The sequence below is a fragment of the Agelaius phoeniceus genome, chromosome 13 (genome assembly GCF_051311805.1).
Source record: "Agelaius phoeniceus isolate bAgePho1 chromosome 13, bAgePho1.hap1, whole genome shotgun sequence".
Classification (NCBI taxonomy): domain Eukaryota; kingdom Metazoa; phylum Chordata; class Aves; order Passeriformes; family Icteridae; genus Agelaius; species Agelaius phoeniceus.
This window is the reverse complement of record NC_135277.1, coordinates 7587725-7703467: the sequence shown is the minus strand read 5'-3', so window position 1 is coordinate 7703467 and position 115743 is coordinate 7587725. Positions and strand designations below refer to the sequence as shown.

The window sequence follows — 115743 nt, the reverse complement described above, 5'->3', positions numbered from 1 at the left end:
TTCCAGCGTGAATATCAGCCTTGTGGGTGCAGGTGGAAAACTCACCCCATATTTAAAAAGCCAACCCCATACACACACACACATCTTCTCTCAGGCCTGTTTGCATCCCAGATTGGAAGCAGTGCCCTTCCTGAACCTCCTGTGCTGGACAAAGCACCTATTGAAGCTGCAGTGGCCAGGAGCTCTGCTGAATGAGCTGCCTTCTGCTCCCAGCCCGTGCCAGTGCGGGCAGACGTAAACAGCGGGGCTCGCCCCCACCCCGACATTGTGGCTTCTTCATCCCCTGACTGAAATAGAATCCTGGGCTGGAGGGTGGGATGGTGCACACAGACCCAGGTTTGTTTGGTGGTGAATTTTTTAAAAAATGTTTTCTTCTTTTTTGCTTCTCTTGTCCCCTTGGTGTCTTTCCGATTGCGCAACGGGGCTCTATGAAGGGAGTGGGGATGGACACGTTTGGTTAAAGATTTGGACAACACTGGATTGTAGCTATAATATTTTCTGAAAAATCTTTTCTTTAGGATTTTTCCTCTTGAGAAGCTGAGAAGCCTCAAGAACAAAATGTAAAAAATGATTATCTGCTGCTGTGGAATGCAACAGGTGGATCTGTGATTGGTCTCATGTGGTTGTTTTTAATTAATGGCCAATCACAGTCGCTGGCTCGGACTCTCTGTCCGAGCCACAAGCTTTTGTTATTCATTCTTTCTTTTTCTATTCTTAGCTAGCCTTCTAATGAAATCCTTTCTTCTATTCTTTTAGTATAGTTTTAATATAATATATATAATAAAATAATAAATCAAGCCTTCTGAAACATGGAGTCAGGTCTTCATCTCTTCCCTCATCCTCGGACTCCTGTGAACACTGTCACACTGGATGACCAAGATGAGGCCTCTTATGCTTATCCTGGCTGCCCAGCATCTCATCTTCATCCTTGGATGGCCAGAGGGAAGGTCTGGAGGTGATGGGCACCACCAGATTAAAATATGTGGTGTCAGGGCTCACACCAGCACTTGGGCTAGGGCTTGGCACACGGGGGGGGGATGGCTGGTGTCCTGGGGCTGCTCATCCCTCTGTTCTTCTGGAGGGCTCCTCAGGGATACTTCCTCTTGTGTTCTGAGGTGCAGGGAAGGGCTGACATCTCCTAGGTGAGGGGAGAGTGCAGTGGTGAGGTGTCAGCCTGGGATGGCACAGGGCTTCACAGTCCATGGTGCACTAGGGACTTGCTGTCTCTCCCGCTGCCCAGCTCCATGCTCACAGTGTGTGACACATGTCCAGCCTCCCTGGCCATCCCTGGGTGACAGTGAAACAGCTTTTGTACAGGAGGCACAGTGTGGATTGCTCCCTTGGCCAGGGAGAGGCTGTGCACAGCTCCCTGCCCTCACACACAGCTCACGGCTGTCCCTTTCTCCTTTTTTCCCCACTTGCCACATTCATGCCCTCACCTCACCTTGTTCATCAGCTGCTTGGACTGAGCCTAACTTCGCCCCCTCCCAGCCTCCCTGATGGAGACTTGCAGGCTCAGCAAGGAAACGTGGGGGTGGGCACGACGCGGAATGTTTGTACAATGAATAAATGAAAACAGCGCTAATTTTATGTTCCTCCCGACTTGGGACGGAGCAACACGGGAATACAGCCCCTTTTGTACGGGCATGGGACATCTCCTCTGTTTGCCTTTCTCCCAGAATGCCTCTCCTCACCCTGCACAGTACAAACAGGGCGCTGTTGACCTTGGAAGCCTGGCAGGGGTTACGTCAAGCCCGGCAGGTTTGCTGGCCTGGGTATTTACAGCCTTGCACCCCTTGCTCTGGCAGGGCTGACGTACACTGAGCACTCCCAGCTCCCAGGGGGGGCTGCCCACCTCTGCCCCTGGCAGCAGGGAAGCCTGGAGGTCTCCCTGACCCCCCAGTGAAATTTGCTGTTCAGGGGAAGTTCTTCAGAGAGTTTCTCCTGTAGCTTTTGTTTGCTCTTTTTGTGGAACAAGGTTTTTTTATGGCATTTGTGTTGTTCCAGTGGAAAGTGTTTGCTTGTCTGAGGTCAGCGAGGAAGAGGCAGGGAGTGGATGTGGGAGAGCAAAGAGCAGGAAGCAAATAGGCTCTGGTAGCAGGTGTAGCTCCATCTGCCTCCTTCAAAAAGCTTCTCTGGGCTTGGTGGGATGTCCCAGGTGCTTTGGAGGTGGGAGAGGTCACTGGCACACCTGAGCACACCAATGCCCCTTCACAAGGAAATGTTGAGCTGATTGATGGTGGAAAGAAAGCTCAGCACAAACACCAGCAGCAACATGGCCCATGGGAAGGGCTGCTCCAAGCTCTGGGTATGGCTTGTGCTCTGGACAGGCTTTGCTGAAAAACAGGAGGGATGAACCTGTGCCTCTCAGTGCTGAGGGGTGGCTGAGGTGCTCCCCACCCAGAGTCACTTATTTCTGGAGGGGTAAAGGCTTTCTCCTGAAAGCTGGAAGAAACACCTTCTGTATTTCCCATCCTGAAGGTGATTGCCACTGTGCTGCTAATTTAAAGCCTCTGCAGAGGACCAGGCCAAGGCACTTGGTGGCAAAGAGCTTTCCAGGAATCCTCCAGGCTGAGCAGCTTCAGCTGAGGAATAAAGGGATTGCAGGCAGACTTGGCTCTGCTGGCATGCAACAGCCCAGAGGTCATTTTTTAAGCAGACTGTCCAAGAACATTCACAGCAGGCAGTGGGCTTTTCTTACAAACTGGTTTTCAGCCCTCAGCAAGAAGTGTATACTCATCTCTTGGCCTCTTCTGTCATCTCATTAACACAAGAATCCCCTTGAGCCTCTTAACCCTCTCAGTCCTGCCCAGAATATTCATTTTCCCTTTCCCATTTATATCTCACTTCTTAATTTGCAAGTGAAAGAGGTTTCATTCTGGTAAACAAGAAAATGTTGTAAAAAAGTCAATCTCAAACCCAAAACCCCAGTAAAAGCTTCACTCAGCTGGGCAGTAATTGCACAGACCCACATATATCAGATGTGGATCTAAGATCAGTGCTGGATGTTGCCATCTGCAGCTGCTGGAGCTGCCAGAACTCAGCTGCAGACCTGTACAAATGGAAAAGAGTGTAGGGGGCTTCTGGAGGCATGACACATGGAAACCTCGATAAATTATCCAACCTCAGGGCTGGCACTGAGTAGGGAGCTTGTTCCTTCTACTTCTCTTGCATTTATTATTAGTCTTTCTCTTTCTTTTTCAGTTTAACTATGAAATCTCATCCTCTGCTTCCATCTTTTCACTCTTTTTTTTTCCAGTCTTCAGCAAATGTGTCTTTTTGTTTGCTGCAGAAGAGAGGACATTTCTCTTTTTGGATTGTAGGTTGGCTAGGTGGAGCTGGAGTTTTAGGTCAAAAGGCCCAGAAATATCCTCAGGGTTACTCCTAATAGCACAACCTCTACTTTTTCTGCCAGTGGAATACATAACCTGCCTCACCTTTTAGCTCTGAGTACACAGCGGGGCAGATAAACCTTCCATTAACAAGACCATGGTTAGAGAGGAGGTTGTGACCCCCCTCATCCTTTCCCCAGCACTGGACTGGGGTTCTCAGGGAGGCATCCAGAGTCAGGGAGATGCTCATATGAGTCTCCATTATTAAACACACCTCAAGCCAGCCTCCTCCTTTTCCTTAGCTCCGTGCTGCTGGGCCCTTCCCTCAGGACAATGTCCCTTTCTGCCCTCTGCTGAGCTTCTGGGTGGAAGAGATGAACAACAGAGGCTTGAGCCTGGGTTGAGGCACATGTGGTAAGAAAAGCCTGCCTTGGCTTGTGCTGGTTTTGGGAGAGAACACTGTGAACTGCCCCAGGCTTTTGCATCCATGCTGGGATCAGACCTGCATTCCCTGCCAGTGCTGGGCCCAGCAAGGGGAGAAGTCCTCAGAACACCTTCCCAGCAATCTGTACACCTCTGCTTCACTGCTGCTGCTGCTTTCCTAAAAACCCAGCTGGGACCCTGCTTGGAGCTCTAAACAGGTCTCCCTTTGACAACTGCTGCCTCCTGGCATCTGTACATTTTTGGGAAACATCCCCTGCAGCTCCAAGGAGGCATTTCTGTGCCTCTCTCCAGAGGTTCCTGGGGCTTGAATCTGGGTCAGGGTTGGACAGGTCCACCTGAGGAGTTGCTACAGTGGAGAGGAAAGCAAAGGACTTTTGGAAAAATCCAAATTCCCCCATCTTTATCAGAGCAGCTCTGCAGATCAAGGGCTCTCTGGAAATGTTATTGCTCAGCTGGATGTTGAGATCCCAGTGTCAATATTTGTGAAGTGGGAAGGGCCCTGCCAGATGCAGCATTCCCAGAAACAAGGCTCTGTGCACAGGGCTGGGGCTCAGCCTGGGACACCCCACACTGCTGCAGAAGGCCCTGGCCATTCCTTGAGGGCTGGGGGAGGCAGAGGGGTGGCTCTACTCACAGCCCTTATCTGCCCCTTTGAGGCTGGGGTGAGATTTATCTCTGTTTTTCAGAGAAGCAGGCAGCAAGCATCGCCCTGATGCTGTAGAGTTTCAGCAAAATGCATCAATGAGTTGATTTTGATGCTGCAGCAGAGCTGTAGGAGAGCCTGGGAGCAAGAGCCTTGAGACCTGCTCAGGAATGATGCTGCTCCAGCACATCACAACTGTGCCAAAACTGCTCCCTCTGAGGGTCAGGTTAATGGTGATTGACTCCCACAGCCCTGGGACAGCTGGGGGTGGGCAAGAAGGTGAGACTTGATGTAATGGTGCTGATGTCAGGCTGCAAGGGTAATGTCCCTGTCCCCAGGAGGGGACCTGCCACCTCAGAGAGGAGGGGCTGGGGGCCCAAACATGATGGAATGCCATGATGACTGTCCAGGTGAGCCTGCAGAGCTGGGGCAGTCACAGCACCAGGACCAGCTGCTCCCAGAGCACTGCACTCCTTCCTTCCTTCCTTCCTTCCTTCCTTCCTTCCTTCCTTCCTTCCTTCCTTCCTTCCTTCCTTCCTTCCTTCCTTCCTTCCTTCCTTCCTTCCTTCCTTCCTTCCTTCCTTCCTTCCTTCCTTCCTTCCTTCCTTCCTTCCTTCCTTCCTTCCTTCCTTCCTTCCTTCCTTCCTTCCTTCCTTCCTTCCTTCCTTCCTTCCTTCCTTCCTTCCTTCCTTCCTTCCTTCCTTCCTTCCTTCCTTCCTTCCTTCCTTCCTTCCTTCCTTCCTTCCTTCCTTCCTTCCTTCCTTCCTTCCTTCCTTCCTTCCTTCCTTCCTTCCTTCCTTCCTTCCTTCCTTCCTTCCTTCCTTCCTTCCTTCCTTCCTTCCTTCCTTCCTTCCTTCCTTCCTTCCTTTCCTTCCCTCCCTCCCTCCCTCCCTCCATATAAGGATAGTGTTCTCTTAAATGGTAAGTGCTTGGTATTGGCCTTTGAAAAAAAAAAAAAAAAGAATATTTCTTGCATGGAAGGAGTGGCATCCAGGCTTTATCTTGTGCTTCACCCTCTGTCCCCTCTTCTCCCAAGCACTGTTAGAAAAGGATACATGTATACATGTCTTGGGTGGCAAGGAAAAGCCAGATCCATTGCTTGGGAAAGTGGAACTGAGCAGCAGCTGAGGCTGCAAAGGTGGAAGCAGAGTTAGGCCAAGGAAATCCCCACACCAGGGAGTGAGGGCTGTGGGGATGTGCTACCCTGCCCCTTTCCTCTGCTCTCTTCAGCCCCCACACGTAGCACAAACATTCAGCAGACAGCCTGTCCTTTGCCTTGGGACTACTCAGGTGGGAAACAGTCTTTCAGGGCTTTTGATTTGTTTTACCCTTTCCTTTGTTGGGTCCTTTTACAGGAACCCAAAAGTAGCTGTTTTGAGAAGACAGCAGAGACTGTGTGGACCTTTGGTAACTTTTTTGACGACTGTGAGACCTGCCAAACAGCCCGAGAGAAAGGATCTTACTGTGTTGATTTGTTTTCTTTGGTTTATGGGGGAAAAAAAATATTTCACACATAATTAGCACAGCCACAGAGAGATTGTATTAAGGGCGCTTTACTGGAAATTTCAAGGGACAGAACAAGGGAAAGCTGTGTTAACACCAGCAGCCAGGAGAAGGACCCTGCCTGCAAAGCCGAGGGGAAGGACAATGTGGAGTGTTCAAGCTGCAAGAAAGAAACTGTTCAGGAGGGCAGCATGTGCACCAGGGGCTGGGATTAAACGGAGCTGCTGCAGGCCAGGATGCTCCTGCTGCCCTCCCCCAGCCCCAGCAGGGCTGCAGGCTGGGTGGTCAGCTCTGGGGGAGACTCCACTGCCATGGATGGGGGAGAGCAAGGGCCAAGATGCTGCTCAGTAGCAAAATCCTTGGTTTCTCCTTCAGATAAAGCCACCCAATTTCAGTTTTACCCCCGTGCCAGCATGAAAAAAACAGCCAGTCCTTCTATCTTGAAGACCTCTTCAACATAATATAAGAGCTCTCACCTGCTTCATCCGTCTGCTGAGCCCACTCCAAAGAGAACAGGAGTTCTTCCAATGCAAAAACTTCCAATACAAACCCAAGTTGCTCAGGCTTGTCCATACTCTGGTGAAAAGCCCACCACAAGCCTCTCTCTCCCTGGGTGTTTCCATGAAACCAATCACTGGGGGCTCTGCATTCCCTGGAGCTCTGAGTTTCCTGCTGGACCTTGCTTATGTTCAAAAAGAGAGTTATGTGAGTGAGGTATGACCTTATTCAGGTGGCATTTTTTGATCTCTGGAGCTCAGTGAAATGCCTGAAAATTAAAAACCTAATTTTCTGTTTTACTCTACTTTGAGGGGCACTGATACAGGAGCAGAGGACTGATGTGTCCATGAGACCCACACTGGTACCTTATTGCACAGCACCTTCTGTTGAACTATCTGAGCTCTCCACCCACACTGAGGTGTCACTTTAACTTCAGACACACAGAAGTACCATTATTTAAGAGCAGAGATGTGAAGTACACAGCCCTGCCCAAGGCCATGTTAAAAATCTCTGCTTCACACTTATTTAGCTGCCCACAAATCAACGCACAGTGCCCTGGTACAATTGTTCCCAGGCAGGGGAAGCAGCATTTAGACTCTCCTGCTCACAAATCCTGCTGTTTCCTATGAAAATAATGTGCTTGCTGCTGGCTGGTTTGTCTTCCTTATTGTTTCTGCTTGTTTGGTTTTTAAAGCTTACATCACTCTGTGGCCAGCAGTGTCCTGGGTGTCATACAAGAGCCACTCTTTCCCAGGTTACCTGAGGGCAATGCCAGGGCAGAACAGCAGCTCTACAGAAGGCAGGAATATACTGTGGCCATTTGTTTCCTGCTGTGCTGTACAGGGGAGTGAGGCATATTTGTGGTGGTTGCTGTTGGACATCAGGGAGGAGCAGTGCCTGGTGGCTCCAGAGGGATGGGCAGGGGCTCCTGGGCTACATTCACAGCAATGCCACTGACTTGGAGGGGCAAAATGACATGACCTGGGCTCCTCATCCTCATCAGTATATTTAACTGTTCCACAAGTGAGCTGGCAGCACCTGGATCATTCAGTAATTCAACAGCAGCTCAGTTGTCTGTGTGTCACCTCAGCTGCCACCGGGTGTTCTCTGGCTGTATGATGGTGCTTGGCACAGCACACACACTGAGGGGGGCTGAGCAGGGAGGGCTGTGGAAGTAAAGCAGTGCAAAAAGCTACATTCACTACATTCAAGTTCTGCCTATCCATTTTTCTTGGGAGATCATCTGTCCTCTTCTCCTTTTGGACTTTAGACCTTCCCCTGTACAATATTCCCTACTGGAATATCTCTTAGGCTCTCCTGAAGCTTCTGACCTCTCTCCAGTCTGAAAGGTCATTTTTTTTGTGCACATCCCTGATTCCCAGCTCATGTTCCTCTGCTTTTCCATGAGCCAGCTTTACAGCAGAAGGCAAAAATACACTGAGGCTGTTTATTTCCTGCTCTGCTTAGGAGAGGAGGGAAGCCTGTTTGTGATGGCTGCTATTTGCCATTGGGGGGGAGCAGTGCCTGGTGGTTAGTGCAGGGACTGGAAAGGTACCCAAAAGGGCTTAGGGCAGGAGGATCTGCCCAGGGAACCCTCCTGTCACACCTGAAGGTGCTGTACTGGTGCTGCTGGGGCTGAGAATGGACCTGAGGAACATGGCATGCATCAAACCCCTGCAGGCCAAGGAGAGCTGGGCACTGGGAAAATGATTAAGCAAATGAGTGTTTATTCCCATCACTAAGCTGTTGCCTGTAACTCGGGTTGCTGATTAATTGGGAAGCAGTACCAGGAGGCAGGGCAGGGCCTGGGACAGTGTTTACAGCTCCTCCTTGGCTCAGGGTGAAGGTGGCCAGGAATAACCCTCTGCTAGCCACCAGCAAGGTGTGCTGGTTGGATTTTTCCATTTGCCCTGTGTGTGGCTCTCTTCTTTGTCCCTGACTCTGGAAAAGCCCCGGCTCCAGCTGTCCCCATAGAGGTTTCTCTATTTAACACTGTTAAGGTGTGGGGAGGTGGCTGGGGTGGGAGGAAGGACAGCACCCACCTCTGGGACCCTGGAGACTCTCAGGCTCCATTTGTCTCTTCACTGCCACTCTTCCCTCATTTAAAGCCACGCTGTTGACACCCAGTCTGAAGGACTGGCTCATGGGGGCCTTGGGCAGGAGACAAGAGATGGAGGAGGGAAGCAGGGCTGCTGGAGGAGGGAAGCAGGGCTGATGGCAGAGGCAGCCAGGTCGGCAGGGCTTTTCCTTTGATGTGTGTCTGGCAGCACTGTTCCACGCTGCTGCAGCCTCTGCAATTATGGGCCTCTCTTCCTTGCCAATTTTCCGTGTCCGTTAGTGCTGAGGTTGGGTTGTGACATTAATTCTTGCTCTGCTGACGTGGGCAAATAAGCTACTGGTGTGTCTCTGATTCAGGGAAGCCAGTGGTCCTGCACTCCTGCCACAGCCATGCAGAGTGTGGCACACCACAGGCTGAAGAGAGCAAAACAGGGCAGCAGGAGTGGTGGGAAAGGGGGAGCTGGAAAAGGAGTGCCCCAAGGCACCATCCCTTCCCACTCCACAGACCAGGGGTCCTTCCCACAGAGCAGAGTGCTGCTCTCAGGAATCCCCTGCCTCCAGGAATAGCTGGGCCAGGTGCATGATCCCTGCCCCAGCTCAAGGCTGGTAGTCCCTAACCACCCAACCAGAGTAAGGGTCCAGCACACTCCCTGCCATTTATTCAAGTGGATGCTGAGAGCATCCTCTCCCTGCTGCTGGCCCTGCCAAACTCTCTCACTTTTGCCCTCTCTGACAGTCTCATAACAAAGACACCTTGATTTTATCTTGCCTACATCACTTTAACCTTAAAGGCAGCTTGAGCATGGGAGGAAAACTGCCTCCTTTCTATGTGACAAGGAGAGACTCAAGGACCCCTTCTGAAACCCAACTTTGAGCAGGAATCTCATTTGAAAAACACCTGGCAAATGAATACAAGCATATTATATGAAACAATAGTTCAATTATTTGAAGGTCCCTCAAAGCAGCAAGCCTGGAGAGAGTTTGGGAAACTTCTACCTCAAGATCAAAATCAGAGATCCAGGATCAGAATACAGATTGGGATATAAATGGTCACTTTTCAGCACAGCAAAAGAAATAACATGAGATTTATGAGGCTGGAGGAAGAAGAGATTGGTCTGGTAGAACAGCTTCTGGCTTTCTGGACAGTGTATTTGCCTCCCCACCCTGGGCCCAACCTCTCCATTGGGCCTTTCTGCACTGCAGGGAGCTCCTGCTCAGGGAATTCAGGGTGTAAAGATGAAGAAAGAGGTTTCCTTTCTAGGCATGAGCTGCAGGGGACTGAAGGAACTGGTTAATAAGAGCTGAAGCCTCCTGGAGAGGCTTGACAGAGCTCAGAACAGGCTGACCTCAAACACACTGAGAATCTTCTGTCCTGGGGTGATTGCTAGCCTGTCTTCTGAGAACAGCCAACCTGCTGCTGCTGGAGACTCACAGATTCTGACTGCAGGGCCTGTGGCTGCCTTCATATTTCACTTCACACATCAGACACCTCTGCACAAGCTCCAGCACCCAGCGGGACCAGAAAATACCAGCAGAGAGAAAGCAAGAGCAAGAGAAAAAGAGATTTTAAGTTTTGATCAGAGAAGCATTTCCCCTGGCCGGAGAAGCACCTGCCTGGCCAGGTGTATGTCTGGGATGAAGGGCTGGAGGTGCAGCAGGCAGCAGAGTTTGGGCAGGTCTGCATTCCTGGACTCACACATTAAATTAAGGTGGCCCTGCCTTAATTGAGGTGTCCCTGACTGTCAAAGCCCCAGACTGCAGTGATGGAGCTGTGGGCTCAGTGGTGTGCTGGGCTGTCTCTCCTGGTGACACTGGGAGCCTCCCAGCTCCCTGGGGTGGGTCTAAATCCTGCTCCTTACTGGGGGGACAGGGCTGGGTCCACAGCACTGAAAACTGGACACTGGGGCTGAGCTCCTTCAGTGGTAACTCACTTAAAGCTACCTGGATAACTGTGCCCACATGGCCTGAGAGCAGCCTCTTCACTGGAGCTCATGAAAAACTGACTCAATGGCTTTAAAGGATGGGACCAAAGCTGCAGATAGCCCTGGGGCTGAAAAGAAGGAGTCTTCTTCCCAGTCCAGTACTTAGTTCACTAAACAATCCACTTCAGACTATTGAAAAGTCCCTCACTGAGACCAAGGATAGCATCAGTGTCTCAGCAGAAAAGCCTGCTGAGCTCTAATCAGCTGTAGAGAAGGATTTTATGGAGGATGTCTTTTCTGCAGGCCCTGCTCCAGCTGCTGGGCATTTGCTCCAGCAACTCACCAGTGAATCTTCCTAAGAACATCACTGAGTCTGTTACAATAGGTATCATGAGGTGTCCTGGCTGGAGTGGAGGTAAACTCCCCAACTTCAGAAAAGTCAGGAGCAGAACTTAAAGCAGGAGGGTGCTCTGGTGTGAAAATGGCCAAAGTTTCTGAAGCTCTTAACCAGAAATCTACAGAGGTTTTAGGGCAGTTCCTGTGTGGGGAAAGCAGCAGAAATATGATGGAAATGCAAGAAGTGGCCCTAACACAACACTCAGGGTTTGAAGGTACCAATGAGGACATAAACCCAGTAATGGCAGGATGAAGTCCTTTGGGAGAAGGTTAAGATTCATCAGAAAAACAGCATGAAAGTGCATGGAGATGGGTTTCTGGGTGATAAAACAAAAACACTGAGGACTGTGTAGGCTCAAAGTACAAACTGGATTAGCTCTGCCTGTTGGCCACTGGATTAGTTCTTTCAGGCCCTGGGCAAGAATTTAACATACCCTCTTGGTCTTAGTGGTAGCACAGATAGCACTGCAACCTTCAGGGAAAAAAAAAATAAAATCTATGTTTAATTTAAAGGAATATGTTAAGCCAATAAGCAACTTGCATAACTGTGATTTGAGGAGAGAAGAGGCAACTCTGGTCATCTTGTCCTGGCTGCCAGTGCCCTGGAGCTGGTGACCACAGGCATCTGGCAGGGAACAGAGACTGAAGACCTGGACTTGTGGAAGAACTGGAAGTCCTGCAGCACTCTGTGCACAGAGCACTCTTGTCTAGCAGGGCTCAGAGTGGGCCCTGCACTTTGCTGCATGCTCCTCAGCTTAGTTGGACAGCTGTTTTCTACCTGTCACCCTTCCTAAATCAACAGGCTCCTTTGCTTGCTGCTTTTGTATTTTTCCCCGTAGAACTCAACAGACACATGCTGTTCAATCCTTTAATGGAATTCAGTGGGAGTTAAACTGTTATCTGGGGTTAAATGGCTATTTGTGAAGTCTGAGAGCAGCTTTGAGCTTGGGCAGTGCAGAAGTCAGGCTACAGCCACCCATGGCATCTAATGGAGACACCACTACTCCTCCTGCTTTAGCAAATCTGAAAGCTTGGTGAGGTGGCTGGAAGTGTGAGGAGTGCTGAAAGCTTGGTGAGATGGTTGGAAGCGTGAATGCTGAAAGCTTGGTGAGGTGGCTGGAGGTCTGAGGAGTGCTGAAAGCTTGGTGAGGTGGCTGGAGGTCTGAGGAGTGCTGCTCTCCAGTTACCACACCAGGATCCTCAGAGCAGAGTCATGATGGCATTGGGAGATCATAGAATCACAGGGTCACTGAGGCTGGAAAGACCTCTAGGATGATCAAATCCAGCCATTAACCCAGCCATGCCAAGTCCACCACTAAGCCATGTCCCTTAGTGCCCCATCTACACAGCTTTTAGATACCCCCAGGGATGGAGACGTAACCGCTTCCCTGGGCAGCCTGTTCCAACACTTAACAGTCCTTTTGGTGAAGAAATTTTTCCTGCTATCCAACACTGGGAACCTGACTGACAGCAAGTCACTGTCAATAAATGACATCATTCAGCAATAAATGACTCCAAGTCAGGCATGAGTCAGATTGCAAGTTGCATTAAGTGCTTTGTACTTAGGGGCAGTTATAAATTGCAGTGCTGCTCCCTCCATGGGTTCCCTCCACCCTGGCGGGAGGAAGGATGTCTGTGTCATGCAGTGTTGACCTGTTCAGTTCCCTGCATTACCTCTGAGTGCACATTGTGTCCTTTGTCCCCTCAGGAATGGGATTTCCTGTTACAGAACAGGAGTGGCAGCACTGCCCTAGCACAGGTGTGTGATGGTAATGCCTTTGAAGAGCAGAGCCACAGGAGTAATGAAAACTGAGGAATGAATTCAGAACTGACTACTGTAAGAGCAGAAATGAGGGATGTGGGACTCCAGGGGCTCTCCAAAATGCAGTTTATTCCATCCAATACATTACAGCAGTCCAGGGTTGTGGGTGACAGAGCTGTGCCCACAGCTGTCAGCTCCAGCTGCAGGCAGGCCTGGACACCCTTTGGTTTTGGTTACAGTGCATTATAGACTTTGCTGAGCATTTTAATACAGTAGAACCAATCTATACCTTAACTTTTACCTATTGACTATCATAATTACCATCATTACCATATTCATGTTACCATTCTCCAATCACTAAAAGTCAGTACATTACAGTTTAATCTAGAAGTTGTTATTCAGTTTTCTTGCAGTGGAAAATTCTGAGACCTTTTTTCTACTTGCAACTTTGCAGACTTGTTTGCCTGTGCTCTCTTCCTGCTTGGTAAAAACATCTTCTTGTTTGAGGTGGGTTTATCCTTTGCTCTAAATCACAAAAACCCCTTCTAACTAACACACCCTTTGGCTCCTTGGTTATCCAGTGAGACTGGCTCAGCAATTCTTTTCTTCTATATCAAAACTTGCTTCCATCTCTATTCCTTCATCAGACTACATTCAAAAATCTTTCTGCCAAGCACACAAATCTGTGAGAGACTTTCTTGTGAAACTTTCATCCTTCCCAACAGACTACCTACTGCCCAGTGAGGCTGGAGAGGGAACCAGGTCAATGATTTATCACCTGTGCAGCAATGCAGCCCGTCACCTTTCCCCTTGCCCAGACAGAGGGGACATGCTTTGCACACTGTGTTTCTGTGACAGAGGAGGGTGACTTGCACAGGCCCCTGGACTCCCTGATAGCTGCAGAGGCATGGAAAGGGTAGTTGTGACATTAAATGACAGGAAAATCATGAAGCTAAATGTTCTTGATGATGCTGTTTTGAGTAGAGGGCAGTGACGCTTCCAGAAACCCCCTCAGAGTGAGATGATCTCTCATGCAGCTTACCAGAGAGTTTGTGGGACCCATGTCAGTCTGGGAGAAAGGGCCATAAATAATGAGCTGAAAGAGCTAATTCAGATCCAAAGCATTAAAACTTCAAAGACCACCTCTAACGATGCTAAAAAGCAAGGAACTAGTGTGGCTGCATTCACTAGTGTGATTACCTGCAAATGAAGGCAGCAGCTCTGACTCATGTGCTTATGGAGAAGAATTATAAAGAGATCTGTATTCCCAATTATTCCCCAGGCTGGAGGACAGGAGCTGGGAGATAATGGGCAAATCAGATTCAGAGGTAGAAAAAAGCTGTTTCTCTTTCTCTGCATGGCTGCATGAAGCCCACAAACATGAGATTTGAATTTTCTTATCTCCTACACAGCATCAGCTTAAGAAAATATGGGCATGACTCCACTGCCAATATTCAAACACAGGAGCTGTCTTGGCAAGCTTTTGCAGTATCACACCACAAACAGGGCTGAAGGCACTTGCTGCTGGTGGATATGGGGACACCCTGAACCTGAACTCTGATCCCCAAACCGATTCTGAGGCTGCTTAGCTGCTGAGCTGGGGAATAATTTCATAAATAAAGACAAATGAAATCTGGTTTCACACAATTCCCTCCAGTTTCTCTCCTGCTTACTGACGGAGAGGAAATGCTTTTCAGATGCCAGCTGGTGACATTGCTTCATTATAAATTGCTCATGTCCCGTTTTTAAATAGTGACTGCAAAATATTCATCCAGCTCTCAAATCAGGCTGTCTGCCCTCTCTGGGGCATCTACTGCTTCTTGGGCTTGGAGTTTGGTAAGAGCTGTCTAAAGATTTAACACCTTTGCCAGCAGACAGGCTTGGAAATCCTGAGGCTGTCCAAGTGACCCCTCCATTGTGCTTGTAATGCACTGGATCAGCTGTGGGAATAGGGCCAGCTGGAGACTTTTTCCCAGTGCAGCTCTGCAAGGACCTGGTCATGTATTCCCTGTGCTCTTCCTGCTCCCACTGCAGGGGTCAGTGACCCCTCGAGGCCCTGTGAGAGCACCACAGTCCCGTGTTAAATACCACAGCAGGGCTGTGAGTGTGTGCAGGGTGTCTGCAGGGCCCCCACAGGAGGAGGAGGAGGAGGAGGAGGAGGAAGGCTGGGAGCGAGCACTCCCTGGTACTTTTCCATCCTCCTCCTCACAGCCTGCTGGCTGCCTCGGTGGGAGCTGCTTGTAGGGCTGAAGCCAAGAAGTGCCCGTGACGTGGCAAACCCTCCTGAGCCAGAAACCACCTTTTGGGAGCCTTTTCTCCCTCATAGTCATCTGTGTTTTCATTTCTCTCTCCCAGCTCTGCAGGGAAGGGAAGGCGGCCAGCGAGCTGGTGGGGATGGAGATGTCAACTACATGGGGAGAGGCAGGAATTTAGCAGTCCCTGGGCAAACTCAGCACTTCTGACAGGCTGGCTGCCATTTGCACACCTTTGTGGATTCCAGCCCCTCAGAGGTGCTGCTGGTTTAACTCCTCCAGTGCCAGGCTACCACAGCCACAGGGGTGACTATGGTCTTTTTCCTCTCAAAAGGCATCTCCTCTCATCTGCTTGTGACACAAGGTTTAGAAAGATGGTGATAAAGTAGGAGGTTGGGAAGCTCCCCAGGGGCAGGGACAAGCTCTGTGGCTCATTTCTGAGCCTTTCTGAGTGGCTGAGGCAGTTTTTGGCCTCTGTTTGGGCAGCATTTCAGACGCAATATGTATTTTTGGTCAGAGGTGTTTTATTTCATAGTGCGACCCTTCTGTGCTGTAAAATCAGTAGAAGTAAAAAGTCACCTGTCAAAGCAAAATTGAAAAGAGGTCTTCAGAAACCATGTTAGCCTTAAGACCTGGAGATTTTTAACCGAGTCCTGAGGACATTGGTGACATTATAGATGGGAGCACTGATGTTGGTGAAGACCCTTAGAGAACCCTGCTTGACCAAGCTGGCAGTGTCCCATTGTAGACATTTCACAAACAATAAGCACTTGAAGGATCTCATTCTTCAGCCAGCTTCAGTGCACCTGTTAATTGCCACAGGGTGATGAGGTTTGTCCCAGTGCAGGTGCAGAGTGTGGTGTATGGATGGCCACCACTTCAGGGCTTTACCCCTTCAAAGTTCCCTCAGTGCTTGCATGGCAGAGTTTCTTGTCCCTGTGTGAGGGCAAAGGCTGTGCTTGAGGCACAGAGCTGCATCCTGTGCCTACCTCTACCACAGTCCTCTGTAAGCTCTTGTGTCCATCCCTTCCATGCACTCTGTGATGGTTTTTAGCACAGACACCACCACAACCTCTGCATTTACATGGTGAGGCAGAAGAGAGTGACAGGACCAGGCTGCCACAAGGGAGCCACATTTCCTGGAGAAGAACAAGCAAACCAAACCACCAGTGTCTCATTTCACCAGAGCACGCTGACACCAGCTTACACACACACCACAAGTGACAATAAACAACAGGAAAAACACAGTCAAAACCAGTCCTGGATGAAAAACCCAGCCATGAACAACACTGTATTTTGTATTCCGCTGGCACTTGTGATTTGCTGGGGTTTTTAAAAAACATGATGTTCCTTTGGGTGGACAACAGAAAGCTGTTTGAGGAAAGTGGAGCTCACCCAGCTCCACAAACCCCTTGGTCCAGCATCTCCATGACCCAGTCCCCTCCTTGTACCTGCCTTGTCCTTTATCCACCTGGGTCTGTCACTTCTGCTCTGTCACCATTTTCCTGCTCTTCACAGCTCAGAGCACTCCATGGTCTATGGCTCTGGCTGGAACAAGTGAGGACCTGTGTCTGCTCCAACTGGAGCCAACTGCTGTGTGTGAAGGGATTGAATACAAAAATTAGAAATGAAAAGGAGATTGGGGCGAGGTGGCCAAAGAAAACACACATGGCAAGCGCATGGGGAGAAGCAAAGCTTGTAAGATCCCTGGAACTGGGCAGCACTTGGAGTGCTCTGGTAGATGCCAGGGAGACACTGTGGCCTGGTTTTGCTCTTGGGGGCTGTTCTGCCAAGCTCACAGGACAAGGTCTGGTCACATCAGGGCAGGTGGCAGCACTCTTTGCTCCAGGGGTGTTTTGGACAGCAACGATGAGCGAAGATTTATGAGCAGTCCTCGGGGGATGGTGCAGCTCTGGGTGTTGCTGTGGGAGCAAAGAGCATTGTGTCTTTCCCATAGTTTGGTTTGTTGCAGAGCTTTCCCCCAGCTTGCCATTACTCCCTGTTCCCTGTGCAAAATCTCGCACAAGCCCAGCCTCTCTTTCTGTCTGAGTTCACCTGGAGAGGAGATGCAGCTTGGGATTGGATTGATGGGAATGGCTGCTCAGCATCCTGGCATCCCCACCACAAACCCTGGCATGGTACCAGGCCCTCAGCTTGTTCTCCTTCGTGTTTTTAAGGAGTTATTGGATCACCCCAGCCAGCCCATGGGCAATGTGTGTGATGCATCCTTCACTCACTTGGCATCCACATTTGGCAATTGGCCACCAGAATCCAGCCCCCTGGATGTATAAAGCATATTTTCAAAACCAGGACAATAATGATGTGCTTCTCCATAAACATCCCCTTCACAGGTAGATCTTTGAGATGCTGTGTGCACTGCACTCACAAATATTTTTGCAGGTTCCCAAAGGCTGGAGGAGTGTTTGTGTACAACAAACATGACCCTGAATCACAGCAAATGGACCCTGGTGCCTTTGGGGGGGAAGAGTTCCTGCACAGCCAGCAGAAGTACTGGGAGAGGAACACAGCTTTTCTCTGGAGCAGCATCCTCTGTTTTGACACTAGTAGTGTCCAAAAGCCATTACAATTTAGTAGTGTTTTTGGTTGCAGGAGTTGGGAAATCCCAGTTTTGATCCCAGTGACAACATGCTTAAAACCAGCAGCTGTGGAGTTTGGTGTTGCCTGGCTTGGTGATTTGGCAAAAGGATCAAAGTCACTCTGTGTGCTCCAGAGTTCTCCATGTGCTTCTCCCACCAGGTTCAGCTCATCTTTGACCAATACTGACTACTTTGACCTTACTGACCAATGAAAATCTTCTGTCTCAGTTCTGCCCAGACTACCTGCGCTGATAACTAGAGGTATCAATCCAAGAGTCTAAGAATGTCTTCAGAGAGTTGGCATACAGTGAAGAGATTTCAAATTTCCCCTGAAAATCAGCTTCATAGCAATTATGGGGACACTGGAAGTGTGTTCATGCAAGCCTGTAGGGCACTGGAATTGAGAGGTGAATTGGCTGTGAAATGCACATCAGCCATGCTCCAGTGAGCAAGTGGAGCCACACTGTTTTGTTCTGGCTGAAGATCTGATCACTGGGACACAGCTAATATACTGTAGAGAGAAAGATTCAGTTTCCAACAAGGAAAAAAAAAACCCACAATGGAATCATATCCCCAAATCCACATCAGGGAAATGCATATTCATGCTTATTTTCCATTTTGCACTTATTGGTAGGGAACCAGCTACAAATATGTTTCAGGAGCAGAAACCAAGAGCCACCTACATCAGTTTAGTGTAATCTCAGAAGAGGGGTCGTGGGAAGAAGGTGCTGCTTCCTCAGGCTTATGTGGACATACAGAATTCAGCCGAGTTTACATGGGCTGCAGCTCTGCTGCTATGGTCTCTATTACAATGGTCAGTATCAAAAGAGGAAAGGAGAGGAAAAAAAAAGCCCAAGGGATCATAGTCTGAGTGTGAGAAGTGAAAATGTTAACACAGGCCAAGAAAGCTTTTTCTCCTGCTGAAAATGCGTTGTGCTCACTCTGGAGCAGGGAGCTGGCAGAGGGGCTGGAGCTGTGTTCGTGTTGCTGAGCCTCCCTGAATGGCCCTTTTCAGCCTTTTCTGAAGAAAAGGGAGAAGGAGCCAAAACCAGGGTGGAGGAACATATAAATACTATGTGTAAGCAGTGATATTTTTTATTTGGAAGCAGAGCAATATAGTTGAGACTCACCTTGGATAACTTGCGGTGGGGGTTGGAGGACTCCTCCCACCTCCACCCACTACCAAAAAAAAAAAAAAATTGGTTTTAGGAGGCTTTTGGGAACTGCCTGTGCAGTGCAGAAGTGCTTCCAGCAGCTCCTTTTGCTCCCAGACACTGGGGTGGGTTTTGCCACCTCTAGAGGTGAGGAACACACTCCCAAATTCCCATGGGTGAGGCTTTCAGGGAATATTAATGAAATATGTGAGGTGGGACTCACGTACAGCACAGCAAGAACATCCAGCCAGAAATACTGTCCTGCTGAATGTGGCTCTGCTCTAGTCTTGCAAGGGACACCTTAATCTGATGTTGCACACAGAGAATATGACTTGGGTAAATAGAAAGAAAAAGAATCAACCTTCAACCCTCTCCACCCCCAGCTGTACTTGATCCATTTCTTCCTAGAAAAATTATGAGCAGGGTGCTTTGTTATGAAATAACCAATTTATGTATTTATGCAGGATTTACATGCTTAAGCTCCACAGAAAGTCTCAGGGAATTGTGTAGGAACAAAGAAAACACGATGAGTGTCATGTGATGAGTCCATAAGAGTGGTGTTGTGTGCTGGAGGAGCTGTGCAAGGGAGTTATGATGTTTTCCCACTGCATCCCAGACCCAAAATCCCACAGAGCTTTGCAGTGTCCAGCGTGAGGCTGTCCAGCTCAGTAGAGAGTGATATTAGTATTAGGGTTTTAAAAAATTTTCCTCACGTTGAAAGGTCCATTCTTAATTCATTTAGGTGACAGGTATAACTTTAAAAAAAACCCTTGGAAGGTTAATAATAGAAGAGATATTTTTCATGTCGTGTCAGTATTTTGGGTCTATGCTTCTGTGACAAATACCTGAAAGTGCTGAAGCCAAATGGAAGATTTTGTTTGCTTTTAAATCTTTGTCTTTGGACCAAGGACAACCTGTGTCTCAGAGTGGGCATGGGCAGGGGAGCAGTGCAGGTGGCTGTCCCTGGAAGAAGCATTGCTGGGTCCTCTTGAAGCCCAGAACAACTTGAGTTATTGCCTTACACCCTGGTCCAAACTCTGACCTCAGCTACCCCATGAAAGAAATCCCTCCCTCCAAAAGAACCCTGTAGTTTTATGGAGGTGTTGCTCATGAGTCTTCCAGAAGAAGCCTTGCTGTGGCCCATTCTTTGAGAAGATCCTTGCTCTTCACCAGTTGTCAGTCCCCCCTCTCACTGCCCCAGCATATCCAGGAGGGATCTGCTGGAAGGGACCATCCTGTAAAGTTGTAAAGGAGGTGGTGGGTTTGGATCTCCCTGCTGTGAACACCTGTGGGAAAAGCATTTGTGTACCACAGAGGGAAATACTTGTGAGGTCAGTGGATGGAGTGAGGATAAAAGCTATAGAAACATCTCTACTGGCCTCACCAGTGAAAACACTTCAATCCAGCAGTATCCACAATTCCTTCAGACCTTCCAGAAGGACAGGGACCATTGCACACTGGAATCTGTAGTTCCTTTAAGCTGCAAATGTCCAGTCTTCAGGGAGAGGAACCTGTGAACTGTCACCTGAAAGGATGGCCCCCAAGATAGGATCACATTTAATTCACCACATCTGAATGGTTGCATCATTTTCTTTCCTTGAAAACAGAAAGAAAATCCTGGTTTTTCCTTGCTGCCTCCTTTCCCCTTGATTTGCCTCACCTTAGGATGATGCTTTGCTATGAATCTCCCAGTGCAGGAGCATCCCTGGTTCAGGTTCATTTCCTGTATCCCATGTTCTGGGGAGCACTGCAGTGCAGCAGTCATCCTGACAGTGACATGGTAAATCCCAGAGCTGGATGCAAATGGAAGCAGCCCAGAGCCAGCAGCAGAGAGGTGTAATTTCTCTGTCTCACCCCCAGGCATGGCTGGAGCAGCACCAGGAGCACAGAGCATCGTGCCCAGATGGGTGATGCAGGCAGGCCTGGGGCTGTTACCCACTTAAGAATTCCATGTCAGGCTGGTCAGATCACCTCAGTGTAAAAATTATTCAGGGGCTTTTATAGCATTTTTCAAATAAACATGCAGTGCAGACTATTTTCATTACTTTCCCAGCCTCCTGTAAAATTTGTCAACAGAGTGCTTGAGGAAGAAATTAACTGTATGTGTCTGGGGTGGAGAGCTCAGCAACGAGAAGGCCTTCTGCCCCTCAATGCTGCTGTACAGAGTCCCCATGCCCCTTTCTCAATGCAGGAGCCAAGAAAATGCTCTAGGTCAGGCATTAACAGCCCCCTGAGCCCAGGGCTGTCCAAGTATGTTAAAATATACCAATACCAGTGAGGCTAAGAGGGATGGATTTTTCCCTCTTAGCCCCACTGGTATTGGTATATTTTAACATATAGCTGGTAGGAACGAAACAATGCTTCCCATAGGCACCTCCCTGGGGATGGAGATTAAACTCTCCCAGGAAGAAACTTCAGTCCTGTCCTGGTGGGCTTCACAGGGAGCATTTCATCTCGGTGTGTGTCCACGGAGCGCGGCTGAGTGGCCGGGTTTACGGAGGGCGAAATCATTAACACTCCATCAGCATGAATGAATGCCCCACTTCTGCAGGGCTGAGTGAGCCAGCTGAGACCTGAAAAGGCTCAAACATCCCCCAGCACATCGGGGCAGCTCGTGCTCAAAGGAGACTTTATAGAATATTTTACACAATGTTGAAAACCGCCCATTAATTAGCAACGCCTATTTCTCTTTGTCCCTTAGATGACAGAGATGCAGTCTCAGGATCTTCCTTTTAATTTCTCCCCATTTCCTTTTCCAAGAACCCTTTTTCTTTCATGTGTTTTCATTGTTGCCAAAAACACCAACAGTGCTTCTCTAAATGTGGGAACAAAAGCTTGTGCTGTGGTTGCCATTCCTGGCGTGTTGGGAGATGCTCCAGAAGCCTCCCTGGTGAGCTGGGACCTGCACTGATCTCCTGCAGCCAGCCAAAAGGACTGTCCAAGGCAGTGATGGCAACACAGAAACGTGCAGTCCCACAGCCATCCATGGCTGGGATCAGACCCTGCTGCATCCTTTCCCACACCAGCCAGCAGAACCACCCCTGAGACATTGACTCTCAGGCTTTCCTTTAGCTGGAAAGCTTCGTTTTTATTTTCATCAAACCAAACCTCATTTCTAAAACTGTGAGTCTTCAACAAGAGCCTCAGAAGAACTCTAGCAGGAACAAAGCAGACTGCATGGAGAATGGCTCTTGAAAGCCCTTCTGTCACATACATGCTTTACTTTGCCACTCTGAGTCAGCATTTGGCCTTACACCTCTGCTTTTCCCAGCCCAACCAAGAGTGGAAGAAATGGAGTTCCTGAGGATTTAGTAACTAATGTGACTAAGGAATAAAAACAGTGATTCATGTATTTATTTCTGAGCTTGAGGTCTCTGTTTGAATTGCTGCTATTTACAGGTGGCGGAACGTTGTTTCTGGGTGAAAATATTTGCAAACCCCTGTATTCATTAAGCATTGCCCGTCCTCTGATCACATGTCCATAGAGGTGCTATTTTTTCCTGTTGCTCTTTTAAACTGATTTCCTGTTCTTAATTCAGAAAGGGGAAAAAAACCAAAGTCAACACACCCTCAAGAACAAAACCAAACCCAAACCAAAATCAAAACTTGGTGCTATTCAGCTCTTGAGTGGCACAGCATAAGGAGCAAACAGGAAGGAGCCATTGAATACTTCTTAACCCAAAATCACTGAAGAGAGGTTCTTTTATAGGTGATTTGGAGTAGCAAGTGTTCTTAAAGAAGTTGGGGTCACTTCACTAGCAAATAGATAAAAATGCCATGCTCTGGCAAATGCTGACATAAAGAGGAGATTGTTGCTGCTGTGGGAATTCCCAGCAAATCAGACTCCAAACTTTTCCAGTAGTGAGCTATTCAAATAACCAAATCTAGCTTTCCCTTTGTGACTGATATATCTTCTTTTTCCATGAGCACCTGATGTGGTGGTAATCCCTACCTCTGATGTAACCCAGTCATTGCCCTTTTCGGGCTACCAAGGTTTAAAAAAAAAAATAAAAGAAACTCTGAACTGTGGCAATTCCAAATGTTTTTTTCCATTAAAGCTGCTTGGCACAGTGATTTCCCTTCTGTCTCACCCTTTGGACAGCTGCCTCGCACTTTATCCACATTTAGGTTCAGGACGTCAAGATGTCTGAGCCCAAGTGGTTTGGGAGTAAACAGGGCTAATGGAAATACCTCTGGACAAAGCCTCTATATTTAAAAGGTAACTATATATATTATGTGTACTGACTATTAATGGGGCTTTTGGCCACACAAATGAATTCAGTCCCTGGGCTTGAGAGCACATTTGGTTATTAGTCATCTCCCTGACATCTCTAAGATGAATCCCGCTAGGAAGGGCAGGATGGGAGCTACAGCTTGTGTCCAAGAGGGCAGAGACCTTAGCCAGATTAACCACAAACCCACTGGGATGAGTGATTTAGATACAAGGCTGTTAAGGAAGAACAGATTTGTTCCAGCTCCTTCCAATGTCACCAAATAATTCTTGTCATTAGTTGACATGGATGCTACAGTCTGTGTGGGAAAAAAAAAAATCAGATTTATTGAATCCTTTTGTCTCCTCTGATTTTACAGTTGTGCTTTTGTTCCTGTCGCTCTCATTGGTATTTCCTTGGCAGCTCATGAGGGATTTCTTTTTTTGAATGATTGAGCTCATTTTGAGCCAAAAGAGAAAGGAGAGACAACCATTCTCCAAAGCTCAGGAAATGTGACATCACCCAAAATGCAGACCCAGCCTTTTGGCGGCCAGGTGGTAAAATGAAATATTCTCAGCCATCTCAGCATCTCCACTGCAAGGAAATTAGAAACAGAAACTTGGGATGACAGCCCTTGGCAGCTCTATTCAGCTCTGGTTTGGGACGCTGAAGGAGCCAGCTCGGTAAGGCTGCTAGAGAGAATAATAAAAGGGCCTAAATTTTGCCAGAATTGTGGATTTCTGCCCTGCCGCTGAGCAGAAGCTGACTGGTGACTCACACGTTGCTTGACAGAGCCTGGCACTGCTGGTCCCTCGTGGGCCTGGGGAATTGTGGAGCTGCTGCTCTCCCAGCCAAGCCCACCGCCTCATCCTGGCAGCTCTGGCACGGCGACGACAGCGCTCGCACACTAGGGGCACGGGAAGCTGGCAGGAAAATGGGCATTTCACTCTGCATCCAGACAGGCTGCAGAGCATGGGAGAGAACACACATCCAACAGCAAGAGCCACAGTCAGGATAATTTTGGGAAGAGCGTGTTTCCGTTTCAGCCATGGGCATCAGCAATGGTTCTCAACAGGGCTTAATGCTCCGGGAAACCAAAATGTGGCCAGAAGCCTTGCAGTGGGCTAACAGGCTGCTAGGGTTGTGGGAAGCAGGGATTTGTCTCCCAGAGGTATGTCTCTGCTCATTGATAGAAAGAACAATTTCTGCCCTTGTCACTTGACATTTTATGGGCTTGGTCTATTCAGGGAGGTCTGGTGGGGAAACCACCAGTTCTGGTCATAAAACCTTTGCCTCTTTGCTGTTTAATGTCTTTATGCTTCGATTAGTTTGACACAAGCTCTTTATGTGGGGGTGGATTTGGCAGTTTTATGCTGCTGTGTGGTACCTGCCATGAGCAGAACAGGCAGGAAGCTTCCTGAGCTGATGTGTGAGAGCAGAGTCCTGCAGGCTGAAATTTGTTCCGGATAGGTGCCAAAGGCTGCTCCAGTAACCTGACCCACCTGGTCCTCCACACCAGGGACAGCACAGGTGGCCACTGAAGGCAGTTACGTGTCCATATATGTGGTATAATTCTGTTGCAACCTCTGGCTATTACAAGCCCATCTCCTCAGAGAGGTTTCAGCTGTGGTGTTTCGAAGAGCCTTCATGAGCTTGTAGCAGAGATATTAATATATCCTCTCCCAGCACAACAAAGGTCAGCTGGAACTGGGAACCCAAACCAGCACAGAAATAAGAAATTAAACACATCTACCTTAAGTGTGCTGGAGTCACCCAGCCCCTTCTCAAGGCTGAGTGCCACCTGGAGAAGAAAAGTCTTAGAAGAGAAGGATGTACCCAAGCATCACTGATGGCAGCACCATGCACAACCCCATGAGCACATCAAGGGTGCCACAGATCCCCTGTGGCACAGTATCACTTTTATAAAGTGGAATAAATGCTCTTTGCTGCAGCAGCATCACACAATAAAAAGCTAGAATATCAAAAGCCAAGCGTGTGGCAGAGTAGGACAGCTGGGCTGGCCACCAGTCTAAGACTTCTCTCCACCCATGGCTGGATGCAAGTGCAGAAAGTCTCAAAGCCATTTGGGGCTTGCTGGGTACCAGACTCTGCTGAGCAGCAGCAGCCTGCAGTCCTGCAGGCCAGGGTACATGCTGAAGGACTGAGCCATGGTGCAAAGGATTCATCTCCAGCTCCACAGCTGCTTTTGAAATAACCTGGCTCTGGTATCTCTACACTGGGCCCTGTTGGACTGTTTGGCTGAATCCCTGCATGAGGGATTGATGAGATAGTGGAAGGAACAGGTCCCTGACAGTGAGCTTCACTCCATGGTTAACCTGTAGTCACAACTGCATCCTGCTGGTGCTGTGATGGCTGTTTGTTAGGGATGGCAAAGATGGTAGACATGGGGAGCAAACACCTTCTTTGTACTCCCTTCAGCTCTTTTCTTTTTTGCATATTTTCACTTGATCTGCAGAGTAAATTTTTTTTCTCAGTGGTATCTGTGATTGCTTTATTTTGAATTAACCTGGGGGTGACTGCTTCTGTTTGTTTTTAGAGGAGAGACTATATGGAAATGTTCTTTTCCTCCTCCACCCCAGGGCCAGGTTCAGTGACGGGGGAAAATGTTGAGAAAGGCAAAGAGAGGGAGAAAATAAAAAGCCTGGCTCTTAGCTCCCACACATGCAAGGAGACCTGAGAGCCAGGTAGAGCCTTCCTGTGCTGAGTCCTTAAAAGCTTCATTGTGATGCCTTTGCAAGAACATATTTATTTTGTTTCCTGAGCCGTATGAGCAGGGCATTGTATCTGCTGCATTAAGGCAGCTCTGTGCTGCTCGGAGAACTATGAAATCCCTTCTCTGTCAGGCTGATGTGAAAGGATCCCATTCATCTGGGCACTCCCGCCCGGTGGGGTCTGCTTGGCATTCATCCCCGAGTGCAGCACAGCTCCCGCTGCTGTCTCTGCTCTTGGGTGTGCCCGGGTGTGCAAGAGTGTGCCCGGGTGTGCCTGGGTGTGCCCAGGTGTGCAAGAGTGTGCCCGGGTGTACAAAAGTGTGCCCGGGTGTGTCTGAGTGTGCGTGAGTGTGCCAGGTGTGCCTGAATGTGCCTGAGTGTGCCTGGGTGTGCCTGAGTGTGTGTGAGTGTGCCCGGGTGTGCCTGGGTGTGTCTGAGTGTGCCTGGGTGTGCCCAGGTGTGCCCGGGTGTGTTTGAGTGTGCCCGGGTGTGCCTGAGTGTGCGTGAGTGTGCCTGCCTGTGTCCAGGTGTGCCTGCATGTGTCCAGGTGTGTCCGGGTGTGCCTGAGTGTGTCTGGGTGAGCCCGGGTGTGCCCGGGTGTGGCTGAGTGTGCCTGGGTGTGCCCAGGTGTGCAAGAGTGTGCCTGGGTGTGTCTGAGCATGCCCGGGTGTGCCCAGGTGTGCCTGAATGTGCCTGGGTGTGCCTGGGTGTGCACGAGTGTGCCTGGGTGTGCCTGAGTGTGCCTGGGTGTGCCCAGGTGTGCCCGGGTGTGTCCGGGTGTTCCTGTGCTTGCCCTGAGCTCAGCCTGCGCTGCTCTGCAGAGTGAATTGTTTTTCTCAGTGGTCTCTGTGGTCGCTTTCTCTTGCATTACCCTGGGGCTGTGGTGCCTGGAGCCGGCAGGGCTGGCAGGGGATGTGACTCAGGGCCACAGGCTGGTGCTGCAGAGATGTGCAAGAGATCAAGGCCTTGGTCAGTTTCTGCTTTCTTCTCCTATGGTCGCTGGAATGGCAACCGGACGTTGATTTTTGTTCATAGTTTGGATTCCTGATATGGAGCCAGGTACCATTTATTTCCTCTAACTTTTCTAACATCTGACTTTTTTTTTAAATTTTGGCAACTATTGTTCAGACAGTGTTGGGGGAAAATTGTGAAGAATTACACATTGTCCAAAACAGACACTAAACAACGTTTCCTTCTTGCTTACACCTTATTCAGATGAAATTGGACCTTGGCCTGAACATCTGGACCTAAAAAAGCTCCCAAAACACTTGTACCTGAGAGATAAGGATGACTCTAAGGCAGCCCAGCCCATGCAGTCTGTGACTCTGAAAGAGCAGCTGATGCTCAGAGCCGTTTCTCCACATGATGGTCACTTCTGTGTATGCATGAATTTTCAGCCTTGTGCGCTGAAATTTAACATTTGAGAAATGGGTTGGGCAGCTTGGACTGGACCTTTACACACCAGGCAGGCTCTGCTTTTGCAGATCAGCAGTGGCAGATGGAGTTGGAGGGACAAATTCCAGTCAGGAGCTGGTGTCTCATCCTCTGCCCAGGTCCTGGATGGGATGGGGTACAGAGCATCCTCCAGGAGATTGTTCCATCTCTATGTGTGGCCCTTGCAGCAGAAGAAAGTATCTAAAGTCTCCTTGGGAAACAAAGAGCCTACCGACAGCACAGGGAGCCTGCCAAGCCTCACAGTGTGTGGCCACATTGGACCTCAGCTTTGCCCATCTATAACACCATTTATTGTTTTTAGAGGGAAAAATACATGTTTGTGAGCACAAGATTTCCCAAGCTGACTGCTTCTTTGGAGAGGGGGAGAAAAGGGTCTCTGGTGTGGCTGGAAGGCACCACTTTGCTGCCTTCTGGGCCCCTCCAGAGGCATCACATTTCACTCAGGTTGTCATTTCTGGTTACACCTCCCGCCCGTTCTATTAACGGCAGGCAAGAAACAAGCGCCCCATTCTTCCCACCACAGGACTCACATGGGTGTGCAGGGGGAAGCCAGCCCCTGAAGAAAGGACTACTGAGGAGGAACAATCCCATTGCACCCTCCTGGTGATGGCTTGGCTACATCCTGCTCGGGGAGAGCGCTGCTGCGAGCCAGCAGTGGCAGAAACTCGGTGTGATACCTGAGCGCTGACCTCACTGGAGACATGACGCAATCACCGAGCCCCAGAGAGAAAGCCCTGGGGACTGGCAGCTCGAACACTGCTGCCTTGTGCCTGGAACAACACTGCCAGTCTTCCAGCCTTAAGAAGCTCCAGTCTGTTGGCAGGATGCTGCTCAGGGCTGGCCGGGGGCCGTGGGACTCGGGGAGGCTGAGCGCTGGCTCCAGTGGGAGCCCCAGACTCCACTGATGCCTCTGGAGACCCCTCCCAGTTGTCTCTCTGGAGCAGCGAGCAGGGATTTTTGGTGTCCAGATATTTGGTGCTTGCAGTGGTGTGTTTTTCAGGATCAGCTGTTGAATGCAGCAGAAGCAGTGTCTGCCACTTCACTTGGTGTTGTGTCCCTCATCCATTGACAATCAGTGGAGTCACATCTAAGGAGCCAACCCACCTGTGGGTGTCTGAACACATTCTTTACACACTGAATGACATGTGACTTCAGGATGTCACTTCTGGCTGTCACTGTATCACCTGGGGCCAGCACATAACCTCTGTGCCACCAGCTCCCTTGAACTCTAATCACATCTTTTTGGTGACACTCCCTAGGCTCATACAAGCAGGTTCACAGGCAGGCTTGTCCAGCTCCCTGGGAAGGAGAATATGGCCTCAGATACAAAGATGGTGGATTTCTTTTTTTTCTCAGGAGATAAAATCTGTATATTCAAGAGGACTCCAAGAAAAAAAGAAGTCAAGAAATAAAGGGCTTCATCATACTGTAAAAGACAGCAGTCTCATGACATCTTGTTTCATGTGGCATTTGCTAAATAGAAGCCAGCTCTCTCTAAGAATGGATTTTCCTGAGAAATTCCTACACTAATGTATGCAATCTGCCTGTGGAAGGGGTGTTGTTCATCCTCTCGGGGCCTCATCCAGCATGGGTGTAAATCTGCCACAGTTCCCTGGGGCTCATCAACTCCAGAAGGAAAAGTTCAGGCTCCTGCATGCTCTGTGCATCAGCTGGGCTCTGCTGGCCAAGCTTCATACACGTATGGTGGGGAGCTAAGCATGCAAACCACACCAGATATGTTTCCTGAGTGTAATTAGTGCCTAAAAAGTCAGCAGCCTTGCTTCTCAGCATTGCCAGACTCCTGTTCCTCCAGCCACACATATGTGATCCAGCTAAGGAAGAGGTTTTAATGGTGCTGAGAGCAGAAGCCGTGATCCATCCAGCAGGACCAGCTCCGAGATGAAGGCCCTGATGTGGCCCTAGTTCTAGTTTAGATCTTTGGGCTGCAGGCAGGGAGGATCAAAGAGTTTCAAGGCTTCTGGCTGTGTTAGTCATCTCCAAGTCTAGAGAGTGATCCATCCCCTGCTTTAGCTGGCAGGCGTGAGCCCCAGCAGGGAGCACCGTGCCTGGGACTGACCACCCAGCCAGGATCAGGTGCCATGCAAATGCTGACTGGCATTCAGAGGAGCAGGGATCTCCAGCAGAGATTCTTTAGTCATTGTATGATTCACACATTGGCAGCTGTGAATCCCTCCTGCCTTGTGTGATCTGAGGCAGTCTGCTGTCCCTTGTCATCACAGGAAAGATGGGCTGGGAGACAGACCAGCTCAGAAGGGGACTTGGAGACGGAAAGCCTTTGATGAGAGAAAAGAAGCATCCAAATGACACTTTTCTCAGTCATTTTTGCTAATTATAAAGCCATTGACTGCTATTCCCAAAGCCGCCCTGCGTGAAGGAGCTTAATCACTGATGACAATTTTTTGGCATTTTTCAGACTTGTCACTGACAAGAACACACACCAGACACTCCACCCAATGGCAACATCTGCCTTGACAAAATAAGTCTCCACATTACTCTGAGCTCCACCATTCACTCTGTCGAATTCTCTGTTTGCCCCACTAGTCACACCAGAGTGTTACCTTGGGGTAGCTTCAGGTCTCAGTTGTTTACCGAGCATCCTTCTAACAAACAATACAAACATCTTCTCCTTCCAAAAGTCTCTTTGTGGCCTGCAGTGTCCAGGAGAGGAACAGGCAGGAGCCCATTTGTGGGCTGTGCTATGCTGATTGGAGATTTGGATTTCTAAACTCCTCAGTTTTGTTCATGGAACCTCCTGACCCCCTTTTGACACTGCTGGTATGGATCTGGAGACTCTGCAGACAACTTTAATCCCCAAGGCAAAACCAGCAAAGAAACAGTGAACAGGGAAAAGAAGGAACTGCTTGCCCAGGAACTGGCCTGTAGGAACCTGGGGCAAGCTGTGCCTTACCTTGCCAGACCTAGCCCCAGTTTAAAGCTTCACCTAAGTGTCACAGCCAGCCAGCCCTTTCAGCCAGATGTGGGAGCAGTCTCAGCTGTGAGCCAAGTCTCCTGTGCTGAACATCCAAAGGTGCTGGCTAAGCCCCTTCCCTCTGCAGACATAATCCTAATTGCCAACGCTTGGCAGCCACTCCGTCATGAGCAATAAGGGAAATTCATATTTTGTGTTTTAAATGTGTTTATTAGCCAAGAAGTTATCACCTGAAAGTGGACGCTAGGGCATGTCCAGAAACCTCTTTCCCTAAGGTTCCCCCCAACAATGTAGGCACTGTAAGGCCTCATGGCAGCTTGGTACCAGCTCCATGGCTGCTAGAGCTGTGCAGCAGCCCAGAGAAATCCAAGGGTCTTTTTTTTAATGTCACAGAGAAACTTTTTTAATGGCTAGCTCAGAAGGAAAGTTTTTTGAAAAGCTTTATGGTCACTGGAGGAAATTTGTGAGTTGCAGTGTGTGGCTGTTTGATGATGGAGAGCACGTAAAATGTCCTCTGGGGACGAGGCTGGCACGCTGGCTCTTTCTGCCTGTGACCTGGTGCACATTCAAGCTCTGGTCTCAGAGTGTGAATATCCCACTCATCTGACTTCTCCACACCCCCAGCTAATTACAACTCTGCATTTCCTTAAAGAACCCCAGGTGCAAACATACAGATTAGAGGTGGTTACAGGAATAGGTTGGTTGGCTTGCAGAGCTAAAAGGTTATTGTTGTTTCCACAGGGGTTTCACACAGTGTGCATGTGTCTGTCCATATATATATATATATATATATTTATATTTCAATTATATTTATGTTATTATTTCAATTAGAACCATCCATCTCTTCATAATGCCTGATTTCATTCTGCACCAGATTAAGCCCTGGTTGAATGCCAGCTCTGAAATGGCATGAATGAGTCCTCACAGCATGGGGAAACTTTCATCATGAAAGTCTTGAAATAAATGTCACCACCACTCTCATCTCTTTCTCTGAAGCACTCTTTTGCCCCATCCCTCCTTCCTGCTCACTGAGGACACTATGGCTGTGTATTGACTTGTGAATAGAGACTCTTCTTTAGGTCCCATACGTGCCCTTCAGCAGGAGGGAGGTGGGGAGCCATGGACAGTTTGTATTCATCTGCCCCTTGGGATGCTGTGACAAGGCTCTTGTCTTCCCTGACCAAATAAAAATAACTGAAAGCCATTATGCTCTTCAGCTCAGATTCAGGAGTGAAGAGGAGGCATTATGTGTTTTTTGCAGTTAACCTGAGCCAACCCTTGGCACTATTAACATGTCCCTTCCCTGAGATAAACACATGCTTTTAGGTAGAAAAGGTGAGATCAGTGACTGTCAGGATCATACCTGACCCAATACTGTACAACCAGAGTGAAACCTCAACAAAATACCTATGTAATTTAAAAACAAAATCAGGCATCCATTTAGCCAACTGCAAACTGCTGAGTTGTCTTAAAGACTACACATCAGATCAGATCACTTTTGTCATCCAGCATAAGGATTTGGAAGGAAATATCTCTCAACTTTCCCTGTGGCCTCTACTATCCACACTGCCCACAGCTGCCTGGGGCAGTTTTAGCTGCCATGAGAGGATCTTGTGGGGCACAGAGGGTGGGGGTGTCACAGCCCAATGCTTTGCATTCTCATCTTGGGGCATTTTGTATTCTAGACACATTCTTGGGAAGAAGTGACATCAGGATGCCCAAATGAGGAGCGTGTGAATCATCGTGTGGAAAGCCACATCTGAACAATAATCAAATTCCTGAGGATTCCTATCTTCAGACCCCGCAGATGCACCCATTCCAGGAGGAGGAAGTATAATTCCAAATGAGACAGTTTGAAGTCTGTTCTCTAAGGGTCCAGAAACCATTTTACAGCTTCCATCATTCTCACAGGCTGCAGTTATTGCCTTAGTAAATATATCAATGGGGAAGCATAAACTGCTTTAAAGTCAAGGAAATTCCAACAACCGGATGAGCTGCTGTGAGCACGGGTGGAATGAATCCCAGGCTCCTGAGGGCTAGAGTGATTCAGGCTTTGCATTCTCATGGTTTGTGATTCCACCAGATTTCCTTGATGCAATTATTTTCTTGCGACTCTGCAGTCTACAAATTCTAAATATAACCTTGCCCATAAAATAATACCCTCATTTCTGAAACAGTCCATTGCCAAAAGTCCTGCCAAACAGTTGCTTTTTATATTACATTAGTCATGAACTGTGGCTGACAACAAGTTCCTCTTTGCAGACCCCTCCCAGAAATCTTGTGGAAAAGTCCTTTTTTTTTTTTTTCTTTTTATAATTCCAGCCTAGCTGAGCATATCAGGCAGGAAAACATTAACATTTTCCAGAAGTGGATGATGTCTCATGCTCCCTTTCACAGTTGTTGCTGGTCCTTTAACAGATGTGTGGGAGAGATGCAAGTGACTGAGCTGGAAAGCGGCAACATTGCTCAACAGCAGTAAAGACACATGAGGCCAAGCTTTGAAAATAGCTTTTATAGTCTAGGAAGGATGAGGGAGTGAACCTAGAGATGCTCTGTGTTAGCCAGTGGCAAGGTGCCATGCTGAATCTGAGGCTCAGGCTCCCACCATCTCATCCTTCCTGTTTTCACAGCTCAGGTGCTGAGCGAGGTGAAGGCTGTAAAACAAGCAGAAGATTGAAAGAGTTCTTCAGGGCTCCCCCACCCAGGGATGGGAGAGGCATTCAGTGCTGGGAGGTGGAAGAGCCATCCCTCTGCCATGGGCAGAGCTGTGGGTGTCTGCTTAGGTCAGTGCTAGAGAAGCTTCACCTTCATCACCTGGCTTCACCCATTCCTGCTCCTCAGAATAAGGAATGGGTGAAGCCGTGACTGTCACCATCATATTTTCTGAAAAATCCCTTTTCCAGGATTTCTTCTCCTGGGAAGCTGAGAAGACTCAGAGAAAAAGGAAAGCAATATTATCTCATTTGCTTCTCCTGCGTTTTGCTGCTTTGGAATGGGGTTGGAGATTGTTTATCCAACATGTGAATTGTTTTCACTTCATGACCAATCACAGTCAGGCTGTGTTAGACTCTGAGGAGAGAGTCACGAGTTTTTAAGCAGTATCTTGTTAAGCCTCCTGTAAGTATCCTTCCTCTATTCTTTAGTATAGCTTTAGTATAGCATTCTTTTATATAATCTAGATCATAAAATAATAAATTAGCCTTCTAAGAACATGGAGTCAGATGCATCTTTCCTCCCCGCGACGGGGGACCCCAAAAATACCACACACAACTGCAGCTACCTCTGCACTTATCAAAGGAAACAGGCTTAGATGATTGGAATGGAATGGAATGGAATGGAATGGAATGGAATAGAATAGAATAGAATAGAATAGAATAGAATAGAATAGAATAGAATAGAATAGAATATTTCAGTTGAAAGGGACCTAAAATGATCATCTAGCCCAAATTCCTTCCATAGGGAAAAGCAAGCCCCTATCCCTTTGGCATTCTCTGAAAGGGACAACACCTGCAGCCCTTAGGATATCATTCCTCATAAGCTGGTGCACTACAGGGACTCCAGGACCTCTCTGCCTCCCTGCCCTTTAACACTGACCCAACACCTCACATCACCTCAAAGCCAAGGTAGTGGGATTTGGAGTCAAGCACAGAGTGGCCCTGTGCAATGGGGTGTCCATGACAAACCAGGCTGGAATTTGGTCTTTGTTCAAGCACTGCTAGAGGAGGAGCAGGGTGTGGTGCCATTGCAATTTTCTTAGAGGCAAAGCCAGTTGAAGTTCACACCCTCCAGCTACGCCTTCCTCTCTGGAGGGAGGCAGCTGGCCACCCTGCTCCATGGTGCCAGCTTGTGTCTAACTGGGTCAGGGATCTGTGTTTAAGAATGGCCTTTGAGAACAAACACAAGCTTTCTTATGAACCTCTGTTCATAAACAGAGGGATCACCAAATCTCAGCCCTGTGTCTGCACCCGCTTCCAGGGTGGTGTGGGTGGTCAAAGGAGCCTGCAAAGCAAGTGCTGGTGTCCTTCCACTGCCAGCTGGAGGGACTGGAGGGACGGGGCTCTCATGCCTGACGATGCCCTGCAGAGCCCATGGATAGCTGGTGGGATGGGGAGCCAGCAGCATGGGGCCAGAGCTGCTGTCGCTATGGCTGCTCTTCAGGGACTCAAAGAGCACATTCCTCGTCCTTGAACTCCAAAGTGTGTCTATTTTAACCCTGCTCTCCATGGCAACACAGACTAAGTAATGCCATCTCTGCCTCACGTACCCCCCTGTTGTTCTTGTGAAGGGTTTCCTCAGAGCTGACCACCTGAACCAGTGGCTCATAGCTGAGCCAAGCCTTCCCCACCCTCTACATCTCCTATTTTCCACCCTCTACATTTCCTATTTTCCACCCTCTACATCTCCTGGATGAAATTCTTTTAAGAACAGCTGGTTCCTTTTTGGCCTTGGTATTAGAATTAATAAATCAAACTTGGATACAGCTCTTGAAACCTTCCCCCAAGATGCCTTTTAATTAAAGCAGTGGAAAGGAAAGACCAGTCTAAATGTTGTAAGATTTTTAATTAGTGAAACCTTTATTTTATTTGCTAAACAACAAGATTACATTTAAGTCCATTAAAATGAGTCCTTCATTGAAAGGCTTTACAGTGTGTGTGAAAGGGAGATTTAAAGGATATTAATAAGGGCTTAAACATCTTAAACATGCTAAAATGATTGAAGAATGATATTTTTTAATGGAAGAACTTAAATAATCTTTTATTCCCACCACAATGAGTGTGTTTGTTTGTCTGCTGATGCTTTTGAAATTTCCTCGAACAAACATGCACCTGCCTTCATCCAGACCCACCCATTCTTTTATCCCTACTGCCACAGGGAGCTGTAGTCCTTTCCCAATAATTCCTGAATAAAAATGTGTTTCTCAGACAGGAAATACATGCTACAATCATAAACACTTCACCTGCAAGTCCTCTTATTTACGGTTCCATGAGCTGTTTATTGTAGTGGAGGACTCTCTCTCCTCAGAGATGTTTAGGAAAGGGATTTTATAATTTCTGTAAAAATTACTTAACATTTTAAGAATCACCTACATTTTTTACAGCTATCAGAGATATAAAAGTAACCAGACCAATTCCTAAAGAGGGTGGAAAATGTTCCTTCTTGGACAAACCTTTGAGTGTTTTCTGCTAACGGGTCTCACTGGTTCTGACTTAGCAGAGCAGAGAGTACTCACAGGCTTTCATCCTTGGCAATCCACCCCAGGTTTTAATGAACAGTGTTCACAGGCTCTTCTTAACTTGCTGACTGAGGAATCTGCTTAGAGAAGGCAGAGTTTGCCTACACAGAGATGTAGCAAAGCTAGCCTGCTATACCTGCCTCTCCATGAGGATCTTTTGGAAGCACCTAATTCTATCACAGCTTTGCCATTGTGGAGAGACAGATCAGTGTTAGCTGGCCACACACCTGGATGTTCTGTCCATGATGACTTGTTTTCTTTCTGTTTTTTTTTTTTGTTTTGTTTTGTTTTGCAGGCATTCTTTCATGGCCTCTTGTTAGTGCACATGAAAGTGCAGAGACGTCTGTGTTGTCTGTACATTACAACAAAGCAAGAGAAGGCTAAAAGGGGTCTCAGGCACCCAGAACAGCTTTTCCATGGTCAGGTGATTGAGAGGAAAGGATTCTGGAAGTACTTTTGATACTGTCAAACGTTGCCTGATTTTAGGACTCCTGATCATATAACTCCATTTCCTGTCTTCTCTCAGAGACCATGTCCATGGTCATCATCTACAGGAGCTTCTTCCAGCTTCAGATCATGTTCAATCTAAAGCACTTTCCTGCTTTCCAAACCCAGCAGCAAAAATCAAATCAAGCCAGGTTTAATCCATCCATCCATCCATCCATCCATCCATCCATCCATCCATCCATCCATCCATCCATCCAGCCATCCCTTCCTGGATAAAGGGGACAGCAGTGGAGGGGTTCTGGGGCACATCTCACCATGATACAGCCCTAACCCTTCCCCCAGCCTTCAAATACCTATTCCCTGTGATAGCAAAAAAGCACTGATTCCTATTAAAACCCCAAACCCTGCAGGAAAGCAGGGAGGGGGAGTTTATGGCCATTGACCTTTTAACTCAGGTAGGTTTATAAAGAGCTGTCTTTCTGTTGCACCACTGGGATTGTACAAGTTTCTTGGCCATGAATGGGAGCTTTGTAGGATTCCACTGTGTGGTCATTCACGGGCAATCTGTTGGTCTTTTTAGAGACATTTAATAAAAAAAGAAAACCTATCTAAACTAGAGGAGGAGGGGGGCAGGCTGAGTATCAGCTAGCGGCCCAATCAATGAGGGAATGTGTTTGGGTCTCCTCCCGGAAGAGAAAGCTTGTTTTAGGAATTTAGCCTGGCACTCACGGGATTCTGTTTGTATAGCCCTTTCATTTTATAAAATACAGGCAGGCAAGCAAGAAGAGATGGATTGGAGCAGGCATGGGGAGAAGAGACAGGGAGGGAAGGGGAACCAAGGAGGGGAAAAAAAGAGCAAGTGTCAGAATTGAGAAGAGGGCAAGGATGAAGGCAGAACCAATAGGATGTTCTCATTCTGTGGGCACCACATGTGCTCTCCAGCTGATGGAAAGTTGCTCCCTGGGATGGAGGAGTAACCCCCAGGGTTAGGAGAACCCTGGTCCGTGTGTGGTGGTGCCCAATGGGGTGCCAAGGTAACAACAGCTTAGGCTGAACATCCAGCTCCAAAACTCCATCCATCAACATCCTTCATCAGGAGTGGCACAACGTGGAGTAAAATCCAGGGGAGTTTTGCTGATTGTGGAAGAGCAAAGCAAAGTGGGGCATTGCCATGATTGGGATGGCTGGACTCTAACACACTGTAGATACATGGCATGAACACCTTTCAAGTTTCCCCTGGTGCCTGCTGGAAGAAGGACACTAACTCTGCACTAGCAGCCTCCAATAAAGCTGCCTCACCAACCCAGCCAGCAGCTCTGCCTGGACACTTTGCTTTCCCTTTCGAGTTGCTGCCATTAAAAACTGAAACAACTCCCCCCATTTTTCAGTGGTGAGGGAAAACTGCTCTCATGTAGCATGGTAAAACACACTTGGCTCTTTATATGACAAAGGCAAAGTAAATGCCAGGCTCAACCATTAGCTAAACTCATTTTCTCTGTGTGTGTGTGTGCTTTCATACATATATAATATGGATGTATAAATCTTTACCTAACTCATCAAAATGTTGGTCTGTGTAATTTTCACCTTGCAACATGCAGCTTGTTAAATTTTCTACATCACCCTGCAGCAATAAAAAAGGCTCTCACCTGTGCTGCTCTATTTCTGCTGGTAGCCCTTGCTATCTATAATCTGTTGGCCTTTCCTCCTCTTAAAGAGTTAATTTGTGAATAGTTACAAAGAACATTTAAGGATAAAGTAAGTATGTAGCCTGGGGATAAGAAAAGTTCACTGTTCTTCACTGGTGCTCTCAAAGAGCTTAAAGAAAACATCTCCCACCAGCTGGTCTACAAAGTGTGTGACTTGTACATTTGTAAACCTGGAAAGTCAACAACCATATATGATGTTAATATTTGCCAGCCAGAACCCACAAGTCATATACAGAGACCTTTGCTCTGTCCTGGCTAAGTTGAGGACTGGACTTCAGTTGTGACTTGGAGGGAAAAAAAAATGCCTTGTGAAGGAAACCTTTCCATTAGCATAAAGCCAAAAGCACCAGCTGGACGTGCCTTTACACCAGGGCACTTCAGGGGCAGGAAGGAGGGGACTTGGGGGCGTCCCACAACACATGCAGATAGTCCCTAAATTAGACCAGCTCCTGAGCTGGCCAACAAATGGTGGAGAGCCTGGGCTGGAGACCAGTAGCTGTGAGGTCTCTGTACCCAGAGTGTTGAGAAAGTGATGCCTGCTTTGGGAAAGGAAGGGCTCCTCATCCCTGAGAAGCTCTGAGGAGAAACAGGGAGGAGATGAAGTCAAATACTCTGGGTCCTGCTGCACTTCTAGGCCTGGGGCTGTGTGCCCCTCCTGAAATGCTTAATTCCTAGATGTTCCTTGGGAAAATGCTGGTGTCTCTTTTTCAGGAGCTGAACCAGAGGCCAAAGCAAACCAGGGTTTGCTATCAATGACTCCATTGAGGGCTGGGGCAGGCAGAGCACACAGCTGCATGGCACAGATGCTGAAATGAGGGGGCCTGCCCAGCCTGTGGATCTGCAGGACAAAGTATGGGAGGGAGGATGGGGGTGTGGGGAAGGATGGAGAGGTTGCCACTGGAAGTGTGGAAATTGCACAGATTTGGAGTTTCCACTCTGAAGTTCTTATAAGGTGCGAATTTTGGCAGCGCTTTGTGGCTTCCATGGTTACCTGAGGAGGCTGGAGCCAGGATGGGGAGAAAGATGGCAGTGGTGGCTTTTAGAGTCCTGGTGGCTGTCCCCTCACTCGTGATCAGGGAGTCTCTGCAATGATGCAGCACACAGGGAAACAGCAGAGACCCTGCCAAGTCATGGGTGGCTCAGCCCTGGGTGCAGTGCTGCCTCCAGCGTCACCTCTTACCCCTGCTCACAGAGTTCACCAGCAGAAACACCTCTGTGACCAGCAGCAGCTTCTGACAGCTGCACACACACACAGGGCAGCACTTCATCCCTCTCCTGGCTGCCTGGCCTGGGCAGTGAAGCAGCAGGACAAAAGCAGAGGTGGGTGATTGTGATATCAAACCCCTGCTGCTCTCCTGCCTAGATCACGGCTCTGAAACTCGTGTACATTAAATACTCACCCAAATATCCCAGCCCCAGACTTCCATGGGGCAGAACCTACCCTGACCCTCCAGCCAAGAGCTCTGGCCCCAGAGGAAGGGAAGACAGAGGATTGTGTATGAGAGACAGGAACAAGGTCCTGTCAGGTCAGTGTGCCTGGCTGCAAGGACAATAATCAAAGCAAAAGGGATCTCTGGAGGAAGGGAGCCCAGCAGGATCCTCCCTTCTGCAGGCACAGGCTGCAGGTAGTCACATCTCTGCCATGAGAACTGAACAAGCTCATCTGGCTTTTCCTCTGCTTCCCCCTGGGATCATCCTCCACCCCCCAAAAAAAAAACCCAAAAAACCCCAAAAAAACCTAACAAAAGAGAGGACCAGGGGGAGATTGTACTTGATCTTGGGCAAGAAGAATAGGCTGCCCAGGAGACAAGCACATATCCTGCACACATCATCCATCACCTAACCAGTGCTGGATGTGCTGCCCAGGGTCTCAAGGCAGGGGTGCTGCTCAGAGAACATCAGCACGTGCTGTGCTCTAAAGGCAGCTCAGGGTCCTCTTTCCAGCACCTTCTGGAGTTTATTTCTTTAAAAAGCTGATCAGACAGCTGTTTCTGAATGGCCAGAGCACTGAGATAGTTGTTGCTGCAGACAGTGTGAACAGGTGAGGTGTGGGCTTGAGGGACTGTGGCCAGGGAAGGTCAGGAACAGCCCAGCTTTCCCCAGCCTGACACGATGGGGCAGGCCTGGGAACAGAAGCATCCTCTCCATCTGTACTGAGGCTTGGAAAATGCTGCTTGAAGAGCAACAACCCTCCAGGGCTCTCTTGCTGCTCTCCCAGCAGCAGTGACAGGTTCCAGTGCCCAGGTTCCAGCCCTGTGTGCTGCCCTGCAGCTGCTGGGTGGTGAGAGGAGTCTGTGCTGTGCAGACAAGCTCAGGCTGGCCTGGGGAAGGGACAGAGGGCCTTGAATTGCTGGGACAGACTACAGCCCAGGCTATGGCTCATCCCAAAGCTTGGCCAGCCCAGTGAAAGCTGGAAAGAGCCCTGGGATGACAGAAGGAGTTCTCAACTCTTCCTCTGACTATGGCTTTTGTGAGTCAGGTTGTGTTTGCATAAACTGGACCTGGTTGCTAGCTGCAGGTTTTCCTGCCCATAACCACTGTGCCCTTAAAGTCCTTCAGCTGTGCCATTATAGAAATTATTATGGTGACTCCATCTCTGCCTTACTGCAGACACATTCTGGATGGAGCAGTCAGACTGTGGTAAACTAAGGGAATAAGATTATTTGGGCAATTTTTCTTCTTTTGACAGCTCTTGAACTATGAGAGATTCCAGTAAGAGCAATTACTGGCAGACTGGACATGGAAAAGGTGATTTTTCTAAAGCAGATATTGGAGAGGGTGTTTGGAGTGAGGGATTGAGAAAGAAATTTGACCTTGTGAAGGAAATGAGGCCTGCATTGTGTCCCATCAGAGCAAGCAATGCAGCTTTGTCACCACAGAGGTCCTGCAGTCCCCAGTCTGAAGGGATTCAGTCTCTTCAATTCCCTGAACTCAGTCCCCAGGAGGGAAGGAGTTCAAGAACTCATTTTGAATAAACACCCACTGTGCAGGAATCTGTGCTTTCTTCTCAAGCTATGGGCAAGCAAAAAGGCAAAAGACTTCAGCAGCCCACAGGCTGACAGGTTTCTGCCCATTTTGATTGAGTGAAGATATTGGCCAACACTCTCCAAACTGTGGGTGTGCCAGGGTGTTCTCAAGCTCTGCCCACATTCACAGCCTGACTCATCCTGCAGGAGCCTATTGGGTGGAAAGTGCCCTGTCTGCAACCTCCACGGCAGAGCTGAGTGACAGGAGCCTTTGGGTAAGCCCTGGCAGGGGCTTCATGGAAGAATCCTTGACCTTCAAAGCCTGCAGTTCGAGACAGAAAACCTCATTCCACCCTGCCTTACTCACATCTTTGCCTTTCCCACACAGTGGAGGTCAGAAGATGTGCCATACTGACCCCCCTCCCCATCAGAGCTGCAAGGCTTGTTCTGGGGCATGTTGGCATTGCTGTGCCAGGTTCAGATTTTCTTATACAGCTCAGATTCACCTGTCACACCTTCCTTGGGACAAATGACAATCTCTCCAGAGCCCAGCAGTGGCTGGCACCACACCTGCTTACAGTAGGAATGCAGAACTGCCAGAGGACTGAGCACTGGGAAAGGCTGGACTGTCTTGGAGGGGGAAAAAAAATAAAAGCCATGTTGGGCATTTATGGCTTTTGGAAAAGAAATGTCAGAGCAACAAAAGAAAATCCAGATGTGCTGCATTTGCATGGTAACAGGCTAGTTAGGAGGCAGCCCCACCTGAATTCTCACAGCTTAGCATTTCTCTTGCAGTTTATTGACTCAGGATTTTCTCATTATTGGCTCATCTTTAGGAGAAAATACTCTTCTTGCTTGGCATTTGATTTTCTTTTAGAAATACTGTTTTTATCGCTATTCTTTCAGCAAGTTTTCCTAAGAAGAAACTGGAGGCCTTCAAGCTCAGCTGGAGTTTTGCCACAGTCGTCTTCTCAATCTTGGTGTAACCCAAGGGCTGAGAACAGGGCTGAAGGCAGCAGCATCTCTCCCTGCAGGTGCTCTCCTCCACTGCAGCAGCTGTGAATAGAGCAGTGCAGAGCCACTGTCACACTCACATCAGGCATTGGCATCTGTCATCAGAGGGCTGGAGGGGTACTGGACTTTGAAGGCAGGCATGGGTTGCAGGATTAACCCAAAAACCCTCCTGGTAAAGGGCAGTGGAGAGAGAGAGAAGCCACTCTGGGATGGGGAGCTCACCAAAGAGGCAGATGTGCCTTTCCCTGCTCATGTATCTCCTCATAGAAATCTTTGGATTCCCAGTTTGTTTTGATGAGGTGGGTCCAGAGAGGCCTGCATTGAGCACCTAACAGCCAGCACATTGTGCAGCTCTCTGCCCCACTGGGGATCCAGCCTTCAGCCAGCCAGACTCAGACACCCACACCTGGCAGGTCAGGGGATGCTGAGCTGCAGCTGCTGCTTTGTCAGCAAAAGCATCCCCAGCTTCCCCCCCGTGCTCCTGCTGCCCTGTGTTGGGGTCTCTCGCTGCTCAGAGTAACCCCAAGATAGGTTAGAAAGTTTCTTTTCCCAGCTCAGTGGTCTAAGAAGGAGTCAGAGCTCCTAATTTCTCGGTCTCAAGGTTGTTTATTGTATCTTACCTATAAAATTCTTTCTCCTGCCCTGCCGAGGTCCATCCAGCAGGACAGTTCCAGGCACTCTGCCTGTTATGTCTTTATGTGTTATGTCTTTATACTAAAAACCACGTGTGCAATGTTTACCATAACTTTCCAATACCCATCACCTGTGTTAGACAGTGAGCTTCTACTCTAAACCAATCCAAAAGTCCAACATCACAGCAGAAGATGGAGGCCAAGAAGAAGGGGAAGAAGAAGAAGGAGAAGGAGAAGGAGAAGGAGGAGAAGGAGAAGGAGAAGGAGAAGGAGGAGAAGGAGAAGGAGAAGGAGGAGAAGAAGAAGAAGAAGAAGAAGAAGAAGAAGAAGAAGAAGAAGAAGAAGAAGAAGAGGAAGAAGAAGAAGAAGAAGAAGAAGAAAGGCTGGACACACCCAGATCCCTCCATCTTGCCTCCCTGAATCCCCATTCTAAAGACCCCAAAATCTACTTTTTCACCCTGTGATAAATTCACAATCATTCTACTTAACTGTAGTGGCTTGCTGATCTTCATCTAAGGCTGGTAATTTGCTCCACGGCTCATAATCAAAACCCCAGGTGTTTTGGGCTCTGTGCCAGGGTCTCTGAGCCCCCTGGCAGGGGTCTGGGCTGCTCAGGACAGCCAGAGGGATGTCCTGGATCCTGACAGCCCTGGGCTGTCACACCAGGCAGGGCTTGGCCCCAAGGACACAGCAACCTTGCTGGGCTGAGCCACAGGCAGGCACATGCCAAGCCTGGGATTGCTCTCATTCCTGAAGTTTGCTGTCCCCCACTAAGCATAACCTCAGCCCAGCTTCCTGCCTGAGCAAGGCTGAGGAGAGCTCATATCCAGCAGGACAAATCTGGAGTGGAGTGGGTTTCAGCAGCCCCAGCACAAGCTGAGGAAATGGAATGAATTTCAGACATTTCTGGAATTTCAGCTGCTCCATCAAGCAGCTGTGGCCTGCCACAGGTGCTCAGGGCTGAGGGCTGGCAGGAAGGAAGCTGAGAGCTCAGCACAGGGAGAACGGAGGTGGAAAGGCCAAGGGCAGGTCCCATCCCAGGGCCAGCTGCAGCCTCCTGCCCATCTTACTGCCACCCTGCCAGCACCTCCAGGTCCCTCTGAAACCCTGGAAGGGACCAAGGAGGAAGAGACAGTCTTTGTCCCTGGCTGATAACACAGCATTTCTCAGAGACCTCCCTAAAGCCAAGCTTTAAATTTTGCACTTGGGGCCATGTGAGCCCAAGGCAGGTGCTGGCTGAGACCCCCTGGCAGACTGTCCTGGGGCTGCAGCCACCTGTGTGTGACAGCAGGCACGGAAGCTTGGTGGCCATCACAGGAGATATTTCTCTAAGGGGTGGAACAGGCAAAGAGAATTTAGATCAGTCCTCTCTGGGATTTTCAGTGGTGTAATAAAAGTCCCTGTGTCCTGGATGCCAGGGAGGTCTGGGGGAGGGGGAAGAGAGGGTGAAAGTGAATTAAATGGGCCTTTCAGTGGCAAAGAGAGCACTTAAATCTTCTCAAGCCCATTGAGTGCAGATGCTGCTGAAGCCTCCCTGCCATGATGGCCAGCAGAGCTCTCCCTTATTGTCTTTGACAGTCCCAGGGGAGGGCTGAGCTGGCAGAGAGGAGCAGGGCAGAGGGCAAGGGTGTGTGCTGGCTGCAGAAACAGGCACCAGTTTATCCATGCAGGATGAACCCAGGAGCACTGGGACAGCATGTACCTCACCTTGGAATGAAACACAGAGTTTATTTCAGCTTCACCCTCCTGTGAGACACATTAGCTATGAGGTGGGTGCTGGGGGGAGCGTGAAGCTGTGAACTGAAAGCATCTGAAAGTCACCCTCACATGTGCTCAGCAATGATGCCAGAAGGGAACCAACATCTGGAAGGTGGGTCAGGGTACAACTGGGGGAAAAAAAGCAATGTTCTGTGCCATGTTCACTTAAAACAGCACTCGAGGCAGCTCCAGCTTCCCGCAGAACAGAGGACACAGGAGGGCAGAGCATCCCTCACCCGGAGCCCTCATCTCATCCCAGCACCAGAGTTCTGTTGGAACAGCCTCATCAGTGCCCCTTCCTTTTGTGTGAGGATTTAGGTGACAGGGGAGGGAAGAGAATTTTTGTCAAGCTGCTGGTGTAGAGCAGAACCTGTAGAGCCAGGGAACATTGTGCTGAAGGAGATGAGGAGGGTAATAGGAATAACTAAAAATAAAAACCTTTTGGATTCTAAGAACTTAAAAGAAAGATAGTTTTTAAACACTTAGCAGCTGCAGCTGGGGGTCAGCAATGCTGCCTACCTGAGGCTGTGTGAACTAAGAACATTAATTGAGCCTCCTGGGTATGTAAGCCTCTTATCTACTTACACACAGTGCTTTATCTGAGTGGGAAAAAAAATGAGATTATTAGCTACTTTTAATGAACAGCAGTAGGATGTGCGTGCACACTGTCTTTGCTGGAAGATCCTTTCCTCTCTCTCTCTCTCTGTTTTTCTTTATAACTATTAGCTTTTTAGCATATGAGCCAGGACTTCAAAAGGGGTGTAGGTGTCAGAGGAAGGGAGATGGCTCCTATTCATCTTTTCAGGGCTGAAGGTGTTCTCAAAGCTTCTGCTCTGCTCCTTAATCCTACAGGTGCTTCTCAGTTTCTCAGATCTGGTAACTCAAAGGTGTGGGGGCTCTCCCTGCCTTGCTGAAGCCAGTCCCTGTTTGGCAAGGCCGCCTTTGGAGCTGCTGGCACCTCCTGTGCCCGTGCTCTGTCTGGGGTGCACAGACAGTGGGGATGGGCCAGGGCTCCTGGCAGGCACAGGGACCTCGGGGATGGCAGTGGAAGGTGGAGGTTACACTTGGGGTGATTCAAATGCCACTCAGAGGCTGTGGAAGAGCCTCTGTAAAACCCAAGATTTTGTGTTGGGGGATAGCAGATGCTGCTCTGGGTTGTGCTCATGGCTTTGGGGTCAGGCTTGGCTGCAGGGCCTGGCTGGGAGTTACCCACAGTTCTGCTCTGTTTTTAGGAGCTTGGGAGACAAATCAGTGTGAGACCAGCACCGTGCTGGGGCCACCCTGCCACCAACAGAGTGGGGGCCATGCTGGATCACAGTCCAGGGGCCTTGGAGAAGGAAGCTGATATGGGAGAGCTGATCTCCTATATCAGGGAGATATGGGTGCACACCTGGGCACACTCAGGCACACCTGGGCACACCCTTGCACACTCTCACACACCCTTGCACACTCTCACACACCCTTGCACATTTGTGCACACCCAGACACACTCGTACACACTCAGGCACACCCGAGCACACTTGGGCACACTCGGGCACACTCGCCCTTGGTGTCCTTCTGATCTGAGGGTGACTTCCACCAGCTGCTGCCTTTTCCTTTAATGTCTCAGAGAATTGTGTTTGCTTTTCAGATTCCCTTTCTTGATTGCTTTGAAAGACAGATGCCCTCTGCTTCCGCTCCCATTAAAAGCCACGGCTTTCCTTGCTCCTGGTGGGCTGTAAACATCTTTCCTGTTACAAACCTGCCCTTTCAGTTGCTCTCTGGCTCTAAGCAGTGCTGTTTTTCCCTTTGTAAGCTGATTCTCGTTTATTACCCTCTTATCCATAAGCTGCTAAGGCAGGCAAGCAGGGATGGGGTAATTTCCCCTCTTCTAAGCTCCCCTTCCTAACTAAATTACACCTGGATCTAACACTGACATTACGGATGCTGTGCTTGAGAGAGGATTCAGGCCAGGGTGAGGATTTGAGAGAGCTGCAGGGCTTTGTCCTTGCTCTCTTGTTGTGTTTGTACCTAGAGGCTATCGGGAGCTTGAGCTGGGGGGAATCCACAGTGGTCTGTGGCTTGGCCCAAATGACCTCTAAGCAAGGCCAGGGTGAGAGGGAGGGGCAAAGCAGGTCACAAAGCAGGGCTTTGTAACTCTCCCTCCTCACATCTAGACTGGATCCAAGGAGCTGGCCAGTCCCTCCACCTGCAAGAGCCAGCATGCCATAAAGATGGAGCTCGAGGCAGGGGCAGGCACCTTGCAGCTCTGATGCCTCCCCCTCATCCTGCCCTGAAAGGCTGACTCTTCTCCAAATGCTTCCACAAACTTCCAGCTCCATTCTCAGCTTGAGACTTCAAAACTGCCTCTCCCACTGCATCAGAAGGCCAATCTAACATCTTCCTTGCACATCTCATTTCTTGTCCCAGCCTAGCTGCTGCTGCCCATAGGAAGGAGGGGTAGGGGGGAAAAAAACCTGTAATTGAGAACCTCAAAGTGGTTTGCAAATCTCTTCTGTCCCTACTGTGATGCTGCTTGTTTTGGTGGTGGGAAAATGTGGGAATCTACAAAATTACAAGGTTTTGGGAAAGCTGCAAAAGGCAGGCCTCAGAGACAGTAGAACTGTGACTAGAGCTAAGCAGCAGCCATGAGATAGGTCAGCAGAAAAAATATTTAAATTGTAGAAAAGCAAGGACAAATAGAACAATGGTCTGTGTATTAACGCTTGTCTAGAATAACTCCCTAAGCTACAGAAAGTTTATCTAGCAAGATATTAAGAAGTTTGAAGCTTAATAATGGAGCTCTGTGCATTGTGTTTTAAAGCTTACAAGCAGGTATTGCATTTGAAATAAGCAAGCATTGTTTAACCAAAGGTACCTGTGATTATAGTGGCTGGATGTAACCACTGTCAATGTGCTTTTGCTTTGTGTGATTGGTCAAGAAACTTATAAAGTGAGTTGTGACATTAAGTTCTTAGTCTGCTGCCTGAGATGTGAGCTGGTGGCATCTTCCCATTGTCAAAACCATGTAATGAGACTGATGCTGGAAAATAAAGCAGCTCCAGGCACGTTCCACAGCAGCCCTGTCCCGTTTGTGATTTGTACACAGCCCCCAGTCTGCGATAGGAAAACTGAGCCAGGGATGGGGTCATGTATTTCAGGCATGGGAGCACCAGAGCAGAAGCAGTTTGTAGGATCCCAGGGCACAGGCCACTCTTGCCACTGCTCTGCTAACAGGCTGTGGCTGGCAGAGGTTGCTTTGTGCTGGATTCCAACAGGGCCAACCCCGGGATGGTGACAATGGTTCAGGTGGGGGGGCCATGAAGTGGAGAGGTGTGACCGTGTTCACAGGGGTCTGAGGATGAGGGAAGAGACGAGGATCTGACTCCATGTTTCAGAAGGCTTGATTTATTATTTTATGATATATATTATATTAAAACTATACTGAAAGAATAGAAGAAAGGATTTCATCAGAAGGCTGGCTAAGAATAGAAAAAGAAAGAATGATAACAAAAGTGTCTGTCTTGGACAGAGAGTCTGAGACAGCTGGGCTGTGATTGGCCATTAATTAGAAACAACTCTATGAGACTAACCACAGATCCACCTGTTACATTCCACAGCAGCAAATAACCATTGTTTATATTTTGTTCTTGAGGCCTCTCAGCTTCTCAGGAGAAAAAATCCTAAGGAAAGGATTTTTCAGAAGATATCATGGCTACAGAGAGGGAGCTTTTAAAACACTGCAGGGCTTGGCATGAGGCAAAGGAATACAGCAGGGAGAAGGCTCCCTTCCAAACTTATATATATTATTAAAAAAAAAAAAAAAAAGAGGAAAAAACCCGAAAAGCTGGAGCTAAAAAGGCAGCTTGAGGAACGGAGCTGCTGGAGTTTTCCGAGAAGGCTCCCAAGATGCACAATGGGAACATCTGTGCCTGGGCTGGCGCCTTGGAAGGGTCTCAGCCCGCAGAGCGGGGCTGGCGTCAGCCGGCTCAGCCCTGCCTCGATGCCTCCCCTCCCCAGAGCCCTGCCCGGCTCCTCCCGCTGCTCTCCTGCCTCGCAGCCAGCCGTAAATCCCCTCTGCCACCTCTGCTGCTGCTCCTGTGCCGCGGGCTCTGCGGGCTCTGGGCAGCGCAGCATCCCGCAGCAGGGGCAGGGATGGAGGAGGCTTGGCCTGGGAACAAGCGTGCTCTGTGCTGCCCGTGAAAGGCGGCTTCATAAGGCTCCTCTCAAAACGTCCCCTTATTGGGACCTGCTCTGGGGACACGGGCACAGCCCCAGACACACAGGGCCTTGGCCTTGGCAGTGCTGTTCTGCTTTTGGGGCTCCCTCCGGGACATTTAGGTTGCTGATGCTGAAGGCAAACATAATTTCTTCTCCATTATTTCCAGCTTGATCTATCAAAAGACCCCTCACCCCAAAAAAACAACAATATAAAATTGTAATAATTGTAATATATATATCATATCACATCATATCATAATATATTATATATATTTTATATATTATAGATAATATATATATTACATATATAATATATCATCTAATATTACATATATATAATATAAAATTGTAAAATTGTAAAATTGTAATGTATAAAAGCTCCTGGCCTTTGTTGCTTCATCCCTGATGTCTGGGTGGCTCTGCAGGATGTGGAGCAGTGTGAGTCCCTGTGAATGGACAGCACTCAGGGTTTGCCTGGGGCAGGGCAAAGATGAGCAGGGATGAGAAACCATTTTTGGAGAAAATTCTTCACCCTAAACTGCAGGTCAATGCCATCCTAAAATGACAACTGCTGCTCTGTGTAGCTCTGGCTTTGATGGTTTCCATCACTCTGCTGTTTTAAGAGACCAGAAGGTTAACAAGGACTCCAGCATGTCCCACAGTGCCACCACAGAGTGGCCCTGTATGCCTTGGCCCCTGCAAGTTGCCACTCACAGCTGGGATCCCCATCTTATAAAGGCAGAGGTGGTTTCCAATAAAAGGAGAAAAAAGGGGGTCTCCATCCTGGCCAGGTGAAGGCCAGATGCAGCCAGAGCCCAGTGCTGCCCTGGAGCACCTCTGGCTGTCCCTGTGCAGGGTCCATGGGTGGTCCTGTGCACACAGGATGCCCTGCATCCCTGTCCCACCACATCCTCCTGCCCGTGGCAGGGCTCTCTTCCCTGACAGACACAGCTAATGGTACTTTATGCCCCTGCTTTTACATTCCTAAATGAATTCCTACCCTCTGAGTAACACTAATGGGTGTCAGCTTGTCTTCCTCCTGTCTGGTGCTCAGGACCTACAGCTGAACATGTTTTTTGGTGACAGTTAATGGATGGTTAGTCGCTGTTTTACTCAAATGCATTCACGATGGAATTGCCTCTTTGTCCATTTCCTCCTCCTGTTTTGGGGCTGTCACCATAATAGCAACAGAATTTTAAAATACTAATGGATTCAGGAAGACCTGGGGTATGGGAGAGAGGCCAGTGCTTGCAGAGTGCTATCAGACCCCAAAACACGCAGGGATTTAACTGAGTGATGTAAGTGGCCTTCACGCTGCTTTTGTGTTTGTGAGCTTCCTAAATACATCCCGGGAACCCAGAGCAGAGCCGGGCCCCTCTCCCATCCCATCCCATCCCATCCCATCCCATCCCATCCCATCCCATCCCGTCCCGTCCCGTCCCGTCCCGTCCCATCCCATCCCAGACTGTGAGGGGATAATTCAGGAACCAGCAGCCCGAGGGCACCATCTAGTGAACAGCCGGGACTGCAAAAACCTGAAATGGGCAGAAATTGAGTGAAAATTGGAGCTGGGGGCTCCCCAGGGGTCAGTTCAGGGGATCGGGGAGTCACGCTTTGTGCTTTCCCTCTGCTCTTTTTATTTTATTTATTTTTTTTTTCCATCAGGTTCCCCCAGAGAAGAGCTTTCACCACACTGCACCCTTTGTGGCAGGCATATTGGCCTGGAGCACACCACACTTGTTGCTCTGCCCTGGCCAGTGGTGCTGGAAATGTGATGGCATTATGTTTTCTTGTGTGATATGGAAAAAAAAAAGGATTATTTCTGATGGTTTGTGAGGGGACACAGGTGTGCAGGAGTGGAGTGGGGGAGGCAGCTCTGTTGGGGTGCAGGTCTGAGCTGGAGGCATGGGCTGTTCTTTCAGCTGAGGTGAAACCACCCTTTAAGAGGAACATTTAAAAGAGCTCCAACATCCCCCCCATCATCCCCAGGGTGAGCTGAGAGGGCAAAAGGAGAGGCTGAAAAACCACAGATTTAGTGCACAGCTTCAAGGTCCCTGAAATGATGCAGCAAACAGGGATGAAGGAAACACCACAGCACCCTCCTGCTATCCCCAGCGCCAGGGGGCTGAGCTGGTCCTCTCCCCACCTTCCCCACATGAGGAATTGCAATTCCTTACTGGGAACTGCACACCTTGCCAGGAGAAGGCTGTCCTGTAACCTGCTGTTCCTCAAGGAAGATGGGTTTCTGCAGCCCAAGAGCAATTCTCTTCTTTGATATCTATTGCCAGCCTGACTCCTGCAACGTGTGCCTGCTCCCACTGATTCCAGCCAACCCCAGTCCCTCCCACTGAACTGATCTCCCCATCCATAAGATCAGTGCTCATTTTGTGATCTGGCTTTCAGAGAGTCATGGGCTTATGCTCGTGCATTCAACCTCACTGTCCTTGGAGCTGCTGGAGAGAGAATCCCAGGGCAGGAACAAGGAAAGGCGACATCCCCAAGCAAGACCACAGCAGTGACCAAGCCCTCAGCTCCTCTTTTTCCTGGCAGTGCTGGGGAACACCCCCCATTCCCTTCGTGCTGTGCCCCACAAATCCCTCCTGATCCAAGGGTGGCACCTTCAGCAGCTCATGGCCCCCATGTGTGACAGTGTTCAGAGGGGTCTGAGGATGAGGGAAGAGACGAGGATCTGACTCCATGTTTCAGAAGGCTTGATTTATTATTTTATGATATATATTATATTAAAACTATACTGAAAGAATAGAAGAAAGGATTTCATCAGAAGGCTAGCTAAGAATAGAGAAAGAAGGAATGAATAACAAAGGCTTGTGGCCTGGACAGACAGTCCAAGCCAGCTGGGCTGTGATTGGCCATTAATTAGAAACAACTCTATGAGACCAGTCACAGATCCACCTGTTGCATTCCACAGCAGCAGATAATCAATGTTTATATTTTGTTCCTGAGGCCTTTCAGCTTCTCAGGAGGAAAACTCCTAAGGAAAGGATTTTTCATAAAAGATGTCTGTGACACCCAGGAGCTGTTGGCATCCAGCCCCAGGTGACCCCGTGAGTGCTGTGGGGTGCCTGTGGTGGGCTGAGCCATTCTGGGGGGGCTGCCTGCACAGAGAATGGAGGGGGCTTATCCTTGGGGGTTTCTCTGTGTTTTGCTGCCGCAATCCTTGCCAAGCACCCCAAGGATTTGTGCAGCAGCACTGAGGGGTACAGGGGTGCTCAGGTCAGGCCACCCCACCTGTCCAGCTCGCCCTTTGCAGCCCCCTTTGGGGCCAGCTGCGTGGGGAGGAGGGAGCTGCTGGGAACGGTGCCTTTCCCTCTCGTATGCACACAGTCACGATGGTTAGTTAAGTGCCTTGTTTTTCATTAGGAAAAGACTGTTGCTAGGCCACCCTGCTCCCCGGCGTCGGTCGGGAAGGGGTTTTGCAGCCAATCCGGGAGGCTGTGCCGGGGTTTGCACACGCACACATCACGCACACCCCTCCTGCAGCCCAGGTGCTAAGCGGCTGCCAGATGTGCCTGCTCATTTCCACATCACACCTATCCGCTTCTTCCGGCCGAGACGCTTATTAAGGCTCCTGAGATTTTAATTTAGAGTTGGCCGCGAGTTTTCTGCCTTCTAATTTACCCTCGGGGAGGAGAGGAGAGGGGTGGGTGGGGGTGCAGGAGCATGGGTCCTCCCTGTGCTTTGGTCTCTGATAAAATACTCAAGTGAAGCCTCTGAAACAGGGTGGCTCGTCCCTCTGTGTTCCCACAGCAAGGGGACACTGCCTCAGCTTAGGGGCTTGCTCCGGGCTGTTATTAGGTACCAGCATTGCTCCACCCCAAGATATTCATGGTGCGATTTTTAGGGATGTCCTGTCCAACACTAGGTGTGGGTGAGCTCGTTCTAACTCGGTGATCCTGTGATTTGGGCTTTACAGGGCGTTTCAGCTGTGTGTGCTGTGATGAGCAGAACCAGCAGCAAAGCAAGCCAGGTGATTGATTGATTGATTGATTGATTGATCAGGGGATGCTGCTCCCAGCCATGCTCCCCATGCAAACAGTCCCTGGCAGCTGGGAGAGGAGCTGGACAGTGGTCAAGCACTGGGGATGCAGGGCAGGAGGGTCAGACACATCCCTGCCACAGGGTTGTCTCCTGGAACAGCTGCTGCTCTGCCATGAGCAGTTCCAAGCATCCTATGGGCGTCCAACAGCCACCCAGCAGAATCCCTGGTGCCTGGACAAGGGAGGGAGCCAGCTGAGCCCAGGATGTGAGCAGGGTGGAGCCTTTCACAGCTGCAAATCTCTCACCGTGGCAGGAAAGGAACGGACACCAAAACATGCAGGAAAAGGTGGACAATCTACTCAAGCCTCAGTTTTTGAGTGGCCCCCCATAAAAACCCCCATGTAGCAGGAGGAAAGCTCAATAAAAGCAGGAGAAAGCATTGAATTGTGCCTGCTGCTCAAGGAGAAGCTGTTGCTAGACAGAAGTAAAAGCTGTCGCCATTGGCTCCCATTGGCTCAGCCCCGCTCCAGTGACGGCCTTATCGGTTACCTGCACCCGCAGCTGCCTGGAAAAAACTCATTTGACAATGTTTTCCCTCTGATAAAAAAGCCCAGTGCTGGATTCATGGGTTTGGGTTAATCATTGTTCAGGGGTTGTTGAGATAACAGCCGAGTTTTCTGCAGATTCTTCAATTGTCACAAATTTTAGCGTAAATGGTGAGCCAGCCCAGCTCTCCCTCTCCCACCTAAAGATGCTCAGCCTCCCAACACCAGCTCCAGCAGGCTGCCCATGAGATGAGCCCGAGCATGTGTGATGAGCTGGAGTTTGCTCAGCCATGGCAACTCCCAGCTGGCAGGAGGTGAATATTCACAAACACCTGTGAAAATCCCCATTAGCTCTGAGAGGCTGGAAATGGGGCAAATGTGCCACTTAGATTATTCAGAGCAAACATTGTTGGCAGGGAGCAGATTGCCAGCACCTCTAATCATCCATGTGAGGTCTGCTCAGCAGCAGCCTTATTTTGGGGGGCTGCAGTACACAGTGCTGGGGTTTTCCAAGCCCTTCAAATCTGATGGAAAGAGGGATTAACCCTCAAATTTGTTTCTCACCTTCCCCAAGAGGTGGAGATCATGGTGTAGAAGCAAAGCTTGCAGGGCATGACAGCACCAAAGGGCAGCTGCCCCCAAATTTGCCTCCAAAGCAGGAAGGATATTTCAGCAGGAGGGTTAAATCAGTGGGTGGTCAAGATTTCAGAAATGCTTTTTTTCCCTTAATTATGCCTTAAGGTGATGGCAAAGCAGGCTGAGTCACAGGCTGATAAAGCCTTTTCCAGGTTCACCCCAACACACCTGTGTCTCACACTGACCATCACAGAGCCTAGTGCAAGGCAGTGAGACAGGGGGGCTGGAGGGGCAACAGGCTGGGGCTCAGGTGGACAAATAATTTGGGAGCCATGGAGTGTCCCATATAAGCTCTCCACAAACTCATGTACACCCCAAAGGGATGTGGTTACACGGGCCAGGTTATATGGCCATGAGTAAAGCTCTGCTCTGTCCTTCCTCCAGGTCTGCTTTCCCAGGAGCAAGGACAGCACTGCTGCATCACTTTTGGAATGCCACCATCTACTGACAGTGAGATGCAGAGCTTTCACCTTTACCACAGCTTGGCCTCCCTCCTGCTGTCCTGGGGGAGGTGGAGATGGCAGAGAGGAGGAAACAGGCCTGCACCAGCTGTGCTCCTCTGTGTGCCCTGTGGGGTTCAGGCCCTGCTGGCATTGCACAGCTCAGCTGAGCTGCACCCTGAGCTGGCACAGGGGGTGCTGCTGGCCCCGTTTTACACCCTGCTGCATCAGGAACACACCTGGGACAAAGTGGAACAAGCAGGATTTAAAGGCCTACCACGGGGCCACATTTCCCTTCCTGTCCAGACCATGAGCTCACGGCAGAGCCCAGGTTATTATTTCTGATGAAGGATGGCTGTGTTTGGGCCACTGTGAGGACAATGATTTTTATACATGTCTCACACATTTCAAATCATTTCTGAGCTGTTCCTGGCTTCCTCTGCCAGGCAGGGAGGAGTTAAGATGGGAAGTGCAAGATGTGTCTGGTAATGGCACTGATGTGTGCGTCAGGTGTGCCTGCGTCACCCGGCTGCCTTGGCCGCTTCCCAAGGCTGGGGCTCAGCTCTCCTTACCTTCCACTGCCTGCTGGGAAAAGCCTGGGATGGTCTAGCCTGGCTGATGGGGTCATGGACTCCCTGCCAGTGCTGGCTGTTGTGCCCACTGTGCTGCAGCAGGGTCCCCCAAGGCCCCAGGGTGCTGGCAGCCTCCAGCCTGCTCGGCCACCTCCCTCTCACAGCCCAGGCAGTGGGACTGTGCTCAGGGGATGCCCCCAAGGACTGCCCTTAAGGCACATGGTGAAAAAATATCAATTTTCTACAACCATGGCTGTTCAGTTCCCTGGTGAACCAGGTAACTCCCTGTGTCTAGCCCCAAATCCCTCCCTGGTGCTCACACACCCAGCTGGGGCACATTTCTGCAGCCACAGATCATCTGCATGTCACCTACAGGCAGAGTGACTGCAGATGAGCAGCACCCTGTCCCCACACTGTGACAGCAGCCCATGTCACAGCTCACAACATTCCCACAGTGATCTTGCTCCCAGACCCTGGCTGAGCCCATCCCTGCTCCTCCTGCCACACAGGGGTGTCCCCAGAGCAGTGGGGACAAGCCTGTATCCCAAAGAACAACCCACTCCAGCCTCTCAAAGCACCTCTTCTAGTTGCAGGTGGGTTTGAAGCCCTAGAGCATGGGATGGTACTTGGGCACCTGTTTGCCAGCCTCATCCCTGCCCTCTCACTCCTGGAGAACTGCCAGATCAAATCATGCAGAATACACACAAGGGGTTTAGCCAGAAGAGTTTTTAATTCAGAATTGGACAATCATGTGAATAATTTATTTAAAGTGAAGTGCATTCTATGCTCTTGTCCAGGCTGGACATTGATTAGACCCAGACTTTCCTCTTGAACTTCATTGTGCAGGTGGATCCCTGTAAATCTATGGGGCCTGATGGGATTCATCCAAGAATCCTCAAAGAGCTGCTGATGCCATTACAGAGCTGCTCAACTATTTTTAAGCAGTCTCAGGAATCCACAGAGGTCCCAGCTGACTGAAAGGTGCCAAATGTTGCCCCAGTTTTGAAGGGCATGAAGGACACTGGAAACTACAGCCTGCCAGTCTCACTCCGCTGACAGGTAAAATTATGGGAAGTATTTTCTGGGAGGTATTGAAAACCACCTGGAGCACAATGCAGCCACTGCTCACATCCAGCATGGCTTCACCAGGGCAAAATCCTACTCATTGAACCTGATTTCCTTGTACAGCAGGGCTCCCACCTAGCTGATCAAGGGACACCAGGTGATGAAATCTTTTTGGACTTCAGCAAAGCTTTTGATCCCATATCACAGTATCCTTCTGGAGAAAATATTCAGCACACAGCTAGAGCTGAGCACTGAACAGGCTCCCCAGGGAAGTGCTGACAGCACCAAGCACATCTGAGTTCAAGGAGTGTTTGGATAAAGCTCTCAGGCACATGATGGGATTCTTTGGGTGTCCTGTGCAGGGCCAGGTGTTGGACTCAGTGATCCTGATGGATCCCTTCCAACTCAGCATATTATATGATTCTGTCCAAGAAAATGAGCAGCAAGCTGTCTGTTTACTGGCCGAGATGGTTCTCAGCCTTTGGACATCAGCAAAACACCTCAGTCCCTGCACAGAAGAACTTGCTCCTTGCTGTCTGGGAGGAGGAGAACCCCACAGAAGGCATGGAGGGTGTTGGCAGCCCCCATTACACACCCACAGAGGCTCCTCCAGGCTGACACAGGACCCTGCTCATCCCCAAGTGACAGATGAACACAGGACAGTCTGTGTGACAGCTCAAGGCTGCAGACAGCATTTTTGGGAGACTGCTTGTGTCCAGGTGTCACCATGTCTCCATCCCCGAGCAGAACAGTGCTAGGCACAAGCCCCAGGGGAGGAGATCAGCAGACACCTCCACCTTAAACAGCTGAAGGCACCAGGATGGCCCAAAACACACAGAGGACACTGTCCCCGTCACAGGCTGCTTGCCATCAGCTCTGTGGGCCAGTACTGGTCATCCAGGTACTGGCTGCTGTCTGCAGCAGGGTCTGTGACAGGGCTGGGGGGCCGGGGGGGCAGGCTGTGGGCCAGCTGCTTCTCCCACTGCACCTCCACCAGTCTGTACAGCTCCATGGCTGTCTGGGCATCCTCCACCGACGAGTGTCCTTTGCAGCCCTCCTGGGAAAAGGGGAGAAAAGGAGAAAAGGGGAAAAAGCCTCATTAGATAAAAGAGGCAGCAAAAATCTCACAGGTCATGTTGTCTGCTTGCTTGGAAGGACACAAGTGCTGTGGGTTTTGGAGACAGCAAAGGTTTGATGCAGCCAAGGCCATACAGGTATCTCTTCCACACTTCTTGGAGGGCACAGATCCTGTCCCCATTTTACTGAGATAATTAATGGTCAGCTTGGGAGGTCCTTGGCTCTCCCAGCTTATTTATAGTCAGGAGCACAGGGTGAACAAGGTTCATCTCCACCTCACAGAGAATATACAGTGGGACAACCAAGCTGACCACAGAGGTCCATAGCTAACCCAAGGTTGCTTCCCATCTCAGGGTTGCTGGTGCTCACCTGGATCTTTTTATGGAGCAGGTGCCTGGCCAAGTTCTTGAGGGAGACATTGGCTCTGATGGGCAGCCCTGCCCTCTTCTTCAGCGCAGGGCTCTGGCTGGTGTCTCGAGTCCTGTCTTTCGGGTGGAAGTACTTCAGGGCTTGGAAGTCATTGTGGATGGCGTGTCCTACCACAATCTTGTCTTTCAAGATCTTCAGGATCTGGAAGAGTCACAGAGGGTTAGACTGACACTGCAGTGAAAGAAATACCAAGCATAAAATAAGCCATTTTGTATTAAATTCAGCTCCTTGGCTTTACTTTTTATGTTCCCAGAAGGAATAACAAGCAAGCAAACCAATCCACTGCACAGCTTGAGGCTCCCATTCCTGTGCTGTGCCTCACAGCAGCCTAGCACAGGCCACCAAGAATCCCAATTTGTGCCTGACAGATAACACAGAGACTTTTTGACTTTTTTAAAAATTTCTTTTTCCCTGACCTCAGCCTGGGCAGCCTTGAAGGGAATTGCATTCTTCATGTGCTGCTTGGTGATGCCACTCCAGCGTGTCCGGTAGTCCACAATGGGGAGCTCGGGCCGGACGTACTTGTCATAGATGACATCCCCGTCGTAGTTCACCACGGAGCAGCGTGCCAGCTCGCTCAGCTTGCCCTGAGGGCCCGTGCCCACCATCTCACAGTCGATGGCCACGTACTTGCCCGGGCGCAGCACCAGGGAGGACGTCCTCACCCTCCCGGAGCTGCCGTTCCCCTGGGACAGCAGCACGGAGTGGTGCCTGGCTATGTTGTCCGGAGAGGCAGATAGAGACAGCGATGAGGACACGGTCTGCTTGGCCTTGGGGACATTGTCACAGCTCTCGGTGAGTTCAGTGTGTGCCTCCAGCCCCGCCTCGGGGCTCTCACTGCCCGGGTGCCTGTGGGGGCTCAGCAGCCCCTTCCGCTCCAGCACGGCCCGGCGCGCCATGAACCGCTGGTGCTTTCGGCTCCTCTTCTTGCTGCGAGCCTGCGGCGAGCCGGGACCCTTCGGGGCCTGGGCGCAGCCCCCATGGGCGCCCTGCAGGGTGGGCACGGAGACCTTCGGGGCGGGCAGCAGCGGGGTCATCTGTCCTTTGCCTGGTGGCATTCCTGCGGGAGGGTGCACAGGGGGCCGTGAGTGCCATGCAGACCCCAGTTTCTCCTGTCAGAAAAGGACGCACAGACCCCAGGGCAAACCCACCCCGCTGTGGGGTGGCACAGGCAGGAGAAACGGGGCAGGGCAAGGGGGGGAAGGGACACGGACACGCTGTCGCACCCTGTGACACACCACGCCTTTGCCCCCTCATTCTCGGTCCCACCCCGCCCCATTCCCGGCCCCAGGGCCCTGCCCACCCCCTCGCCGCTCCGCAGCCCCCTGCCCACCGCACTGTCCTCTCCGTCCCCCCGTTCCGTACTCCCTAAGGCCCTGTCTGCCCATTACCCGGGCCCTCTCCACCCCACTCCAGGCCTCAGCTGCCTGCCCGCCCCGTTACCCATCCGCCGGCCCCTGCCGGCTCCCCCGGTGTCCCCTGTACCCCCAGTGTCCCCCCCGGTGTCCCCTATACCCCCGGTGTCCCCCCCGGTGTCCCCCCGGTGTCCCCGGTGCTGACCGCTCCCGGTGCCGCTCACACGTGTCCGGCCCGGAAGCCGCCCCGCGCACATGCCCGGGCAAGTCCCGTAGTGGACACGCCCCCCTGCTTTCCCATTGGCTGCGTGGGCGCCTAATTTGCATATTGAGGCGGGGCTTCTGCCGCCTCCGAGGGCGGGGTCGTCGCGGTTTTGGGATTTTTGGGGTTTTTTGGGGAGTCCCGGAGATCTCTACCCGGAGCTCCCAGCCCAGACTGGGTGATGCTCAGGCTTTCAAGCCTGTGCCCTCTCTGCCCCCGCTGGAAGGGACCCTCCGTGGGGCTGGGTTTGGGGTGGGATGCACGCTGCGGTTCCTAGGAGTAAGCTAGTGATGAAGATTAGATTTGCCTGGGGGTTCGTTAGCAGGGGAAGGAGTTGAACCATCATTTTCGGGGTATGGGGCCGATAGCTTATTTAGCTGACCCTACTAGAAAGTAATATAAAGGAAGTATGGAGGGTTTTGATTCCTCTACTGTAGGTTTGATTCCTGCTTTTCTAAGTATTAGGAAATGAGAGGGCCAGTATACCTCCATGTTCATTTTATCACAGTGACCCTTAGTGTTCAGGCACATTTACAGTAGGGCCTTAGGTAAGGAGGTAGGCCCGCGTAGCAAACTGGTATGCTGGTATGTCAGAGGCACAGGGCCAGGGTGAGTGGCAGGAAGTTTTTTCATAGCCGGTGTATCAACTGGTCGTATTGGAATCGTGGCTAAGAGGCGTGAACTCATAGGAATCCTGCTGATAAGAGCAGGACTTTTGTGGCTAGTACAACAGGGAATAGTTCTTGAAGGAGGTTGAAGAGGCTTGGGTTGAAGCCAAGTCTGTGCAGCCCCGCACGGACACATGGCCGTGCTTTTCCTGGGTGTCCCCTGTGTCTTTTCGTCCTGCAAGTGGGCTGGAGCACGGCAGCTTGGGGTGTGCATCCTCCAGGCTCTCCCAGGATGCTCCCTGGAGTTGTGGGGGGCAGCTCCAGCTGGGGCATGGTGGAAGGGGGGGTTTCAGACCGGCCTCTCGTTGCTTCACTCTCAAAGCTCACAAAAGCAATGTCCAAGGTGGTCAGAAGAGGAGCAGGGCTGCAGGCAGCCCCAGCCAGAGGCTTGTCCCCGTGCCTTCAGCATCGCTGCAGAGGCCGTGTGCCCTAGGGCAGACTGTGACTTGTTGTGGTGGGATGAGCCATACAACAACAAAATCACTAGTCTTCCACAGGGAACCAGGCACCGTGTCCATCCTCATCCCTCTGGGCCTTGCTGGGAGGGTGCCCTCTCCCTGCTACTGATGGGGCTCACAGGGATGCAGGACAAGTGGACAAGTGTTTCACACTCCACTGTTCTCCCTTTCCACCACCCATTAGCTTCTCTAGCCTGGTAAGAAAGGAAAGTTTTAGATTGCCCCTGACTTTTTGGTTTTGGGTTTTTTTGGTGGTTTTTTTTTGTTTGTTTGTTTTGTTTTGTTTTTCTTTTGGTCAGTAAACCTATTCCTTAAATCAGTTGCTCCATGTTTTGCATTTCTTGCATCCATCCCTGCTGTTCAGCTAATTAATCTCCCTTTAATGAGAGTCATTCAAGTGTCTCACAATATCTTGCTAGGGAGTTCTGTCAGGTCTCTATGTAGAAATTTATACTCTTTTCTGGTGTTTTTGGTGAAACTGTGCATTACAGCTTTTGGAGATGGTTCATTTCATATTCCTGGGCCTCTCCACTGTGTTTTCCTCCCTGTAAATGAGGTGTGAGCTCACTATCACCACACGAGTGGGAGCAAACTCAAGCCTTGCTGTGAGGGACATGGGCTTGCATTTGTCCTCCAGCTCAGGGTGGATAAGGAAGTGGTGTCACTGCCTGCTCTTCTCCCTCACACCCTGCATTATATGATGAAAGACTCAAGTGCCTGGCTGAGAGCTTCTCCCTGGACACATTGGTGTTCCACTCGTGGGTCTAATCACTCTTGGCTTGTCCACAACAAACCCCTCCATGTTCCTTCTGTCCTTCCCAGGATGTATAGTTTGCATTCTCTTTGAGAGTGCAAAGTTTTTTGCTGTACCCTCATGGCAACAAAGAAACCTCAACAGAAGAAATTATGGCATGTGGGGAGGAAGGGAAAAGCTTTTCCCTGTTTTCCAGAGTGACCAGGCTTGGGAAACCAGATGATCCAGAATGCAAGGGAACCCTGCTATCATTTTTTCTCTCTACCCCATATACAAAGATGGAAATGAAAAAAAGTCAAAATATCTTTGAAATGTGAGTTAAAATAACTTTGAAAATGTGCTCTGGCCTCCTATAGTCCCACTGACCCCCGGATACTCAGTAGATGGTTCCCCCAGAGTAGGTATTTCTCCCTTTGGTAAAAGCCTTGTGTTGAACAGGGATGCTACTCACCTCCCCAAGGTCCTGGGGCCATGCTGGGGCTGGAGGGTTGGGCACCAGATGGTAGAAATCAGATTTCAGATGTGGCAGATGAGCTGAGATGAAGGCAGAGCGCGCCAGAGCCCGGGAGAGGTTTCTGCGGTGTTTGCACAATTTGAAATAATAACGAAATCTGTAAAACTCTGGGTAGAGCACGACTAGAATAACAGGCTAAATTTGTCAGATGAATAATTTACTAGAAGTGATTGGCTGTGCTCCAAGTGAGATGAGCACCAGGCTGGTTCCAGGCTGAGCAGCCTGGGTGTCTCTGTCCTCAGCTGGGAGCTGGTCCCTCTCCTGCTGCCTGGCCATTGCTCTGCCATCAAAGCTGGTCTCTAGACAGGACGCCTTTCCCCAGCTCATCACTGCCCAGGGCTGCAGGGATTCCTGCAGAGCTCCTGGTGCCCTCCAGAAGCTGCCTGCTCTTTATTTTCAAGGTGCTGCTTTGCAGAGTAGAGGTGGGTGTCTGTCTCTGGCTCCAGGCTCGTGGACTCACCCATCCTCTGCCTCTCTCCCTCCTCCAGCCACTTCTCTGTCCTCAGCCGTGGTGCAGAGCGGATGGAAGAACAGACACATCTTGACATTTGGGGTGGGAAGGGAGATGAAATCCCAGTGCTGAGAGGAGATGGTGACTGCAGCCTCAGCAAGCAATTAACGTGATCATGTTTATGAATGCGGATCAGTAATTCCAGGTAAACTCCCCAAGAGCGGTGCTGCAGGCGAACAAAGCCTCCTGCCTACCCAGGAGCCTGCCAGCAGGCCCTGCCAGTGCCAGCACATTCCTGCTGTGACTCTAAAGTGCTTCATTTCCTCGTGCCAGCCTCAACATGCATCGTTTTGTCTCCTATTACCTCGATGCCAGAGCTCCTCTTTGTGGTGTTGGTTGCACCACGTCTTCCTGGACCTCTCTGTTCCCTCCCTGCCAAGGGGTATGATGGGTGGGAATGGGATAGGTTAACTCAGAGAAGGCAGCAAGGACCCAGCTTTGCCTCCAGGGGTGATGAGGGATCACTTCATCATCCTGGGCCCTGCAGGCTGCCTGGTGCCCACCTGTGGCTGGGGAACCTCACCAGGGCTCCCTGAGCTGCTCACATCACTCTGAGTAGGCTTCTGGCAGGGTTGGTTTGTGCCCACCAGCATCCAGAAGATCAAACAGAAGCTGGGAAGCTCAGAAATAGGTTGGGCTAGTGACCAATTGCTGGACCTGATTTCCTTTAGAGGAAGAAAGTCTCGTCATGATGGAGCACCTGGAAATACCAGCACCATCCTTTGGTGCACAGGACCAGCTGGGACAGCCAGTGCTGTGTGGCTGAGGTGTCACCAGCACAAGGATGTCAGGACAGACAGGTACCATGTCACCCCCTGGCCTTTGCTGTGCTGGGACTTGGAGCACTGCAGCCCTCCTGGTCCACAGCAGAGGCCCAGCACAGGGATTCCTGCAGGACCCCTCCACTGCCATGCTGAGATCCCCATCCTGAGCCCACCTCGCAGAACCTCCAGGAACTTAGCCAGGAGACTCCCTCCTGGCTGAGGATGGAGTGTGTGTGAGAGCAGCTGCTCAGCCATGAAAACTATTCAGTGCTGGAAAGTTGTGCTTGGAAGGCAGGAAACCTTTCCCTCAGAGCACCAAGAGCCTCCCTATTCCTCTGACACTCCTCCAACACTCCATGGGAATTGCCTGTATCCCTCCAGCACAGACAGATCTCCTCTTCAGTCATGTCCTGGGGGGTGTCAGTGCTCCAGGGATGCTGCTGGGGGTAAGGAGGGATGGATGCTCCCAGAGCAGGAGGTGAGGGAGGCTGATGCTGCCATCCATCTCCCTCCTCACTCCCCATTTTCTGGCTGGCCCCCAGGAGAGCAGTGAGCAATTATGGTCCACGCGGAAGCTTCATTATTGCCCTGTCGTGGCCTCGTTTGATGAGATGTTTTATTGCCAAACTTATTAAAAGTGAAACGTGCGGTTTCTGCGCAGCAATTTCCTGGCTGCAGCGATAAGCTGGGCTCTGCCTGCTGTGTAATAAACAGTTATTTTTATGTACAGCTCTGGCTGGGGTGACAAGGAAGGGAGAGGGCCTGGCTCGTGTTAATTGCGATGGTTAATGGGATCTGTGCGTGTGAGGAGGTGTGTGCCCTTCCCCTGCCACGTTCTGTGACAGAGGTGCTCTGGGTGTTGGCAGTGGGGACTGGGCAGGGTCTCCTCCCCACAGTGCATGGGAACAAGAAGGATTAGTCTGAAAGCTCCTCACCTGCCTCCTCTCAGTCCTTCTCCACAGTCTGAGCAAATGAGGGACCTGTTGTGCACCCCTGTGGTGTGAGACTCCGTCCCCTGCAAGGGCTGCCCCTCAGCTCCATTGATTGAACCCCTGCAGGAGGCTGGAGGGAGCCTCAAAACCTGGGAGCCTCACTTAATCTTCCCCAGATCCTGACCAAGAACCTCTCTGTCTGCAGCAGCATTTGCAGGAGATGCTGGTGGCCAAAGCATCACCATGGAGCGTCCACCATGTCACCTCCCTCTGTCCCTCCTTGGCAGCAGACAGGTGCTGGAGAGGAGACAGTAAATTCAACAGGCACACTAATGCCACAGAAAACATGTGTCACTGCTGAGCTTGGAGCAGCAAAACTCTGATAAATATCAGCAAAGCTGATAAATATCGTTCTATTTTGTCAGAAACAAAGTGTCCTCATTAGGTGTGTGATCTGTTTTTTGGTTTAATTACATCTTTTAAATACATTTTGAAAGGAAGCAGCTTTTTAAAATGCAAGGTGTCAGGACTGCATTTACAAAAATCCTGATTGCCATTTTTTTATTTTCCAGACCTGGCCAAAGCTATTAGTTCAACTCAAGCTGAAAGTGCATAACTTTCCCCAATAAACAATTTGTCAGAAAAATTCCTCCTGGCTCTGGGAGATCTGGTTGTTATTTGTCAGCAGTCAAAACCCTGTTGGGTATTTCCCATCTGACTTCTTTTCTTAACAGCATCTTTATTGGTCTGGGAATTAACAGCTGAAGATGTGATACTTGCTATTCATTGCAGTCATCCCAAATGCCACTCATCTCATCAGGCCATGGCTCCACAAAGCAAAAACCCCTCTCCTTTTCTTCAGTGCACCATTTTTGGGTAACTGTGGGGCTTTTCATCCCAGATTTCCTCCCTTCATCCTCCTGATCCTGCAGTGTGCAATGGTATCCCCAGGCTTGGGCTCACATCCCTATCTCCCGCATCCATCCCCATCCCTGCTGCCCATCTCAGCCTCTTGCTGGGCAAACTCCCTCCACTGCCAGCTCAGCCCCTCATTAATTTGTATTGCAGCGTGTGTTGGGGGCTGACGTGTAATTAGAGCTCCTGAAGCCTGTCTCATGCTGTAATTGCCATGACAGGGGCCACAGCATATCCGCTTGTTAATTAGTAAACCACAATATCCCGGGGGCTCGTTGAGAGCCGCCTTAATTGTATTTCAGCTGGAACAGAGGGATAATTACCCTTTGCTAGCACTGCCACTTTTAAATTCTTAAAAAAAAAAAAAGAAAGAAAAGAAAGGAAAACCCAAATCGAGCTCCTCTGCTGCTTCCCCCCTTGGCTGCCCAGGGACCTGGTTTCATCCCCAGGCTGAAGGGGAAGGGCTGTGGAGCTCAGCAGTGTGGGAACGGGATGCCAAGAGATTTCCTCGGGGCCACGCTCAAACTGGTGGTGACTGAGCTGCCCCTGCTCCAAGGGTGTTTCTGTGTCCCTGCACATGGGACTCTGCTGGGAACCCCGTTTGTGGATGCAGGCTGGATTGCTGGGCGTCCTGTTTGATGGGAACCCCATCCTGGACAGTGAGCAATAATGCCCTGGCATCACCACCAGGCACCTCCACTGGCTTGGAGGAGCAGGAGTGAGCCAAGGTCTCCCTCCTAACCTCCCATCAGACAGAGTAATTCCCCTTGGAATGGGAGTGGGAGCTTCTGCAGGGGAGCCTGTGGACCTTGCAGGGCTCAGTGCAACAAGTGTACGTTGCTGCCAAGGGTGTGCTTGTATTCCACACCTCCAACACTCTCAGGGTAACAGCAGGACCTCAGCGTGCTCAGTGCTGGAAATCTCTCCTCCTACAAACCCTGCAGCAGTGTGGGATCAGCCTGCTTGGCATTAATGGACCCCAGAGGTGAATAATCTCCCTTGTTGATTCCTTTCTTGTCAAATTTCACCTCACTGGGCAACTGGGAGGCTTCTGGGACCTGGTTAAAGCTTTTTCTTCCCCAGGAGGGATGTCCTGTGAGGTGCGTGTGTGTCTGTGTCTCTTGTAGCGGTCATGGGAGTACCATGGAGCTCTGGTGAGAGATGGAGGAGCTGAGGTGCAGCCTCACCCTTGTGTGAGCACCACAGGCTCCAGAGCACCTCTTCAGAGGAGCTGGTCAGAGAGCTTTGGGGGAGGTTAACCTGGGCAGAGAACCTGACCTGTGACATCCAGCCCTTTTCCTGTGCTCCTCCCTGAACCAACACGAAGAGCTCAGCCACCATCAGCCCTGCTGGTGTTTCCTGCTGTTCAAAGGATCGTATCACGGACAACTGGCCTTTGGTTTGTGAATTGGCATAAATAACAGTCCTGGCTCTCTCCTGGGAAGCTACATGGAGGTCAGCCTTGAAGAAAAGATCAGTACAGCGGCTCCTAGCATTAGTAAAAAGACATAACCGAGGCAAAGAGCCTTGAACATAATTACAGCCTAAGAGCTGTGATGGGAACTCAATGACCTGGAGCCATCTCCTGGATTTGAGTGCAATCAACAGATTGACACTGCTGGGTCCTGAAGGCTGGTTTTTGGAAGCCATGCAGCAGGGTTGAATGCCAGAGCAGGCAGCGAAGCAGCACAGGTGCCCGTTCCAAAGAGCAGAGCTGGAAAAGGGTCTCAAATGCCATGGAAGAACCAGATGGAGGCAGCCACTGGAACACTCCGCACGTAATTGAGGGCACCTTCAAGGGTGAGCACAGGGTGGCTGCCCACCTCCAGGATGCTCTCTGCTGCTGCCATGCGAGTGACTGTCATTAGAGCTGGGCATGGAGTTTATAGTTGAGTAACCACAACAACTTTGCACAAATTAAACAACATACTGTGGGTTAATTAGATTTCTTACCGCTGCCTCCATTAACCCAGCCCTGTCATGTGCTGTCAGAGCCCCTTCAAAATTCATATTCCAGGCATTATCACTGGGAGATGTGGATGGCTGTCTTTCCCTGGGCAACCTTACCAGTGTGGACATGGGTGGCACATGCCACCTTCTTTTCTTGGAAACCCCTTGGTGCAGCAGTTTGGACCAAGTAGAGAGGTAGTAATCTTGCAGGAGTGCTGGATATCCCAGCTGGCATTTCCCACCACAGATGATCCTTAAGAAAAAAGAGGTGTTTTTGCAGCAGTCTGTCTCTTATTATCCACAGGGTGCCGTGTGAATGCAAATAAACAAATGAGACCCCTTCAACAACATCTGAGAATGTGGCTCCATATTTTTTAAGCCAATTTCCTTAGACTGTGTCAGGGCCTGTTTTGTGTTTGCCAGACAATTATGTGGCTAATGAGGACAGGCACGGTTACATCAAGCGGGATTAGGAGGAATAAGGCATCAAATGTTGCAGTGCTTAAGACAACTGCTAACTAATGGGGGCTTGGAGGGCACGTCCTGTGGGCAGGTGGCTCCTCACAGGAATTCTGCTTCTGTTTGGAAGGAGATGGAGCAGGCAGTGGGCAGGCTGGCCAGAAGGTGAGGAAGCTGCCTGGTCCCTGCATGGTGGCTGTGCCCATGGGAAAGGAGAAAGTTGGAATATTTAGGGGAGGTAGCATCATGCAGCTGACCCTCAGTTTGTCCCATGAAGGCAGAGACAGACATGAGTGTTCTGATGGAGAAGGAGGCACCAGCCAAGACCACCCCATAAGTGCAGCAAAAGGGGATCAAAAGCAATGGGGAAGCTGAACCTCACCACTGAGATCACCAAGAAATTGGTATTTTAGCTGAAACCTTCCCATCCTGACTTGCTAGCAATCAGCACAGGCTCTGTGCAGTATTTCTGCAGGGCTGTGGATGTATTCCACATTCCACCCCCCTGAAGAGGGTCAGGAAGGAAATCAGGGATGATGCCTGATGCTGCAGTGAGACCCCACTCCCTGAGTGACATGGGGACACATGCACAGCCAGCTGTGACTTTCAGATGCCTCCTCCCAGCCACCTCTCTGCCAGCTCCTCTTCTGCCTGTCTGCCACCACAATCTCCCATCAATCAATGAACCAGATTTTCCCCTGAGTGCTGTCTGGCTGTGCCACTGCTCCCAGCAGGTGCCCTTGGTCATGCTCAGTGAATTTCTACAACTGCAGCACCCTGGGAGAGCAGCCAGTGCTGCCCAGAGGGGCTTTGCTTATTCCTCTTTGGACCCTCCTCCTCCTGGACTCTCATCCCGCATTTCAGCTGTGTCTTCTACAAAAACCTCTCAGCTGGAGTGAACAAGGACAGGTTCACTGCAGAGGGATGGATGCACAGCCACAACTGTGGCAGAAGTGCCTCCACATGTCCATCTGAAGACCTGAGCAGGAGACTGTCCAGAACCCAACAACCTCAGGATGTCAACCACCCCTGAGCCACATTTCTGTGCCAACCCTCTGCTGGATCCCATCACAGCAAGGCACAGACCTGAGCACCTCATGCCCAGATTCATCTCTCTCTTTCAACAGGGAGCCTAATCCCAGAGCCCTGTGCTCCACCAAGCCACCCTGAACTCCAGGGGCCTAGGAGAAGCACACACAGCTCATGGAGACACCCTAAACCCTCTTGCTGCCTCTGCTCCATGCCCAGTGCCAGAGTCTCAGCCCAGTCCCAAGCTGTTAGCCCAAACTGCAGGGCCCAGCACCCCAAGGACCCTTTCCCTGTCCCTGCAGCGGCCACCCCACCTGTGCCTGCCACCTGCCTTCCTGGAAGAAGATGGCACATGTGCTGAAGAGCTTCCCTTGAGCACAGCCACTGGATTGCTCTCCAGGTGACTAATTTACACCCTAATTGGTGTGGAAACGAATGCCAGAAAGCGCTGGAATACCGAGAAGTGAAGCTCTCCATCTTGGTTTCCTTCAGGGAAATGGTCTTAATTAAGTGTCTAGCAAACAGAGATAATTCCCAGCTACGTGTTGGCACAGGAGCCAGGGTGGAGGGTGCAGATGAGACAGGCATCTTCTCCTTGCTGGGTCTGCTTGGCCATTGCAAAGCTGTGGATTCCTCAGACCTCTGTGTCTCCAGGGCCCAGCCAGCCCTGCCTGGACCTGCAGGACATCCCCATGGCTTTTGCACCTCCACTAATGTTCCTTAGTCCCCAAGAGCACCTTCCCATTTTACCAGCCCATCCTGTACTGACTCCAGGGGAGTCGACACCACCCCTATGATTCCCACCAGTATTTATATTATGATTGTTCAAGCTTCATGTCACTCATTAATCAACCTTGAGCTTTCCGCTGGTCCTCATTCCATGTGAATTTACTCTGGACAAGCAATTCCATCCCCACTCCCCATGGTGGATGCTCCCAACCATTCCACACATCTGGCAGCCCTTCAAGCCCTGCTAATGGGAGCATGCCAGGAGGGGTTGCACATGCCAAGCAAACTGGAGTGGCCTCATGTTGCTTTGCTGGGCATACTGGAGCCCATGGCAACGTGCCAGCACCACGGGAGACACCCAGCAAGCCCTGGCACAGGTGGGCAGGGGACTCTGGAGATGCAGTCTGCCATGGAGAGCTGCTGGACCTGGCACTGCTGCCTTCAGAGCATGGCTGGCATTGAGATGCCCCAGCCCCTTCCCCATGGCCTCGCTGTGCACAGCTGTTCCCTTAGAAATAGCTGTTGCCATGGTTTTCCCAAAGAAAACACATCTTCCCCCCCTTCCCCACCACCACTCCCCACCGCCTTAACCTTGTGACAGCAGTGATGACGCGGCTCCCTAAGAAAGGCCACTTCACGTAGCTATGGTAACAATTAGCTTTCTCTTGGTTTTACCTCGGGGGTGACGCTGGGGAGAAGGGCCCAGAGCTGCTCTCCTGGAGCAGGTGCTTCCCCTGGCCTTGCACCCAGAGCCAGGGCTGGCAAGTGCCCGCTCTCTGCTGCAGCATCCCAGGCAGGGGCATCACTCATAGGGGTGTCTGCAGCCTGCCTTTATCTCAGGTGCTGGGGACAATCCCCTGTGTAGCTGGATGCACCTTGGGACCCTACAGAAGCCCTCAGCAGGGTTGTGCTGGCCTCCAGCAGCGGCTGGTGCAGGGAGATGGTGGGGAGCATCTCCCAAGGCACGGGGGTGGTGGGAGCATCTGCATCGCCTGGGCTCACTCTGAAAGCGTGGGGAAAAGAAGAGTGGGAGGCAGCCGGTTGTGCTGGAGAAGGACTGGGAACCAGCTGGGATTTTGGGGCTGGGAGCATGGCAGGGGCATCCACAGCCTGAATGGGAGGTCTGCAATGGTGCCTCTGCTCCCGGCAGCGGGAGGGTAAACACGGTACAAAGCCGCTCCTTAGGTACATACGAGTCACAGCTGTCGACTGCAGCAACTAAAATAAGCATTTTCCTGCTTTTTATTCCTCTGAGCCCAGCAGAGCCCACTCAGCACCAGGAGAGGAGCTGGAGTCTATTCTTAGCTCTGCAGGGAAGGGAGCAGGAGTCCCTGTGCTGCTGTCGTGCAAGGTTGGGGCTGCCACGTCCCATCCACTCATGGTCCCCAGGTGCCTGGCCTGACCCCAGTGTGGCATCAAGGCAGGAAGGACTGCACCCCAACAGGGACAAAGTCCTACTTTTTTAGCCAAAGAGGAGTAGGGGAGACAGTGGGAGGGAGGGAAGCCCCAGCACCTCCCTCAGCATCACTGCAGGATCTGGCATCCCTGAAGGAGAGGCTGCAATGCAGGTGGCTCTGGAAGGAGTCCCTGCTCTTGCAAAGCTGCTTTTCTGCCTGGGCATGGGGAAAGTGGGGGACCTCAAGTCACAGCTCCTGCTGCCTCCAGGGATGGGAGTTTTTTAGGGGAGTTGAGGAGTCTGAGCTGAGAGTCACCCATTGGCCCGTGCTGTGCCAGGGTCAGACTTGCTTTGCCCAGCCCTAGCCATGAGATGCTGGCACTGCCCACCCCAACACTTCCCACCCCAATATTTCCCACTGTTTTCTGGCTGCAGATCATGTTGGCCAGGGGGTCAGGGAGCCACTGGCCACCAGCACCACACCGTCCCCACATGGCACTGCAGGTCCTGCTTCAAAATGTGGGGATGTTTGGGGTGACCTCCAAACCAGCCTGCAGGAGCAGCAGGCACAGGGCAGGGAGGAAATCCCCCATACTGGTCACACTGTGGCCAGTGCAGCACTCAGCTCTGCTCTCCATCCAGCTCCATGAGGATCAGGGTGGGATGGGGGGCAGCCAGGGATCCAGCTGTGCATGGGGGGCCATGGGGAAGAAGCCCCAGCTCCATAGCAACAGGTACTCTCCACGTAATGGAGTCCTTTCCGCTCGGCCTCCGCAGCCGCCAGCCTTATTCACATGGCCATAAATAATTCAATTTTCTCATTCACACACATGAATGCTGCGGGCCGGGACTCCGGGTGCGCTCAGCCTCCATCTGTCTGGGGGGGAAGGGGGAGGCAGGGCCTGATAATAGACTCCAGCATTTGTTTAACATGGATGAGTGTGGCCAGATGGCCTGGGGACAGGAGGAGGGGATGGGGAGCTGGGAGGTGCTGCTGGCACCCTGAGCCTCCCCTGGATGAGAAGGGGAGGAGAGCAGGGGACTGTTGTGGGGACGAGCTGTGGCACCTCAAAATCAGCTCTGGGACCTCCAAACCAGCCTTGGAGTTGTGGACTTTTGAGCTGAGAGTGGATTAGGCAGGCTCAGGCCGATCTTCCTCTCACTGTGCCTTTGTTGCATTTCCAACAGGGAAGAAGGAGTGGGAGAAGTGCTGTGCTGAGGATTGCCCTGATCCCTGGTGAGACTGGAAGCAGGGGCATCAACCCATGACTGAAATCATTTAGCAGGTGATGCTGAAGGGGAAGGGGCAAGGGATGCTGCCAGTCACCATCCTGTCCCACACTGCCAGACAAGGGCCAGCAGTCCCCAAAATAACACCAGAGAATAAATAACAACCCCAGTGATGGAGGCACGTGGCCGCTTGCTGGTGCAATTAGCAGGCTCTGGGCCATCCCCTGGCAGAGGGACAGCAGGCCTGGCAGGAGAACACAAGGGAATTAGCAGGGTTAAGAGGCTGTGCTGGAAAAGCCTCGGTGCCAAGGAGCCAGTGTCTGCTGCTTGCACAAGCTGAGCCAGGTTGGGAGGTGAGGGATGTTGGCGGCTGCCTGGTGGCAGCAGTTCCTCACCTTTCCTCCCTGTGGCTTGGGCAGAGTTCAGCCTAAAGCATGCCAAGGGTTTGATCAAAGCTGGCACCTTCATCCCCTCTCTGTGTTTGACCAGAGGGACACACGCTGTGTTTGTCACTCTGGCACACAGCGACATCCTGAGCCTTGGGTGGGCTCAGACCCTGATGGGGAAGCACAGACCAGCGAGAAACCTCGAAGCTGGAATTGGTCACTTCATCCTAACTCTCTCTCCCATGCCCAGAGGGCTGGGCTGAGCAAGGTCCCAGCTTCATTCCCCACCCAGAGAAATCCCTGTTGGAGTTCCCATCCTTGTTTAAGACCCTGGCAAGCAGGCATTTAGCTCCAAGCTCCCGCACCATCTCCAGCTGAAGCTTGCAAAGCTGGCAGAGGGGATTTGGGTGATGCCAGAAGGAGGGTCAGGAAAGAAGCCCGCGCTCCGGCAGCGATATCCATCAGCAGCAGCGTCGGAAGAGTTTTCCCCGAGGGGATGGGGGAGGTGGAAGCGCTTGCCGGGGGGGAGCTGGGAGCGTAACCAGCTCATGTGCTGGCATTCCCCGGCTCCGCGACGTATTGGGGTAGGACACGTGTGTGTATGTGTATATTTGGGTGCCCTCGCACACAGGCAAGAGTTCCCTGCTGGTTACACGCTGCTCTCGCAGGATTTGGAGGCAGTAAAAGAACGGTGGCTGCACGGAACATCCCTGGATCACCGGGCACAGCCGGCAGCTACTCCACAACTCCTCCCGTGCATCGCACAACCCCCGCCTGCTCCGTGTGTTATCTGCACGAACCAGACCCCCACCCCGCGCCTGTTCAGTTCTGCTTGCACCTTTTAGAGACACCGGAACAACAGGCGGCCCTCACTGTACCCATCTGATATTAAATTAGCTCCAGCAGCCCCTGCCCACACAACCTGCAGGAAGGGGGTGAGCCTGACCTTGGCAGCCAGCCCCCCAACAGCTCTCTGCTGCAGACCCTGCTCGGAGCATCTTCCAGGGAGCTGCCCACAGAGCAGCAGCCTCAGCTTCCCCAGAGCTCCCCAAAGGCAGGCAGTGCACCCGGGGCTGCCCGGGGGTGCTGAGCACAGCCACAGCTCCCCAGTTCTCTGCCTGCACCCATAGCAGCAGGGGGGGCAGAAGTGACAGAGCATCGCAGGAGGCTGTGGGGGTTCCCCCCAGATCTCCCAGGACAGGTACCAAGAGGTCCAGGCTGTGCCCCTGCATGCACTTCTGCTGCTGCCAGGTGTGTAAACGCCAAGACCTCCCAGGTAGAAATTTCCACCTGTCAGACAATTCATATTTTGCTTCTTCCACCCAAAAACCAGGCCCAGCCCGAGCCCTCTGCATCTTTTGAGGGATGGATGGCAGAAACATGCTGCTGCTTATCCCTTCAGCTCCCAGCAGGAGCAGGATGTGGACAGCCCCGCTCCAGCGGGATCCCAGGGCCAGCTGCATCACTGGCTTTGCTCAGGTCCTCAGGGATGGACCACAGAGCCACTGGAGCACGGAGCACTTCCCCAGCTGCCCCAGGTGCCCAGGAAGGCTGCAGAGGCAGCTTGCTCTGGGCTTTGTCCCGGTTGTTTCGCTCCCATGACAGCCACCCCTGTGGGACCAGGGGCTCTGTGGCTGCTGGGGGTCCCTGCAGGCTCCAGTGGATCTGGATCTGCAGGCAGCTGTGGGCTCAGAAAGACCTTCCAGGACTGCTTGGTGGGAGCTACCGAGGAGTTTGGCGACTTGCAGGGTTACCAGTGGAGTGTGTCCGGTGGGAAGGGACACAGCCTTCCTCTCACTGGGAATGCACACACCAATCCCTGCATGCACATCTCCACCCTGCTCTTCTCCAAGCCTCTCACAGGTCCCAGACCCTTTTTCTACCTTGTTCACTGCCTGCACATCCAAGTGACACCGAACAGAGGCACTTACCTGCTGTTTGCCCCATTGGAACGGGAAGGACAGTGGGACAAAGCCCTTAGGACAGGGCACAGTTGGTCCTTCTTCCCCCACCAGGTGAGGAGGGCAGCTCCTCTCCTGCTCTCACCTGCTCCCTCAGCATGCACCGTGGCTCCTGGCATCACCCAGGGCCCCTCAGGGCTTGGCCATGGTGGGTTTGGGGTGCACGGCATGGCACCACTCTCAGGGTCCCCTCGATGAGGATCACAGAAGGGACAAGGTTTATTCCAGGGAGCTGGCATAGAAGGCAGGCAGATACCCAGTGGTGGGCATCTTCTGAGGTGGTCTGGGAATGCCGGATGGGAATGCCAGGCATGAGGACGCTGCAGACCCCCACACCTCCCCGGCAGGAGCATCCCAGCCCCGTCACGCAGGGAGGGACCCGCCACCTCCGGGGGTTTGCTGTCCCAGGGGCGGTTCTGTTGTTCTCTCCGAGCTGGGGACACCCATCCAGGCTTTGGATTCCCAGGGGTCCCTTGAGGCTGCAGCCCTGGGTTTGCCCAGCGGCATTCGGGGCTGCAGCCCCCAGCGGGACGGGGGGGCACGGAGCGCAGCCTTACCTTGGAGGAGCCGCTACAGGGCAGGGATAACGGGACCCCCGGTCCCGGGACAGCCGCAGTGCTGGAGGCAGGGATGCAGGGATGAGGTGACACGAACGGGATGGATGGATGGATGGATGGATGGATGGATGGATGGATGGATGGATGGATGGATGGATGGTTTGGGGGCTGCAGGTTTCCCCGCTCTCAGGTGCGGAGACAATAGCCAGGGCTCCTGTTGCAGCTGCAGACTGTCTCTTTAAACCCCTCATCAGCCCACAGGTGGCCCTGTCACCACCGTGGTCATCCATGACGTCATCGGGAGGGAGGGAAGGGGAGGAGGAGGAGGAGGGGGGAGAAACGCGATCCCCCTCCACAGCAAAAGTCCCCGAGCGCCCATGGCAACAGATTGCAAATGTCACTGCGCATCAGCCGGGAGGAGCTGCCGGGCTGCCCCCCACGGGCGGCACGGGGGACACGGGGCTGTCACCCCCACGGGCGGCACGGGGGACACGGGACTGTCACCCCCAGGGATGGCACGGGGGGTACGGGGGACACCGGGCTGTCACCCCCACGGGCGGCACGGGGGACACGGGGCTGTCATGGCACGGGTGGCACGGGGGACACGCGACTGTCATCTCCACGGGTGGCACGGGGGACACGGGGCTGTCACCCCCACGGGGGACACGGGGGACGCGGGGCTGTCACCCCCACGGGCGGCACAGGCGTGGGCAGAGCTGTCACCCTGTGCTGGGTGTGTTGTAGGGGACAGGGTTGTCACCCCACGGTGGCACAGCAGGGACAGGATGGTTCTCTCCTGGCTGGTGTAGGGGTGGGGACAGCGCTGTCACCCACACAGAGACTGACTCCAGCTCTCACCACGGGGTGTGCAGCTCCCCCAGACCCGACCCCTGTCCAGGAGGTGCTGTCACAGCTTGTCCCCACGTCCCCTGTGATCCCTGATCCCCAGCAGTGACAGCCACCCCCAGCCATCCCCTGTGAGCCCCATTTCTGCCCCCTCTGGTCCTGCCTGGCCTCTGTCCCTACAAGGGGCTGTTTTGCAAAAGCCAGGGAAATTTTGGAGGGTGTTTAAAGCAGATTTTGCCTTCAAGCAGAGACAACTGGTGTTGTGGAGCAAGAAAAGGGGGCCCAGCCCTGAACCCACAGGTCCCAGGCTGGATGCTGACCACATCCCAGTGGTGGTGATTCCATTAACAGCTGCTAGCATTTGTCCAGTTCCACTCCAAAATGAGCCTCTGACACCAGTTAAAACCAGAGCAAGGAACGTTTTGGTGACAAGGAAAGATTTCCTTAGAGCTGTGAAGGTGCACCAGTGCTGCATCCTGCAAACTTGGCTTTGATGGAGCCTCATCCCAGTGAGACCTGTCCAGCGTGGGGAGAGGGGGGCCCAAGTCCTGACTGTGCTGGAGAGCACCTGTTCACCCTCTATGAAAATAGAATGTGAACATGAATCCCCCTGCAATGGGAGCCCCAAAATCTGCAAATGTGAATAAAGTCACTCCCCAGGCGTGGGGAAGAATCAAATATTTAATTACACCCTTGTTTTATTGTAGAGATGAGATACACCCAAGGACTCTCTCAGTTTTCCTTTGGTCTTTTCTCACACCAACAAGGGTTTTCCCCCAGCTGGGTAATGATCTTTAGGATGCTTCAGCCTAAAAGGACCCCATGGAGGCAGCCAGCTCCCACAGAACAGCCTCACTAATCCCTGCATACCCTGGGATTTGGAGAGCACCTCAGGGCTGCAGCATTCCTTCCCCACACCAGGACCCTGGGCAAACTTCACCCTCTTATTTTACATATTAAGAATAATAAAAAAATAGGGGTCATTTTCTTTTCCTCTACCCTCAGCTCGATGAAGGAGTTGAAGCCACCAAGCCCAGTGGCCATGAGAGAGGGTTGGCTCAGGACCTGGAGGGTTTCCTTCCTCCATGAGCTTCCCTGTGAGGAGATGGTCCAAGTTTTCCCCCAGGGATTTTGTGCTGAGGGTTGTATCTGGCTGGGGGCAGCCAGGATGGGAGCAGCCCTGCCCTGTGACCTCCCCAGAGCTGCTCTCCTCACACGCCCTCTCCAGTCCTGGGAAAGCAGCCACGGGATCCAGGGATGGGAGGCTCTTGAGAAACAGCCAAAGCAACAACAGCAGAAGGGTCCTTGCTTGAGGAACAGGAAAAAAAACATCCAAAGGAGCCCAAATGAGCTGCATTATATTATTTTCTCTCTCTTTTTTTTTTTTTGTTTAATTTTTAACCCATCTGCTGGCTCTGGAGAAACCAGCTGGAGGTGGATGTGGCAGGGTGCTGGTGGTGCCACAAAGGCACGGAGCATCTCTTTCCTTGGCACACTGCTGAAGGGACTTCCCCCAAAAGCAGCACAGTGACATCCCAAGCCAGGGACCCAGAGTGGCCCTGCAAGGCTGGAGCAACCCTGCAGCCCCCTGGGCCAGCCCCCAGTAGCCAGGGACCCTCAATGCCCCAGCAGCATCCACAGCAGCCCCAGGATCAGAGCTCTGGCTGTCAGGCTGGGCTTGCCCTGTTCCTCTGGCTGGGGATATGCAGAGGGACACCCCACCTGTGTGCCAGCACAGGAGGAAGGGGACAGCTGTGTGACCCCCATTGCTGGAGCCCAAAGGGTCCCACAAAACGCCGTGGGAGCTGGGAAATGTCCCAGGGGTCCTGAGCCCTCAGCAACCCCCTGGCTGAGGGTCTGGCATTGTGACCCCACACCTCCTGCCTACCTGAGACTGAGATAAACCAGGACTAACTTTGTCCCTAGCCTTGTACCTGCACTGGGATTTATTGCACAAGATCCCAATTCCTGCCGCTGGCTGGAATGGGCCCAACGAGGGTCTTCCGACCCCTCCCCAGCAGCGGGAGGGGGCTGAGCTGCGAGCAGGCTGTGGGATGAAGTTCTCAGCTCTGGGAGCACCAATCGCTGCTGCATTAGCGGCTCTTTTGTCCGGCCAGGAGCTGCGGAGCTGCCCTTCGGTGGTGCCGCTCGCTCGTTTTCCTGCCAGCTGCTGTGTGCTTGGATGTTCTCCGGTATTTAGCTTGATCCTATTAAGGTGGATCTCAATTAATTAGGCAGGAGGCAGAGAGACAAAGAGGGAGGCCGGGGCCATTCGTTGTAGCCTTGTCATCGCGCCCTGTGCCACCGGCAGGCACGGGGACCGGGGCAGGCACGGCTGAGGCTGCTGGGCACCAAAGTGCTGTGGGATGGCAACGGAGCAGGCAGCTGGGGTGGCACTGGGGTCACCCCACGGCTCAGGGATGCCAGGCAGGCTGACACCCCACAGGAAGGCAGCTGGAGTCACTCAGCTCTCATCCCCTGGGGCAGGGGGGTCTGGCTCTGTCCCAGCGATGCTGAGACCCTGCAGCATCCCATAAACACAGGGGACTCAGCGGTGTGAGCCTTGCCACAGCACAGGCATCCCCCTTCCATGCAGGTGACACCGGCTGGGTGCTGCTGTCACAGCCCTGGGATGCAGGGATGGGATCCCCCGGGCTCCCCAGCACCTCTGGGTCCAGCCACCCCACAGCAGAGGGAGCACAGCCCTGGGATGCAGGAATGGGATTTCCTGGGCTACCCAGCACCCCTGGGCTCCCCAGCACCCCCACAGCAGAGGGAGCACAGCCCTGGGATGCAGGGATGGGATCCTGTAGGAGCATCGGGGGGGAGGACGATGGGGATGGGCAGAGACCAGAGATCTCTGCAGCCAGGTCGTGGAATTTGGGGTTCATTGCAAAAGGCCTGGGTGCAGGGCCCTGCTGGGAGCTGCCAGCCACAGCTCAGAGCAGGCTCCAGAGAAGAGAGGGGGAGAGAGGATGAGAGGGTGAGAGAGTAAAAGGGTAAGAGAGTGAGGTTCCCGTTACAATACAATAAATCTTCTTCTGTGTTGAATATTCTGATTCTCAATAACCAATCTAGTACAATATACAAATCCTATAGCATTTACATACAGCCTATAAGAATCATTACATTACCATACTGTGTTGCATTTTACACCCTCAAAACTCCTCTTTGGACCCCTTCTGCCAAGCCAGTAGGGTCTGCTCTGATCCTTGGACCTGCCTGCAAGCAGAGGGAATTGTTTAATGAAAAGGGGATCACCTTCAGTCAGCCATACCATTGTTTTCCTGTTGTTCAGTAACTAAGGGATCTCAAAGATTGCTTTCATTTCAGTCTCACTTATAGTTTCTATATTCTCACAATCTCTTGCCAGACAATTATATTTATAAGGCTTTCCTGTTTCATCTTCCCCAACAGGATCCCCCGGGCTCCCCAGCACCCCTGGGTCCAGCTGCCCCACAGCAGAACACATCCCTGGGATGCAGGGATGGGATTTCCTGGGCTCCCCAGCACCCCCACAGCAGAGGGAGCACAGCCCTGGGATGCAGGGATGGGATTTCCTGGTCTCCCCAGCACCCCCACAGCAGAGGGAGCACAGCTCTGGGATGCAGGGATGGATGGGATCCCCCAGGCTCCCCAGCCCCCCGGTCCGAGCTCCCTGCCCCTCTCCAGCTCCTGCTCCCACGCCTGCTGCTGGAGTGGCTCCGAGAGCCCTGCGTGGGCTCAGCCCCGGCGAGAGGCCGGCAAATGGATCTCAAGGGCTGCCTGACATTCCTGCTTCCCTGCCTTTGAAGGAGAAGAGCCCCTCAGAGCTGCCCTCAGCGCTAATGCACGGGGCGGAGGTGTGCTGGTAAAAGCCAAGGCTGGCAAAAGGCTTTCAAACCCTCGGGGAGGCCCGAGAGGTGCCCGGGGGTGACCCCAGGCTCTGCTGTCGCTGTTGGGGTGTACCCCAAAATGCTGGAGGGAGGTGTGGTGGTGTCCCCTGAGGTGTCCCCGTGCTGGGAGTGATGGGGCTGTGCCAGACCCTTCCTGGGGATGGAGGAGATGCTCCAGGCATGAAGGGGTTCAGGGGGTTCAGGGGGTTCAGGGGGCAGGGAGGGGGTGAAGGTGAGCATAGGGGGCTTGGGGATGGTTGGATGGGTTTGCAGAGAGTGCTGGGATGAGGTGGCCAGGGTGGAGGAGGGTGTGGGATGGATCTAGGGGGGTACAGGAGGGTAACAGAGGGTGCGGGGGGGGCAGGGTGGGTGAAGGCAGTGCTGGAGGTGCAGGGAGTGCAGTGTGGGTACAGGGCGGGCAGGATGGATTTTGGGTTGCATGAGAGGCAGGATGGGTTCTGGGGTTCAGGATGGGTGCACGATGGGCTCTGGGGTGCAGGATGGATGCTGGGGTTCAGGGTGGGTGCTGGGGTGCAGGATGGGTTTTGGGGTGCTGTGGCTCAGGATGGGTGCAGGATGGGTTTTGGGGTGCAGGGATGTCAGGGTGAGTTCTGGGGCTTCAGGATGGGTGCAGGATGGATGCAGGATAGGTTTTGGGGTGCTGGGTTCAGGATGGGTGCAGGATGGGTTTTGGGGTGAGTGGGCTCAGGATGGGCGCGGGGGGTGCCCGGTGCAGGGTCCTCCCCGCGGCCAGGGGGCGCGCCAGGCCGCTCGCAGCACTCTGGCCCGGCAGCCCCATCTCGCTGGTGCGGGGGCCGGAAGCGGAAGTGCAGGGACGCCCTCCCAGCGCTGTGCCGTGGCGGAAAGATGGCGGCGGCCATGGCATGAACGGGACCCGGCGCGGACCCAGCGGTGAGAGTGGCCGATACCTCTCCCCGGTTCTAAACCGGCGTGGAGACCACCGCGGCCCCCAGTTCCCCGTGTCCCTTTACCACTCGGGCCAGCGGGAGATCCCCAGTACCTTTGGCGGGCGGGCCCTCAGCTGCCCTCGGGCTTCCCTGGAGCTCAGTCTCTCCTCAGCCCGGGGGACTGGAGCTCCTCGCTTCTCTCTCGGCAGGTGGGCTCGGACACATCACGGGTAATCCCTCCTGTGCCCCCTCGCCCCCGGCTCCCTCCGTTCTTTCCAAGCTGTGCCCTTTGCCTGCTGCTTGTCATGTGTGCATTTATCCCTGGCTTCTTGGGCTCCCTTCCCGGTGTATGGAGGCTTCCTTTATTCCCGTGATGTCCAGCTGTGCCTGTGCCCTTTCCTGGCTCCCTCCTTGTTCCCTGCTGTGTCTGTTCAGCAGGCACGACTGCCATGGAGGCATCTCTGGACTGCCCTCCTCGGTGCCTTGCACTGAGATCTTTCTTCCAGTCCCTCCCCCTGCTCCCCGTGTCCTCCCGTGTAATTCCCCCCTCCCTCTGTCCCTTTTAGCTAAGCCCCTCTGTTGGGCACTGTGGGTCCATGTAAGCAGGTTGCCCATTCCCTGAATTCCACCCCGGTTCCAGGGCACGTGTGCTGTCCCCGCAGGATGAAGATGAAGATGAAGTAGAGCTCTGACCATGGACCATGAGGCCCCCACCATCAGGCCCCGGCGCATCCAGAACCAGAACGTCATCCACCGCCTGGAGCGCCGCCGCATCAGCTCGGGCAAGGCGGGCACCCACTGGCACCAGGTGCGCGTCTTCCACCAGAACGTCTTCCCCAACTTCACCGTGGTCAACGTGGAGAAGCCGCCCTGCTTCCTGCGCAAGTTCTCCCCCGACGGCCGCTACTTCATCGCCTTCTCCTCAGACCAGACCTCGCTGGAGATCTACGAGTACCAGGGCTGCCAGGCGGCCGAGGACCTCCTGCAGGGCTACGAGGGGGAGATCCTGGCCAACGGCAACGACCAGAGGTCCGTCAACATCCGGGGCCGGCTCTTTGAGCGCTTCTTCGTGCTGCTGCACATCACCAACGTGGCCTCCAACGGGGAGCACCTGAACCGCGAGTGCAGCCTGTTCACCGACGACTGCCGCTACGTGATCGTGGGCTCGGCCGCCTACCTGCCCGAGGAGCCGCACCCGCCCTTCTTCGAGGTGTACCGCAACAGCGAGTCCGTGACGCCCAACCCGCGCTCCCCGCTTGAGGACTACTCCCTGCACATCATCGACCTGCACACGGGCCGGCTGTGCGACACGCGCGCCTTCAAGTGCGACAAGGTCATCCTGTCGCACAACCAGGGGCTGTACCTGTACAAGAACATCCTGGCCATCCTGTCCGTGCAGCAGCAGACCATTCACGTCTTCCAGGTGACGCCCGAGGGGACGTTCATCGACGTGAGGACCATCGGCCGCTTCTGCTACGAGGATGATCTGCTGACCCTGTCTGCCGTGTACCCCGAGGTGCAGCGGGACACGCAGACGGGGATGGCCAACCCCTACAAGGAGCCCTTCATCAACTCCCTGAAGCACAGGCTGCTGGTGTACCTGTGGAGAAGGGCCGAGCAGGATGGAAGTGCTATAGCCAAAAGAAGGTTCTTCCAGTACTTTGACCAGCTGAGGCAGCTCCGCATGTGGAAGATGCAGCTCTTGGATGAGAACCATCTGTTTATCAAATACACCAGTGAGGACGTGGTCACGCTGCGGGTGACAGATCCTTCCCAGGTACAGAATCACACAATGGTTTGGGGTTGGAAGGGGGCCTTAAACATTATCTAATTCCAGCTGCCCTGCTAGGGGTCCACTAGGCCAGGTGGCTCAGATACTGCCTCCCTCTTCAGGCTGCTCATTGCTTTGGGATAAGTGCTCAAGCATTACAATGCTGTGAGCTGTTCCTTAATGAGTCTGTAAAGGTTATTTAGGATCCCTAGTGCCTGAGTCTTTTCTGAAGCCTCTGATATTGAATAACTTCTGTGTCTTCTGTTTTCTTAATTTCTGCCTCCCTCTTCAGGCTGCTCATTGCTTTGAGACAAGTGCTCAAGCATTACAATGCTGTGAGCTGTTCCTTAATGAGCCTGTAAAGGTTGTTTAGGATCCCTAGTAGCTGAGTCTTTTTTGATGCCTCCGATATTGAATAACTTCTCTATCTTCTGCTTTCTTAGTTTCATTGCTTCCTTCCTTCTCACCTGCAAAATGAGAAAGATGTGATGTGTTAGCAAGTTCCTTTCTCCAAGGATTGTTCCACATACTCACAGATGCTGTTCAATCCCCTTTCCCTCCCCAAATCCCCAAATGAATTTAATTTTAGCTGATATTTTATATAGTCCATTTAAATTGTGGAGGTAGTCTCTCCCTTTTCTCATGTATCTTCAAGCATGTTTTTCAAATATAATAGTCTTCATTTTCCCTGGTACAATTACCATTTCTGTTCTGCCTACGTACTTAGTCTTTCAAGCTCCAGTAAGAGGTAGTATTTATGATCTCTCCAAATTGGAATAGCAGCTTTTAGATCAGGCTAATGGGCCAATTGCTTCTCTTTTCAATTTATTACTAAAGAAGTGGAATTAGAGCAAATGTAGCTCAGTTAGTGCTGGGTCCCTTCAGATGTTTCACAACCCTACATGTTGATCATCTCTTTTTACTGCTTTTAGAGTGGTTGGTCACGTTTTGAGCCCTGTGAAACTAAGAGATTTTTTTAAGCTAATTTTTATTCTTTTAATCAGAATGTTTTTATTCTGTTGAAAGTATTTAGCAAGAACTTGTGATAAATCTCCAATGCAGCATGTAGGTCTGATTGTTCCCCAGAGGTTTATTTTCTCTCATGCACTCCTCTTCTCCACATCTTTGCCAGGACTTAGGTCCTAGAAGAAACAAACAGTAGCTTTTTGTGTGTTGCATTTGTCGAGTTCTTCCTGGGAGATGTCTCTGTTTTGTTTTGTTTTATTTTCATCTTCTGTGGTGTTTGTTTGGGGGAGTTGCTTTGGGAGGAAATAGGTAAGGCTTTATCTAATCCATGTTGCCCATTGGTGTAAAGCTGAACGTCTGTCTCAGAAATATGAAGGCTCTGTGCAAGTGGCCTGCAGGGTTCTGCTCGTTGCTGGTGTCTGGAATGAGCTCCTGGCCCTGATGTAAATGTTTGTGGCTGGCTCAGCTCTGCACTCTGCTGTGGTTAGTAGGGTTTAGTGCCTGGTTTGCTGCAGGGAGCTCTCCACTCTCTTCCCCCAGGGTTACTTTAAGATGCAGTTTGTGGTTTGTTTGCAGTGTGCCTCAGGCGCTGGGTTTTGTGCTGGGGGAAGAAAAGTGCCTCATTTCTCGGTTCTTCCAGAGGTAATTCCAGATGTGGAGCAGTCTCCACAGACCTGTCTGAAGGTAGGCGTTGCGTTAGGGCTTCCTGAATAAAACTTGGCTCACAAAATAACTACAGCTCCCATTTTTCTTCAGTCTGTCAGACAAGGAACATGAGGTTTCATCCAATTTCAGGATCCTTTCTCCCCTCTGGCTTCTCTGCCAAGAAGGTTGAGGAGTTGCTGTTCATGGTTGTGGGTCGTGTGGTTTTTGTCTGGGTCTGCACTGTATTCTTTGAGATCTTCAAGAGTGTGCTCTGCATAGGTAGCTTGGAGGGGTTGTTGCTATTGTAGGCTTGTGTTGATAGGCTTGACAGCATTGCTGTGTGGTTTTTGTGGCACTCAGCTGCTGCCTCCCATGCTGTGATGATGTTTTGGTGGTGTTACAGGTGCTGCAAAAGCAGTGAGGGTTTCTTTGCTCAGGGACATCCTGTAGATGTGTCTCTATGTTAACCTGGCAAAGGAACTTTTTTTATTTAAAGTTGGAGGATACTCCCTGCAGTCTTCAGTGATTTAAATAGTTTTTCCTTCTGCTGTCCTCTCTTATTTTCTCTCTGCTCCAACCCTTAATTTCAGAAGGGCTTCCCTTTCCTCAGGCAGTAGTCTAGTGAGTAACCTCATCTTGTGTGTTTCGTTTGGACATGTAGGGGCTGGATTGTATTACCATAGTTTATTTTGGGGCTGTAAAACAAACAAACCTTTTGATATTTGCAGGTGGGTGGGGTGGGCAGAGTGCCTGCCATCATCCCTGAGCATTGTTTGGGAGCAGGAGGTGAAGCATTTAGGAATTGTCTCTATTGACAGAAGATTTTACCAGATGCCATGGGAATTAGTTCCCTTTGAAGAAGGGGACAGGTTCTTACTTTGGGGTGCCAGCACTCCTGTCTCTAATGAAAGCTGCTTTTTATGACCAAAAATTAAATATGCCCTTTCCCAGTGGGATGGGAATGTCATCTCCCTTTGCTGTAGCTGTGCTGACACAATGTCACCTTTTTTTCCCTATTTCTTGCTCATTTGTGCCAGGATTCATTGCCATTGCCAGTCCACAGCATGGTACAAGGGCCATCTTGCAGGAGGATGTCAGCATTAAGAAGTCATCAGTGTCTTTCAGATTTTCATTTCTGTGTTGGCAGAGTACCTGGAGGGCACAGCTCTTTGTGGGCAGTGATGTAGTGCACAGTAGCTAAAAAGGCTCATCTCTGTGTGATGCAGATATTAAGAAGGGGAAGAAACTAATATATCTATGCAGAGGTAAAAATAATTTAATGTCAGCTAGCATTGGATCTGAAGTAATTTTTTCAGCAGGAATGAAAATTAAATTCAGCACTTGAGTTAGTGTTTTGTGTTTGGTGGAGGAGAGAGAAGAAGAGAAAACAGTACGGTTTCATCTAGTTCGAGGTGAAAAATTGGAAGCCCATTAAGTTTTCTTAAATAATCACAGCTGAGAGGTGGATAATTGGGTACATGTTGAGGCATTCCAATAGGAGAATGGATTAGTGTGAGGATGTAGGATTCTCCTGTGCTGTGGAGAAATTTGGATAGGGTTTGTGGTGTGATGTGGAGAGAAGGAAGGGACAGCTTCCCCACCTGTGCTCTCCTGGGTAACCTCTGCCTCTCTCCCCAGCCCTCGTTCTTCGTCGTGTACAACATGGTGACCACAGAGGTCATTGCCGTGTTTGAGAACACGTCTGATGAGCTGCTGGAGCTGTTTGAGAACTTCTGTGACCTCTTCAGGAATGCCACCCTGCACAGTGAGGCTGTCCAGTTCCCCTGCTCAGCTTCCAGCAACAACTTTGCGAGGCAGATCCAGCGCCGGTGAGCCATTCGGAGCATGCTTTATTCCGTATAGACACACGCTCAGCCCCGTCCGCTGAAGGCCAGTATCAAAACCAACCCTGAGAAAACCAGTTCCTTTGGCCCCCTCTGCCAGCTGGTGCAAGGGTCAGGACTATACATGGTTCATTCTTGTAGCCTGATGCATCTGATTTTATATTCCACAGCATTTACCTTTTTAGAGGAAGGAACAAAGCAGTTGCAAACTGCTGCTTAGAAGAAAGGAAGGGAATTTTGAAAGATGTTTCTGTCTCTCCTTGAGCAGTAACTCTTTTGGAGGTTATTAAAGTGTTACTGCCCAGTAACTTTGGTCCCTGAAGATAGGATTTGTCAAGATGCTGGCATGATCCAGTTGTGTGTATTTTGCCAAGTGACATTCTCTGAATTTAGCATGTACCAAACTGTGTCCTGTAGCATTTCCTCAACATCAGTCACCAGCTCGTGGTTATCATCACTGTACTAGGAGAAGGGAAACTCATCTGCTTAGATCTGTTGTGAAAGCTGAACAAAATACCAAAATAACCTCGGTTTCTAGAGTATGCTTTAACAGTCATATATGGTTTTAATGAGGCAGAGTGTGTTATTTTTCTAGGAAAATTTTGTTGTGACTCAGGTGTTTTTCCTTCCAGTGACTTGTTTCTCATCATCCAAAGTACTTGCCATCCACTTATGGGCATCAAGCTTCTGTTGACTTTAGGCTGGTGTCACATAAGTCTGACGAAATTGACTATGTCTGTAACTTTCTAGAGCAGCCTGTCAGGAAATCCATAATGCTTAATAGGAGAGAGAATGAGAGGACTCACTGAAGACTCACGAAGAACAACTTCTGCCTTTTGTTAGAGTAGATAGGAGAGTATTTTCCCCCCCTTGCTACAAGGGCCTGTAACAAGAGTGTTGTAACTTCTACAGCAAAGTACCATAGAGCATAGTCCAGAGTGAGCTGGCTTCTGGCTGAGTGTTTACCCTCCTTATTGTCCCTGCAGCTGATCTGACTGTTTTTGCACATGTAAAGTTTCAAAGTTTTCTTGGAAAGAAAAAATCCAGCCTGTGTTAATCTCTCCAGGAAGAACTTTGAGCTCACTGTAGTTTCTGTAGAGCTTTATGCTCCTCATCAAGGTTCTTCTTCATCTAAGGTATCTCCCTTTATGCATTTAGAACAATGGGTGGAGAGAGAGGAGGATTGTCAAGTCAATGTTAAGGGCTCAACTGTTACTGTGAAAGCCCCCTGGCTTTTGCTCATGCTGTTTCCAGGCTTTGTGGTAAAACTTGGATTGACTGATCAGCTGCTAATCTGTCTCTCCCTGTTTCTGATCCTGTTCATTTCCTGTACTGCAGAGCAGCTGGGTCCAGACGTTGTGGGTAGGCACATTCTTCTCCTTCTGTCACTCTGGACATTCTGAGTGAGACAGTAATGATAAGGGAGGATGAAAAGGTTAGCAGAACCGGTTGATGTTTGAATCACTGTGATACATCTTTGGAAACGAGCCGCTTTAGTTCTTACACTGCAGCTGTTTTCTCTCCCTGTCAGTTTTCCTGCTTAGTTTGTTTAAGATGTGCTGTTCAGCTGTGGCCTTTGTGAACAGAAGGTGTCTCTTGCTTTGCTGCAGGTTCAAAGACACGATTGTGAACGCCAAGTATGGAGGGCACACGGAGGCCGTGCGGCGGCTGCTGGGGCAGCTCCCCATCAGTGCCCAGTCCTACAGCGGCAGCCCCTACCTCGACCTGTCCCTCTTCAGCTATGATGACAAGTGGGTGTCAGTCATGGAGCGGCCCAAGACCTGTGGTGATCACCCCATAAGGTATGGGGAGCTGTATGTAAGGAGAGAGCCGCTGTAAAAATCACCTCTGCCATGGGGCATCAAGTGTGCAGAATAGGGAGTAGATGGAAGCCTTTCTCTTAGGAAATCCTTTCACCAGGGGATGTATTTCACAAAACTTGGCCTCTCTTCTTTACAGTAATGTGGATGTGTGGGAGGGCTCTTCATGTTTCCTCGCTGAGCTGCTCTGCTCTGGGGAGGGTTTGGGTGGTGAAGTCTCAGCCTTTTCCATATGAATGGTCTTGTTCCTCCTCCTCTTCTTGCAGTGCTGCCGTAGTGTTTGGGTTGCAGAGTGATACAGCTCTGATGTCTGCTTTCCTATGCTGGAGGATCCTCTCTGAGCATGTGGGTTTAGTTGGCAAGGATTGTCTGGTTTGTCCTGTGAATAAAATAGTATCTGGGCTAGGTGTTACTCAGAAAGCTTGTGGTATTGATTGAGCTGTTTTCAGACTTCCCTTGTTTACTGTTCTCACCATGGGAGCTGTACTCCTTGTCATACTCCCTTCTCTCTGTGATCTGTAGGAAATTTCTGTCTGTAGTAGGAATTTTAGCCAGTTGCCAGGGCCATTCTGTGCCTATTCTGTCTGAGTCTCCAATGCTGGCAGAGGGAGTAAGTCTGAGCTTGAGAATAAGGAGGTTTGCAATGCTTCTTAAAGAAATATCAGGACTATTTATTTCTTTTTGTTGGCTGCAGCCATGGCTGCAAGAGGTAGTGGTTAAAAATCCGACGTCTCCAGCTTGACAGGCTCAAAGAGCCTGAGTTACCCAGGCAGAATAGTATTTCTGCTCCTAGTACTGCAGAAGCAAACCTATATTCTGAAAACAAAGAGAGCCTTCAGTGCCTGAGTGCTTTGTTTAGTGACTGCACACATGTTGGGGGCTCAGGCAGCCTAGGGAGATCATTCTGGACTGCTTCCCAACTTTATTTTCATCAATGCATGCTCAAAAAGTGGTTTCATATCTCCCCTGGCCCTGACTCAGGTGGCGGGGAACTTCTGATTATTCCTGCGCTCTCAATTCCCAAATTATGTATATTTAATTGATTCTTCTGCCTGTATGATTTAGTTTGATCTCCAGCTTCCATGTTATCTGCAAAGAAAGCCTGCCCTTTTCCCCCTTGTCATGCTTGATGTTGGGGAAACTTGCAGGGTGGCAGTTGTCTGCCAGCGCCAACCTGCGCCGGGCTCCCGCGGACAAAAGGCAGCAGAACCGCAGTCATGTGCTGCGGTGGAGTCTTTGTAGTAAACAAAGCCAAGTGCCACCTTCCCTCCCTCCCCTGAGCAAACCAGCGTTTCAGAGCCAGAGCTTTTAAAGCTCAAAGCTGTGCAGAGTCAATTAGGACTTGAATAGAGCCTCGGAGCAGTGGGGCTCCTAGTTTTTTGGAAAGTAAGCAGAAGATGAGGCGCTAACCTTAACCATTCAGTAGCTGAAATAGTGCTGCTGTGGTTCTCACATGCAAAACAAAGGGAGTAATAAAATAATGCCAGCTGCCTGTTGGGGTTAGAGGGCTTGGAAATGAGGGACCACAGGATTTGTAATGTAAGTCCTGTAATTGTCTGGAATGGAAAACCCTTCAGTAGCTAAGGTTGTTATAATCTGTGTGCAGTTTCCTCGCACGATGTGTGAGCTAGGAAGGCTTCCAGACCTTTTCCACATCAATTCAATATTTCTGTGCACTGCGTTCTTTTAACCCTTAGTGCTTGTCTGCATCCCAGAAGGTTCAATTCTGCCTACTTAAGAGACCAATGGTTGTTTGCTGTCAGGTGGGAAGGACTTTAGGTTCCCCATCACCACCACCTTCCAGTCTCTTTTCAGGAGGCCTGAAGAGATATTCAATGGGTGAAATGATGGCACTTGAGGGAAGAGGCTCTAACACAGCTCTACCTATAGCAGGGGGTCTCTAAAATCCATCTAGATGGCTAATAAGGAGCCATTTAACCAAAGAATTGGTCTGCAGATAAATCTTCCATTTTCCTACGGTTTGAAAAGGCTGGTCTTGCTGTTTCTGTTGACATACAATTTTATATTGCAGTGCCTAATTTATCCCCAGAATGAGAGCCCATGGAAATGGCCTCTGATTGCAGAGCACTTTTAAAAATACATTTAAAAATACCAAACTGAGCACATCTTTTAAGATTACAGGGAGCTTCATCTTCAGTAGTAAATTGTTGTGAATTGGGGGAGAGAGGAACAGATGGGGGACTGTGCTTTATTTAAAGAATGACCCTCTGCATACCCAGCCTTGTGTAGGAGGGAAAGGGCTTTTTGAAAAACCAAATACCAAGATTGTGACTCTCTTGCTGGGTTCTTGTGTGCAATTTTCAGGCAGGGCTGGCTGGCACTTTGATTCAGAGGAAGGGAGAGGAGAGTGGCCCTCCAGGAAGAACATGAGGTTCTCAATAGGCTGTGTTGTTAAAATGTGGAGTATGTCTGCTCCTGAAACAGCATTGCTGGTATATGTCATCATCCGTTCTTCCAGGCTGAGTGCATTGTATTGCTGGCGGGGGGGAGATGTGCTCAGACATTAAAAGCATTCTTGGAGTTAAAATTGGAGGAAAATGCAAAATACCCGCATGCACTAAGTGTTGGTGGAGAAGAAAACAGCTGGGAGGCATAATGGCAATTCTGTGCCTGAAGCTGGAAGAGGTCTAATGAAAATGGTCTAACAAACAGAGGCAACTTCAGGGGGAGGACTTGAGTTAGAGCCCAGCTACTTGGTGAAGGTACCACGTCCAGAAACCTCCACCCCTACATCCCAGAAGCCTTCTCCAAAGTCTAGGGGAGGGTGGGATCCTCGCAGAGGGTCCTGTGTTCTGACAGCAGCAGAGGACACTGGTGTTGCCTGGGCTTATGTCAGTTACACAGAATGTGCAGGGGAGGTTCAAGAAGCAAAGAGCTTCCCTGGACTCACCTGTCTCTTCAGAGCTTTTTGTCTCATCCCCCTGAACATGTTCCCTCTGTGCTGGAGCTGTGTTCCAGAGCTCACCTGTTTGGAGATGCGTATCACCCACACAGGCAGGTGTGTGGGTGACAGCAGAAGGTCATAAGGTTTTCCTTGACCTCTGTCCTTGCTGTGGTTATTGAATCCGATTCATCAGGTACCTCTTGCACAGCCTATCTCATTAATGCTTTATTGGTGGCAATCTAAAAGGAATTGCAAAGCCTTGCTTGAGCTGTACGCTACAACATGGCACCCTTGAGCAGGATTGCAGTGACTTCCTTGACTGAACAGGCACAAGGACAGCAGTGTAAAGCCTTCACTGGCAGTACCATGAAGAGGAAGGGAAGGGGTGGCCTGACACTCTCAGTGAAGGCCATTGTTAAGGGAAGGGAGCTCAGTTCTGTACAGTATATCTGCCTTGGGGATCAAGGGAGCAGCTTGCATTAAGAGAGGATGGAGAGCCAGCACAGGTGGGGCCTGAACCAAACTGACTCTCTCTTGTGAAGTCAGCTTTGTCCATCAAAGTGACAAGCAGAGTTCTCTCATCGCTAATAATAAAATAAAAGTGATGTTTTTCTAGACAGTGGAAAACAACTGCCCTGAGAGGGACTTCCCTGCGAAGCCAAGAGCCAGGCACCCAGCTAAGGACCTTCTGCTCCTCAGGGAGCACCAGCGCTCGAACGAGGCACTTGTCTCTGCATGCAAAGAGCCCAGATGGCAAAGTCAATAGCGGGGAACAGCCATAATTGACTTTCTCTTCCTTTCAGATTTTACGCCCGTGACTCTGGCCTGCTGAAGTTTGAGATCCAGGCGGGGCTCCTGGGGCGCCCCATCAATCACACGGTGCGGCGCCTGGTGGCCTTCACCTTCCACCCCTTCGAGCCCTTCGCCATCTCGGTGCAGCGCACCAACGCCGAGTACGTGGTGAACTTCCACATGAGGCACAGCTGCACCTAGAGGGACTCGGGGTGCTCTCCTTGGTGCTGGGCCTCTGCCACTGGTGCACCAAAGCCAGGCACTCACACCTCCTGGGAAACCAAACCGTCACTCATGGAAAGAAGCCTCACCTGGCAGCTCCTACCAGCGGCATCTCGCGGGGCTCTCAGCCGTGGATCAGCTGATGCACCCCAGTTATGGGAGTGGGGGGGCTTCTTCTGACCCTGTTTGTGCTGCAGAGATCCCCCTGCTGTCCTTCCCTGCTCCTGTTGATGAACAAAGTGTAGCTGAGGTTCCTTTCCTCTGTTTTCTATCCTGCTGTGGGTCTTAGGATGGCAGAGGTGGAGCTTTGCATCACGCTTGTGGAGCACTCCCTTCTGCACTGGTGCTCTCCTACCGTGTTGGACAAATGACCTGGCACAGAGGGAAGGGATGGGAGCCATGGGGAGGGCTGGGATCCAGCTACCCCTGTTTGTATCTTCAGAATTGCTAGGGAAATGAGATCCTGCTCTCATCCACACAATCTACTCATGTCATTTTAATATGCAAGAGGTCAGGAAAAAAAAGGTGTGAGAAATCACTACAGTTGAGAGACATGAGGTGTGTTCCTGACCCTTATGCAAGTCACTTAATCTTTGTGCCTTAGTAAAAGCTCCTAAGTGAGTGGTGGTGTTACAGCAGCAGGCCAGGGCAGCTGGTTGTGTCTGTAATGCACGAGGAGGTGCATGCAGGAGGAAGATGGGTGTCTGGGAAGGGTGTGGGGAGCAACAGCAGCTCCTTGGTCATGTCAGAAGGACTCTCCTGTAGCATGGGGGTTAATCCTTATGGCCATCTGCAGGTTCTGCTGCTGAGAAGAGGGACACCCAGCTGCTGGCACCCTCCTGTGTGTTGGAGTACCAGCATAGAAAATGAGTAGGATTTGCCCAGGAAGAGGGATGGAGACCTGAATTCGTGTTCACTGCTGTGGGTGGGCAGTCTGGAGATGAACTTGTTGACTTAGGTTGCTTACCTCTGTCTGTTTGATACACTGTTCTCTGTGAGAACCCAGATGCTGTTTCCAGGCTTCAGAGCACAGCTGGCCAGTATGGCAGTGTTGGCTGGACCATGGCAGTGTTTGTGCTGCTGATAAATTAAGCTCCTGTGTGTAATTACCTGCCACTGTGGGCTGGTGAGGATGCTGGCCTACCCTTCTCTCTTAAAAATGGAGTTCTTGGTTGTAGGCCAGCATTTGGGGGTTGTTACACGAGGGCTGGTTTATGACTGCTGCCAGGCAGCACAACTATCCCAGCATCATGATGTGCTCCATATCAGAAGCTGCAGCCTGTTCTTGTCCCATTCCTTTAGGAGGTACAGTGGGGGCAATAGAAAATTGGTGCTAATACACAGGAGACCCTCTCCGTTAAAGGACCCTGTGGGTGTCTAAATTGGACCAAAATGAGCTGTGGGTGATGTGTTGTGGCCACATGCCTGTGAAGAGGATTGTTGGAGTCATGCATTAATTTTTGGTGATGCACTGGAGAAGAGCTGTGTGGGTGGGGGTGCCTGCTCATGGTATGAGTGGTGGACCTCAAAGTTAAGAGTGTCCTGAGGTCCTTGAATCAGCCTTCGCTCTCTGCCTCACTGTACTTCTCTCCTGGCCTTGCTAAAGATTATTTCTAGGCAAGACATTGCATTTCACTGCTCTTTTCCTGGTGTTTGCACTGTTGGTGTCTCAGGTCTGTCAGGAGTGCCGGCGGGTCAGGAGACTGCTAACAGAGGAGGTGTCAGTGCTTTAGCTGCAGTTCCTCTCGTCTAATAACACTATTTGTCAAGGTTTTATGGTTTTATCCTGTGATCTGTTCCTCAAACATTCAATTAAAGCTCCAAGTGGAGAATCGTTTGCACACTGTAGATCATGGATTTACCTCCCTCTGCACCACTCTCACAGCTGTTCGCACTTCAGTATGAGACTTTTTTTCCCCCCCCTAAGCTTCCAGCTGCTCCATCTGAGACTCTGTTTACTCCTCGGTGTCACAGCCTCAGGAAGTCAGTGCTTACTAAATTAGCTGTCAGATCTCCATTGAGACTCTTTTTTCAGTGGCAAAAATATAAACTTCAGCATTTCTGTAGTAGGGGCTTTTGCCAAATTCAGGCTTCCCTATGTGAAGCAGAGAGTGTGGCATGGATTGTTGGACTTGGGGCTGAGAAAGAGATCTGTTCTTAGCTCTGCTATTAAATTCTGAGGCTGGGGGCAAATCTCTTCCTTCTCCAGCTGGTGTTTTCTTCTCTGTAAATGAGGCCAAAAACATATTTTCAGCTTTTATAAAACACTTTGAGATTCATGGATAAAAAGTGCTGGATAAGTGCTAAGTATTTTCTTATTATGTTTGCAGACAAACTGATCATACTGGGTACTAATTGCCTTGGAGTAGCATAGCAGATCCTGTGGTCTTGGCTGCTGCATTTTATATCAACAACAGAGTTAATTTTGTTACAGAAATGTATGGAAAGAAAAGTCTCTCATGCTTGAAATTTTGATGCTTTTATTTAAGAAACAAAAAGTGTGTGTGGTGGGGAGGGTGGGAGAAAAGGGGAGATATTTTCTATCTGATATTTTTCCTAGGTTAGGGCAAAGATTTGTTAGCAACTCAAGGCAAAAACAGAATAAACAGAATTTGCTTTAAAAGTCTGATTTATTGTCTTTGTCTTCCAAAAATCTGAATGATATAGATGGGAATTCCTTTGCTAAGAGGAGATGGCAGGGCCTTGGACTGTGCAGACATATCCCATGGGAGCTTGCTGCCTCTTCTGGCACTTGGAGTACAAGTGTCCTTAAGAATGTTCCCATCTGAGGCATTTCTGTCATTTCTGCAGATTTCTCAAATTCTTGTCTACATGAACTAATGCTGGGAGAGGAATTCTTGGTTACATTTTTCCCTTTGCATATTATTACTAGCCCAGCTTGTACTCAGGGACTCTTCCTTTATTCCATTTTCAGCATTTATCTAATCTTTTGGACATTTTCTGCATGATCAAGGGATGAAAGCTTGTTGTGGTCTAACCCCAGCTGGCAGCTCAGCCCCACAGAGCCACTTGCTCACTCCCTCACTGGTGAGAAAAGTGAGAAGACTTGTGGGTTGAGATAAACACTGATTAATGGGTAAAGCAAAAGCCACATGCAAGCAAAGCAAAACAAGGAATTAATTCCCACTTCACATGGTCTGGCAGGTGTTTAGCCATCTCCAGGAAAGCAGGGGTCCATCCTCTGTAGCTGCCCCAGCCAAACCAGCACAAAGCTGAACACACCTTGCTTGGCAGGACAGCCTGTCCACTGCTTTGGGATTGTGCTGAGGCACTCAGATTTTCAATGTGCTGCTCCCTGCCTCTTTGCAGAATGGTCTGGCTGAGAACTCCGCAGCATCCCTGTTTGTGTTAGTTCCTCTAACCATCTGCATCTTGAGCATGAAAGTATTTTCCTTTGAACCTTTCCTCCATTTCTCTGATGCTTTCCTGTGCAGACCTTGAGCACACCAGAAAGCTCTTGAGCCTGTGGCTTTTCAGATAGGCACTAAGTGAGGAGGAGATGCTTGAGCTGGAAACTGTGTTTGACTGGCAGCAAAATCCCATCTTTTGTTACTTCTTCTGTTGCCTTTGCTTTAAGAAAATAAAAGTAGTGAACGCAGGACAGCTGCATTATTTCTTGTATAAAAGGCATTAGACAGCAAGGCACAGAAATCCCATTAGAATCAAATGTATGGATAGGTTTAAGATGTGTCCCTACTAAAGACTCCTATCAATTTACCTTCCAGTGCTCATGGCTGGCCCTGATTTAGCTGCCTTACCTGAAAGGACCTTCCTTTTGCTCAGGTGCTGCATCTATTAAGCTCTTCCCTTGGTCATTTTGACCCAGCTAGAAGAATCAGATTTCTGATGCTTTAAGAAATCCCTTTGTTTTTCTTTATAATCTGTCTTGCTGCTTTTCTGCCAGCTTTTCCTGCAAGGATCTCTCGGGGCTGTGGGCAGAGAGATGGTGAAGGCATAGCAATGAGATATGTGGCCCCCTCACAGCTGTTGTCCTTCTGGGAGCCTTTATCAGATAGGTACATGCTGCAGAGCAAATGGATGTCCTATGGACAATTGAAGGATTTTGTGGGTTTATTTCATCCTTGCTATGCAAGTTTCAGAGTCTGTGTCCTTGATGTGCCTGAATCTTGTGCTTCCTTGAATTATTACATGGTTATAAAAGCTTTTCTGGTAAAATAATCCATAAAAATACTACAGTTTTAAACTAGCAACGTGGAAACTGCTAATTCATGGCCAGCTGCTGTGGTCTTGTATGTGAAGAGAACTGGAAAGTGACACATTGCCCTTGGTTCCTGCTACTCAAGGCTGTGCTGCAGCATCTGGGTAACATCTGGGTCCTCACTTGACTAATGAGTTGAGGACAGTTATGGAGGAATGTGCTGGGATGGCTCATGGATGCCCAGGGCCCTAAGATAACACTACCAATTCCCCAGCATTTGCTGCATTCTGCTTTGTCCAGGTATGAATTGGACAACTCTTCCTTTGGAGGAGTTTATTTTCTGTACATGACAAAACTAGTTTGAGTTCCATCTTTTTCAAGCCAGGAACATGTTATTTCTACTTTCTGTGGCTGTCTTCTTCCCTTCTACCCATCAGATTTGCAAAATGCCAAATGTAGTCCAGAGCAGCCCTGGCTTTACCCAGAGGACTCCCTGTTTTTGGCAGTGAATTGTCCCTCTGAAAGCTACTCTTGCACAAGTTCATCCTTCCCTCTGCCAGTATCCTTCCTCTATTCAGGTGTGTTGCAACAGCATCAGGCATGGAGGCAGAAGGGTAGAGAGAGTTGGGTGGCTGAGCACACTGTCGCTGTCCCAGTGCCTGACTGCTCACCCTGGATGGGGCAGGTGAGGGTGCACTGGCAGTGCTGCCATCAGGGATGTGTGGAACCGCTTGCTCAAGGGGCTTGGAGGGCTGAAAACCAGGCAGGTGGCAGGGGAGCCCTGCCAGGGCCATCTGGCTGCTGTTGGATGTGATTTTAGGGTGTTTTTAATCGCGGTGCGCTGCACCCCTGTGCGTGCCTGCTCGCTGCCGCTGAGCTGGTCATTTGATAGCTCCTCGGGAGCTCCTGGGAGGCCTAAAATGGAGCAGTGCCGGATTAGATGTACCCAGTGCCCTTGGTGAGCTCCGCGGAGATACGATCCTCGATCCTCGCCCTCCCGCCTCCGACCTGCTGGCGCCCAGTGCCGTCGCCACAGCAACGGGGAGAAGCAGCCCATCCGCATGGAAACGGCCTTGCTGTGCCCGCCAGAGCCTGGGGAGAGCGCTTCAAACGGCCAGCTCGGCCAGGTGAGGGGCACCGGCACCTCTGTGGTGACCAGCAGGCAGCCTTGGCCCGAGCTGCGGGGCTGAACATGCATCCTGTGGGTTACTGCAGTGCTGGCACTGTCCCTGCGTGTGGGACTGCCCCCAGTGCAGAGCCAGCACGTGCTCTGTTGTCTCTGACTGTGATGGATAATTTTCATTGCTGCTGCTTGCCCTATTTTTTTGGGGCTGGTCGTGAAGTCAGGGTAAGGTCCTGATTATCTGTGCTGATACCTGCAGCAGCGTAGGTAGGTCACTGGTTCACCCCTGACTGGTTAGTACTTAATGCTTGTAAAATCCCTCTTTGTAAGGAAAAAGGAGCAACTGGCAGCTAAACAGGGTCTCCTGTAACATAGGACAGACAAATGTCATCTCGACAGCATGATTGTGCAGTGCAGCCTGTCTGGCTTTGGGCAGCAAAATCTGAGTTAATCTCTCCTCATCCTGCCTCCTACCCCTTAAATCCCCCCTCAGCTGCTTCCCCAGAGAGGGCTCAGGTTTGAAGGTGATGTTGGTGCTGATCTGCTGGCTCTGATAAGAGCTGGGGAGAGCAGCTCTGCTGTGCAGCTGCTTGTGGCCAAGCAGGGTTTGTTCCAGTTTTACAGTGGCCCTTTGGTGACTGTGTCTCTTGGCTGCAGAATCACTTGGAAGGGGATCTCCCCTTCTTTGGATGGATTTTGGTAAACAGCGCTGGTTTTACAACCATGTCCAGGGACAGATTGTCCCAGGGCATCTCCCAGTGCTGGAGAAAACTGCTTTCCAGCCATTGGCCTTACTAAGAAGTCCACAGGGCTGACCAGTCTACAGTAATTTGGATTTCTTGGTCAGTTTGACCCTGGCAGGTCAGGAAATTGCTATTTCTGTGGATTTGGCAGGAGTGATATGAAAGGCAGTACCCAGATCTTGCCAAGGGGCGGTGTGAGAGCATGGCTGGCAATTAGGAGAGCAAGGTCTGTGCCTGCAGGCTGGTGCATGAAGAGATAAGTCCTATTTCCCCTCACCTTGGGACCTGCAGAGGGGGCAGAGGATGGGAGACTGGTGGGTCAAATATGTCATTCTGCCTGGGCCCCCAAGTTTTATTTGTTACCTGGAGCACTGTGTGGGTGGGAAGCCGGGCCTGCTGCTGTGCAGAGGAGCCCCTTGTGCCCAATCCTTTCTCCCTTCTGCTTACTGTTTTTCAGAAAAACAAGCGGTGAGGTTGCTGCTGGAAGCAGCTTTTGCAAATAATGGCTGTTGGGGCTCCAGAGCTGCTGAGATGGTTGGGTCCAGGTGCACAGCCTCCACTCTGTAGATGTGGGCACAGGAGGAGGGTTATGGACTCTGGAGAAATTAAGGACCCTGCCAAGTGGCACTAGTGCAGGGGAAGCTTGGAGAACTCAGCAGAAGAGGTGTGAGTGGTTTCAGAAAAACAAATAACATCGAGGCTTGGCTCCCCTCTACATCTCCCCAAGAGGACTCTGCAGTTCCGCTTCACCTTCCTGTGGGGGCTTGGATGCTCTTATGCTGTTCATTAGTAAAACCTCTGAGCAGCTCCTACTGCCATGAGTACCCATTAATGCCTCTTCAGGGAGAGGAGAACATTGGGAAAGCAGAAAACCAATCCGAGGGCCCTTTATCTCCTTTTGGTCTGAGAGGTCATGGGCTGAGGTTGGAGGGGAAGAGGGGCCAGGTGGGGATGCTAGGCATGAAAGCAGCACCGTGATTATTTGCTGAAGTCTGAGTGCAAAAACAACCTGATTTGAACTGCTACTTCTTCAAAACTCCCGGGGGTGCTTTAGGGTTATAAACACCTACTCAGTGACCTTCTTTGTGCACATCTCGAGCCAGGTATTCCCACAGCAGAGGGAAAGCCAGCAAAACCTGCACAGATGTCTTTAGCAGCTGCAGCCGGGCTGCCTTAAGCCACCCCTGCTGCTACAGTTTATTAGCACTGCAGGGTCTGTCCCCTTCTCCCCCTTCTCCTTGCCTGCTTGTGTGTACAGTCAGCTGTTAAAGGACACTGACATCACTTTATGGTTTAATTGAATCTCACAAAGGGATCCAAATTGGCTGCCTGAATCTTGTCACTGAGATGCTCCTGGAAGAAAAAGTAAATCATCAATTCAGCAGATAAACCTGCAGCTCTGGGCAGAAGGTCCTTGTTGCTGGGGATAGGGAAGTAATTCCTCTTTTCAGAATAATACACTATTAGGGAGATGGCTGAGGGCTATTTTTCCAGGCCACCAGGTGCCATCCCAGGTCCAAAGGAAGGGTAACTAAGTTAGACTAACTCCCCAAGGTGGTGTGGCACTCAGTAAGGAGTAAACAGACCTGAGGCAGCATTTTATCTGTAAGTCAGGAGAGCGTTCTGGGTTTTACACAGGGATTTACAGGGATACGATGGAGAGAGGTCCATGTGACCGTTTATTTAGAACGGAATGCAGAATCCCAGGAAAGGCCAGGGATGAACCAGGATGAAGCTTTGCAGTCAGCAGCAATTTCTGAGATTGTTTTTCAGAAAAAGTAATCTTTGAATGTAGGGAATCAAAAGTTAGGAGGGAATGGAGAGCAAAATGTCCAAAAGCAACAGGGAAGCCCAGAGGGAGAGGATATGACCCTAATGAGAGTGCTAATGCTGTGGCCATGCTACTGACAAATAAAGTAATTGCTGCTCAGGAGGAATGTGAGCCAGTAGAAAACAGCTTTCCACCCAGATGCCAAGAAAAGCAATTAGAACTCGTAAACACCAGTGGCTGACTAAAACCAGGCCCTTAATTAATAGTTTCATTTGAAGGGTAAGGAAATTGTTAAGCACTATTGGTGTCTATTAATTCCTTGCAACACAAACCACAATAGAGTTTTAAGCCTTCTTCCACTGTACTGTGTGTGCAGGAAGGAGCATCCCAGCCCTTGCTTTGTGCAGCTGTGCTCCCTCACCTCACTGACTGCCCCAGAGCCCTGGGATGTGTTGCAGGATAAACAGCTGAGACTGTGCACTGAGTTAGGACGTGATTTTGGGAGTGCTCCATCAGGGCAGGAGCGAAGGTGGATGGGAAATGTGATTTCAGTAAAAAGCTGTACAGAGTCCAGGGAGCTGGAATATTTGTATCATATTGTACAGATATTTGTATTGTATTTGTATCATATTGTACAGCATCAGCCTCTTCTGTCCAGCACAGAGGGTGCTACAGGACTGTCAGTCGAAACAGGCAGGGCAGGGAGGGCCATAAAGCTTCCCACTGTATAAGCAGTGGTGATGCACTGGCAGACCTCCTAAAACCTTCACAAACTCCCAGAAACCAAGAGTGTCTAGGAGTGGCCTTTACAGAGGACACGGCCTTGATTTCAAGTGTGGGTAAGATTTTAGGATGAAGATTTATTCTTCTTGTTTTCTGACTCTCAATTCACTTTTTACACATACTCTTTCCTGACTTCCAGCAGGACCACAGATCTCTTCATAATTTTACTTTTCAATTTGCTCTACCACCTTCATGTGACTTGGGCACCTCTGCATTGATGCAATGAACAGGCTGTAGTGGAGAACAGCAGTGTTTGGTCTTGTGTGTGTTAGACAAACCTGCTGGCACAGCCTGGTGCCCCTCCTTTGTCAGGGTGGTTGCTGTGCTGGACACAGATACCAGCCCAGCCTTACTGTAAACACATCACACATCCCTTCCCCAGCCAGCTGCATACTCAGAGAGTTCATCTTGGCAATTTATGGCTGACCTGCTATCTTCTTCTTAAAAAAGCAGAATATTAAGTGCCTAGGGCAGCTGTATTTCTGGAGTGAGGGGGAAACTCTTCTGGTGTGGCAAACATCTATGGAAGAGCCTCTCTTCCTCACTGTCAAATCTGTGACAGCTCAAGGAACTTCCCTTTAAGATCACCTACCCTCCCTACAAATTCAGAGAGTTGGACTAAAGTAGATTTGTCTGAATCTTGTTTTCTCCTGTCAAATGCAACTCAACAGGCTTTTCTAAGCAGAGTGATTTCTTTCAAAACCTGCTGTATGCCATTCAGCCCCATGAAGGAGGTTCACTGTCTTGTTGCTATGGTACCCTTTCTCTAAAGAGGAAGAAAATAGTTAACTATGCAATTTAAGAAACTACAGAGGAATGACAGAATGAGAAATAATAGAAAAGAAGATTCTGCATTTGCAATAGAACTGCTGGTTGCTCTGAAATACACCATGTTTACAGGTGAAATACTTGCCCAGAGCACGTTGTTTAGTGCCAGGGCTTCTCTGGCAGCAGGGATTTCAGTGAGATGCCCTTTGCTAGGCAATGTGCCTCTGCCATCCAGCAAATCCATCCTGTAGTCAATTACTGCTTTTACCTTCCCTGCTTAATGCTCCTGACATATTTCCTTGGCAGAAATTCTGGACGGAGCTGGGACAGCAGTAATACATCACAGACCCACAACAAGCTCCTGCTGCTTGTGGATACACAGAGGTACAGTTCAAGACTTAAGTGCTTTGTATCTCCTTGGCAGCATTTCATTATTCCTTGGGCCTACTAACCCCTGCTTGCTGTCCCCAGGACCCTGGAAAATGCAGTTTGTGGTGCACAAGGCAGGGCCAAAGAGACTGCAAGCATCAAACCTGGCAAGATCCCAGCAGCCCCTTTAGAAAGTGAGGTGCTTTCCTTTGCCAAGAGCAGTGGCAGGTCAGTACAGCTTGGATGAAACAAAGTACTGCAACAGATCTGTGCCAGAAATCAGGAATGGATCCAGGCTGGTGCTCTGTGAACAGGGAGAGCTGCCTCTCATAGGGCACACGTGGCTCTGTGAGCCAGAGGGAAGGAAAGAGTTACCCCATGCCTTGTTTCCCAATGTGAGCAGTGAGACAAAGAGGGAAGGAAGATGACCTGACCCTGTGCAGTTGTTTACTACAGATGATTACAGGAGATTGAGATCTCAGGCTGTCCTTCTGCCTGACAAGGGCACTAATGGCATGGAGGGCTAGACAAGAGCCACATATGGTGGTAAGAGGAAGAGAGCAGTCAAAAGGAAGTAATAAGCCAAAATACTTCTAGGAACACAGCAGGAATGGCTGTCAAAAGACCAACATTTTAATCAACAAACTTTGTAGACAAGAGGCTTCCCACTAAGGGAATACATGGATTCCTGCTTTCTCCAGCAGCTTCTATCTCCTGCATTTTCAAGGCTCAGCATGGTCTCTCCAAGCTTCCCTCAACAAGTATTTCCAGGGAGGGTGGCCTTCCAGAATCAGTCACAGAAGCAACATTCAACCCAGTCCCTGATGAACTGACGCTGAAAGCTGTGTGTCCCTTGCCCTGCCCCTCACACTCTCCTGGCTTTCCGTGGGCGGCAGCCGTTGTGGGGGACCGGGCTGTTGTCGGTGATGGAGATGATCTCCAAACCTCCCATTGTCAGCCCCTTGATGGCAGCCTGCAACAAAACAGCAGATGACAGCTATCAACACACAGAACAGCAGAGAAGGGAAAAAGCTCAGGGCAAAACAGTTTCGTCCCCCCATCCGAAAATCAACTTGTTCCAATGCTTCTCACTTCTTAATTCTTAAAAATAAGTAACTCATTCAGAAAACCCAGTTTAAACATATTTGCTCTAGTCCTTTCTTGAGCATTCCTACTGATTTTCCTACTTTAGCCAAAAGAAGCCCCAAATACAGCTTTTATTCTACCTCCAACATGGTATTACTCTAAAATTATAATGACTCTAAAAATTCATTACTGGGCACTTAGGTGAGGAATCCTTTACATCAGCTTCAGAAAAACCAAGTTAATTGAAACCAGCCTGAGTTTAGAAAACATCCATGATAGCTGAGAAAATAAAGTATGGAAAAGAAACTCCAACACCTACTTTGCGTCCTGGTCCCAGTCCTTTCACCATGACTCGCACATGCAATACACCCTTCCCACGTGCCTTCTGTAAAAAGAACAACTGGTTAGTGTTCTCTCTGACATAAACTCTGGCTCCCCTGGTGTCTTTCATTTTCATAGTAGTATTTAAGTAAAAATAAAGATTAGGTAGTAATGGATAAAGAAGACATATATAGGGATTACTGCAGAGACACTAAGAGCAAACGAGGCTGGGGTATGGCCATGACAGTTCAAGAGAACTTCTGTGCTAAACTGAGCTCTGCACAGAGAGAAAGCTCTCAAATCAAACTATCTGTGACTTAAAGCCAGAGCAAAAAAGGACATATCCATGGATACGTGACTGAAGTGGAAAAGGACTAACAATGACTAATTCTAAGTTGTTTTCCCTTCTCTAATGTGGCGATTTCTACCCTGTGAGCAGTGGATTCTTTCTGGAGGGTAAATGAGAAGAGCAGGCAAGCTTTAGATTTGCTTTGCAGGAGTCCACACCTCCAGGGCAAAAATTCTAGGGGCTTTCAAATTGGAAATGAAGAACTGCTGTACAGCACAGCCCTGCTGCCACCACGTGGAGGGAGCCACCTCTGGCTCTCTTTCTCATTGTGCTCTGGTGCAATTAATGTACTAACTACTTCAACAGTGACAGAATCAATGTGTCCAAGCACAGCTACGCAGCTATTATGAGGTTCCAACAAGCACAGATTAATAGTGAAGATGTTCTTATATCCCTCTGAGTCAACCACAATAAGCTGTTGGCCAGCAGTGGCACCAAACTCCTCTGGCATGAAAGGCTGAAGTGAGTTCCACCTAAATTAGGGTAAGGATTTTCAGTTTAACCTTGCCTCATTCTGCTGTAATGAGGACCATGACACAGCCAGCCTCATCTCCTCCACCTGGACACCCACATGGTTTTTTTCAGAAAGAGTTACAATAAATGACATGCAGCTGGAATGAACAGGTGCAAGAACATCACTTCCTCTGACTGGAACTGCTGGCTGGAGCTCAGTTCTGTGGCGGAGAGCAGATATAAAATATCCAGACAATAACTACAGTTACTTCTCAGTACCCTACGGTGCAAAACTTGAACTGCTACTGATTCAGAGGCTACATTCCCCAAATGACTGAGAAATGTTCACTTAGGAAAAGAGGAGGCTGTGCAGACCGGTGCTAGGAAAGGACAGGTTCCAAGTTACAATCACACATTTCCAATCACAACCTGCACAGCTCAGCTCCCACTTGGGGCATTTCTAACAGCTCTTTCAAACACACTTTGTGTGCAAATGAAACTCCAGCACCACAGTGCTGCCTGCGAGCCAGGGCCGTGCCCAGGGGCAGGCAGGCAGAGCTCCCCTCAGGAGGTGGGGATCACGGTGGGCACTCACCACTGCTGCTGCCATGGCTGCAGTCTGGGCTGCGATGGCAGTGCCCTTCCTGGCGTTCTGGAAGCCCTCTGTGCCGCAGGACGTGCGGGAGAACGGCTGGTTGTCAAAGCTCACCACCTGGATGTGCGTGCTGCGGAGGGACAGGGGCAGAGGCAAGAAGCAAACTGGAACAAAGCTGTATTCTCCAGTTTCTCGCTCACCTTACTGGCATAACTGACTTCTGTCTCTCTTTCAAAGTATCCCACTCAAACCCACTGCAGAGACCACCCAGCAGTGACCTGGTCATCTTACAGGCCCCAGCAGAACCTTTCTGGAGGTGTGCTGTATCTCACTCAGCCCTTTCAGATCCACCTCTCACTGCATTTTATCTCTTCTATTAAAAAAAAAAATGCACAAGACACTTTTAGAACTTGAAAGAGCCTTAAGCAGTAACACATCACAGGAGCAATCACTGATGAAACACAACTGTCTCATGGAGAATATAATAATTTTTTCAACACCTGCACAGAAATAGTGCTAGAGCATGGGCTGGAAGTAACCTGCTCTTAAAACTATCAGCATCTGATTATTCATATCAGAATGTAATCAATATATAAAAACAATCTCACAGCTTTTAAGAGACTCCAAGAACAGGTATGCTCCCTGAACACCACTGAGGTTTAAATCAGTATCATCTTCCCAGCCATGAACACCATTCCCTTGGCTGTTTTCCTTTGAGCCTTTAGATCAAAATGATGACAGGCCAAACCCCGGGTTCGAAGCTTTGATTTCACACGAGAGCTGGAATGGAGCAGCTCATTTGCTTACTTGTTGTACGTTGCTTTGATGTGAGCTATCGGGACCTCTTCATAAACCTTGCCATCCCATCTCATGGAGTTCCTCTGCAGGATTAAAGAGCTGAGGAGCAAAGTAAGAGCTGTCAGGCCTCGCTCTTTAAATATTACAAAGTTTCATTTCATATCGGGAAATAAAGAAAGAAGGGAGCAAACCTCCGAAAAACACAAGCTGCGTTTCTGATTGAGTCAAGCGGCTCCCTCCCCTTCCTCGGCTGAAAACCCACCGAAGGCGATAAAACCTCGCAGCAAGAGGCAGATGGCAGCGCCCTCCCGGCGCGGCCTGGCCTCGGCTCTCACCTCTGCTCGGTCGCGCTCTGCTTCTCCGTCTCCTTGGCAGCGGCCCCCGCCACGTCCTGCAGCCTCGGGGGGCCGGAGCGGAGCCCGCGGCACAGGGCGGCGGCGCGGCCCCTGAGGAGACAACGGCGGCTGAGCGCTGGGCGACAGCGGGCAGCCCCCAGCGGCCACCCCGCAGCAAGGGGAGCCCTCCCCGCTGTCCCCTCGCTGTCCCCCCGCTCCCCACAGCCCGTCCCGCCCTCTCCGCTCACCCCCAGCCCAGCACGCGTAGCCCGGCCAGCGCCATGGCCGCGCTGATGGCGGCGCTCGGCCCGCGCCGGGGAGCGGCCGCGCGGAGCACGCCGGGAGCGAGGAGGGGACATGGCGGGGCATTGTGGGGCGCGGGCCATGGCGGCGCCCCTGCGGCCGCGGGCGGCGGGCAGCGCTCGCTGGGTTTGTAGCGCTGCCGCGCGGCGCCCCTGGAGGCTCTTTGGGGCCATGTGCTTGTTGAGGCTTCCCCGAATCACGCAGCCTCTGGAAAAGGAGGAGGAAGAGGTGGCGGCGCTCATGGAGCAGGTAGAGGGGGATGTGTGCGCGTGTCTGCGTGAGGGTGTGGATGGGGAAATGGCGCCCTCAGGTATGAGGGGAGGGGAGCATCAGGAGCTGGTGGCCTCGCACACATCGTCTGTGATGTTGCTCCCCAAGTGCCCTGCGTGCGATTTGCTCCACATCTCGTGGGTGTTGGAGGTGTCCCCACGGTCGCCTCCATGGTGTTGGTGTCCCACTCACACGCTCTGGCTGCAAGGAGGGAAGCCCTGCTCAACCTCAGGAAATTCCTATTGCCTTACTTTCCTGAATTGGAAATAATTTAATTTTGCTTGCTAATACCTATAGTGCTTGTGGCTTAAGACTTCTTTATGTTGCTTTTCTAGATAGAGCTGGAGAGGAGCCTCTATTCCGATCATGAAGTGCGTAAGCTGGAGGAGGAGGAGCAGCTCAAGAAGAAGATGGAAAGCTTGTATGATGAGGATGAAGCTCGTGGCAAGACGGTCATCATGGCTCAGGACCTGGAGGAGAAGTGGGAGCAGAAGTTTCTGCGGTTCAAACCTGCCCCACGGATAACAGGTACAGCCTGGAGTTCGTGGTGGGTGAGAACACCCAGATTGTTTGCCAGAGTGCAATTCAGTAGAAGGAAGGCATTTTTGGTCTCTTTTTTTGTTTGTTTTAAAGAGAGTCTTGACACTGTGGCAGCACATGCGCAGTTAACAGTCTGACAGGGAAATCAGTGTTCCCATGCTGCAAAAAAAGTGTGTGTTCACCAGGGCAAAATGATGCACATAGATGTGGTTTCCAGACAAGAGAAATGTTTGGTCATTTGGTTCCCAAGCTCTGCTTAGTGCTCTTGTTGGTTTTTGTGAAGGTGGAAATCTAGGCTGCTTATTATAGAGTCTTTCTGGATAGGAGAACAGCAGCTGAATCCTGCAATGACTTCTAGAGTAACTGAGAGCATTCCTGTCTAGATTTCTGTCATATTCCACGTACCCACATGTGTGTATTGTTTCTGGGTGTGAGGCACAGAGGATTGATAACTGAGGGGGTCAGAGCATGCTGCCAGGAGACTTTGTTTCCAGCATGTGTTGGTTTTTGGCAGATGCTGACAAAAGCAACGATCGAACATCGTTGAACAGGAAGCTGGACAGCAACCTGATGCTTCTGGTGAAACAGAAAATTGGTAACCAGGAGCTGTGGCTCCTGCCTCAAGTGGAGTGGCAGCCTGGAGAGACGCTACGGAGCACGGCTGAACGAGCCATGGCTACGTTTTTGGGTGTGTAGCTTGACCCTCCCTTTTGTTTGTCCCAGTGGTTTTCTTCCAGTGCCCTGTCTGAGGGATCTTTGCCATCTGCTGTAGTGAAATCTTCTCCCATTTGCTGGGAAAAGGCATGTTGTGGCAGAGGGCTGGCACACTGGGACTTGGGATCTCTGGCTGCCAGCAGCAGCAGTGCCATGTCTGGCCATCATGGGTCATTTTGGGGTATCACCAGACACCCCTGAATGTCTGGAGTTGCTCTGGGCTTCTCTTTCCCTGTTGTTGCCCTGTAGTAGCTTTTGTGGCGGATGGGTGATGAAGACAAACACGTGTCCTTGCTTTTCACTCAAGATTGGCAAAGCTGGATACCCTCCCCTTCCTCCCTCTCCCACTCTAAGAGGACTCTCTGGTCTACAAATGAGCTGTTTTTTCATGAGAAAAAAAACACAGTTCTTTCACAGTTGTTAGTATTTCTGCCAAAGAGGGAACAGCCAGTCTGAACCTCATACAAGGAATGGCTTATGCTGTGTTGTTGATATACAGGGGAGCAGTTATTGTTGTTCTGTGTTCTTATGTCTTACTCTCTTTCTCTTGCATTGCTGGCTTCTTGCAGGAGATCACATTCAAGCCAAAGTCCTGGGGAATGCACCATTTGGGATTTACAAGTATAAATTCCCCAGGGCCATCAGAACTGAGAATAACGTGGGAGCCAAAGTCTTCTTCTTCAAAGCCTTCCTCCAAAGCAGTGATTTGTCCCAGGCAAAGCTGAAGGCAGATTACCTGTGGGTCACAAAGAAGGAGCTGGGAGATTACCTGCAGTCAGAATACCTGAAAAAAGTCAATAGATTCCTCCTGGACTTGTGAGCAATGGCCTGTGCTCCAGCAGATGGGGAAGGTGTGGGACGTGGCTCCGGAGAGGAGCACAGCTGCTGCTTTGCATGGTCTGGGTGTGTGAGATGTTCACTTGGGCTCTGGAGGATAATTTGCCTTTGCCTTATTTCCCAGTTCTCTTCACTGGCCCTGTACTGAATAAATATTAAATCTATACTTGGAAGTGAAGCTTTCCTGAGGGAGTTCTTTGCTCTTGTTGAATTCTCCTCCTCCACCTCTTCTGGAAATGCATGTTGTATCCTTTCCTCTCCCAAGAGTGTGGTTCCCTGGGGCTGTGCTACCCAGAAGGTTTGCTTTCCTCTCCAGACTGCTGCCACAGGCTCAGCCTCAAAGGGTTTCTCCTTGCTGTAGCTAATGCTTATCACTGGTCCCTGCTCTCTGATAAGAGCAGCACTGGAGGGTTATCTGTGTGTCCAGGTGGGAACAGACTCTCCTGAACACCAGCCAGGACAGGATGGGTTTCTGGGGAATGTAAGCAGGGATATTCACAGCTTGTTAACTTCTAGTGTTAGCTGCCTCTGGCCTGGAGTCTGTGATGCACAGCGGCTGTGGAGGACACGGATCCATGAGGAATGGGCAGCCGCCTTCCCACTCTCACTGCCTCCCTGTGAGCCTCAGGTTACAGCAACAGACACTGAGGGAGGATAGCAGCAGCAGCAGCTGCTCTCTGTCTGGGCTGGGAGGCTCATTTTTCCTGGGAGGGGAAGGTGCTTTAGCATTGCTGTCTCATGGGAGCAGCCTCAAAGGTGTCTCTAGGGAGTTCTTGGCTCCCATTCCCACTGCATCAGGCCAGCACTGCTAACCAGCACAGCTGGGTCTGCCTCAGGTAGCCTGACCCTATTACCCTAGTTTCTTTATTAGAAGATCTATCCTGGGCTTGTGTGGTGCTGTCTTGGCCCTCTGGGGCTGGTTCTGTTGTTGGAGGTTTTTTCTGGTTGTAAATGTTGCTGTTCAGTAGTCAAGAGTGCTGCTGGACCTCGCAGGGAATGAGCTTGCTCCAGCAGCAGGGAGAGAGGGAGGAAATAACTGTCATAAATCATCCAGAGAGAGTTTGGACTCCAGAGGTGGAACTGGAGATTGCTGTATGTACTTTATCAATCCTTTGGGAGCTGTTGAGCTCCAGGCTTCAAATTAAAGTTATCCTTAATCACTCTGCAAGACACTGGGGTGGAAGGTAGCACAGCAGCCTTCTATTTTCCAATGCTGGACAGTCTGGGAGCTGCAGGTTTGCCATAAATTACCAACAAAACTTGGCTCCTGGAAGCATCCTCACAGGCCTGGCAAGGAGGCTGAGTCTGCAGCAGAGAGCAGTGGCAAAGAGGAAATAAATGTGGAGCAGAACATGTGCCTGAAAGGCTGCAGATTTTTGGCTGCTCTCTGAGGTCAGCACTGCTGAAGGGAGCCCTGTTGCCTTCTCCAGGACTGGAAGATCCTGAAGCAGGGGGAGGCGAGTCCTTCCCCTCAGGCTGTGCCCCTCCTGTGGGGGCACATGGGTGCAGTCAGTACAGGTTTTCTCTGCCACTCTTGTTTCAGGCTGTCCCTGGCTCCAGAAGATGCAGCTGGGACCTCACCATGGCAGGTTTTGTATTGCTAGGACAAAACTTTCAAAGCATAGAAAATGCTGTTTAATCTGTGCTTGCTCCCAAAAGACAGAGCACAAATGAAAGAAAAGGCTGTACTGAAACCTTGCTGATCTTCAGACCCAGGCAGTTCCTATTTCTGGATTACTCAAGCTGCAAGTCTTTGGGCATTGTCTGTGCTGAGAGATGTGTAGCTCCTTCAGCAGTGCAAAGGTCAGAATCAACAGCATCCTACATTTTTAAATGTTTTTCCTTGTCCTCAGACCTTACGGGTAGCATGTGTGTGAGAAACTTGGTCTTTTCTGAAAGCTGAAAGTGTTTTTTCATCACCTGAAATAAAAATTCCTACTTGCAGCCTCTGTGGGAATGGCACCATCTATTTATTTATTTAAAATATTTTTATTTTTCCTGTAGTTGATTTTATTTAAAGCCACTCAGCCAGTTGCTGCAAACAATCACAGATCCTGTAGCTCGGAGGTTTTTGCTCAGTTCTCCTGTGTGACCTCTTCTTCCCCAGCCTTGGGGAGAGGGAAGCTGGAGGATCCTAAAGGATGGCTTGAATCTTCTCATTTCCTCTACTCCCAAACTCCTGCAGTAGGTCACTGAGGCTGTTCTTTTCCTTTGGGAACTTGATGGCTGCAGGCTGCCTTTCCACTCAGCATGAGCCTATTCCCATACTCAGAGCTGCAGAAGTCTGAGCAGGCTGGTGGTAACTGCTGAAAAGGCAGCACAAAGCCCGAGAGCCTCTTCTGAGAGAGCAGAAGGAACCTGTGGAGTTGTGGCTGCGTGAAAGCTGCTGCAGTCCAGCACAAAGACCAGGGGGAGCATTTTACTTTGGTTGAAACACAAAACTCCCTTTGCAAATGTGATGGAGAGCCACCAGAGTTTGTCTGGATGTTGAAGGAGGCTGGAGCTTTTTCGGACTCAAACCCTGGAGGGTTTTTCTCACCTTGACAAAGTCCCTCTCACATGAGATCTCTGCCAGAACCTGAGGCTGCACCAAGGGCCTGGGGAAGAAACTGAGTTTGTTGTGGTTCTTCAGTGCAAGGCAGGGTGAGATCAGTTGAAGAGCTCTCCTGCGAAGGGTGCGCTGCAGAGAGGAATTTTGGAAAGGACCCATAGCTCCTCGCTTTGAGAGCAGCAATGTGAGGCTTATCTAAGCAGTCCCAGGTAAGATCCATGCTGCTGTTACCCACTCCTGACTGTGCACACCAGAGAGGAAGCTCCTGACTGCTCAGGCTGCAGAGGCTTTCTGCTCCTCAAAACCAGTTTTGGCATGGGACGCTTCCATGATTCTTAAGGGTCATATACAAAAAGCCTCATCCTTTCTCTCTCCAAGGGGAAGGAAGCACCTGAAGATGTCCTGGCCCTGGTGTGGTGCAGTCCAGCAGCTGTTGCTAAAAGTCTCCAGTAGCAGACACAAATGGAAGGAGCAGTTGCATTCTAAAGCACTGGCATCTAAGCCATCGCTTAAACCACCATGTTAGAAGAGAGAGCTGAGAGTTTTCTTTGTGGCAAGTTGACACTAACACTCCCCTCCAGTGGAGAAGAAATAACAAGTCCTAATAAAAACACTTCTCAGCTTCACAGATACAGTTTTCCTTTACTTTTACAAAATTGTTGCCTAGCTGAAATCCCTCCTTGTCTGTGTAAGTTTTGGGGGTTGGTGCTCTCTAAGCAGAGCCCTGCTCATATGTTTTGTGATAGTTTGAACTGTTGAGAACCTCACACTTTCTCACATAATGGGAAAGTCCAGTATAAAAAACAACAAACCCTGCTGTTTGTTGCTCCTTCTGGCTTCTTTATTGCCCCAAGCAATGAAAGTCTTCAGAACTAGGAAGATAAATACACGTGGAGCCAGGAGAGGTCTTTGGAGCCACAGGCTACACCTCTTCCTGCTCTCTGAAAACCTGCAGGAGGAGAGATGCTATTCTCCCAAATACAACCATGAGCAGGGATGCATGCTGGGGGTGCAGGTAGCATCCTGAGGCATCCCTGACTGCCAGGCCAGGGGTGAGCTGGCTCAGGGACAATGGGAATTGGGCTGTCCCAGCTGCTGCAGTCTTTGGGCTCACTCTCTGTCCAAAGGGACTGATACTGCTGGAGATGATTCATCTCCAGCAGCATCATCTCCAGCAGCATCAGTCCCTTTGCCTTTATGTTCAAGCTCCCATTCTTGTGTTGGAAGGGATCTCTGTCTCTGGAAGGAATTTTTGTGCAGGTGCTGCCCTTTCCTGCTGTGCTCTGCTGCCTGCAGGAGATGCAGCCTGGGCTGCTCTGCTCATGGCAGCCCAGAGACCCAGCAGAAAGTTGTGTGGGAAATCTTGAGGTCACCAGTGGCACGAGTGGACTAGATCCCATCCTTTTGTTTTTGGGGACACCTTTTTCCTCCTTTTTCTTGTGAAACCCCTGTGGTTGGTATAACCAGCATGTTGGAAAGACACAGAGTGGGACAGTCAGGAGGCAAGGCTTGAGTGAATCTCTGCAAAAGTAAGAATGGATATAAAATAAAGGGTACTGCTGGGAAACTTGTACTCAGGGTCAGATTTCCTCAGAAGCTTTGTTGATACTACCCAATCCTTGACATCCATCCCTCAAAAAGAAAAGCCAGGAATTTTTGAGGTGAGTATGAAATGCTGACAGCAGGAACGCCCTCCAGGTAGTTCCAGCTACAGCTTTGCTGTCAAGGCTACTTTTCCCTAACAGATCTTGTGGGCTATAAAATCCTTTGTCAGGACTTCATAAGCAATGCTTGAAGACCCAGGGGAATTTCTCAATTGAATTATGAAGTGTCTTTCAGCAATGAAGCCTCTATGGAGAGAATGCAGGGCTTTAGGACTCACCATCACAGCCCACTCCAGGAGCAGGACTGTGCACTGCCAGCAACTGGCTCTTTACCTGGCTGCTGAACATCCAATTTCATAATTGACCAATGCAAAAGTCGAGGAAAAGATTTTTCATCTAACAGTTTGAATTTTAAGCTGAACTCTGTTGGAGCTTAAGGTGAGAGTTGATACTGAAGGCAGATCATCTTCTGAGGGGCTGCTCTTCCTCTCAGGCATCTGGGCAGAGGGAGATTGGGGACATCATGACATGAGGCATGGGCCAGCACTGCTGCTGCCTGACAGCTTTCTGCTCTCTCTCATCTATCAAAGTAATTATACCCATTACATTTCTCCTTTCAGGTTTTACCCTCCCAAATGTTATTCCTCAGCAGTAAACCTGTGGGGTGAGTGAATTATTGGGGAAAAATCCTAGGTATAATCCAGGTTTAATGGGCACATAGGAAAAACACACTGGGTTTGGAGGGTGGCTCAGCCAGCGTCCTGCTTCTGCAGACAAATAGAAATTTATCTTGATGTGTGTATATATCTAGTTTCATCATCTGTGAGCTCTTAATAATTGGTTTGGTGACCTGCTGGCAGTATTCTCTCTGTGTAGAGCTTTCCCCAGCCCCCAGTTAATATAATGGGTCACAAATCCCATTTGCTTTTGAATTCTGAGTAATCCTTTTGTTAATGTTGCCTATTGCTTTTCTGGAAGCACTGGAGGAAACCGGAGCCATGTGCTAATCAGTAAATCTGGTTCTGCGGGTTCCGAAGCTGCTGCCCTGCCCCGCCTGCCCTTTCCAAATGCCCGGTTTGTGTCAGACCCAAAGCTCCCCTCTGCAGAACAGCAATTGCTTCCCAAGCTGGGAAGTGGCAGGGCTTCAAGCTTCAAGTGGCACGGGCTGCAAATGTTGGATGAGCTTGAGGAACGAGGGATCTGCTGGGGAGTGGGCAGCCAAGATGTGAGGGGTTTGGAGAGGAGGGAAATTGGGCATTCAGGGTGTCTGATCCCACCAGTGCTCTGTGTGGAGGGGCAGTGAGTCCCCCATTTTAGGGGGTGGGACCCATGGGGACCCACTTTTCAGCCTCTGCTCCATCAGCACTCCCAGCTTGACATCCAGTCTTGTCCCTCCTTAGGGAATGTGGTGCAGCAGGCAGTGCCTTCCACCAGAATGCTGGGGCTAGCAGGGGCAGGAGGCAGTGAGCAAGATGGGCATTACCTGTCCCAGATCTTTCTGGATTTCATATCCCTTAATTTTCTCTGCCTGCAAATAGGATTACAGCGAGTCTTGCCTGTTCTCTCCTGCCCTTGTGGGTAGGTAGTTATCTGGACCCTTTCAGAGGAACAAGAAGCTGCCAGACACCCCCTAAGGTGATTCCAGGTACATCCCTGCTGAAGGAAGGAAGGAAGGGAGAGCATCAGCTCCCGAGATTGCCTTAAGACAAAGTTAAAATCACCAGCTACAGGGGCCTGGCAGGGATTGTGTTCCTGCTGCAGTGATTACCCATGGATTGAACTGGGTGGGAATCTTCAGAGGCATGTCCAAGCACCAGAATATTCCAAGCCACAAAGTTGGTGTTTCTTGATTACTTTTGTTTGTTTCCTGATTTTCTCTAAGTTTTCAGTCTCCTGCACAGCTGATAAGCCTCACCCTTCACCCTTTTCCCTCATGCTTCCATTTGTCTCCCTATTTTTAGCCTGTCTGTGGCACTCTTCACACAATGCCTGTGTGCACTGCTTTGATCAGAGCTGCTGACAATGATGACATGACCTTGAAGGCAGCGGCTTGCAGCAAGTCAAGCTGTGCTGTATTTAGTTAGCTTCTTGTACTGGGCATGGTGTCACAACCCAGGCAGGCACACAGCATCGCCTCTCCTCACTCCCATGCTGTTTTCCTTGATAGTTCCCACCAGGACTTGGGCTATTTGACTCCAAACCCATTCCCTGGCTCTGGCCCAGAGTGAGGAGCATGGCAGGGAATTATCAGTGCTGGGAGCTTGATGCTCAAATGTTGCTGGCTCTAATCTAAGAGCTAAATTCCCCCGAGGATGGAGGTGGATGCTGCTTGCTGCCCGTGAAACAGCTCAGTACTAGGCACTAGATGGCAGGCAGTGACTGGGAAATCCTTCCAGTGGAGTTTTATTTCCCTTTCCCCTTAAAATAACCTCCTGCTCTAGCTCTGGCACGCTCCAGCGTGAGAACCTGGAGCATGGAATAAGGATCAACAATTTTTAACTGCTGTCTTCAAGCTTGTACCTCTCACGTTGAAGGATCCCAGTGATTGGCAGATGGTTGTCTTTGCTCCACTGAGGCTTGACAAGAAGCAGGAGAGTCCAAAGAGCTTCTAGTGCAGGGAAAAGAGGCAGGGAACAGGCAGGCAGCATGTGAGAATAGAGGGTGGATGGAGGGCAGGTGCTGAGGTGTGCCCAGGGCACTGTGCAGGGGTTAGGGAGGGATAGGGGTCCATCCATATGAAATAGGGATAGAGGCAAAAAATGACTGTGTGTGTTTGATGCAAACAAGGGGGATTCAAGCAATCCCTAAGGATGAATTTCCTATAAGCCTTGTTGTGCAGCAGTTGCTTTGGAGAGGGCAGTGTTGAGGTTTCAGCCACATGCTGTCCCTCACCTTGCGAGGGGGAGGGTGGTCACCAGGCTCTGGCTGTGGGGCTTAGTCACTGGGCAGGGCCTGATCCTCTCTCCAGACTGGCACAGCATGCCTTTGATTTACTTGGGCTGGGCTTGGGGGTTTATCCCCAAAAGTACACATAAAAGTGGACTCACCTAGAAGAATATATTTATACCCTCCTCTACTCCAGTGATGCAGCAGCATGTGCTCCCATGCACTGTTGGAGGCAGGAGTGGCAAAATCCCTTCTTTAGTGACCAGGGGTCTATATTCAGCACGTCCCTGGACCCTGCTGCTGTGTGCTGCTCCCACCTCTATGGAGCTCAGGACAAGACAGCACCCATGGTGCCAGGTGCCTGGCTGTCCTGTTCCCAGGCACCAGCACAGAGCCACAGCCCCTGTGCCACACTCTGGGTGTTGTAGGTCCTCTGTAAGCACCTTCCAACAAAAAGGGGATTATCTTTAGCTTGTTAGAGTCCTTGCAGGGAGGGAGAATAAGGCTCTTTGCTCTGAAACGTTCTCTTCCTTGGGATTACAAGATAATGCATATGAAACGACATTAGCTCAGCCAGGTTTATGGATTATTTGAAAATCAAATTCTTTTAATCTCATCCACCATCTGGCACCAGCGTAACAGCCAGCAGCCAGCTCGCTGCCACTTCCACCCTGAGTGTGTCGGAGTGACTGAAAGTGTCACAGCCACTGAGGGGACACCAGCATCCCTGGCTGTCACCCTGCATCCTGGCACCAGCACCCAGGCCTGCCTTGTCCTGATTTCTTCCCCAGACAGCGTGGAGGGAACGTGTCTCTGAGGAACTGGAGGGAGGCCTTGGCACGCACTGGGAATGAACAGACGGACGAGGAACGTTTCCCTGCTCGTGCCTGTGTGACCATGAGGCTCAAAGCCAGAGGGGTTCCCTGGCCTTGGGTAAAGGTTAAGGTCAGAGCAGGGGAACTGCCAGTCTCACTGGTGTGATTTGCAGTGATCTCCTGGCTGGGCAGGGAGGGATGAGGGTGCAGGATGCTGATGCAGAGTTTTTTCTGGGGAGGTTGTGGTTCCTTGTGGATATTAACTGGGAGCTGCATCTGTGCTCAGTGGTGGGGCCGGAGGCTCCATGGGTACCAGAGAGACAGGGAGCACTTGTGCTGTTTGCCAGGGGCAGTACAAGCAGGAATGCTGTTCCCAAGGGGCAGGACAGAGTGGGACAGCCTGTCAGAGGTGCAGCATGGAGCACTCGTGAGGCATTGCCATGGGCAGCACCACAGAGCCCAACCTGGCTCCCTCTCCCTGGCTCACAGGTCAAGGAGCACAGGGACTGGAGGGTGGTGAGGGATCCCACCAGAGCTACCAGAACTGGGGATGAGTGAGTGAGTGAGTGAGTGAGTGAGTGAGTGAGTGAGTGATGTGTGCTGGGCACTGTCATCCCCACTCCAGCTCCACATCTGATTTTTCAGATGCCAAGCCAGCTGGGCTGCAGAGCTGCTTGGTTCTCCTGTTTTTGGTTTCTGTGCTGAGCCTCAATACAACCATCCATCTTCTCCTGTCTCCTCCAGAACACTTCTGTACCTACTACCAAGGAGCGCTCTAATCTCAGTACCCATTTAACATGAATAAAAAGCCTTCTGGGACAATAGGTCACGGTTATACAATTTAGCTCAAGTAGAGAAAAGGCCTTTATGGCTGTGAATACATGAATACTTAAAATATATATATAACATTGGTTAACATCAGGACTTATAAGCATAATATATATATATAGCACTGGGCTAACGGTCTGTGCCTTGACTCCCTCCACAGAAGGCTGGAGCTGTTCTGCCTGTCAGCTCTGGCCCAGTGACTCTTCATGCTGGAGTCAAAATTTGCTCTGCTGCCCATTTTTTGCAGGGCTTTTGGTGTGGTGAGCAGTTGTTACAGGCAGGGAGCTCTGTGACTGCTGCTTGGTGGGGATCAGGATGAGGAGGGTGAGAATTTAGCACCTCTGTCCACAGGTAAAAATGCACACAGAACCAGGCTGGTAGCCTCTGTGCCATGCAGTAATTTGCTCCCATGATTTGTGTGCCCTAAAGAGAGTTGCATGCAAATAAAAAAAAAAAAAAAAGAAGAAAAACAAGAAAAAGAAAAATGAATAGCTCTAAAGAAAAGAAATTGTCATTTCTGTAGGTAATTAATTACTAATTATACAATCTCGGCATTGTCTGTATCATTACAATTACTTGGTTTTTCAATACATTGTAGCTTTAATTAAATAAACCCTTAGATTCTTCTTTTTTCTCCTCCTCTCTAACACAAAGTAATTTTTTTTTTTA

At 50.6% G+C, this 115743-nt stretch overlaps 4 protein-coding genes across 8 annotated transcripts; 2 read left to right on the top strand and 2 right to left on the bottom strand.

Moving 5' to 3' along the window:
* Positions 1-54768: 54768 nt before the first annotated feature.
* AEN (apoptosis enhancing nuclease) lies at positions 54769-73741 on the bottom strand. Of its 3 annotated transcripts, XM_054641962.2 has the most exons (5): positions 73459-73741; positions 60577-60700; positions 57045-57688; positions 56569-56769; positions 54769-56179 (listed from the first exon to the last, which is right to left on the bottom strand). In XM_054641962.2, the coding sequence occupies exons 2-5, from the start codon at positions 60596-60598 to the stop codon at positions 55976-55978; spliced, it is 1071 nt and encodes a 356-aa protein (XP_054497937.2). In that variant the 5' UTR covers positions 60599-60700; positions 73459-73741; the 3' UTR covers positions 54769-55975. The 3 variants fall into 3 exon arrangements, with proteins under 3 accessions (XP_054497937.2, XP_054497938.2, XP_077041539.1); XM_054641963.2 differs by lacking the exons at positions 60577-60700; positions 73459-73741 and adding an exon at positions 58189-60532; XM_077185424.1 differs by lacking the exons at positions 60577-60700; positions 73459-73741 and adding an exon at positions 58208-60531.
* A 5274-nt stretch (positions 73742-79015) lies between these two features.
* On the top strand, positions 79016-90301 carry DET1 (DET1 partner of COP1 E3 ubiquitin ligase). Of its 3 annotated transcripts, none has more exons than XM_054641910.2 (5): positions 79016-79091; positions 79750-80864; positions 84108-84298; positions 85924-86115; positions 89842-90301. In XM_054641910.2, exons 2-5 carry the CDS (start codon positions 79782-79784, stop codon positions 90029-90031), a joined length of 1656 nt encoding a protein of 551 aa, XP_054497885.1. In that variant the 5' UTR covers positions 79016-79091; positions 79750-79781; the 3' UTR covers positions 90032-90301. The 3 variants fall into 3 exon arrangements, with proteins under 3 accessions (XP_054497885.1, XP_054497883.1, XP_054497884.1); XM_054641908.2 differs by having other exon boundaries at positions 79023-79296; XM_054641909.2 differs by having other exon boundaries at positions 79023-79317.
* Positions 90302-100400: 10099 nt separating this feature from the next.
* On the bottom strand, positions 100401-104102 carry MRPS11 (mitochondrial ribosomal protein S11). The gene is made up of 6 exons (XM_077185353.1): positions 103975-104102; positions 103727-103837; positions 103401-103490; positions 102594-102723; positions 101195-101260; positions 100401-100762 (listed from the first exon to the last, which is right to left on the bottom strand). Exons 1-6 carry the CDS (start codon positions 104007-104009, stop codon positions 100655-100657), a joined length of 540 nt encoding a protein of 179 aa, XP_077041468.1. The 5' UTR covers positions 104010-104102; the 3' UTR covers positions 100401-100654.
* Positions 104084-106563, top strand: MRPL46 (mitochondrial ribosomal protein L46). Its single transcript, XM_054641911.2, has 4 exons — positions 104084-104278; positions 104635-104827; positions 105354-105527; positions 106123-106563. Exons 1-4 carry the CDS (start codon positions 104084-104086, stop codon positions 106371-106373), a joined length of 813 nt encoding a protein of 270 aa, XP_054497886.1. The 3' UTR covers positions 106374-106563.
* The last annotated feature ends 9180 nt before the right edge of the window (positions 106564-115743 follow it).

Excerpts from the sequence above, each read along its gene's own strand:
- MRPL46 (XM_054641911.2), top strand. The coding sequence starts at position 104,084 with ATGGCGGGGCATTGTGGGGCGCGGGCCATGGCGGCGCCCCTGCGGCCG. Across the intron at positions 104,279-104,634 it reads TGGCGGCGCTCATGGAGCAG|ATAGAGCTGGAGAGGAGCCT; the intron begins GTAGAGGGGGAT and ends TTGCTTTTCTAG. Across the intron at positions 104,828-105,353 it reads ACCTGCCCCACGGATAACAG|ATGCTGACAAAAGCAACGAT; the intron begins GTACAGCCTGGA and ends GGTTTTTGGCAG.
- DET1 (XM_054641910.2), top strand. The coding sequence starts at position 79,782 with ATGGACCATGAGGCCCCCACCATCAGGCCCCGGCGCATCCAGAACCAG. Across the intron at positions 84,299-85,923 it reads GCGAGGCAGATCCAGCGCCG|GTTCAAAGACACGATTGTGA; the intron begins GTGAGCCATTCG and ends GCTTTGCTGCAG. Across the intron at positions 86,116-89,841 it reads TGTGGTGATCACCCCATAAG|ATTTTACGCCCGTGACTCTG; the intron begins GTATGGGGAGCT and ends TCTTCCTTTCAG.
- AEN (XM_054641963.2), bottom strand. The coding sequence starts at position 58,240 with ATGTGCGCGGGGCGGCTTCCGGGCCGGACACGTGTGAGCGGCACCGGG. Across the intron at positions 57,689-58,188 it reads TGTGAGCGGCACCGGGAGCG|GAATGCCACCAGGCAAAGGA; the intron begins GTCAGCACCGGG and ends ACCCTCCCGCAG. Across the intron at positions 56,180-56,568 it reads TGCTCCATAAAAAGATCCAG|GAGGGCTGCAAAGGACACTC; the intron begins GTGAGCACCAGC and ends CCCTTTTCCCAG.
- MRPS11 (XM_077185353.1), bottom strand. The coding sequence starts at position 104,009 with ATGGCGCTGGCCGGGCTACGCGTGCTGGGCTGGGG. Across the intron at positions 103,838-103,974 it reads CTACGCGTGCTGGGCTGGGG|GGGCCGCGCCGCCGCCCTGT; the intron begins GTGAGCGGAGAG and ends TTGTCTCCTCAG. Across the intron at positions 102,724-103,400 it reads ATCAAAGCAACGTACAACAA|CACGCACATCCAGGTGGTGA; the intron begins GTAAGCAAATGA and ends GTCCCTCCGCAG.